This window comes from Harpia harpyja, chromosome Z, assembly GCF_026419915.1.
Source record: "Harpia harpyja isolate bHarHar1 chromosome Z, bHarHar1 primary haplotype, whole genome shotgun sequence".
Classification (NCBI taxonomy): Eukaryota; Metazoa; Chordata; class Aves; order Accipitriformes; family Accipitridae; genus Harpia; species Harpia harpyja.
The window spans coordinates 57,144,010-57,285,717 of NC_068969.1; positions in this window are offsets into that span (position 1 = coordinate 57,144,010).

The window sequence follows — 141,708 nt, forward strand, 5'->3', positions numbered from 1 at the left end:
CCCAGAGACGTAAGGTCTCACCGCTCTCGTTATTGGAAGAGCCTCTTTCTGAAATTACAAACGTCAGGCTGTTTCTCCCAGGACGAAGGTGCAAGCCCTGAAAGCTGTTGCTGCTCTTCACCTTGCCTCGGCAGCCTATGCACAGGAACAACAGCACTGGGGATACCTGCTTTCCCAGAGAGGTAACTTCTCATCGCTCTCGCTCTCGGAAGAGCCTCTTTCTGAAATAGCAAACGTTGGGCTGTTTCTCCCAGGATGAAGGTGCCAGCCCTGAAAGCTGTTGCTGATCTTCACCTTCCCTCGGCAGCCTATGCACAGGAAAAACAGCACCTGGGATACCTGCTTTCCCAGAGACGTAACTTCTCATCGCTCTTGTTCACGGCTGAGCCTGTTTCTGAAAGAGCAAACGTCAGGCTGTTTCTCCCAGGACGAAGGTTCCAGCCCTGAAAGCTGTTGCTGCTCTTCACCTTCCCTCGGCAGCCTATGCAACGAAACAACAACACTGGGGATACCTGCTTTCACAGAGACGTAAGGTCTCACCGCTCTCGTTCTCGGAAGAGCCTCTTTCTGAAATAGCAAACGTCGGGCTTTTTCTCCCAGGACGAAGGTGCCAGCCCTGAAAGCTGTTGCTGCTCTTCACCTTCCCTCGGCAGCCTATGCACAGGAACAACAGCACCTGGAATACCTGCTTTCCCAGTGATGTAACTTCTCATCGCTCTCGTTCTCGGCAGAGCCTCTTTCTGAAATAGCAAACGTCGGGCTGTTTCTCCCAGGACGAAGGTGCCAGCCCTGAAAGCTGTTGCTGCTCTTCACCTTCCCTCGGCAGCCTATGCACAGGAACAACAGCACTGGGGATACCTGCTTTCCCAGAGACGTAACTTCTCATCGCTCTCGCTCTCGGAAGAGCCTCTTTCTGAAATAGCAAACGTCGGGCTGTTTCTCCCAGGATGAAGGTGCAAGCCCTGAAAGCTGTTGCTGATCTTCACCTTCCCTCGGCAGCCTATGCACAGGAAAAACAGCACCTGGGATACCTGCTTTCCCAGAGACATAACTTCTCATCGCTCTCGTTCACGGCTGAGCCTGTTTCTGAAACAGCAAACGCCAGGCTGTTTCTCCCAGAAAGAAGGTTCCAGCCCTGAAAGCTGTTGCTGCTCTTCACCTTCCCTCGGCAGCCTATGCAACGAAACAACAACACTGGGGATACCTGCTTTCCCAGAGACGTAAGGTCTCACCGCTCTCGTTATTGGAAGAGCCTCTTTCTGAAATTACAAACGTCAGGCTGTTTCTCCCAGAACGAAGGTGCAAGCCCTGAAAGCTGTTGCTGCTCTTCACCTTCCCTCGGCAGCCTATGCACAGGAACAACAGCACTGGGGATACCTGCTTTCCCAGAGACGTAACTTCTCATCGCTCTCGCTCTCGGAAGAGCCTCTTTCTGAAATAGAAAATGTCGGGCTGTTTCTCCCAGGATGAAGGTGCCAGCCCTGAAAGCTGTTGCTGCTCTTCACCTTCCCTCGGCAGCCTATGCAACGAAACAACAGCAGTGGGGATACCTGCTTTCACAGAGACGTAAGGTCTCACCGCTCTCGTTATTGGAAGAGCCTCTTTCTGAAATAGCAAACGTTGGGCTGTTTCTCCCAGAACGAAGGTGCAAGCCCTGAAAGCTGTTGCTGCTCTTCACCTTCCCTCGGCAGCCTATGCAACGAAACAACAGCACTGGGGATACCTGCTTTCCCAGAGACGTAACTTCTCATCGCTCTCGTTCTCGTCAGAACCTCTTTCTGAAATTAAAAACGTCAGGCTGATTCTCCCAGGACGAAGGTGCCAGCCCTGAAAGCTGTTGCTGCTCTTCACCTTCCCTCGGCAGCCTATGCACAGGAACAACAGCACTGGGGATACCTGCTTTCCCAGAGACGTAACTTCTCATCGCTCTCGCACTCGGAAGAGCCTCTTTCTGAAATAGCAAACGTTGGGCTATTTCTCCCAGGATGAAGATGCCAGCCCTGAAAGCTGTTGCTGCTCTTCACCTTCCCTCGGCAGTCTATGCACAGAAACAACAACACTGGGGATACGTGCTTTCCCAGAGACGTAACTTCTCATCGCTCTTGTTCTCGGAAGAGCCTCTTTCTGAAATAGCAAACGTCGGGCAGTTTCTCCCATAACGAAGGTGCAAGCCCTGAAAGCTGTTGCTGCTCTTCACCTTCCCTCGGCAGCCTATGCACAAGAACAACAGCACTGGGGATACCTGCTTTCCCAGTGATGTAACTTCTCATCGCTCTCGTTCTCGTCAGAGCCTCTTTCTGAAATAGCAAACGTCGGGCTGTTTCTCCCAGGATGAAGGTGCCAGCCCTGAAAGCTGTTGCTGCTCTTCACCTTCCCTCGGCAGCCTATGCACAGGAAAAACAGCACCTGGGATACCTGCTTTCCCAGAGACGTAACTTCTCATCGCTCTCGTTCACGGCTGAGCCTGTTTCTGAAACAGCAAACGTCAGGCTGTTTCTCCCAGAAAGAAGGTTCCAGCCCTGAAAGCTGTTGCTGCTCTTCACCTTCCCTCGGCAGCCTATGCAACGAAACAACAACACTGGGGATACCTGCTTTCCCAGAGACGTAAGGTCTCACCGCTCTCGTTATTGGAAGAGCCTCTTTCTGAAATAGAAAATGTCGGCCTGTTTCTCCCAGGATGAAGGTGCCAGCCCTGAAAGCTGTTGCTGCTCTTCACCTTCCCTCGGCAGCCTATGCAACGAAACAACAGCACTGGGGATACCTGCTTTTCCCAGAGACGTAACTTCTCATCGCTCTCGCTCTCGGCAGAGCCTCTTTCTGAAATAGCAAACGTTGGGCTGTTTCTCCCAGGACGAAGGTGCCAGCCCTGAAAGCTGTTGCTGCTCTTCACCTTCCCTCGGCAGCCTATGCACAGGAACAACAGCACCTGGAATACCTGCTTTCCCAGTGATGTAACTTCTCATCGCTCTCGCTCTCGGCAGAGCCTCTTTCTGAAATAGCAAACGTCGGGCTGATTCTCCCAGGACGAAGGTGCCAGCCCTGAAAGCTGTTGCTGCTCTTCACCTTCCCTCGGCAGCCTATGCACAGGAACAACAGCACTGGGGATACCTGCTTTCCCAGAGACGTAACTTCTCATCGCTCTCGCTCTCGGAAGAGCCTCTTTCTGAAATAGCAAACGTCGGGCTGTTTCTCCCAGGATGAAAGTGCCAGCCCTGAAAGCTGTTGCTGATCTTCACCTTCCCTCGGCAGCCTATGCACAGGAAAAACAGCACCTGGGATACCTGCTTTCCCAGAGACATAACTTCTCATCGCTCTCGTTCACGGCTGAGCCTGTTTCTGAAACAGCAAACGTCAGGCTGTTTCTCCCAGAAAGAAGGTTCCAGCCCTGAAAGCTGTTGCTGCTCTTCACCTTGCCTCGGCAGCCTATGCACAGGAAAAACTGCACTGGGGATACCTGCTTTCCCAGAGACGTAACTTCTCATCGCTCTCGTTCTCGGCAGAGCCCGTTTCTGAAACATCAAATGTCGGGCTGTTTCTCCCAGGACGAAGGTGCAAGCCCTGAAAGCTGTTGCTGCTCTTCACCTTGCCTCGGCAGCCTATGCACAGGAACAACAGCACTGGGGATACCTGCTTTCCCAGAGACGTAACTTCTCATCGCTCTCGCTCTTGGAAGAGCCTCTTTCTGAAATAGAAAATGTCGGGCTGTTTCTCCCAGGATGAAGGTGCCAGCCCTGAAAGCTGTTGCTGCTCTTCACCTTCCCTCGGCAGCCTATGCAACGAAACAACAGCACTGGGGATACCTGCTTTCCCAGAGACGTAACTTCTCATCGCTCTCGTTCTCGGCAGAGCCTGTTTCTGAAATAGAAAACGTCGGGCTGATTCTCTCAGGACGAAGGTACCAGCCCTGAAAGCTGTTGCTGCTCTTCACCTTCCCTCGGCAGCCTATGCACAGGAACAACAGCACCTGGAATACCTGCTTTCCCAGAGACGTAACTTCTCATTGCTCTCGCTCTCGGCAGAGCCTCTTTCTGAAATAGCAAACGTCGGGCAGTTTCTCCCAGAACGAAGGTGCCAGCCCTGAAAGCTGTTGCTGCTCTTCACCTTCCCTCGGCAGCCTATGCACAGGAACAACAGCACTGGGGATACCTGCTTTCCCAGAGAGGTAACTTCTCATCGCTCTCGCTCTCGGAAGAGCCTCTTTCTGAAATAGCAAACGTTGGGCTGTTTCTCCCAGGATGAAGGTGCCAGCCCTGAAAGCTGTTGCTGATCTTCACCTTCCCTCGGCAGCCTATGCACAGGAAAAACAGCACCTGGGATACCTGCTTTCCCAGAGACGTAACTTCTCATCGCTCTTGTTCACGGCTGAGCCTGTTTCTGAAAGAGCAAACGTCAGGCTGTTTCTCCCAGGACGAAGGTTCCAGCCCTGAAAGCTGTTGCTGCTCTTCACCTTCCCTCGGCAGCCTATGCAACGAAACAACAACACTGGGGATACCTGCTTTCCCAGAGACGTAAGGTCTCACCGCTCTCGTTCTCGGAAGAGCCTCTTTCTGAAATAGCAAACGTTGGGCTGTTTCTCCCAGAACGAAGTTGCAAGCCCTGAAAGCTGTTGCTGCTCTTCACCTTCCCTCGGCAGCCTATGCACAGGAACAACAGCACTGGGGATACCTGCTTTCCCAGAGACGTAACTTCTCATCGCTCTCGTTCTCGTCAGAACCTCTTTCTGAAATTAAAAACGTCAGGCTGATTCTCCCAGGACGAAGGTGCCAGCCCTGAAAGCTGTTGCTGCTCTTCACCTTCCCTCAGCAGCCTATGCACAGGAACAACAGCACTGGGGATACCTGCTTTCCCAGAGACGTAACTTCTCATCGCTCTCGCTCTCGGAAGAGCCTCTTTCTGAAATAGCAAACGTTGGGCTATTTCTCCCAGGATGAAGATGCCAGCCCTGAAAGCTGTTGCTGCTCTTCACCTTCCCTCGGCAGTCTATGCACAGAAACAACAACACTGGGGATACGTGCTTTCCCAGAGACGTAACTTCTCAAAGCTCTTGTTCTCGGAAGAGCCTCTTTCTGAAATAGCAAACGTCGGGCAGTTTCTCCCATAACGAAGGTGCAAGCCCTGAAAGCTGTTGCTGCTCTTCACCTTCCCTCGGCAGCCTATGCACAGGAACAACAGCACTGGGGATACCTGCTTTCCCAGAGACGTAACTTCTCATCGCTCTCGTTCACGGCAGAGCCTCTTTCTGAAATAGAAAACGTCGCGCTGATTCTCTAAGGACGAAGGTGCCAGCCGTGAAAGCTGTTGCTGCTCTTCACCTTCCCTCGGCAGCCTATGCACAGGAACAACAGCACCTGGAATACCTGCTTTCCCAGAGATGTAACTTCTCATCGCTCTCGCTCTCAGCAGAGCCTCTTTCTGAAATAGCAAACGTCGGGCTGTTTCTCCCAGGACGAAGGTGCCAGCCCTGAAAGCTGTTGCTGCTCTTCACCTTCCCTCGGCAGCCTATGCACAGGAACAACAGCACCTGGAATACCTGCTTTCCCAGTGATGTAACTTCTCATCGCTCTCGTTCTCGGCAGAGCCTCTTTCTGAAATAGCAAACGTCGGGCTGTTTCTCCCAGGACGAAGGTGCCAGCCCTGAAAGCTGTTGCTGATCTTCACCTTCCCTCGGCAGCCTATGCACAGGAACAACAGCACCTGGGAATACCTGCTTTCCCAGAGTCATAACTTCTCATCGCTCTCGTTCACGGCTGAGCCTGTTTCTGAAACAGCAAACGTCAGGCTGTTTCTCCCAGAAAGAAGGTTCCAGCCCTGAAAGCTGTGGCTGCTCTTCACCTTCCCTCGGCAGCCTATGCAACGAAACAACAACACTGGGGATACCTGCTTTCCCAGAGACGTAAGGTCTCACCGCTCTCGTTATTGGAAGAGCCTCTTTCTGAAATTACAAACGTCAGGCTGTTTCTCCCAGGACGAAGGTGCAAGCCCTGAAAGCTGTTGCTGCTCTTCACCTTCCCTCGGCAGCCTATGCACAGGAACAACAGCACTGGGGATACCTGCTTTCCCAGAGACGTAACTTCTCATCGCTCTCGCTCTCGGAAGAGCCTCTTTCTGAAATAGAAAATGTCGGGCTGTTTCTCCCAGGACGAAGGTGCCAGCCCTGAAAGCTGTTGCTGCTCTTCACCTTCCCTCGGCAGCCTATGCACAGGAACAACAGCACTGGGGATACCTGCTTTCCCAGAGACGTAACTTCTCATCGCTCTCGTTCACGGCTGAGCCTGTTTCTGAAACAGCAAACGTCAGGCTGTTTCTCCCAGGACGAAGGTGCAAGCCCTGAAAGCTGTTGCTGCTCTTCACCTTCCCTCGGCAGCCTATGCAACGAAACAACAACACTGGGGATACCTGCTTTCCCAGAGACGTAAGGTCTCACCGCTCTCGTTATTGGAAGAGCCTCTTTCTGAAATAGAAAATGTCGGCCTGTTTCTCCCAGGATGAAGGTGCCAGCCCTGAAAGCTGTTGCTGCTCTTCACCTTCCCTCGGCAGCCTATGCAACGAAACAACAGCACTGGGGATACCTGCTTTTCCCAGAGACGTAACTTCTCATCGCTCTCGCTCTCGGCAGAGCCTCTTTCTGAAATAGCAAACGTTGGGCTGTTTCTCCCAGGACGAAGGTGCCAGCCCTGAAAGCTGTTGCTGCTCTTCACCTTCCCTCGGCAGCCTATGCACAGGAACAACAGCACCTGGAATACCTGCTTTCCCAGTGATGTAACTTCTCATCGCTCTCGCTCTCGGCAGAGCCTCTTTCTGAAATAGCAAACGTCGGGCTGATTCTCCCAGGACGAAGGTGCCAGCCCTGAAAGCTGTTGCTGCTCTTCACCTTCCCTCGGCAGCCTATGCACAGGAACAACAGCACTGGGGATACCTGCTTTCCCAGAGACGTAACTTCTCATCGCTCTCGCTCTCGGAAGAGCCTCTTTCTGAAATAGCAAACGTCGGGCTGTTTCTCCCAGGATGAAGGTGCCAGCCCTGAAAGCTGTTGCTGATCTTCACCTTCCCTCGGCAGCCTATGCACAGGAAAAACAGCACCTGGGATACCTGCTTTCCCAGAGACATAACTTCTCATCGCTCTCGTTCACGGCTGAGCCTGTTTCTGAAACAGCAAACGTCAGGCTGTTTCTCCCAGAAAGAAGGTTCCAGCCCTGAAAGCTGTTGCTGCTCTTCACATTCCCTCGGCAGCCTATGCAACGAAACAACAACACTGGGGATACCTGCTTTCCCAGAGACGTAAGGTCTCACCGCTCTCGTTATTGGAAGAGCCTCTTTCTGAAATTACAAACGTCAGGCTGTTTCTCCCAGGACGAAGGTGCAAGCCCTGAAAGCTGTTGCTGCTCTTCACCTTGCCTCGGCAGCCTATGCACAGGAACAACAGCACTGGGGATACCTGCTTTCCCAGAGACGTAACTTCTCATCGCTCTCGCTCTCGGAAGAGCCTCTTTCTGAAATAGCAAACGTTGGGCTATTTCTCCCAGGATGAAGATGCCAGCCCTGAAAGCTGTTGCTGCTCTTCACCTTCCCTCGGCAGTCTATGCACAGAAACAACAACACTGGGGATACGTGCTTTCCCAGAGACGTAACTTCTCAAAGCTCTTGTTCTCGGAAGAGCCTCTTTCTGAAATTAAAAACGTCGGGCAGTTTCTCCCATAACGAAGGTGCAAGCCCTGAAAGCTGTTGCTGCTCTTCACCTTCCCTCGGCAGCCTATGCACAGGAACAACAGCACTGGGGATACCTGCTTTCCCAGAGACGTAACTTCTCATCGCTCTCGTTCACGGCAGAGCCTCTTTCTGAAATAGAAAACGTCGCGCTGATTCTCTAAGGACGAAGGTGCCAGCCGTGAAAGCTGTTGCTGCTCTTCACCTTCCCTCGGCAGCCTATGCACAGGAACAACAGCACCTGGAATACCTGCTTTCCCAGAGATGTAACTTCTCATCGCTCTCGCTCTCGGCAGAGCCTCTTTCTGAAATAGCAAACGTCGGGCTGTTTCTCCCAGGACGAAGGTGCCAGCCCTGAAAGCTGTTGCTGCTCTTCACCTTCCCTCGGCAGCCTATGCACAGGAACAACAGCACCTGGAATACCTGCTTTCCCAGTGATGTAACTTCTCATCGCTCTCGTTCTCGGCAGAGCCTCTTTCTGAAATAGCAAACGTCGGGCTGTTTCTCCCAGGACGAAGTTGCCAGCCCTGAAAGCTGTTGCTGATCTTCACCTTCCCTCGGCAGCCTATGCACAGGAAAAACAGCACCTGGGAATACCTGCTTTCCCAGAGTCATAACTTCTCATCGCTCTCGTTCACGGCTGAGCCTGTTTCTGAAACAGCAAACGTCAGGCTGTTTCTCCCAGAAAGAAGGTTCCAGCCCTGAAAGCTGTGGCTGCTCTTCACCTTCCCTCGGCAGCCTATGCACAGGAGCAACAGCACTGGGGATACCTGCTTTCCCAGAGACGTAAGGTCTCACCGCTCTCGTTATTGGAAGAGCCTCTTTCTGAAATTACAAACGTCAGGCTGTTTCTCCCAGGACGAAGGTGCAAGCCCTGAAAGCTGTTGCTGCTCTTCACCTTCCCTCGGCAGCCTATGCACAGGAACAACAGCACTGGGGATACCTGCTTTCCCAGAGACGTAACTTCTCATCGCTCTCGCTCTCGGAAGAGCCTCTTTCTGAAATAGAAAATGTCGGGCTGTTTCTCCCAGGACGAAGGTGCCAGCCCTGAAAGCTGTTGCTGCTCTTCACCTTCCCTCGGCAGCCTATGCACAGGAACAACAGCACTGGGGATACCTGCTTTCCCAGAGACGTAACTTCTCATCGCTCTCGTTCTCGGCAGAGCCTGTTTCTGAAATAGAAAACGTCGGGCTGATTCTCTCAGGACGAAGGTACCAGCCCTGAAAGCTGTTGCTGCTCTTCACCTTCCCTCGGCAGCCTATGCACAGGAACAACAGCACCTGGAATACCTGCTTTCCCAGAGACGTAACTTCTCATCGCTCTCGCTCTCGGCAGAGCCTCTTTCTGAAATAGCAAACGTCGGGCAGTTTCTCCCAGAACGAAGGTGCCAGCCCTGAAAGCTGTTGCTGCTCTTCACCTTCCCTCGGCAGCCTATGCACAGGAACAACAGCACTGGGGATACCTGCTTTCCCAGAGAGGTAACTTCTCATCGCTCTCGCTCTCGGAAGAGCCTCTTTCTGAAATAGCAAACGTTGGGCTGTTTCTCCCAGGATGAAGGTGCCAGCCCTGAAAGCTGTTGCTGATCTTCACCTTCCCTCGGCAGCCTATGCACAGGAAAAACAGCACCTGGGATACCTGCTTTCCCAGAGACGTAACTTCTCATCGCTCTTGTTCACGGCTGAGCCTGTTTCTGAAAGAGCAAACGTCAGGCTGTTTCTCCCAGGACGAAGGTTCCAGCCCTGAAAGCTGTTGCTGCTCTTCACCTTCCCTCGGCAGCCTATGCAACGAAACAACAACACTGGGGATACCTGCTTTCACAGAGACGTAAGGTCTCACCGCTCTCGTTCTCGGAAGAGCCTCTTTCTGAAATAGCAAACGTTGGGCTGTTTCTCCCAGAACGAAGTTGCAAGCCCTGAAAGCTGTTGCTGCTCTTCACTTTCCCTCGGCAGCCTATGCACAGGAACAACAGCACTGGGGATACCTGCTTTCCCAGAGACGTAACTTCTCATCGCTCTCGTTCTCGTCAGAACCTCTTTCTGAAATTAAAAACGTCAGGCTGATTCTCCCAGGACGAAGGTGCCAGCCCTGAAAGCTGTTGCTGCTCTTCACCTTCCCTCGGCAGCCTATGCACAGGAACAACAGCACTGGGGATACCTGCTTTCCCAGAGACGTAACTTCTCATCGCTCTCGCTCTCGGAAGAGCCTCTTTCTGAAATAGCAAACGTTGGGCTATTTCTCCCAGGATGAAGATGCCAGCCCTGAAAGCCGTTGCTGCTCTTCACCTTCCCTCGGCAGTCTATGCACAGAAACAACAACACTGGGGATACGTGCTTTCCCAGAGACGTAACTTCTCAAAGCTCTTGTTCTCGAAAGAGCCTCTTTCTGAAATAGCCAACTTCGGGCAGTTTCTCCCATAACGAAGGTGCAAGCCCTGAAAGCTGTTGCTGCTCTTCACCTTCCCTCGGCAGCCTATGCACAGGAACAACAGCACTGGGGATACCTGCTTTCCCAGAGACGTAACTTCTCATCGCTCTCGCTCTCGGAAGAGCCTCTTTCTGAAATAGCAAACGTCGGGCTGTTTCTCCCAGGATGAAGGTGCCAGCCCTGAAAGCTGTTGCTGATCTTCACCTTCCCTCGGCAGCCTATGCACAGGAAAAACAGCACCTGGGATACCTGCTTTCCCAGAGACATAACTTCTCATCGCTCTCATTCTCGGCAGAGCCTGTTTCTGAAACAGCAAACGTCAGGCTGTTTCTCCCAGAAAGAAGGTTCCAGCCCTGAAAGCTGTTGCTGCTCTTCACATTCCCTCGGCAGCCTATGCAACGAAACAACAACACTGGGGATACCTGCTTTCCCAGAGACGTAAGGTCTCACCGCTCTCGTTATTGGAAGAGCCTCTTTCTGAAATTACAAACGTCAGGCTGTTTCTCCCAGAAAGAAGGTGCAAGCCCTGAAAGCTGTTGCTGCTCTTCACCTTCCCTCGGCAGCCTAGGCACAGGAACAACAGCACTGGGGATACCTGCTTTCCCAGAGAGGTAACTTCTCATCGCTCTCGCTCTCGGAAGAGCATCTTTCTGAAATAGCAAACGTTGGGCTGTTTCTCCCAGGATGAAGGTGCCAGCCCTGAAAGCTGTTGCTGATCTTCACCTTCCCTCGGCAGCCTATGCACAGGAAAAACAGCACCTGGGATACCTGCTTTCCCAGAGACGTAACTTCTCATCGCTCTTGTTCACGGCTGAGCCTGTTTCTGAAAGAGCAAACGTCAGGCTGTTTCTCCCAGGACGAAGGTTCCAGCCCTGAAAGCTGTTGCTGCTCTTCACCTTCCCTCGGCAGCCTATGCAACGAAACAACAACACTGGGGATACCTGCTTTCACAGAGACGTAAGGTCTCACCGCTCTCGTTCTCGGAAGAGCCTCTTTCTGAAATAGCAAACGTTGGGCTGTTTCTCCCAGAACGAAGTTGCAAGCCCTGACAGCTGTTGCTGCTCTTCACCTTCCCTCGGCAGCCTATGCACAGGAACAACAGCACTGGGGATACCTGCTTTCCCAGAGACGTAACTTCTCATCGCTCTCGCTCTCGGAAGAGCCTCTTTCTGAAATAGCAAACGTTGGGCTATTTCTCCCAGGATGAAGATGCCAGCCCTGAAAGCTGTTGCTGCTCTTCACCTTCCCTCGGCAGTCTATGCACAGAAACAATAACACTGGGGATACGTGCTTTCCCAGAGACGTAACTTCTCATCGCTCTCATTCTCGGCAGAGCCTGTTTCTGAAACAGCAAACGTCAGGCTGTTTCTCCCAGAAAGAAGGTTCCAGCCCTGAAAGCTGTTGCTGCTCTTCACATTCCCTCGGCAGCCTATGCAACGAAACAACAACACTGGGGATACCTGCTTTCCCAGAGACGTAAGGTCTCACCGCTCTCGTTATTGGAAGAGCCTCTTTCTGAAATTACAAACGTCAGGCTGTTTCTCCCAGAAAGAAGTTGCAAGCCCTGAAAGCTGCTGCTGCTCTTCACCTTCCCTCGGCAGCCTAGGCACAGGAACAACAGCACTGGGGATACGTGCTTTCCCAGAGACGTAACTTCTCTAAGCTCTTGTTCTCGGAAGAGCCTCTTTCTGAAATAGCAAACGTCGGGCAGTTTCTCCCATAATGAAGGTGCAAGCCCTGAAAGCTGTTGCTGCTCTTCACCTTCCCTCGGCAGCCTATGCACAGGAACAACAGCACTGGGGATACCTGCTTTCCCAGAGACGTAACTTCTCATCGCTCTCGCTCTCGGAAGAGCCTCTTTCTGAAATAGCAAACGTTGGGCTATTTCTCCCAGGATGAAGATGCCAGCCCTGAAAGCTGTTGCTGCTCTTCACCTTCCCTCGGCAGTCTATGCACAGAAACAATAACACTGGGGATACGTGCTTTCCCAGAGACGTAACTTCTCATCGCTCTCATTCTCGGCAGAGCCTGTTTCTGAAACAGCAAACGTCAGGCTGTTTCTCCCAGAAAGAAGGTTCCAGCCCTGAAAGCTGTTGCTGCTCTTCACATTCCCTCGGCAGCCTATGCAACGAAACAACAACACTGGGGATACCTGCTTTCCCAGAGACGTAAGGTCTCACCGCTCTCGTTATTGGAAGAGCCTCTTTCTGAAATTACAAACGTCAGGCTGTTTCTCCCAGAAAGAAGTTGCAAGCCCTGAAAGCTGCTGCTGCTCTTCACCTTCCCTCGGCAGCCTAGGCACAGGAACAACAGCACTGGGGATACGTGCTTTCCCAGAGACGTAACTTCTCTAAGCTCTTGTTCTCGGAAGAGCCTCTTTCTGAAATAGCAAACGTCGGGCAGTTTCTCCCATAATGAAGGTGCAAGCCCTGAAAGCTGTTGCTGCTCTTCACCTTCCCTCGGCAGCCTATGCACAGGAACAACAGCACTGGGGATACCTGCTTTCCCAGAGACGTAACTTCTCATCGCTCTCGCTCTCGGAAGAGCCTCTTTCTGAAATAGCAAACATCGGGCTGTTTCTCCCAGGATGAAGGTGCCAGCCGTGAAAGCTGTTGCTGATCTTCACCTTCCCTCGGCAGCCTATCAGCCTATGCACAGGAAAAACAGCACCTGGGATACCTGCTTTCCCAGAGACATAACTTCTCATCGCTCTCATTCTCGGCAGAGCCTGTTTCTGAAACAGCAAACGTCAGGCTGTTTCTCCAGAAAGAAGGTTCCAGCCCTGAAAGCTGTTGCTGCTCTTCACCTTCCCTCGGCAGCCTATGCAACGAAACAACAACACTGGGGATACCTGCTTTCCCAGAGACGTAAGGTCTCACCGCTCTCGTTATTGGGAGAGCCTCTTTCTGAAATTACAAACGTCAGGCTGTTTCTCCAGAACGAAGGTGCAAGCCCTGAAAGCTGTTGCTGCTCTTCACCTTCCCTCGGCAGCCTATGCACAGGAACAACAGCACTGGGGATACCTGCTTTCCCAGAGACGTAACTTCTCATCGCTCTCGCTCTCGGAAGAGCCTTTTTCTGAAATAGAAAATGTCGGGCTGTTTCTCCCAGGATGAAGGTGCCAGCCCTGAAAGCTGTTGCTGCTCTTCACCTTCCCTCGGCAGCCTATGCAACGAAACAACAGCACTGGGGATACCTGCTTTCCCAGAGACGTAACTTCTCATCGCTCTCGCTCTCGGAAGAGCCTCTTTCTGAAATAGCAAACGTTGGGCTATTTCTCCCAGGATGAAGATGCCCGTCCTGAAAGCTGTTGCTGCTCTTCACCTCCCTCGGCAGCCTATGCACAGGAACAACAGCACTGGGGATACCTGCTTTCCCAGAGACGTAACTTCTCATCGCTCTCGCTCTCGGAAGAGCCTTTTTCTGAAATAGAAAATGTCGGGCTGTTTCTCCCAGGATGAAGGTGCCAGCCCTGAAAGCTGTTGCTGCTCTTCACCTTCCCTCGGCAGCCTATGCAACGAAACAACAGCACTGGGGATACCTGCTTTCCCAGAGACGTAACTTCTCATCGCTCTCGTTCTCGGCAGAGCCTGTTTCTGAAATAGAAAACGTCGGGCTGATTCTCTCAGGACGAAGGTACCAGCCCTGAAAGCTGTTGTTGCTCTTCACCTTCCCTCGGCAGCCTATGCACAGGAACAACAGCACCTGGAATACCTGCTTTCCCAGAGACGTAACTTCTCATCGCTCTTGTTCACGGCTGAGCCTGTTTCTGAAAGAGCAAACGTCAGGCTGTTTCTCCCAGGACGAAGGTTCCAGCCCTGAAAGCTGTTGCTGCTCTTCACCTTCCCTCGGCAGCCTATGCAACGAAACAACAACACTGGGGATACCTGCTTTCACAGAGACGTAAGGTCTCACCGCTCTCGTTCTCGGAAGAGCCTCTTTCTGAAATAGCAAACGTTGGGCTGTTTCTCCCAGAACGAAGTTGCAAGCCCTGAAAGCTGTTGCTGCTCTTCACCTTCCCTCGGCAGCCTATGCACAGGAACAACAGCACTGGGGATACCTGCTTTCCCAGAGACGTAACTTCTCATCGCTCTCGTTCTCGTCAGAACCTCTTTCTGAAATTAAAAACGTCAGGCTGATTCTCCCAGGACGAAGGTGCCAGCCCTGAAAGCTGTTGCTGCTCTTCACCTTCCCTCGGCAGCCTATGCACAGGAACAACAGCACTGGGGATACCTGCTTTCCCAGAGAGGTAACTTCTCATCGCTCTCGCTCTCGGCAGAGCCTCTTTCTGAATAGCAAACGTTGGGCTGTTTCTCCCAGGATGAAGGTGCCAGCCCTGAAAGCTGTTGCTGATCTTCACCTTCCCTCGGCAGCCTATGCACAGGAAAAAACAGCACCTGGGATACCTGCTTTCCCAGAGACGTAACTTCTCATCGCTCTTGTTCACGGCTGAGCCTGTTTCTGAAAGAGCAAACGTCAGGCTGTTTCTCCCAGAAAGAAGGTTCCAGCCCTGAAAGCTGTTGCTGCTCTTCACCTTCCCTCGGCAGCCTATGCAATGAAACAACAACACTGGGGATACCTGCTTTCCCAGAGACGTAACTTCTCATCGCTCTCGCTCTCGGAAGAGCCTCTTTCTGAAATAGCAAACGTTGGGCTGTTTCTCCCAGAACGAAGTTGCAAGCCCTGAAAGCTGTTGCTGCTCTTCACCTTCCCTCGGCAGCCTATGCACAGGAACAACAGCACTGGGGATACCTGCTTTCCCAGAGACGTAACTTCTCATCGCTCTCGTTCTCGTCAGAACCTCTTTCTGAAATTAAAAACGTCAGGCTGATTCTCCCAGGACGAAGGTGCCAGCCCTGAAAGCTGTTGCTGCTCTTCACCTTCCCTCGGCAGCCTATGCACAGGAACAACAGCACTGGGGATACCTGCTTTCCCAGAGACGTAACTTCTCATCGCTCTCGCTCTCGGCAGAGCCTTTTTCTGAAATAGAAAACGTCGCGCTGATTCTCTCAGGACGAAGGTGCCAGCCGTGAAAGCTGTTGCTGCTCTTCACCTTCCCTCGGCAGCCTATGCACAGGAACAACAGCACCTGGAATACCTGCTTCCCCAGAGATGTAACTTCTCATCGCTCTCGCTCTCGGCAGAGCCTCTTTCTGAAATAGCAAACGTCGGCTGTTTCTCCCAGGATGAAGATGCCAGCCCTGAAAGCTGTTGCTGCTCTTCACCTTCCCTCGGCAGCCTATGCAACGAAACAACAACACTGGGGATACCTGCTTTCCCAGAGACGTAACTTCTCATCGCTCTCGCTCTCAGCAGAGCCTTTTTCTGAAATAGAAAACGTCGCGCTGATTCTCTCAGGACGAAGGTGTCAGCCGTGAAAGCTGTTGCTGCTCTTCACCTTCCCTCGGCAGCCTATGCACAGGAACAACAGCACCTGGAATACCTGCTTTCCCAGAGACATAACTTCTCATCGCTCTCGTTCACGGCTGAGCCTGTTTCTGAAACAGCAAACGTCAGGCTGTTTCTCCCAGGATGAAGATGCCAACTCTGAAAGCTGTTGCTGCTCTTCACCTTCCCTCGGCAGTCTATGCACAGAAACAACAACACAGGGGATACGTGCTTTCCCAGAGACGTAACTTCTCATCGCTCTCCCTCTCGGCAGAGCCTTTTTCTGAAACTGCAAACGTCGGGCTGTTTCTCTCAAGATGAAGATGCCAACTCTGAAAGCTGTTGCTGCTCTTCACCTTCCCTCGGCAGTCTATGCACAGAAACAACAACACTGGGGATACCTGCTTTCCAGAGACGTAAGGTCTCACCGCTCTCGTTATTGGAAGAGCCTCTTTCTGAAATTACAAACGTCAGGCTGTTTCTCCCAGAAAGAAGGTGCAAGCCCTGAAAGCTGTTGCTGCTCTTCACCTTCCCTCGGCAGCCTAGGCACAGGAACAACAGCACTGGGGATACGTGCTTTCCCAGAGACGTAACTTCTCAAAGCTCTTGTTCTCGGAAGAGCCTCTTTCTGAAATAGCAAACGTCGGGCAGTTTCTCCCATAATGAAGGTGCAAGCCCTGAAAGCTGTTGCTGCTCTTCACCTTCCCTCGGCAGCCTATGCACAGGAACAACAGCACTGGGGATACCTGCTTTCCCAGAGACGTAACTTCTCATCGCTCTCGCTCTCGGAAGAGCCTCTTTCTGAAATAGCAAACATCGGGCTGTTTCTCCCAGGATGAAGGTGCCAGCCCTGAAAGCTGTTGCTGATCTTCACCTTCCCTCGGCAGCCTATGCACAGAAAAACAGCACCTGGGATACCTGCTTTCCCAGAGACATAACTTCTCATCGCTCTCATTCTCGGCAGAGCCTGTTTCTGAAACAGCAAACGTCAGGCTGTTTCTCCCAGAAAGAAGGTTCCAGCCCTGAAAGCTGTTGCTGCTCTTCACCTTCCCTCGGCAGCCTATGCACAGGAACAACAGCACTGGGGATACCTGCTTTCCCAGAGACGTAACTTCTCATCGCTCTCGTTCTCGTCAGAACCTCTTTCTGAAATTAAAAACGTCAGTCTGATTCTCCCAGGACGAAGGTGCCAGCCCTGAAAGCTGTTGCTGCTCTTCACCTTCCCTCGGCAGCCTATGCACAGGAAAAACAGCACTGGGGATACCTGCTTTCCCAGAGACGTAACTTCTCATCGCTCTCGCTCTCGGAAGAGCCTTTTTCTGAAATAGAAAATGTCGGGCTGTTTCTCCCAGGATGAAGGTGCCAGCCCTGAAAGCTGTTGCTGCTCTTCACCTTCCCTCGGCAGCCTATGCAACGAAACAACAGCACTGGGGATACCTGCTTTCCCAGAGACGTAACTTCTCATCGCTCTCGTTCTCGGCAGAGCCTGTTTCTGAAATAGAAAACGTCGGGCTGATTCTCTCAGGACGAAGGTACCAGCCCTGAAAGCTGTTGTTGCTCTTCACCTTCCCTCGGCAGCCTATGCACAGGAACAACAGCACCTGGAATACCTGCTTTCCCAGAGACGTAACTTCTCATCGCTCTCGCTCTCGGCAGAGCCTCTTTCTGAAATAGCAAACGTCGGGCAGTTTCTCCCAGAACGAAGGTTCAAGCCCTGAAAGCTGTTGCTGCTCTTCACCTTCCCTCGGCAGCCTATGCACAGGAACAACAGCACTGGGGATACCTGCTTTCCCAGAGAGGTAACTTCTCATCGCTCTCGCTCTCGGAAGAGCCTCTTTCTGAAATAGCAAACGTTGGGCTGTTTCTCCCAGGATGAAGGTGCCAGCCCTGAAAGCTGTTGCTGATCTTCACCTTCCTTCGGCAGCCTATGCACAGGAAAAACAGCACCTGGGATACCTGCTTTCCCAGAGACGTAACTTCTCATCGCTCTTGTTCACGGCTGAGCCTGTTTCTGAAAGAGCAAACGTCAGGCTGTTTCTCCCAGGACGAAGGTTCCAGCCCTGAAAGCTGTTGCTGCTCTTCACCTTCCCTCGGCAGCCTATGCAACGAAACAACAACACTGGGGATACCTGCTTCACAGAGACGTAAGGTCTCACCGCTCTCGTTCTCGGAAGAGCCTCTTTCTGAAATAGCAAACGTTGGGCTGTTTCTCCCAGAACGAAGTTGCAAGCCCTGAAAGCTGTTGCTGCTCTTCACCTTCCCTCGGCAGCCTATGCACAGGAACAACAGCACTGGGGATACCTGCTTTCCCAGAGACGTAACTTCTCATCGCTCTCGCTCTCGGAAGAGCCTCTTTCTGAAATAGCAAACGTTGGGCTATTTCTCCCAGGATGAAGATGCCAGCCCTGAAAGCTGTTGCTGCTCTTCACCTTCCCTCGGCAGTCTATGCACAGAAACAATAACACTTGGGATACGTGCTTTCCAGAGACGTAACTTCTCATCGCTCTCATTCTCGGCAGAGCCTGTTTCTGAAACAGCAAACGTCAGGCTGTTTCTCCCAGAAAGAAGGTTCCAGCCCTGAAAGCTGTTGCTGCTCTTCACATTCCCTCGGCAGCCTATGCAACGAAACAACAACACTGGGGATACCTGCTTTCCCAGAGACGTAAGGTCTCACCGCTCTCGTTATTGGAAGAGCCTCTTTCTGAAATTACAAACGTCAGGCTGTTTCTCCCAGAAAGAAGGTGCAAGCCCTGAAAGCTGCTGCTGCTCTTCACCTTCCCTCGGCAGCCTAGGCACAGGAACAACAGCACTGGGGATACGTGCTTTCCCAGAGACGTAACTTCTCAAAGCTCTTGTTCTCGGAAGAGCCTCTTTCTGAAATAGCAAACGTCGGGCAGTTTCTCCCATAATGAAGGTGCAAGCCCTGAAAGCTGTTGCTGCTCTTCACCTTCCCTCGGCAGCCTATGCACAGGAACAACAGCACTGGGGATACCTGCTTTCCCAGAGACGTAACTTCTCATCGCTCTCGCTCTCGGAAGAGCCTCTTTCTGAAATAGCAAACATCGGGCTGTTTCTCCCAGGATGAAGGTGCCAGCCCTGAAAGCTGTTGCTGATCTTCACCTTCCCTCGGCAGCCTATGCACAGGAAAAACAGCACCTGGGATACCTGCTTTCCCAGAGACATAACTTCTCATCGCTCTCATTCTCGGCAGAGCCTGTTTCTGAAACAGCAAACGTCAGGCTGTTTCTCCCAGAAAGAAGGTTCCAGCCCTGAAAGCTGTTGCTGCTCTTCACCTTCCCTCGGCAGCCTATGCAACGAACAACAACACTGGGGATACCTGCTTTCCCAGAGACGTAAGGTCTCACCGCTCTCGTTATTGGGAGAGCCTCTTTCTGAAATTACAAACGTCAGGCTGTTTCTCCCAGAACGAAGTTGCAAGCCCCTGAAAGCTGTTGCTGCTCTTCACCTTCCCTCGGCAGCCTATGCACAGGAACAACAGCACTGGGGATACCTGCTTTCCCAGAGACGTAACTTCTCATCGCTCTCGTTCTCGTCAGAACCTCTTTCTGAAATTAAAAACGTCAGGCTGATTCTCCCAGGACGAAGGTGCCAGCCCTGAAAGCTGTTGCTGCTCTTCACCTTCCCTCGGCAGCCTATGCACAGGAACAACAGCACTGGGGATACCTGCTTTCCCAGAGACGTAACTTCTCATCGCTCTCGCTCTCGGCAGAGCCTTTTTCTGAAATAGAAAACGTCGCGCTGATTCTCTCAGGACGAAGGTGCCAGCCGTGAAAGCTGTTGCTGCTCTTCACCTTCCCTTGGCAGCCTATGCACAGGAACAACAGCACTGGGATACCTGCTTCCCCAGAGATGTAACTTCTCATCGCTCTCGCTCTCGGCAGAGGCCTCTTTCTGAAATAGCAAACGTCGGGCTGTTTCTCCCAGGATGAAGATGCCAGCCCTGAAAGCTGTTGCTGCTCTTCACCTTCCCTCGGCAGCCTATGTAACGAAACAACAACACTGGGGATACCTGCTTTCCCAGAGACGTAACTTCTCATCGCTCTCGCTCTCGGCAGAGCCTTTTTCTGAAATAGAAAACGTCGCGCTGATTCTCTCAGGACGAAGGTGTCAGCCGTGAAAGCTGTTGCTGCTCTTCACCTTCCCTCGGCAGCCTATGCACAGGAACAACAGCACCTGGAATACCTGCTTTCCCAGAGACATAACTTCTCATCGCTCTCGTTCACGGCTGAGCCTGTTTCTGAAACAGCAAACGTCAGGCTGTTTCTCCCAGAAAGAAGATTCCAGCCCTGAAAGCTGTTGCTGCTCTTCACCTTCCCTCGGCAGCCTATGCAACGAAACAACAACACTGGGGATACCTGCTTTCCCAGAGACGTAAGGTCTCACCTCTCTCGTTATTGGAAGAGCCTCTTTCTGAAATTACAAACGTCAGGCTGTTTCTCCCAGAACGAAGGTGCAAGCCTGAAAGCTGTTGCTGCTCTTCACCTTCCCTCGGCAGCCTATGCACAGGAACAACAGCACTGGGGATACCTGCTTTCCCAGAGACGTAACTTCTCATCGCTCTCGATCTCGGAAGAGCCTCTTTCTGAAATAGCAAACGTCGGGCAGTTTCTCCATAATGAAGGTGCAAGCCCTGAAAGCTGTTGCTGCTCTTCACCTTCCCTCGGCAGCCTATGCACAGGAACAACAGCACTGGGGATACCTGCTTTCCCAGAGAGGTAACTTCTCATCGCTCTCGCTCTCGGAAGAGCCTCTTTCTGAAATAGCAAACGTTGGGCTGTTTCTCCCAGGATGAAGGTGCCAGCCCTGAAAGCTGTTGCTGATCTTCACCTTCCTTCGGCAGCCTATGCACAGGAAAAACAGCACCTGGATACCTGCTTTCCCAGAGACGTAACTTCTCATCGCTCTTGTTCACGGCTGAGCCTGTTTCTGAAAGAGCAAACGTCAGGCTGTTTCTCCCAGGACGAAGGTTCCAGCCCTGAAAGCTGTTGCTGCTCTTCACCTTCCCTCGGCAGCCTATGCAACGAAACAACAACACTGGGGATACCTGCTTTCACAGAGACGTAAGGTCTCACCGCTCTCGTTCTCGGAAGAGCCTCTTTCTGAAATAGCAAACGTTGGGCTGTTTCTCCCAGAACGACGTTGCAAGCCCTGAAAGCTGTTGCTGCTCTTCACCTTCCCTCGGCAGCCTATGCACAGGAACAACAGCACTGGGGATACCTGCTTTCCCAGAGACGTAACTTCTCATCGCTCTCGCTCTCGGAAGAGCCTCTTTCTGAAATAGCAAACGTTGGGCTATTTCTCCCAGGATGAAGATGCCAGCCCTGAAAGCTGTTGCTGCTCTTCACCTTCCCTCGGCAGTCTATGCACAGAAACAATAACACTGGGGATACCTGCTTTCCCAGAGACGTAACTTCTCATCGCTCTCATTCTCGGCAGAGCCTGTTTCTGAAACAGCAAACGTCAGGCTGTTTCTCCCAGAAAGAAGGTTCCAGCCCTGAAAGCTGTTGCTGCTCTTCACATTCCCTCGGCAGCCTATGCAACGAAACAACAACACTGGGGATACCTGCTTTCCCAGAGACGTAAGGTCTCACCGCTCTCGTTATTGGAAGAGCCTCTTTCTGAAATTACAAACGTCAGGCTGTTTCTCCCAGAAAGAAGGTGCAAGCCCTGAAAGCTGCTGCTGCTCTTCACCTTCCCTCGGCAGCCTAGGCACAGGAACAACAGCACTGGGGATACGTGCTTTCCCAGAGACGTAACTTCTCAAGCTCTTGTTCTCGGAAGAGCCTCTTCTGAAATAGCAAACGTCGGGCAGTTTCTCCCATAATGAAGGTGCAAGCCCTGAAAGCTGTTGCTGCTCTTCACCTTCCCTCGGCAGCCTATGCACAGGAACAACAGCACTGGGGATACCTGCTTTCCCAGAGACGTAACTTCTCATCGCTCTCGCTCTCGGAAGAGCCTCTTTCTGAAATAGCAAACATCGGGCTGTTTCTCCCAGGATGAAGGTGCCAGCCCTGAAAGCTGTTGCTGATCTTCACCTTCCCTCGGCAGCCTATGCACAGGAAAAACAGCACCTGGGATACCTGCTTTCCCAGAGACATAACTTCTCATCGCTCTCATTCTCGGCAGAGCCTGTTTCTGAAACAGCAAACGTCAGGCTGTTTCTCCCAGAAAGAAGGTTCCAGCCCTGAAAGCTGTTGCTGCTCTTCACCTTCCCTCGGCAGCCTATGCAACGAAACAACAACACTGGGGATACCTGCTTTCCCAGAGACGTAAGGTCTCACCGCTCTCGTTATTGGGAGAGCCTCTTTCTGAAATTACAAACGTCAGGCTGTTTCTCCCAGAACGAAGTTGCAAGCCCTGAAAGCTGTTGCTGCTCTTCACCTTCCCTCGGCAGCCTATGCACAGGAACAACAGCACTGGGGATACCTGCTTTCCCAGAGACGTAACTTCTCATCGCTCTCGTTCTCGTCAGAACCTCTTTCTGAAATTAAAAACGTCAGGCTGATTCTCCCAGGACGAAGGTGCCAGCCCTGAAAGCTGTTGCTGCTCTTCACCTTCCCTCGGCAGCCTATGCACAGGAACAACAGCACTGGGGATACCTGCTTTCCCAGAGACGTAACTTCTCATCGCTCTCGCCCTCGGCAGAGCCTTTTTCTGAAATAGAAAACGTCGCGCTGATTCTCTCAGGACGAAGGTGCCAGCCGTGAAAGCTGTTGCTGCTCTTCACCTTCCCTCGGCAGCCTATGCACAGGAACAACAGCACCTGGAATACCTGCTTCCCCAGAGATGTAACTTCTCATCGCTCTCGCTCTCGGCAGAGCCTCTTTCTGAAATAGCAAACGTCGGGCTGTTTCTCCCAGGATGAAGATGCCAGCCCTGAAAGCTGTTGCTGCTCTTCACCTTCCCTCGGCAGCCTATGTAACGAAACAACAACACTGGGGATACCTGCTTTCCCAGAGACGTAACTTCTCATCGCTCTCGCTCTCGGCAGAGCCTTTTTCTGAAATAGAAAACGTCGCGCTGATTCTCTCAGGACGAAGGTGTCAGCCGTGAAAGCTGTTGCTGCTCTTCACCTTCCCTCGGCAGCCTATGCACAGGAACAACAGCACCTGGAATACCTGCTTTCCCAGAGACATAACTTCTCATCGCTCTCGTTCACGGCTGAGCCTGTTTCTGAAACAGCAAACGTCAGGCTGTTTCTCCCAGAAAGAAGATTCCAGCCCTGAAAGCTGTTGCTGCTCTTCACCTTCCCTCGGCAGCCTATGCAACGAAACAACAACACTGGGGATACCTGCTTTCCCAGAGACGTAAGGTCTCACCTCTCTCGTTATTGGAAGAGCCTCTTTCTGAAATTACAAACGTCAGGCTGTTTCTCCCAGAACGAAGGTGCAAGCCCTGAAAGCTGTTGCTGCTCTTCACCTTCCCTCGGCAGCCTATGCACAGGAACAACAGCACTGGGGATACCTGCTTTCCCAGAGACGTAACTTCTCAAGGCTCTTGTTCTCGGAAGAGCCTCTTTCTGAAATAGCAAACGTTGGGCTGTTTCTCCCAGAACGAAGGTGCAAGCCCTGAAAGCTGTTGCTGCTCTTCACCTTCCCTCGGCAGCCTATGCACAGGAACAACAGCACTGGGGATACCTGCTTTCCCAGAGACGTAACTTCTCATCGCTCTCGCTCTTGGAAGAGCCTCTTTCTGAAATAGCAAACATCGGGCTGTTTCTCCCAGGATGAAGGTGCCAGCCGTGAAAGCTGTTGCTGATCTTCACCTTCCCTCGGCAGCCTATGCACAGGAAAAACAGCACCTGGGATACCTGCTTTCCCAGAGACATAACTTCTCATCGCTCTCATTCTCGGCAGAGCCTGTTTCTGAAACAGCAAACGTCGGGCTGTTTCTCCCAGAAAGAAGGTTCCAGCCCTGAAAGCTGTTGCTGCTCTTCACCTTCCCTCGGCAGCCTATGCAACGAAACAACAACACTGGGGATACCTGCTTTCCCAGAGACGTAAGGTCTCACCGCTCTCGTTATTGGGAGAGCCTCTTTCTGAAATTACAAACGTCAGGCTGTTTCTCCCAGAACGAAGTTGCAAGCCCTGAAAGCTGTTGCTGCTCTTCACCTTCCCTCGGCAGCCTATGCACAGGAACAACAGCACTGGGGATACCTGCTTTCCCAGAGACGTAACTTCTCATCGCTCTCGTTCTCGTCAGAACCTCTTTCTGAAATTAAAAACGTCAGGCTGATTCTCCCAGGACGAAGGTGCCAGCCCTGAAAGCTGTTGCTGCTCTTCACCTTCCCTCGGCAGCCTATGCACAGGAACAACAGCACTGGGGATACCTGCTTTCCCAGAGACGTAACTTCTCATCGCTCTCGTTCTCGTCAGAACCTCTTTCTGAAATTAAAAACGTCAGGCTGATTCTCCCAGGACGAAGGTGCCAGCCCTGAAAGCTGTTGCTGCTCTTCACCTTCCCTCGGCAGCCTATGCACAGGAACAACAGCACTGGGGATACCTGCTTTCCCAGAGACGTAACTTCTCATCGCTCTCGTTCTCGTCAGAACCTCTTTCTGAAATTAAAAACGTCAGGCTGATTCTCCCAGGACGAAGGTGCCAGCCCTGAAAGCTGTTGCTGCTCTTCACCTTCCCTCGGCAGCCTATGCAACGAAACAACAACACTGGGGATACCTGCTTTCACAGAGACGTAAGGTCTCACCGCTCTCGTTCTCGGAAGAGCCTCTTTCTGAAATAGCAAACGTTGGGCTGTTTCTCCCAGAACGAAGTTGCAAGCCCTGAAAGCTGTTGCTGCTCTTCACCTTCCCTCGGCAGCCTATGCACAGGAACAACAGCACTGGGGATACCTGCTTTCCCAGAGACGTAACTTCTCATCGCTCTCGTTCTCGTCAGAACCTCTTTCTGAAATTAAAAACGTCAGGCTGATTCTCCCAGGACGAAGGTGCCAGCCCTGAAAGCTGTTGCTGCTCTTCACCTTCCCTCGGCAGCCTATGCACAGGAACAACAGCACTGGGGATACCTGCTTTCCCAGAGACGTAACTTCTCATCGCTCTCGCTCTCGGCAGAGCCTTTTTCTGAAATAGAAAACGTCGCGCTGATTCTCTCAGGACGAAGGTGCCAGCCGTGAAAGCTGTTGCTGCTCTTCACCTTCCCTCGGCAGCCTATGCACAGGAACAACAGCACCTGGAATACCTGCTTCCCCAGAGATGTAACTTCTCATCGCTCTCGCTCTCGGCAGAGCCTCTTTCTGAAATAGCAAACGTCGGGCTGTTTCTCCCAGGATGAAGATGCCAGCCCTGAAAGCTGTTGCTGCTCTTCACCTTCCCTCGGCAGCCTATGCAACGAAACAACAACACTGGGGATACCTGCTTTCCCAGAGACGTAACTTCTCATCGCTCTCGCTCTCGGCAGAGCCTTTTTCTGAAATAGAAAACGTCGCGCTGATTCTCTCAGGACGAAGGTGTCAGCCGTGAAAGCTGTTGCTGCTCTTCACCTTCCCTCGGCAGCCTATGCACAGGAACAACAGCACCTGGAATACCTGCTTTCCCAGAGACATAACTTCTCATCGCTCTCGTTCACGGCTGAGCCTGTTTCTGAAACAGCAAACGTCAGGCTGTTTCTCCCAGAAAGAAGATTCCAGCCCTGAAAGCTGTTGCTGCTCTTCACCTTCCCTCGGCAGCCTATGCAACGAAACAACAACACTGGGGATACCTGCTTTCCCAGAGACGTAAGGTCTCACCTCTCTCGTTATTGGAAGAGCCTCTTTCTGAAATAGCAAACGTTGGGCTGTTTCTCCCAGAACGAAGGTGCAAGCCCTGAAAGCTGTTGCTGCTCTTCACCTTCCCTCGGCAGCCTATGCACAGGAACAACAGCACTGGGGATACCTGCTTTCCCAGAGACGTAACTTCTCATCACTCTCGTTCTCGGCAGAACCTCTTTCTGAAATTAAAAACGTCAGGCTGATTCTCCCAGGACGAAGGTGCCAGCCCTGAAAGCTGTTGCTGCTCTTCACCTTCCCTCGGCAGCCTATGCACAGGAACAACAGCACTGGGAATACCTGCTTTCCCAGAGATGTAACTTCTCATCGCTCTCGCTCTCGGAAGAGCCTCTTTCTGAAATAGCAAACGCTGGGCTATTTCTCCCAGGATGAAGATGCCAACTCTGAAAGCTGTTGCTGCTCTTCACCTTCCCTCGGCAGTCTATGCACAGAAACAACAACACAGGGGATACGTGCTTTCCCAGAGATGTAACTTCTCATCGCTCTCCATCTCGGCAGAGCCTTTTTCTGAAACTGCAAACGTCGGGCTGTTTCTCCCAAGATGAAGATGCCAACTCTGAAAGCTGTTGCTGCTCTTCACCTTCCCTCGGCAGTCTATGCACAGAAACAACAACACTGGGGATACGTGCTTTCCCAGAGACGTAACTTCTCAAAGCTCTTGTTCTCGAAGGAGCCTCTTTCTGAAATAGCAAACGTCAAGCAGTTTCTCCCATAACGAAGGTGCAAGCCCTGAAAGCTGTTGCTGCTCTTCACCTTCCCTCGGCAGCCTATGCACAGGAACAACAGCACTGGGGATACCTGCTTTCCCAGAGACGTAACTTCTCATCGCTCTCGCTCTCGGAAGAGCCTCTTTCTGAAATAGCAAACGTCGGGCTGTTTCTCCCAGGATGAAGGTGCCAGCCCTGAAAGCTGTTGCTGATCTTCACCTTCCCTCGGCAGCCTATGCACAGGAAAAACAGCACCTGGGATACCTGCTTTCCCAGAGACGTAACTTCTCATCGCTCTTGTTCACGGCTGAGCCTGTTTCTGAAAGAGCAAACGTCAGGCTGTTTCTCCCAGGACGAAGGTTCCAGCCCTGAAAGCTGTTGCTGCTCTTCACCTTCCCTCGGCAGCCTATGCAACGAAACAACAACACTGGGGATACCTGCTTTCCCAGAGACGTAAGGTCTCACCGCTCTCGTTCTCGGAAGAGCCTCTTTCTGAAATAGCAAACGTTGGGCTGTTTCTCCCAGAACGAAGTTGCAAGCCCTGAAAGCTGTTGCTGCTCTTCACCTTCCCTCGGCAGCCTATGCACAGGAACAACAGCACTGGGGATACCTGCTTTCCCAGAGACGTAACTTCTCATCGCTCTCGCTCTCGGAAGAGCCTCTTTCTGAAATAGCAAACGTTGGGCTATTTCTCCCAGGATGAAGATGCCAGCCCTGAAAGCTGTTGCTGCTCTTCACCTTCCCTCGGCAGTCTATGCACAGAAACAACAACACTGGGGATACGTGCTTTCCCAGAGACGTAACTTCTCAAAGCTCTCGTTCTCGGAAGAGCCTCTTTCTGAAATAGCAAACGTCGGGCAGTTTCTCCCATAATGAAGGTGCAAGCCCTGAAAGCTGTTGCTGCTCTTCACCTTCCCTCGGCAGCCTATGCACAGGAACAACAGCACTGGGGATACCTGCTTTCCCAGAGACGTAACTTCTCATCGCTCTCGCTCTCGGAAGAGCCTCTTTCTGAAATAGCAAACATCGGGCTGTTTCTCCCAGGATGAAGGTGCCAGCCGTTACAGCTGTTGCTGATCTTCACCTTCCCTCGGCAGCCTATGCACAGGAAAAACAGCACCTGGGATACCTGCTTTCCCAGAGACATAACTTCTCATCGCTCTCGCTCTCGGCAGAGCCTGTTTCTGAAACAGCAAACGTCAGGCTGTTTCTCCCAGAAAGAAGGTTCCAGCCCTGAAAGCTGTTGCTGCTCTTCACCTTCCCTCGGCAGCCTATGCAACGAAACAACAACACTGGGGATACCTGCTTTCCCAGAGACGTAAGGTCTCACCGCTCTCGTTATTGGGAGAGCCTCTTTCTGAAATTACAAACGTCAGGCTGTTTCTCCCAGAACGAAGGTGCAAGCCCTGAAAGCTGTTGCTGCTCTTCACCTTCCCTCGGCAGCCTATGCACAGGAACAACAGCACTGGGGATACCTGCTTTCCCAGAGACGTAACTTCTCATCGCTCTCGCTCTCGGAAGAGACTTTTTCTGAAATAGAAAATGTCGGGCTGTTTCTCCCAGGATGAAGGTGCCAGCCCTGAAAGCTGTTGCTGCTCTTCACCTTCCCTCGGCAGCCTATGCACAGGAACAACAGCACCTGGAATACCTGCTTTCCCAGAGACGTAACTTCTCATCGCTCTTGTTCACGGCTGAGCCTGTTTCTGAAAGAGCAAACGTCAGGCTGTTTCTCCCAGGACGAAGGTTCCAGCCCTGAAAGCTGTTGCTGCTCTTCACCTTCCCTCGGCAGCCTATGCAACGAAACAACAACACTGGGGATACCTGCTTTCACAGAGACGTAAGGTCTCACCGCTCTCGTTCTCGGAAGAGCCTCTTTCTGAAATAGCAAACGTTGGGCTGTTTCTCCCAGAACGAAGTTGCAAGCCCTGAAAGCTGTTGCTGCTCTTCACCTTCCCTCGGCAGCCTATGCACAGGAACAACAGCACTGGGGATACCTGCTTTCCCAGAGACGTAACTTCTCATCGCTCTCGTTCTCGTCAGAACCTCTTTCTGAAATTAAAAACGTCAGGCTGATTCTCCCAGGACGAAGGTGCCAGCCCTGAAAGCTGTTGCTGCTCTTCACCTTCCCTCGGCAGCCTATGCACAGGAACAACAGCACTGGGGATACCTGCTTTCCCAGAGAGGTAACTTCTCATCGCTCTCGCTCTCGGAAGAGCCTCTTTCTGAAATAGCAAACGTTGGGCTGTTTCTCCCAGGATGAAGGTGCCAGCCCTGAAAGCTGTTGCTGATCTTCACCTTCCCTCGGCAGCCTATGCACAGGAAAAACAGCACCTGGGATACCTGCTTTCCCAGAGACGTAACTTCTCATCGCTCTTGTTCACGGCTGAGCCTGTTTCTGAAAGAGCAAACGTCAGGCTGTTTCTCCCAGGACGAAGGTTCCAGCCCTGAAAGCTGTTGCTGCTCTTCACCTTCCCTCGGCAGCCTATGCAACGAAACAACAACACTGGGGATACCTGCTTTCACAGAGACGTAAGGTCTCACCGCTCTCGTTCTCGGAAGAGCCTCTTTCTGAAATAGCAAACGTTGGGCTGTTTCTCCCAGAACGAAGTTGCAAGCCCTGAAAGCTGTTGCTGCTCTTCACCTTCCCTCGGCAGCCTATGCACAGGAACAACAGCACTGGGGATACCTGCTTTCCCAGAGACGTAACTTCTCATCGCTCTCGTTCTCGTCAGAACCTCTTTCTGAAATTAAAAACGTCAGGCTGATTCTCCCAGGACGAAGGTGCCAGCCCTGAAAGCTGTTGCTGCTCTTCACCTTCCCTCGGCAGCCTATGCACAGGAACAACAGCACTGGGGATACCTGCTTTCCCAGAGACGTAACTTCTCATCGCTCTCGCTCTCGGCAGAGCCTTTTTCTGAAATAGAAAACGTCGCGCTGATTCTCTCAGGACGAAGGTGCCAGCCGTGAAAGCTGTTGCTGCTCTTCACCTTCCCTCGGCAGCCTATGCACAGGAACAACAGCACCTGGAATACCTGCTTCCCCAGAGATGTAACTTCTCATCGCTCTCGCTCTCGGCAGAGCCTCTTTCTGAAATAGCAAACGTCGGGCTGTTTCTCCCAGAACGAACGTGCCAGCCCTGAAAGCTGTTGCTGCTCTTCACCTTCCCTCGGCAGCCTATGCACAGGAACAACAGCACTGGGGATACCTGCTTTCCCAGAGACGTAACTTCTCATCGCTCTCGCTCTCGGCAGAGCCTTTTTCTGAAATAGAAAACGTCGCGCTGATTCTCTCAGGACGAAGGTGTCAGCCGTGAAAGCTGTTGCTGCTCTTCACCTTCCCTCGGCAGCCTATGCACAGGAACAACAGCACCTGGAATACCTGCTTTCCCAGAGACATAACTTCTCATCGCTCTCGTTCACGGCTGAGCCTGTTTCTGAAACAGCAAACGTCAGGCTGTTTCTCCCAGAAAGAAGGTTCCAGCCCTGAAAGCTGTTGCTGCTCTTCACCTTCCCTCGGCAGCCTATGCAACGAAACAACAACACTGGGGATACCTGCTTTCCCAGAGACGTAAGGTCTCACCTCTCTCGTTATTGGAAGAGCCTCTTTCTGAAATTACAAACGTCAGGCTGTTTCTCCCAGAACGAAGTTGCAAGCCCTGAAAGCTGTTGCTGCTCTTCACCTTCCCTCGGCAGCCTATGCACAGGAACAACAGCACTGGGGATACCTGCTTTCCCAGAGACGTAACTTCTCATCGCTCTCGTTCTCGGAAGAGCCTCTTTCTGAAATAGCAAACGTTGGGCTGTTTCTCCCAGAACGAAGGTGCAAGCCCTGAAAGCTGTTGCTGCTCTTCACCTTCCCTCGGCAGCCTATGCACAGGAACAACAGCACTGGGGATACCTGCTTTCCCAGAGACGTAACTTCTCATCACTCTCGTTCTCGGCAGAACCTCTTTCTGAAATTAAAAACGTCAGGCTGATTCTCCCAGGACGAAGGTGCCAGCCCTGAAAGCTGTTGCTGCTCTTCACCTTCCCTCGGCAGCCTATGCACAGGAACAACAGCACTGGGAATACCTGCTTTCCCAGAGATGTAACTTCTCATCGCTCTCGCTCTCGGAAGAGCCTCTTTCTGAAATAGCAAACGCTGGTCTATTTCTCCCAGGATGAAGATGCCAACTCTGAAAGCTGTTGCTGCTCTTCACCTTCCCTCGGCAGTCTATGCACAGAAACAACAACACAGGGGATACGTGCTTTCCCAGAGACGTAACTTCTCATCGCTCTCCCTCTCGGCAGAGCCTTTTTCTGAAACTGCAAACGTCGGGCTGTTTCTCCCAAGATGAAGATGCCAACTCTGAAAGCTGTTGCTGCTCTTCACCTTCCCTCGGCAGCCTATGCACAGGAACAACAGCACTGGGGATACCTGCTTTCCCAGAGACGTAACTTCTCATCGCTCTCGCTCTCGGCAGAGCCTTTTTCTGAAATAGAAAACGTCGCGCTGATTCTCTCAGGACGAAGGTGCCAGCCGTGAAAGCTGTTGCTGCTCTTCACCTTCCCTTGGCAGCCTATGCACAGGAACAACAGCACCTGGAATACCTGCTTTCCCAGAGATGTAACTTCTCATTGCTCTCGCTCTCGGCAGATCCTCTTTCTGAAATAGCAAACGTCGGGCTGTTTCTCCCAGGACGAAGGTGCCAGCCCTGAAAGCTGTTGCTGCTCTTCACCTTCCCTCGGCAGCCTATGCACAGGAACAACAGCACCTGGAATACCTGCTTTCCCAGTGATGTAACTTCTCATCGCTCTCGCTCTCGGCAGAGCCTCTTTCTGAAATAGCAAACGTCGGGCTGTTTCTCCCAGGACGAAGGTGCAAGCCCTGAAAGCTGTTGCTGCTCTTCACCTTCCCTCGGCAGCCTATGCACAGGAACAACAGCACTGGGGATACCTGCTTTCCCAGAGAGGTAACTTCTCATCGCTCTCGCTCTCGGCAGAGCCTCTTTCTGAAATAGCAAACGTCGGGCTGTTTCTCCCAGGATGAAGGTGCCAGCCCTGAAAGCTGTTGCTGATCTTCACCTTCCCTCGGCAGCCTATGCACAGGAAAAACAGCACCTGGGATACCTGCTTTCCCAGAGACATAACTTCTCATCGCTCTCGTTCACGGCTGAGCCTGTTACTGAAACAGCAAATGTCAGACTGTTTCTCCCAGGACGAAGGTTCCAGCCCTGAAAGCTGTTGCTGCTCTTCACCTTCCCTCGGCAGCCTATGCAACGAAACAACAACACTGGGGATACCTGCTTTCCCAGAGACGTAAGGTCTCACCGCTCTCGTTATTGGAAGAGACTCTTTCTGAAATTACAAACGTCAGGCTGTTTCTCCCAGAAAGAAGGTGCAAGCCCTGAAAGCTGTTGCTGCTCTTCACCTTCCCTCGGCAGCCTATGCACAGGAACAACAGCACTGGGGATACCTGCTTTCCCAGAGACGTAAGGTCTCACCGCTCTCGTTATTGGAAGAGCCTCTTTCTGAAATTACAAACGTCAGGCTGTTTCTCCCAGAACGAAGGTGCAAGCCCTGAAAGCTGTTGCTGCTCTTCACCTTCCCTCGGCAGCCTATGCACAGGAACAACAGCACTGGGGATACCTGCTTTCCCAGAGACGTAACTTCTCATCGCTCTCGTTCTCGGAAGAGCCTCTTTCGGAAATAGCAAACGTTGGGCTGTTTCTCCCAGAACGAAGGTTCCAGCCCTGAAAGCTGTTGCTGCTCTTCACCTTCCCTCGGCAGCCTATGCACAGGAACAACAGCACTGGGGATACCTGCTTTCCCAGAGACGTAACTTCTCATCGCTCTCGTTCTCGTCAGAACCTCTTTCTGAAATTAAAAACGTCAGGCTGATTCTCCCAGGACGAAGGTGCCAGCCCTGAAAGCTGTTGCTGCTCTTCACCTTCCCTCGGCAGCCTATGCACAGGAACAACAGCACTGGGGATACCTGCTTTCCCAGAGACGTAACTTCTCATCGCTCTCGCTCTCGGAAGAGCCTCTTTCTGAAATAGAAAACGTCGCGCTGATTCTCTCAGGACGAAGGTGCCAGCCCTGAAAGCTGTTGCTGCTCTTCACCTTCCCTCGGCAGCCTATGCACAGGAACAACAGCACTGGGGATACCTGCTTTCCCAGAGACGTAACTTCTCATCGCTCTCGCTCTCGGCAGAGCCTTTTTCTGAAATAGAAAACGTCGCGCTGATTCTCTCAGGACGAAGGTGCCAGCCGTGAAAGCTGTTGCTGCTCTTCACCTTCCCTCGGCAGCCTATGCACAGGAACAACAGCACCTGGAATACCTGCTTTCCCAGAGACGTAACTTCTCATCGCTCTCGCTCTCGGCAGAGCCTCTTTCTGAAATAGCAAACGTCGGGCTGTTTCTCCCAGGACGAAGGTGCCAGCCCTGAAAGCTGTTGCTGCTCTTCACCTTCCCTCGGCAGCCTAGGCACAGGAACAACAGCACTGGGGATACCTGCTTTCCCAGAGACGTAACTTCTCATCGCTCTCGCTCTCGGCAGAGCCTTTTTCTGAAATAGAAAACGTCGCGCTGATTCTCTCAGGACGAAGGTGCCAGCCGTGAAAGCTGTTGCTGCTCTTCACCTTCCCTCGGCAGCCTATGCACAGGAACAACAGCACCTAGAATACCTGCTTCCCCAGAGATGTAACTTCTCATCGCTCTCGTTCTTTTCAGAGCCTCTTTCTGAAATAGCAAACGTCGGGCTGTTTCTCCCAGGAAGAATGTGCCAGCCCTGAAATCTGTTGCTGCTCTTCACCTTCCCTCGGCAGCCTATGCAACGAAATAACAGCACTGGGGATACCTGCTTTCCCAGAGACGTAACTTCTCAGCGCTCTCGCTCTCGGAAGAGCCTCTTTCTGAAATAGCAAACGTTGGGCTGTTTCTCCAAGAACGAAGGTGCCAGCCCTGAAAGCTGTTGCTGCTCTTCACCTTCCCTCGGCAGCCTATGCACAGGAACAACAGCACTGGGGATACCTGCTTTCCCAGAGACGTAACTTCTCATCGCTCTCGTTCTCGTCAGAACCTCTTTCTGAAATTAAAAACGTCAGGCTGATTCTCCCAGGACGAAGGTGCCAGCCCTGAAAGCTGTTGCTGCTCTTCACCTTCCCTCGGCAGCCTATGCAACGAAACAACAACACTGGGGATACCTGCTTTCACAGAGACGTAAGGTCTCACCGCTCTCGTTCTCGGAAGAGCCTCTTTCTGAAATAGCAAACGTTGGGCTGTTTCTCCCAGAACGAAGTTGCAAGCCCTGAAAGCTGTTGCTGCTCTTCACCTTCCCTCGGCAGCCTATGCACAGGAACAACAGCACTGGGGATACCTGCTTTCCCAGAGACGTAACTTCTCATCGCTCTCGTTCTCGTCAGAACCTCTTTCTGAAATTAAAAACGTCAGGCTGATTCTCCCAGGACGAAGGTGCCAGCCCTGAAAGCTGTTGCTGCTCTTCACCTTCTCTCGGCAGCCTATGCACAGGAACAACAGCACTGGGGATACCTGCTTTCCCAGAGACGTAACTTCTCATCGCTCTCGCTCTCGGCAGAGCCTTTTTCTGAAATAGAAAACGTCGCGCTGATTCTCTCAGGACGAAGGTGCCAGCCGTGAAAGCTGTTGCTGCTCTTCACCTTCCCTCGGCAGCCTATGCACAGGAACAACAGCACCTGGAATACCTGCTTCCCCAGAGATGTAACTTCTCATCGCTCTCGCTCTCGGCAGAGCCTCTTTCTGAAATAGCAAACGTCGGGCTGTTTCTCCCAGGATGAAGATGCCAGCCCTGAAAGCTGTTGCTGCTCTTCACCTTCCCTCGGCAGCCTATGCAACGAAACAACAACACTGGGGATACCTGCTTTCCCAGAGACGTAACTTCTCATCGCTCTCGCTCTCGGCAGAGCCTTTTTCTGAAATAGAAAACGTCGCGCTGATTCTCTCAGGACGAAGGTGTCAGCCGTGAAAGCTGTTGCTGCTCTTCACCTTCCCTCGGCAGCCTATGCACAGGAACAACAGCACCTGGAATACCTGCTTTCCCAGAGACATAACTTCTCATCGCTCTCGTTCACGGCTGAGCCTGTTTCTGAAACAGCAAACGTCAGGCTGTTTCTCCCAGAAAGAAGATTCCAGCCCTGAAAGCTGTTGCTGCTCTTCACCTTCCCTCGGCAGCCTATGCAACGAAACAACAACACTGGGGATACCTGCTTTCCCAGAGACGTAAGGTCTCACCTCTCTCGTTATTGGAAGAGCCTCTTTCTGAAATAGCAAACGTTGGGCTGTTTCTCCCAGAACGAAGGTGCAAGCCCTGAAAGCTGTTGCTGCTCTTCACCTTCCCTCGGCAGCCTATGCACAGGAACAACAGCACTGGGGATACCTGCTTTCCCAGAGACGTAACTTCTCATCACTCTCGTTCTCGGCAGAACCTCTTTCTGAAATTAAAAACGTCAGGCTGATTCTCCCAGGACGAAGGTGCCAGCCCTGAAAGCTGTTGCTGCTCTTCACCTTCCCTCGGCAGCCTATGCACAGGAACAACAGCACTGGGAATACCTGCTTTCCCAGAGATGTAACTTCTCATCGCTCTCGCTCTCGGAAGAGCCTCTTTCTGAAATAGCAAACGCTGGGCTATTTCTCCCAGGATGAAGATGCCAACTCTGAAAGCTGTTGCTGCTCTTCACCTTCCCTCGGCAGTCTATGCACAGAAACAACAACACAGGGGATACGTGCTTTCCCAGAGACGTAACTTCTCATCGCTCTCCATCTCGGCAGAGCCTTTTTCTGAAACTGCAAACGTCGGGCTGTTTCTCCCAAGATGAAGATGCCAACTCTGAAAGCTGTTGCTGCTCTTCACCTTCCCTCGGCAGTCTATGCACAGAAACAACAACACTGGGGATACGTGCTTTCCCAGAGACGTAACTTCTCAAAGCTCTTGTTCTCGAAGGAGCCTCTTTCTGAAATAGCAAACGTCAAGCAGTTTCTCCCATAACGAAGGTGCAAGCCCTGAAAGCTGTTGCTGCTCTTCACCTTCCCTCGGCAGCCTATGCACAGGAACAACAGCACTGGGGATACCTGCTTTCCCAGAGACGTAACTTCTCATCGCTCTCGCTCTCGGAAGAGCCTCTTTCTGAAATAGCAAACGTCGGGCTGTTTCTCCCAGGATGAAGGTGCCAGCCCTGAAAGCTGTTGCTGATCTTCACCTTCCCTCGGCAGCCTATGCACAGGAAAAACAGCACCTGGGATACCTGCTTTCCCAGAGACGTAACTTCTCATCGCTCTTGTTCACGGCTGAGCCTGTTTCTGAAAGAGCAAACGTCAGGCTGTTTCTCCCAGGACGAAGGTTCCAGCCCTGAAAGCTGTTGCTGCTCTTCACCTTCCCTCGGCAGCCTATGCAACGAAACAACAACACTGGGGATACCTGCTTTCCCAGAGACGTAAGGTCTCACCGCTCTCGTTCTCGGAAGAGCCTCTTTCTGAAATAGCAAACGTTGGGCTGTTTCTCCCAGAACGAAGTTGCAAGCCCTGAAAGCTGTTGCTGCTCTTCACCTTCCCTCGGCAGCCTATGCACAGGAACAACAGCACTGGGGATACCTGCTTTCCCAGAGACGTAACTTCTCATCGCTCTCGCTCTCGGAAGAGCCTCTTTCTGAAATAGCAAACGTTGGGCTATTTCTCCCAGGATGAAGATGCCAGCCCTGAAAGCTGTTGCTGCTCTTCACCTTCCCTCGGCAGTCTATGCACAGAAACAACAACACTGGGGATACGTGCTTTCCCAGAGACGTAACTTCTCAAAGCTCTCGTTCTCGGAAGAGCCTCTTTCTGAAATAGCAAACGTCGGGCAGTTTCTCCCATAATGAAGGTGCAAGCCCTGAAAGCTGTTGCTGCTCTTCACCTTCCCTCGGCAGCCTATGCACAGGAACAACAGCACTGGGGATACCTGCTTTCCCAGAGACGTAACTTCTCATCGCTCTCGCTCTCGGAAGAGCCTCTTTCTGAAATAGCAAACATCGGGCTGTTTCTCCCAGGATGAAGGTGCCAGCCGTTACAGCTGTTGCTGATCTTCACCTTCCCTCGGCAGCCTATGCACAGGAAAAACAGCACCTGGGATACCTGCTTTCCCAGAGACATAACTTCTCATCGCTCTCGCTCTCGGCAGAGCCTGTTTCTGAAACAGCAAACGTCAGGCTGTTTCTCCCAGAAAGAAGGTTCCAGCCCTGAAAGCTGTTGCTGCTCTTCACCTTCCCTCGGCAGCCTATGCAACGAAACAACAACACTGGGGATACCTGCTTTCCCAGAGACGTAAGGTCTCACCGCTCTCGTTATTGGGAGAGCCTCTTTCTGAAATTACAAACGTCAGGCTGTTTCTCCCAGAACGAAGGTGCAAGCCCTGAAAGCTGTTGCTGCTCTTCACCTTCCCTCGGCAGCCTATGCACAGGAACAACAGCACTGGGGATACCTGCTTTCCCAGAGACGTAACTTCTCATCGCTCTCGCTCTCGGAAGAGACTTTTTCTGAAATAGAAAATGTCGGGCTGTTTCTCCCAGGATGAAGGTGCCAGCCCTGAAAGCTGTTGCTGCTCTTCACCTTCCCTCGGCAGCCTATGCACAGGAACAACAGCACCTGGAATACCTGCTTTCCCAGAGACGTAACTTCTCATCGCTCTTGTTCACGGCTGAGCCTGTTTCTGAAAGAGCAAACGTCAGGCTGTTTCTCCCAGGACGAAGGTTCCAGCCCTGAAAGCTGTTGCTGCTCTTCACCTTCCCTCGGCAGCCTATGCAACGAAACAACAACACTGGGGATACCTGCTTTCACAGAGACGTAAGGTCTCACCGCTCTCGTTCTCGGAAGAGCCTCTTTCTGAAATAGCAAACGTTGGGCTGTTTCTCCCAGAACGAAGTTGCAAGCCCTGAAAGCTGTTGCTGCTCTTCACCTTCCCTCGGCAGCCTATGCACAGGAACAACAGCACTGGGGATACCTGCTTTCCCAGAGACGTAACTTCTCATCGCTCTCGTTCTCGTCAGAACCTCTTTCTGAAATTAAAAACGTCAGGCTGATTCTCCCAGGACGAAGGTGCCAGCCCTGAAAGCTGTTGCTGCTCTTCACCTTCCCTCGGCAGCCTATGCACAGGAACAACAGCACTGGGGATACCTGCTTTCCCAGAGAGGTAACTTCTCATCGCTCTCGCTCTCGGAAGAGCCTCTTTCTGAAATAGCAAACGTTGGGCTGTTTCTCCCAGGATGCAGGTGCCAGCCCTGAAAGCTGTTGCTGATCTTCACCTTCCCTCGGCAGCCTATGCACAGGAAAAACAGCACCTGGGATACCTGCTTTCCCAGAGACGTAACTTCTCATCGCTCTTGTTCACGGCTGAGCCTGTTTCTGAAAGAGCAAACGTCAGGCTGTTTCTCCCAGGACGAAGGTTCCAGCCCTGAAAGCTGTTGCTGCTCTTCACCTTCCCTCGGCAGCCTATGCAACGAAACAACAACACTGGGGATACCTGCTTTCACAGAGACGTAAGGTCTCACCGCTCTCGTTCTCGGAAGAGCCTCTTTCTGAAATAGCAAACGTTGGGCTGTTTCTCCCAGAACGAAGTTGCAAGCCCTGAAAGCTGTTGCTGCTCTTCACCTTCCCTCGGCAGCCTATGCACAGGAACAACAGCACTGGGGATACCTGCTTTCCCAGAGACGTAACTTCTCATCGCTCTCGTTCTCGTCAGAACCTCTTTCTGAAATTAAAAACGTCAGGCTGATTCTCCCAGGACGAAGGTGCCAGCCCTGAAAGCTGTTGCTGCTCTTCACCTTCCCTCGGCAGCCTATGCACAGGAACAACAGCACTGGGGATACCTGCTTTCCCAGAGACGTAACTTCTCATCGCTCTCGCTCTCGGCAGAGCCTTTTTCTGAAATAGAAAACGTCGCGCTGATTCTCTCAGGACGAAGGTGCCAGCCGTGAAAGCTGTTGCTGCTCTTCACCTTCCCTCGGCAGCCTATGCACAGGAACAACAGCACCTGGAATACCTGCTTCCCCAGAGATGTAACTTCTCATCGCTCTCGCTCTCGGCAGAGCCTCTTTCTGAAATAGCAAACGTCGGGCTGTTTCTCCCAGAACGAACGTGCCAGCCCTGAAAGCTGTTGCTGCTCTTCACCTTCCCTCGGCAGCCTATGCACAGGAACAACAGCACTGGGGATACCTGCTTTCCCAGAGACGTAACTTCTCATCGCTCTCGCTCTCGGCAGAGCCTTTTTCTGAAATAGAAAACGTCGCGCTGATTCTCTCAGGACGAAGGTGTCAGCCGTGAAAGCTGTTGCTGCTCTTCACCTTCCCTCGGCAGCCTATGCACAGGAACAACAGCACCTGGAATACCTGCTTTCCCAGAGACATAACTTCTCATCGCTCTCGTTCACGGCTGAGCCTGTTTCTGAAACAGCAAACGTCAGGCTGTTTCTCCCAGAAAGAAGGTTCCAGCCCTGAAAGCTGTTGCTGCTCTTCACCTTCCCTCGGCAGCCTATGCAACGAAACAACAACACTGGGGATACCTGCTTTCCCAGAGACGTAAGGTCTCACCTCTCTCGTTATTGGAAGAGCCTCTTTCTGAAATTACAAACGTCAGGCTGTTTCTCCCAGAACGAAGGTGCAAGCCCTGAAAGCTGTTGCTGCTCTTCACCTTCCCTCGGCAGCCTATGCACAGGAACAACAGCACTGGGGATACCTGCTTTCCCAGAGACGTAACTTCTCATCGCTCTCGTTCTCGGAAGAGCCTCTTTCTGAAATAGCAAACGTTGGGCTGTTTCTCCCAGAACGAAGGTGCAAGCCCTGAAAGCTGTTGCTGCTCTTCACCTTCCCTCGGCAGCCTATGCACAGGAACAACAGCACTGGGGATACCTGCTTTCCCAGAGACGTAACTTCTCATCACTCTCGTTCTCGGCAGAACCTCTTTCTGAAATTAAAAACGTCAGGCTGATTCTCCCAGGACGAAGGTGCCAGCCCTGAAAGCTGTTGCTGCTCTTCACCTTCCCTCGGCAGCCTATGCACAGGAACAACAGCACTGGGAATACCTGCTTTCCCAGAGATGTAACTTCTCATCGCTCTCGCTCTCGGAAGAGCCTCTTTCTGAAATAGCAAACGCTGGTCTATTTCTCCCAGGATGAAGATGCCAACTCTGAAAGCTGTTGCTGCTCTTCACCTTCCCTCGGCAGTCTATGCACAGAAACAACAACACAGGGGATACGTGCTTTCCCAGAGACGTAACTTCTCATCGCTCTCCCTCTCGGCAGAGCCTTTTTCTGAAACTGCAAACGTCGGGCTGTTTCTCCCAAGATGAAGATGCCAACTCTGAAAGCTGTTGCTGCTCTTCACCTTCCCTCGGCAGCCTATGCACAGGAACAACAGCACTGGGGATACCTGCTTTCCCAGAGACGTAACTTCTCATCGCTCTCGCTCTCGGCAGAGCCTTTTTCTGAAATAGAAAACGTCGCGCTGATTCTCTCAGGACGAAGGTGCCAGCCGTGAAAGCTGTTGCTGCTCTTCACCTTCCCTTGGCAGCCTATGCACAGGAACAACAGCACCTGGAATACCTGCTTTCCCAGAGATGTAACTTCTCATTGCTCTCGCTCTCGGCAGATCCTCTTTCTGAAATAGCAAACGTCGGGCTGTTTCTCCCAGGACGAAGGTGCCAGCCCTGAAAGCTGTTGCTGCTCTTCACCTTCCCTCGGCAGCCTATGCACAGGAACAACAGCACCTGGAATACCTGCTTTCCCAGTGATGTAACTTCTCATCGCTCTCGCTCTCGGCAGAGCCTCTTTCTGAAATAGCAAACGTCGGGCTGTTTCTCCCAGGACGAAGGTGCAAGCCCTGAAAGCTGTTGCTGCTCTTCACCTTCCCTCGGCAGCCTATGCACAGGAACAACAGCACTGGGGATACCTGCTTTCCCAGAGAGGTAACTTCTCATCGCTCTCGCTCTCGGCAGAGCCTCTTTCTGAAATAGCAAACGTCGGGCTGTTTCTCCCAGGATGAAGGTGCCAGCCCTGAAAGCTGTTGCTGATCTTCACCTTCCCTCGGCAGCCTATGCACAGGAAAAACAGCACCTGGGATACCTGCTTTCCCAGAGACATAACTTCTCATCGCTCTCGTTCACGGCTGAGCCTGTTACTGAAACAGCAAATGTCAGACTGTTTCTCCCAGGACGAAGGTTCCAGCCCTGAAAGCTGTTGCTGCTCTTCACCTTCCCTCGGCAGCCTATGCAACGAAACAACAACACTGGGGATACCTGCTTTCCCAGAGACGTAAGGTCTCACCGCTCTCGTTATTGGAAGAGACTCTTTCTGAAATTACAAACGTCAGGCTGTTTCTCCCAGAAAGAAGGTGCAAGCCCTGAAAGCTGTTGCTGCTCTTCACCTTCCCTCGGCAGCCTATGCACAGGAACAACAGCACTGGGGATACCTGCTTTCCCAGAGACGTAAGGTCTCACCGCTCTCGTTATTGGAAGAGCCTCTTTCTGAAATTACAAACGTCAGGCTGTTTCTCCCAGAACGAAGGTGCAAGCCCTGAAAGCTGTTGCTGCTCTTCACCTTCCCTCGGCAGCCTATGCACAGGAACAACAGCACTGGGGATACCTGCTTTCCCAGAGACGTAACTTCTCATCGCTCTCGTTCTCGGAAGAGCCTCTTTCGGAAATAGCAAACGTTGGGCTGTTTCTCCCAGAACGAAGGTTCCAGCCCTGAAAGCTGTTGCTGCTCTTCACCTTCCCTCGGCAGCCTATGCACAGGAACAACAGCACTGGGGATACCTGCTTTCCCAGAGACGTAACTTCTCATCGCTCTCGTTCTCGTCAGAACCTCTTTCTGAAATTAAAAACGTCAGGCTGATTCTCCCAGGACGAAGGTGCCAGCCCTGAAAGCTGTTGCTGCTCTTCACCTTCCCTCGGCAGCCTATGCACAGGAACAACAGCACTGGGGATACCTGCTTTCCCAGAGACGTAACTTCTCATCGCTCTCGCTCTCGGAAGAGCCTCTTTCTGAAATAGAAAACGTCGCGCTGATTCTCTCAGGACGAAGGTGCCAGCCCTGAAAGCTGTTGCTGCTCTTCACCTTCCCTCGGCAGCCTATGCACAGGAACAACAGCACTGGGGATACCTGCTTTCCCAGAGACGTAACTTCTCATCGCTCTCGCTCTCGGCAGAGCCTTTTTCTGAAATAGAAAACGTCGCGCTGATTCTCTCAGGACGAAGGTGCCAGCCGTGAAAGCTGTTGCTGCTCTTCACCTTCCCTCGGCAGCCTATGCACAGGAACAACAGCACCTGGAATACCTGCTTTCCCAGAGACGTAACTTCTCATCGCTCTCGCTCTCGGCAGAGCCTCTTTCTGAAATAGCAAACGTCGGGCTGTTTCTCCCAGGACGAAGGTGCCAGCCCTGAAAGCTGTTGCTGCTCTTCACCTTCCCTCGGCAGCCTAGGCACAGGAACAACAGCACTGGGGATACCTGCTTTCCCAGAGACGTAACTTCTCATCGCTCTCGCTCTCGGCAGAGCCTTTTTCTGAAATAGAAAACGTCGCGCTGATTCTCTCAGGACGAAGGTGCCAGCCGTGAAAGCTGTTGCTGCTCTTCACCTTCCCTCGGCAGCCTATGCACAGGAACAACAGCACCTAGAATACCTGCTTCCCCAGAGATGTAACTTCTCATCGCTCTCGTTCTTTTCAGAGCCTCTTTCTAAAATAGCAAACGTCGGGCTGTTTCTCCCAGGAAGAATGTGCCAGCCCTGAAATCTGTTGCTGCTCTTCACCTTCCCTCGGCAGCCTATGCAACGAAACAACAGCACTGGGGATACCTGCTTTCCCAGAGACGTAACTTCTCAGCGCTCTCGCTCTCGGAAGAGCCTCTTTCTGAAATAGCAAACGTTGGGCTGTTTCTCCAAGAACGAAGGTGCAAGCCCTGAAAGCTGTTGCTGCTCTTCACCTTCCCTCGGCAGCCTATGCACAGGAACAACAGCACTGGGGATACCTGCTTTCCCAGAGACGTAACTTCTCATCACTCTCGTTCTCGGCAGAACCTCTTTCTGAAATTAAAAACGTCAGGCTGATTCTCCCAGGACGAAGGTTCCAGCCCTGAAAGCTGTTGCTGCTCTTCACCTTCCCTCGGCAGCCTATGCACAGGAATAACAGCACTGGGAATACCTGCTTTCCCAGAGATGTAACTTCTCATTGCTCTCGCTCTCGGCAGATCCTCTTTCTGAAATAGCAAACGTCGGGCTGTTTCTCCCAGGACGAAGGTGCCAGCCCTGAAAGGTGTTGCTGCTCTTCACCTTCCCTCGGTAGCCTATGCACAGGAACAACAGCACCTGGAATACCTGCTTTCCCAGTGATGTAACTTCTCATCGCTCTCGCTCTCGGCAGAGCCTCTTTCTGAAATAGCAAACGTCGGGCTGTTTCTCCCAGGACGAAGGTGCAAGCCCTGAAAGCTGTTGCTGCTCTTCACCTTCCCTCGGCAGCCTATGCACAGGAACAACAGCACTGGGGATACCTGCTTTCCCAGAGAGGTAACTTCTCATCGCTCTCGCTCTCGGCAGAGCCTCTTTCTGAAATAGCAAACGTCGGGCTGTTTCTCCCAGGATGAAGGTGCCAGCCCTGAAAGCTGTTGCTGATCTTCACCTTCCCTCGGCAGCCTATGCACAGGAAAAACAGCACCTGGGATACCTGCTTTCCCAGAGACATAACTTCTCATCGCTCTCGTTCACGGCTGAGCCTGTTACTGAAACAGCAAATGTCAGACTGTTTCTCCCAGGACGAAGGTTCCAGCCCTGAAAGCTGTTGCTGCTCTTCACCTTCCCTCGGCAGCCTATGCAACGAAACAACAACACTGGGGATACCTGCTTTCCCAGAGACGTAAGGTCTCACCGCTCTCGTTATTGGGAGAGCCTCTTTCTGAAATTACAAACGTCAGGCTGTTTCTCCCAGAAAGAAGGTGCAAGCCCTGAAAGCTGTTGCTGCTCTTCACCTTCCCTCGGCAGCCTATGCACAGGAACAACAGCACTGGGGATACCTGCTTTCCCAGAGACGTAAGGTCTCACCGCTCTCGTTATTGGAAGAGCCTCTTTCTGAAATTACAAACGTCAGGCTGTTTCTCCCAGAACGAAGGTGCAAGCCCTGAAAGCTGTTGCTGCTCTTCACCTTCCCTCGGCAGCCTATGCACAGGAACAACAGCACTGGGGATACCTGCTTTCCCAGAGACGTAACTTCTCATCGCTCTCGTTCTCGGAAGAGCCTCTTTCGGAAATAGCAAACGTTGGGCTGTTTCTCCCAGAACGAAGGTTCCAGCCCTGAAAGCTGTTGCTGCTCTTCACCTTCCCTCGGCAGCCTATGCACAGGAACAACAGCACTGGGGATACCTGCTTTCCCAGAGACGTAACTTCTCATCGCTCTCGTTCTCGTCAGAACCTCTTTCTGAAATTAAAAACGTCAGGCTGATTCTCCCAGGACGAAGGTGCCAGCCCTGAAAGCTGTTGCTGCTCTTCACCTTCCCTCGGCAGCCTATGCACAGGAACAACAGCACTGGGGATACCTGCTTTCCCAGAGACGTAACTTCTCATCGCTCTCGCTCTCGGAAGAGCCTCTTTCTGAAATAGAAAACGTCGCGCTGATTCTCTCAGGACGAAGGTGCCAGCCCTGAAAGCTGTTGCTGCTCTTCACCTTCCCTCGGCAGCCTATGCACAGGAACAACAGCACTGGGGATACCTGCTTTCCCAGAGACGTAACTTCTCATCGCTCTCGCTCTCGGCAGAGCCTTTTTCTGAAATAGAAAACTTCGCGCTGATTCTCTCAGGACGAAGGTGCCAGCCGTGAAAGCTGTTGCTGCTCTTCACCTTCCCTCGGCAGCCTATGCACAGGAACAACAGCACCTGGAATACCTGCTTTCCCAGAGACGTAACTTCTCATCGCTCTCGCTCTCGGCAGAGCCTTTTTCTGAAATAGAAAACGTCGCGCTGATTCTCTCAGGACGAAGGTGCCAGCCGTGAAAGCTGTTGCTGCTCTTCACCTTCCCTCGGCAGCCTATGCACAGGAACAACAGCACCTAGAATACCTGCTTCCCCAGAGATGTAACTTCTCATCGCTCTCGTTCTTTTCAGAGCCTCTTTCTGAAATAGCAAACGTCGGGCTGTTTCTCCCAGGAAGAATGTGCCAGCCCTGAAATCTGTTGCTGCTCTTCACCTTCCCTCGGCAGCCTATGCACAGGAACAACAGCACTGGGGATACCTGCTTTCCCAGAGACGTAACTTCTCAGCGCTCTCGCTCTCGGAAGAGCCTCTTTCTGAAATAGCAAACGTTGGGCTGTTTCTCCCAGAACGAAGGTGCAAGCCCTGAAAGCTGTTGCTGCTCTTCACCTTCCCTCGGCAGCCTATGCACAGGAACAACAGCACTGGGGATACCTGCTTTCCCAGAGACGTAACTTCTCATCACTCTCGTTCTCGGCAGAACCTCTTTCTGAAATTAAAAACGTCAGGCTGATTCTCCCAGGACGAAGGTTCCAGCCCTGAAAGCTGTTGCTGCTCTTCACCTTCCCTCGGCAGCCTATGCACAGGAATAACAGCACTGGGAATACCTGCTTTCCCAGAGATGTAACTTCTCATTGCTCTCGCTCTCGGCAGATCCTCTTTCTGAAATAGCAAACGTCGGGCTGTTTCTCCCAGGACGAAGGTGCCAGCCCTGAAAGCTGTTGCTGCTCTTCACCTTCCCTCGGCAGCCTATGCACAGGAACAACAGCACCTGGAATACCTGCTTTCCCAGTGATGTAACTTCTCATCGCTCTCGCTCTCGGCAGAGCCTCTTTCTGAAATAGCAAACGTCGGGCTGTTTCTCCCAGGACGAAGGTGCAAGCCCTGAAAGCTGTTGCTGCTCTTCACCTTCCCTCGGCAGCCTATGCACAGGAACAACAGCACTGGGGATACCTGCTTTCCCAGAGAAGTATCTTCTCATCGCTCTCGCTCTCGGCAGAGCCTCTTTCTGAAATAGCAAACGTCGGGCTGTTTCTCCCAGGATGAAGGTGCCAGCCCTGAAAGCTGTTGCTGATCTTCACCTTCCCTCGGCAGCCTATGCACAGGAAAAACAGCACCTGGGATACCTGCTTTCCCAGAGACATAACTTCTCATCGCTCTCGTTCACGGCTGAGCCTGTTACTGAAACAGCAAATGTCAGACTGTTTCTCCCAGGACGAAGGTTCCAGCCCTGAAAGCTGTTGCTGCTCTTCACCTTCCCTCGGCAGCCTATGCAACGAAACAACAACACTGGGGATACCTGCTTTCCCAGAGACGTAAGGTCTCACCGCTCTCGTTATTGGAAGAGACTCTTTCTGAAATTACAAACGTCAGGCTGTTTCTCCCAGAAAGAAGGTGCAAGCCCTGAAAGCTGTTGCTGCTCTTCACCTTCCCTCGGCAGCCTATGCACAGGAACAACAGCACTGGGGATACCTGCTTTCCCAGAGACGTAAGGTCTCACCGCTCTCGTTATTGGAAGAGCCTCTTTCTGAAATTACAAACGTCAGGCTGTTTCTCCCAGAACGAAGGTGCAAGCCCTGAAAGCTGTTGCTGCTCTTCACCTTCCCTCGGCAGCCTATGCACAGGAACAACAGCACTGGGGATACCTGCTTTCCCAGAGACGTAACTTCTCATCGCTCTCGTTCTCGGAAGAGCCTCTTTCGGAAATAGCAAACGTTGGGCTGTTTCTCCCAGAACGAAGGTTCCAGCCCTGAAAGCTGTTGCTGCTCTTCACCTTCCCTCGGCAGCCTATGCACAGGAACAACAGCACTGGGGATACCTGCTTTCCCAGAGACGTAACTTCTCATCGCTCTCGTTCTCGTCAGAACCTCTTTCTGAAATTAAAAACGTCAGGCTGATTCTCCCAGGACGAAGGTGCCAGCCCTGAAAGCTGTTGCTGCTCTTCACCTTCCCTCGGCAGCCTATGCACAGGAACAACAGCACTGGGGATACCTGCTTTCCCAGAGACGTAACTTCTCATCGCTCTCGCTCTCGGAAGAGCCTCTTTCTGAAATAGAAAACGTCGCGCTGATTCTCTCAGGACGAAGGTGCCAGCCCTGAAAGCTGTTGCTGCTCTTCACCTTCCCTCGGCAGCCTATGCACAGGAACAACAGCACTGGGGATACCTGCTTTCCCAGAGACGTAACTTCTCATCGCTCTCGCTCTCGGCAGAGCCTTTTTCTGAAATAGAAAACTTCGCGCTGATTCTCTCAGGACGAAGGTGCCAGCCGTGAAAGCTGTTGCTGCTCTTCACCTTCCCTCGGCAGCCTATGCACAGGAACAACAGCACCTGGAATACCTGCTTTCCCAGAGACGTAACTTCTCATCGCTCTCGCTCTCGGCAGAGCCTCTTTCTGAAATAGCAAACGTCGGGCTGTTTCTCCCAGGACGAAGGTGCCAGCCCTGAAAGCTGTTGCTGCTCTTCACCTTCCCTCGGCAGCCTAGGCACAGGAACAACAGCACTGGGGATACCTGCTTTCCCAGAGACGTAACTTCTCATCGCTCTCGCTCTCGGCAGAGCCTTTTTCTGAAATAGAAAACGTCGCGCTGATTCTCTCAGGACGAAGGTGCCAGCCGTGAAAGCTGTTGCTGCTCTTCACCTTCCCTCGGCAGCCTATGCACAGGAACAACAGCACCTAGAATACCTGCTTCCCCAGAGATGTAACTTCTCATCGCTCTCGTTCTTTTCAGAGCCTCTTTCTGAAATAGCAAACGTCGGGCTGTTTCTCCCAGGAAGAATGTGCCAGCCCTGAAATCTGTTGCTGCTCTTCACCTTCCCTCGGCACCCTATGCAACGAAACAACAGCACTGGGGATACCTGCTTTCCCAGAGACGTAACTTCTCAGCGCTCTCGCTCTCGGAAGAGCCTCTTTCTGAAATAGCAAACGTTGGGCTGTTTCTCCAAGAACGAAGGTGCAAGCCCTGAAAGCTGTTGCTGCTCTTCACCTTCCCTCGGCAGCCTATGCACAGGAACAACAGCACTGGGGATACCTGCTTTCCCAGAGACGTAACTTCTCATCACTCTCGTTCTCGGCAGAACCTCTTTCTGAAATTAAAAACGTCAGGCTGATTCTCCCAGGACGAAGGTTCCAGCCCTGAAAGCTGTTGCTGCTCTTCACCTTCCCTCGGCAGCCTATGCACAGGAATAACAGCACTGGGAATACCTGCTTTCCCACAGACGTAACTTCTCATCGCTCTCGCTCTCGGAAGAGCCTCTTTCTGAAATAGAAAACGCTGGGCTATTTCTCCCAGGATGAAGATGCCAACTCTGAAAGCTGTTGCTGCTCTTCACCTTCCCTCGGCAGTCTATGCACAGAAACAACAACACTGGGGATACGTGCTTTCCCAGAGACGTAACTTCTCATCGCTCTCGCTCTCGGCAGAGCCTTTTTCTGAAACAGCAAACGTCGGGCTGTTTCTCCCAAGATGAAGATGCCAACTCTGAAAGCTGTTGCTGCTCTTCACCTTCCCTCGGCAGCCTATGCACAGGAACAACAGCACTGGGGATACCTGCTTTCCCAGAGACGTAACTTCTCATCGCTCTCGTTCACGGCTGAGCCTCTTTCTGAAATAGCAAACATCGGGCTGTTTCTCCCAGGATGAAGGTGCCAGCCCTGAAAGCTGTTGCTGATCTTCACCTTCCCTCGGCAGCCTATGCACAGGAAAAACAGCACCTGGGATACCTGCTTTCCCAGAGACATAACTTCTCATCGCTCTCATTCTCGGCAGAGCCTGTTTCTGAAACAGCAAACGTCAGGCTGTTTCTCCCAGAAAGAAGGTTCCAGCCCTGAAAGCTGTTGCTGCTCTTCACCTTCCCTCGGCAGCCTATGCAACGAAACAACAACACTGGGGATACCTGCTTTCCCAGAGACGTAAGGTCTCACCGCTCTCGTTATTGGAAGAGCCTCTTTCTGAAATTACAAACGTCGGGCTGTTTCTCCCAGAAAGAATGTGCAAGCCCTGAAAGCTGTTGCTGCTCTTCACCTTCCCTCGGCAGTCTATGCACAGAAACAACAACACTGGGGATACGTGCTTTCCCAGAGACGTAACTTCTCAAAGCTCTTGTTCTCGGAAGAGCCTCTTTCTGAAATAGCAAACGTCGGGCTGTTTCTCCCAGGATGAAGGTGCCAGCCCTGAAAGCTGTTGCTGCTCTTCACCTTCCCTCGGCAGCCTATGCACAGGAACAACAGCACCTGGAATACCTGCTTTCCCAGAGACGTAACTTCTCATCGCTCTCGCTCTCGGCAGAGCCTCTTTCTGAAATAGCAAACGTCGGGCAGTTTCTCCCAGAACGAAGGTTCAAGCCCTGAAAGCTGTTGCTGCTCTTCACCTTCCCTCGGCAGTCTATGCACAGAAACAACAACACTGGGGATACGTGCTTTCCCAGAGACGTAACTTCTCAAAGCTCTTGTTCTCGGAAGAGCCTCTTTCTGAAATAGCAAACGTCGGGCAGTTTCTCCCATAACGAAGGTGCAAGCCCTGAAAGCTGTTGCTGCTCTTCACCTTCCCTCGGCAGCCTATGCACAGGAACAACAGCACTGGGGATACCTGCTTTCCCAGAGACGTAACTTCTCATCGCTCTCGCTCTCAGCAGAGCCTCTTTCTGAAATAGAAAACGTCGCGCTGATTCTCTCAGGACGAAGGTGCCAGCCGTGAAAGCTGTTGCTGCTCTTCACCTTCCCTCGGCAGCCTATGCACAGGAACAACAGCACCTGGAATACCTGCTTCCCCAGAGATGTAACTTCTCATCGCTCTCGCTCTCAGCAGAGCCTCTTTCTGAAATAGCAAACGTCGGGCTGTTTCTCCCAGGAAGAAGGTGCCAGCCCTGAAAGCTGTTGCTGCTCTTCACCTTCCCTCGGCAGCCTATGCACAGGAACAACAGCACTGGGGATACCTGCTTTCCCAGAGACGTAACTTCTCATCGCTCTCTCTCTCGGAAGAGCCTCTTTCTGAAATAGCAAACGTCGGGCTGTTTCTCCCAGGATGAAGGTGCCAGCCCTGAAAGCTGTTGCTGATCTTCACCTTCCCTCGGCAGCCTATGCACAGGAACAACAGCACTGGGGATACCTGCTTTCCCAGTGATGTAACTTCTCATCGCTCTCGCTCTCGGCAGAGCCTCTTTCTGAAATAGCAAACGTCGGGCTGTTTCTCCCAGGACGAAGGTGCAAGCCCTGAAAGCTGTTGCTGCTCTTCACCTTCCCTCGGCAGCCTATGCACAGGAACAACAGCACTGGGGATACCTGCTTTCCCAGAGAGGTAACTTCTCATCGCTCTCGCTCTCGGCAGAGCCTCTTTCTGAAATAGCAAACGTCGGGCTGTTTCTCCCAGGATGAAGGTGCCAGCCCTGAAAGCTGTTGCTGATCTTCACCTTCCCTCGGCAGCCTATGCACAGGAAAAACAGCACCTGGGATACCTGCTTTCCCAGAGACATAACTTCTCATCGCTCTCGTTCACGGCTGAGCCTGTTACTGAAACAGCAAATGTCAGACTGTTTCTCCCAGGACGAAGGTTCCAGCCCTGAAAGCTGTTGCTGCTCTTCACCTTCCCTCGGCAGCCTATGCAACGAAACAACAACACTGGGGATACCTGCTTTCCCAGAGACGTAAGGTCTCACCGCTCTCGTTATTGGAAGAGACTCTTTCTGAAATTACAAACGTCAGGCTGTTTCTCCCAGAAAGAAGGTGCAAGCCCTGAAAGCTGTTGCTGCTCTTCACCTTCCCTCGGCAGCCTATGCACAGGAACAACAGCACTGGGGATACCTGCTTTCCCAGAGACGTAAGGTCTCACCGCTCTCGTTATTGGAAGAGCCTCTTTCTGAAATTACAAACGTCAGGCTGTTTCTCCCAGAACGAAGGTGCAAGCCCTGAAAGCTGTTGCTGCTCTTCACCTTCCCTCGGCAGCCTATGCACAGGAACAACAGCACTGGGGATACCTGCTTTCCCAGAGACGTAACTTCTCATCGCTCTCGTTCTCGTCAGAACCTCTTTCTGAAATTAAAAACGTCAGGCTGATTCTCCCAGGACGAAGGTGCCAGCCCTGAAAGCTGTTGCTGCTCTTCACCTTCCCTCGGCAGCCTATGCACAGGAACAACAGCACTGGGGATACCTGCTTTCCCAGAGACGTAACTTCTCATCGCTCTCGCTCTCGGAAGAGCCTCTTTCTGAAATAGAAAACGTCGCGCTGATTCTCTCAGGACGAAGGTGCCAGCCCTGAAAGCTGTTGCTGCTCTTCACCTTCCCTCGGCAGCCTATGCACAGGAACAACAGCACTGGGGATACCTGCTTTCCCAGAGACGTAACTTCTCATCGCTCTCGCTCTCGGCAGAGCCTTTTTCTGAAATAGAAAACGTCGCGCTGATTCTCTCAGGACGAAGGTGCCAGCCGTGAAAGCTGTTGCTGCTCTTCACCTTCCCTCGGCAGCCTATGCACAGGAACAACAGCACCTGGAATACCTGCTTTCCCAGAGACGTAACTTCTCATCGCTCTCGCTCTCGGCAGAGCCTCTTTCTGAAATAGCAAACGTCGGGCTGTTTCTCCCAGGACGAAGGTGCCAGCCCTGAAAGCTGTTGCTGCTCTTCACCTTCCCTCGGCAGCCTAGGCACAGGAACAACAGCACTGGGGATACCTGCTTTCCCAGAGACGTAACTTCTCATCGCTCTCGCTCTCGGCAGAGCCTTTTTCTGAAATAGAAAACGTCGCGCTGATTCTCTCAGGACGAAGGTGCCAGCCGTGAAAGCTGTTGCTGCTCTTCACCTTCCCTCGGCAGCCTATGCACAGGAACAACAGCACCTAGAATACCTGCTTCCCCAGAGATGTAACTTCTCATCGCTCTCGTTCTTTTCAGAGCCTCTTTCTGAAATAGCAAACGTCGGGCTGTTTCTCCCAGGAAGAATGTGCCAGCCCTGAAATCTGTTGCTGCTCTTCACCTTCCCTCGGCAGCCTATGCAACGAAACAACAGCACTGGGGATACCTGCTTTCCCAGAGACGTAACTTCTCAGCGCTCTCGCTCTCGGAAGAGCCTCTTTCTGAAATAGCAAACGTTGGGCTGTTTCTCCAAGAACGAAGGTGCAAGCCCTGAAAGCTGTTGCTGCTCTTCACCTTCCCTCGGCAGCCTATGCACAGGAACAACAGCACTGGGGATACCTGCTTTCCCAGAGACGTAACTTCTCATCACTCTCGTTCTCGGCAGAACCTCTTTCTGAAATTAAAAACGTCAGGCTGATTCTCCCAGGACGAAGGTTCCAGCCCTGAAAGCTGTTGCTGCTCTTCACCTTCCCTCGGCAGCCTATGCACAGGAATAACAGCACTGGGAATACCTGCTTTCCCACAGACGTAACTTCTCATCGCTCTCGCTCTCGGAAGAGCCTCTTTCTGAAATAGAAAACGCTGGGCTATTTCTCCCAGGATGAAGATGCCAACTCTGAAAGCTGTTGCTGCTCTTCACCTTCCCTCGGCAGTCTATGCACAGAAACAACAACACTGGGGATACGTGCTTTCCCAGAGACGTAACTTCTCATCGCTCTCGCTCTCGGCAGAGCCTTTTTCTGAAACAGCAAACGTCGGGCTGTTTCTCCCAAGATGAAGATGCCAACTCTGAAAGCTGTTGCTGCTCTTCACCTTCCCTCGGCAGCCTATGCACAGGAACAACAGCACTGGGGATACCTGCTTTCCCAGAGACGTAACTTCTCATCGCTCTCGCTCTCGGAAGAGCCTCTTTCTGAAATAGCAAACATCGGGCTGTTTCTCCCAGGATGAAGGTGCCAGCCCTGAAAGCTGTTGCTGATCTTCACCTTCCCTCGGCAGCCTATGCACAGGAAAAACAGCACCTGGGATACCTGCTTTCCCAGAGACATAACTTCTCATCGCTCTCATTCTCGGCAGAGCCTGTTTCTGAAACAGCAAACGTCAGGCTGTTTCTCCCAGAAAGAAGGTTCCAGCCCTGAAAGCTGTTGCTGCTCTTCACCTTCCCTCGGCAGCCTATGCAACGAAACAACAACACTGGGGATACCTGCTTTCCCAGAGACGTAAGGTCTCACCGCTCTCGTTATTGGAAGAGCCTCTTTCTGAAATTACAAACGTCGGGCTGTTTCTCCCAGAAAGAATGTGCAAGCCCTGAAAGCTGTTGCTGCTCTTCACCTTCCCTCGGCAGTCTATGCACAGAAACAACAACACTGGGGATACGTGCTTTCCCAGAGACGTAACTTCTCAAAGCTCTTGTTCTCGGAAGAGCCTCTTTCTGAAATAGCAAACGTCGGGCTGTTTCTCCCAGGATGAAGGTGCCAGCCCTGAAAGCTGTTGCTGCTCTTCACCTTCCCTCGGCAGCCTATGCACAGGAACAACAGCACCTGGAATACCTGCTTTCCCAGAGACGTAACTTCTCATCGCTCTCGCTCTCGGCAGAGCCTCTTTCTGAAATAGCAAACGTCGGGCAGTTTCTCCCAGAACGAAGGTTCAAGCCCTGAAAGCTGTTGCTGCTCTTCACCTTCCCTCGGCAGTCTATGCACAGAAACAACAACACTGGGGATACGTGCTTTCCCAGAGACGTAACTTCTCAAAGCTCTTGTTCTCGGAAGAGCCTCTTTCTGAAATAGCAAACGTCGGGCAGTTTCTCCCATAACGAAGGTGCAAGCCCTGAAAGCTGTTGCTGCTCTTCACCTTCCCTCGGCAGCCTATGCACAGGAACAACAGCACTGGGGATACCTGCTTTCCCAGAGACGTAACTTCTCATCGCTCTCGCTCTCAGCAGAGCCTCTTTCTGAAATAGAAAACGTCGCGCTGATTCTCTCAGGACGAAGGTGCCAGCCGTGAAAGCTGTTGCTTCTCTTCACCTTCCCTCGGTAGCCTATGCACAGGAACAACAGCACCTGGAATACCTGCTTCCCCAGAGATGTAACTTCTCATCGCTCTCGCTCTCAGCAGAGCCTCTTTCTGAAATAGCAAACGTCGGGCTGTTTCTCCCAGGAAGAAGGTGCCAGCCCTGAAAGCTGTTGCTGCTCTTCACCTTCCCTCGGCAGCCTATGCACAGGAACAACAGCACTGGGGATACCTGCTTTCCCAGAGACGTAACTTCTCATCGCTCTCTCTCTCGGAAGAGCCTCTTTCTGAAATAGCAAACGTCGGGCTGTTTCTCCCAGGATGAAGGTGCCAGCCCTGAAAGCTGTTGCTGATCTTCACCTTCCCTCGGCAGCCTATGCACAGGAACAACAGCACTGGGGATACCTGCTTTCCCAGAGACGTAACTTCTCATCGTTCTCGCTCTCGGCAGAGCCGTTTTCTGAAATAGAAAACGTCGCGCTGATTCTCTCAGGACGAAGGTGTCAGCCGTGAAAGCTGTTGCTGCTCTTCACCTTCCCTCGGCAGCCTATGCACAGGAACAACAGCACCTGGAATACCTGCTTTCCCAGAGACATAACTTCTCATCGCTCTCGTTCACGGCTGAGCCTCTTTCTGAAACAGCAAACGTCAGGCTGTTTCTCCCAGAAAGAAGGTTCCAGCCCTGAAAGCTGTTGCTGCTCTTCACCTTCCCTCGGCAGCCTATGCAACGAAACAACAACACTGGGGATACCTGCTTTCCCAGAGACGTAAGGTCTCACCTCTCTCGTTATTGGAAGAGCCTCTTTCTGAAATTACAAACGTCAGGCTGTTTCTCCCAGAACAAAGGTGCAAGCCCTGAAAGCTGTTGCTGCTCTTTACCTTCCCTCGGCAGCCTATGCACAGGAACAACAGCACTGGGGATACCTGCTTTCCCAGAGACGTAACTTCTCATCGCTCTCGCTCTCGGCAGAGCCGTTTTCTGAAATAGAAAACGTCGCGCTGATTCTCTCAGGACGAAGGTGTCAGCCGTGAAAGCTGTTGCTGCTCTTCACCTTCCCTCGGCAGCCTATGCACAGGAACAACAGCACCTGGAATACCTGCTTTCCCAGAGACATAACTTCTCATCGCTCTCGTTCACGGCTGAGCCTCTTTCTGAAACAGCAAACGTCAGGCTGTTTCTCCCAGAAAGAAGGTTCCAGCCCTGAAAGCTGTTGCTGCTCTTCACCTTCCCTCGGCAGCCTATGCAACGAAACAACAACACTGGGGATACCTGCTTTCCCAGAGACGTAAGGTCTCACCTCTCTCGTTATTGGAAGAGCCTCTTTCTGAAATTACAAACGTCAGGCTGTTTCTCCCAGAACAAAGGTGCAAGCCCTGAAAGCTGTTGCTGCTCTTTACCTTCCCTCGGCAGCCTATGCACAGGAACAACAGCACTGGGGATACCTGCTTTCCCAGAGACGTAACTTCTTATCGCTCTCGTTCTCGGAAGAGCCTCTTTCTGAAATAGCAAACGTCGGGCTGTTTCTCCCAGAACGAAGGTGCAAGCCCTGAAAGCTGTTGCTGCTCTTCACCTTCCCTCGGCAGCCTATGCACAGGAACAGCACTGGGGATACCTGCTTTCCCAGAGACGTAACTTCTCATCAATCTCGTTCTCGGCAGAACCTCTTTCTGAAATTAAAAACGTCAGGCTGATTCTCCCAGGACGAAGGTGCCAGCCCTGAAAGCTGTTGCTGCTCTTCACCTTCCCTCGGCAGCCTATGCACAGGAACAACAGCACTGGGGATACCTGCTTTCCCAGAGACGTAACTTCTCATCGCTCTCGCTCTCGGAAGAGCCTCTTTCTGAAATAGCAAACGTCGGGCTATTTCTCCCAGGATGAAGATGCCAACTCTGAAAGCTGTTGCTGCTCTTCACCTTCCCTCGGCAGTCTATGCACAGAAACAACAACACTGGGGATACGTGCTTTCCCAGAGACGTAACTTCTCATTGGTCTCGTTCTCGGCAGAGCCTTTTTCTGAAACAGCAAACGTCGGGCTGTTTCTCCCAAGATGAAGATGCCAACTCTGAAAGGTGTTGCTGCTCTTCACCTTCCCTCGGCAGCCTATGCACAGGAACAACAGCACTGGGGATACCTGCTTCCCAGAGACGTAACTTCTCATCGCTCTCGCTCTCGGCAGAGCCTTTTTCTGAAATAGAAAACGTCGCGCTGATTCTCTCAGGACGAAGGTGCCAGCCGTGAAAGCTGTTGCTGCTCTTCACCTTCCCTCGGCAGCCTATGCACAGGAACAACAGCACCTGGAATACCTGCTTTCCCAGAGATGTAACTTCTCATCGCTCTCGTTCTCGGCAGAGCCTCTTTCTGAAATAGCAAACGTCGGGCTGTTTCTCCCAGGACGAAGGTGCCAGCCCTGAAAGCTGTTGCTGCTCTTCACCTTCCCTCGGCAGCCTATGCACAGGAACAACAGCACCTGGAATACCTGCTTTCCCAGTGATGTAACTTCTCATCGTTCTCGCTCTCGGCAGAGCCTCTTTCTGAAATAGCAAACATCGGGCTGTTTCTCCCAGGACGAAGGTGCCAGCCCTGAAAGCTGTTGCTGCTCTTCACCTTCCCTCGGCAGCCTATGCACAGGAACAAGAGCACTGGGGATACCTGCTTTCCCAGAGACATAATTTCTCATCGCTCTCGTTCACGGCTGAGCCTGTTACTGAAACAGGAAACGTCAGGCTGTTTCTCCCAGGACGAAGGTTCCAGCCCTGAAAGCTGTTGCTGCTCTTCACCTTCCCTCGGCAGCCTATGCAACGAAACAACAACACTGGGGATACCTGCTTTCCCAGAGACGTAAGGTCTCACCGCTCTCGTTATTGGGAGAGCCTCTTTCTGAAATTACAAACGTCAGGCTGTTTCTCCCAGAAAGAAGGTGCAAGCCCTGAAAGCTGTTGCTGCTCTTCACCTTCCCTCGGCAGCCTATGCACAGGAACAACAGCACTGGGGATACCTGCTTTCCCAGAGACGTAAGGTCTCACCGCTCTCGTTATTGGAAGAGCCTCTTTCTGAAATTACAAACGTCAGGCTGTTTCTCCCAGAACGAAGGTGCAAGCCCTGAAAGCTGTTGCTGCTCTTCACCTTCCCTCGGCAGCCTATGCACAGGAACAACAGCACTGGGGATACCTGCTTTCCCAGAGACGTAACTTCTCATCGCTTTCGTTCTCGGAAGAGCCTCTTTCGGAAATAGCAAACGTCGGGCTGTTTCTCCCAGAACGAAGGTGCAAGCCCTGAAAGCTGTTGCTGCTCTTCACCTTCCCTCGGCAGCCTATGCACAGGAACAACAGCACTGGGGATACCTGCTTTCCCAGAGACGTAACTTCTCATCGCTCTCGTTCTCAGCAGAGCCTCTTTCTGAAATAGAAAACGTCAGGCTGATTCTCCCAGGACGAAGGTGCCAGCCCTGAAAGCTGTTGCTGCTCTTCACCTTCCCTCGGCAGCCTATGCACAGGAACAACAGCACTGGGGATACCTGCTTCCCCAGAGATGTAACTTCTCATCGCTCTCGCTCTCGGCAGAGCCTCTTTCTGAAATAGCAAACGTCGGGCTGTTTCTCCCAGGATGAAGATGCCAGCCCTGAAAGCTGTTGCTGCTCTTCACCTTCCCTCGGCAGCCTATGCAACGAAACAACAACACTGGGGATACCTGCTTTCCCAGAGACGTAACTTCTCATCGCTCTCGCTCTCGGCAGAGCCTTTTTCTGAAATAGAAAACGTCGCGCTGATTCTCTCAGGACGAAGGTGTCAGCCGTGAAAGCTGTTGCTGCTCTTCACCTTCCCTCGGCAGCCTATGCACAGGAACAACAGCACCTGGAATACCTGCTTTCCCAGAGACATAACTTCTCATCGCTCTCGTTCACGGCTGAGCCTGTTTCTGAAACAGCAAACGTCAGGCTGTTTCTCCCAGAAAGAAGGTTCCAGCCCTGAAAGCTGTTGCTGCTCTTCACCTTCCCTCGGCAGCCTATGCAACGAAACAACAACACTGGGGATACCTGCTTTCCCAGAGACGTAAGGTCTCACCTCTCTCGTAATTGGAAGAGCCTCTTTCTGAAATTACAAACGTCAGGCTGTTTCTCCCAGAACGAAGGTGCAAGCCCTGAAAGCTGTTGCTGCTCTTCACCTTCCCTCGGCAGCCTATGCACAGGAACAACAGCACTGGGGATACCTGCTTTCCCAGAGACGTAACTTCTCATCGCTCTCGTTCTCGGAAGAGCCTCTTTCGGAAATAGCAAACGTTGGGCTGTTTCTCCCAGAACGAAGGTGCAAGCCCTGAAAGCTGTTGCTGCTCTTCACCTTCCCTCGGCAGCCTATGCACAGGAACAACAGCACTGGGGATACCTGCTTTCCCAGAGACGTAACTTCTCATCACTCTCGTTCTCGGCAGAACCTCTTTCTGAAATTAAAAACGTCAGGCTGATTCTCCCAGGACGAAGGTGCCAGCCCTGAAAGCTGTTGCTGCTCTTCACCTTCCCTCGGCAGCCTATGCACAGGAACAACAGCACTGGGAATACCTGCTTTCCCAGAGATGTAACTTCTCATCGCTCTCGCTCTCGGAAGAGCCTCTTTCGGAAATAGCAAACGCTGGGCTATTTCTCCCAGGATGAAGATGCCAACTCTGAAAGCTGTTGCTGCTCTTCACCTTCCCTCGGCAGTCTATGCACAGAAACAACAACACAGGGGATACGTGCTTTCCCAGAGACGTAACTTCTCATCGCTCTCCCTCTCGGCAGAGCCTTTTTCTGAAACTGCAAACGTCGGGCTGTTTCTCCCAAGATGAAGATGCCAACTCTGAAAGCTGTTGCTGCTCTTCACCTTCCCTCGGCAGCCTATGCACAGAAACAACAACACTGGGGATACGTGCTTTCCCAGAGACGTAACTTCTCAAAGCTCTTGTTCTCGAAAGAGCCTCTTTCTGAAATAGCAAACGTCGGGCAGTTTCTCCCATAACGAAGGTGCAAGCCCTGAAAGCTGTTGCTGCTCTTCACCTTCCCTCGGCAGCCTATGCACAGGAACAACAGCACTGGGGATACCTGCTTTCCCAGAGACGTAACTTCTCATCGCTCTCGCTCTCGGAAGAGCCTCTTTCTGAAATAGCAAACGTCGGGCTGTTTCTCCCAGGATGAAGGTGCCAGCCCTGAAAGCTGTTGCTGATCTTCACCTTCCCTCGGCAGCCTATGCACATGAAAAACAGCACCTGGGATACCTGCTTTCCCAGAGACGTAACTTCTCATCGCTCTTGTTCACGGCTGAGCCTGTTTCTGAAAGAGCAAACGTCAGGCTGTTTCTCCCAGGACGAAGGTTCCAGCCCTGAAAGCTGTTGCTGCTCTTCACCTTCCCTCGGCAGCCTATGCAACGAAACAACAACACTGGGGATACCTGCTTTCACAGAGACGTAAGGTCTCACCGCTCTCGTTCTCGGAAGAGCCTCTTTCTGAAATAGCAAACGTTGGGCTGTTTCTCCCAGAACGAAGTTGCAAGCCCTGAAAGCTGTTGCTGCTCTTCACCTTCCCTCGGCAGCCTATGCACAGGAACAACAGCACTGGGGATACCTGCTTTCCCAGAGACGTAACTTCTCATCGCTCTCGCTCTCGGAAGAGCCTCTTTCTGAAATAGCAAACGTTGGGCTATTTCTCCCAGGATGAAGATGCCAGCCCTGAAAGCTGTTGCTGCTCTTCACCTTCCCTCGGCAGTCTATGCACAGAAACAACAACACTGGGGATACGTGCTTTCCCAGAGACGTAACTTCTCAAAGCTCTCGTTCTCGGCAGAGCCTCTTTCTGAAATAGCAAACGTCGGGCAGTTTCTCCCATAATGAAGGTGCAAGCCCTGAAAGCTGTTGCTGCTCTTCACCTTCCCTCGGCAGCCTATGCACAGGAACAACAGCACTGGGGATACCTGCTTTCCCAGAGACGTAACTTCTCATCGCTCTCGCTCTCGGAAGAGCCTCTTTCTGAAATAGCAAACATCGGGCTGTTTCTCCCAGGATGAAGGTGCCAGCCGTGAAAGCTGTTGCTGATCTTCACCTTCCCTCGGCAGCCTATGCACAGGAAAAACAGCACCTGGGATACCTGCCTTCCCAGAGACGTAACTTCTCATCGCTCTCATTCTCGGCAGAGCCTGTTTCTGAAACAGCAAACGTCAGGCTGTTTCTCCCAGAAAGAAGGTTCCAGCCCTGAAAGCTGTTGCTGCTCTTCACCTTCCCTCGGCAGCCTATGCAACGAAACAACAACACTGGGGATACCTGCTTTCCCAGAGACGTAAGGTCTCACCGCTCTCGTTATTGGGAGAGCCTCTTTCTGAAATTACAAACGTCAGGCTGTTTCTCCCAGAACGAAGGTGCAAGCCCTGAAAGCTGTTGCTGCTCTTCACCTTCCCTCGGCAGCCTATGCACAGGAACAACAGCACTGGGGATACCTGCTTTCCCAGAGACGTAACTTCTCATCGCTCTCGCTCTCGGAAGAGCCTTTTTCTGAAATAGAAAATGTCGGGCTGTTTCTCCCAGGATGAAGGTGCCAGCCCTGAAAGCTGTTGCTGCTCTTCACCTTCCCTCGGCAGCCTATGCAACGAAACAACAGCACTGGGGATACCTGCTTTCCCAGAGACGTAACTTCTCATCGCTCTCGTTCTCGGCAGAGCCTGTTTCTGAAATAGAAAACGTCGGGCTGATTCTCTCAGGACGAAGGTACCAGCCCTGAAAGCTGTTGCTGCTCTTCACCTTCCCTCGGCAGCCTATGCACAGGAACAACAGCACCTGGAATAACTGCTTTCCCAGAGACGTAACTTCTCATCGCTCTTGTTCACGGCTGAGCCTGTTTCTGAAAGAGCAAACGTCAGGCTGTTTCTCCCAGGACGAAGGTTCCAGCCCTGAAAGCTGTTGCTGCTCTTCACCTTCCCTCGGCAGCCTATGCAACGAAACAACAACACTGGGGATACCTGCTTTCACAGAGACGTAAGGTCTCACCGCTCTCGTTCTCGGAAGAGCCTCTTTCTGAAATAGCAAACGTTGGGCTGTTTCTCCCAGAACGAAGTTGCAAGCCCTGAAAGCTGTTGCTGCTCTTCACCTTCCCTCGGCAGCCTATGCACAGGAACAACAGCACTGGGGATACCTGCTTTCCCAGAGACGTAACTTCTCATCGCTCTCGTTCTCGTCAGAACCTCTTTCTGAAATTAAAAACGTCAGGCTGATTCTCCCAGGACGAAGGTGCCAGCCCTGAAAGCTGTTGCTGCTCTTCACCTTCCCTCGGCAGCCTATGCACAGGAACAACAGCACTGGGGATACCTGCTTTCCCAGAGAGGTAACTTCTCATCGCTCTCGCTCTCAGAAGAGCCTCTTTCTGAAATAGCAAACGTTGGGCTGTTTCTCCCAGGATGAAGGTGCCAGCCCTGAAAGCTGTTGCTGCTCTTCACCTTCCCTCGGCAGCCTATGCACAGGAAAAACAGCACCTGGGATACCTGCTTTCCCAGAGACGTAACTTCTCATCGCTCTTGTTCACGGCTGAGCCTGTTTCTGAAAGAGCAAACGTCAGGCTGTTTCTCCCAGGACGAAGGTTCCAGCCCTGAAAGCTGTTGCTGCTCTTCACCTTCCCTCGGCAGCCTATGCAACGAAACAGCAACACTGGGGATACCTGCTTTCACAGAGACGTAAGGTCTCACCGCTCTCGTTCTCGGAAGAGCCTCTTTCTGAAATAGCAAACGTTGGGCTGTTTCTCCCAGAACGAAGTTGCAAGCCCTGAAAGCTGTTGCTGCTCTTCACCTTCCCTCGGCAGCCTATGCACAGGAACAACAGCACTGGGGATACCTGCTTTCCCAGAGACGTAACTTCTCATCGCTCTCGTTCTCGTCAGAACCTCTTTCTGAAATTAAAAACGTCAGGCTGATTCTCCCAGGACGAAGGTGCCAGCCCTGAAAGCTGTTGCTGCTCTTCACCTTCCCTCGGCAGCCTATGCACAGGAACAACAGCACTGGGGATACCTGCTTTCCCAGAGACGTAACTTCTCATCGCTCTCGCTCTCGGCAGAGCCTTTTTCTGAAATAGAAAACGTCGCGCTGATTCTCTCAGGACGAAGGTGCCAGCCGTGAAAGCTGTTGCTGCTCTTCACCTTCCCTCGGCAGCCTATGCACAGGAACAACAGCACCTGGAATACCTGCTTCCCCAGAGATGTAACTTCTCATCGCTCTCGCTCTCGGCAGAGCCTCTTTCTGAAATAGCAAACGTCGGGCTGTTTCTCCCAGGATGAAGATGCCAGCCCTGAAAGCTGTTGCTGCTCTTCACCTTCCCTCGGCAGCCTATGCACAGGAACAACAGCACTGGGGATACCTGCTTTCCCAGAGACGTAACTTCTCATCGCTCTCGCTCTCGGCAGAGCCTTTTTCTGAAATAGAAAACGTCGCGCTGATTCTCTCAGGACGAAGGTGTCAGCCGTGAAAGCTGTTGCTGCTCTTCACCTTCCCTCGGCAGCCTATGCACAGGAACAACAGCACCTGGAATACCTGCTTTCCCAGAGACATAACTTCTCATCGCTCTCGTTCACGGCTGAGCCTGTTTCTGAAACAGCAAACGTCAGGCTGTTTCTCCCAGAAAGAAGGTTCCAGCCCTGAAAGCTGTTGCTGCTCTTCACCTTCCCTCGGCAGCCTATGCAACGAAACAACAACACTGGGGATACCTGCTTTCCCAGAGACGTAAGGTCTCACCTCTCTCGTTATTGGAAGAGCCTCTTTCTGAAATTACAAACGTCAGGCTGTTTCTCCCAGAACGAAGGTGCAAGCCCTGAAAGCTGTTGCTGCTCTTCACCTTCCCTCGGCAGCCTATGCACAGGAACAACAGCACTGGGGATACCTGCTTTCCCAGAGACGTAACTTCTCATCGCTCTCGTTCTCGGAAGAGCCTCTTTCTGAAATAGCAAACGTTGGGCTGTTTCTCCCAGAACGAAGGTGCAAGCCGTGAAAGCTGTTGCTGCTCTTCACCTTCCCTCGGCAGCCTATGCACAGGAACAACAGCACTGGGGATACCTGCTTTCCCAGAGACGTAACTTCTCATCACTCTCGTTCTCGGCAGAACCTCTTTCTGAAATTAAAAACGTCAGGCTGATTCTCCCAGGACGAAGGTGCCAGCCCTGAAAGCTGTTGCTGCTCTTCACCTTCCCTCGGCAGCCTATGCACAGGAACAACAGCACTGGGAATACCTGCTTTCCCAGAGATGTAACTTCTCATCGCTCTCGCTCTCGGAAGAGCCTCTTTCTGAAATAGCAAACGCTGGGCTATTTCTCCCAGGATGAAGATGCCAACTCTGAAAGCTGTTGCTGCTCTTCACCTTCCCTCGGCAGTCTATGCACAGAAACAACAACACAGGGGATACGTGCTTTCCCAGAGACGTAACTTCTCATCGCTCTCGCTCTCGGCAGAGCCTTTTTCTGAAACTGCAAACGTCGGGCTGTTTCTCCCAAGATGAAGATGCCAACTCTGAAAGCTGTTGCTGCTCTTCACCTTCCCTCGGCAGCCTATGCACAGGAACAACAGCACTGGGGATACCTGCTTTCCCAGAGACGTAACTTCTCATCGCTCTCGCTCTCGGCAGAGCCTTTTTCTGAAATAGAAAACGTCGCGCTGATTATCTCAGGACGAAGGTGCCAGCCGTGAAAGCTGTTGCTGCTCTTCACCTTCCCTTGGCAGCCTATGCACAGGAACAACAGCACCTGGAATACCTGCTTTCCCAGAGATGTAACTTCTCATTGCTCTCGCTCTCGGCAGATCCTCTTTCTGAAATAGCAAACGTCGGGCTGTTTCTCCCAGGACGAAGGTGCCAGCCCTGAAAGCTGTTGCTGCTCTTCACCTTCCCTCGGCAGCCTATGCACAGGAACAACAGCACCTGGAATACCTGCTTTCCCAGTGATGTAACTTCTCATCGCTCTCGCTCTCGGCAGAGCCTCTTTCTGAAATAGCAAACGTCGGGCTGTTTCTCCCAGGACGAAGGTGCAAGCCCTGAAAGCTGTTGCTGCTCTTCACCTTCCCTCGGCAGCCTATGCACAGGAACAACAGCACTGGGGATACCTGCTTTCCCAGAGAGGTAACTTCTCATCGCTCTCGCTCTCGGCAGAGCCTCTTTCTGAAATAGCAAACGTCGGGCTGTTTCTCCCAGGATGAAGGTGCCAGCCCTGAAAGCTGTTGCTGATCTTCACCTTCCCTCGGCAGCCTATGCACAGGAAAAACAGCACCTGGGATACCTGCTTTCCCAGAGACATAACTTCTCATCGCTCTCGTTCACGGCTGAGCCTGTTACTGAAACAGCAAATGTCAGACTGTTTCTCCCAGGACGAAGGTTCCAGCCCTGAAAGCTGTTGCTGCTCTTCACCTTCCCTCGGCAGCCTATGCAACGAAACAACAACACTGGGGATACCTGCTTTCCCAGAGACGTAAGGTCTCACCGCTCTCGTTATTGGAAGAGACTCTTTCTGAAATTACAAACGTCAGGCTGTTTCTCCCAGAAAGAAGGTGCAAGCCCTGAAAGCTGTTGCTGCTCTTCACCTTCCCTCGGCAGCCTATGCACAGGAACAACAGCACTGGGGATACCTGCTTTCCCAGAGACGTAAGGTCTCACCGCTCTCGTTATTGGAAGAGCCTCTTTCTGAAATTACAAACGTCAGGCTGTTTCTCCCAGAACGAAGGTGCAAGCCCTGAAAGCTGTTGCTGCTCTTCACCTTCCCTCGGCAGCCTATGCACAGGAACAACAGCACTGGGGATACCTGCTTTCCCAGAGACGTAACTTCTCATCGCTCTCGTTCTCGGAAGAGCCTCTTTCGGAAATAGCAAACGTTGGGCTGTTTCTCCCAGAACGAAGGTTCCAGCCCTGAAAGCTGTTGCTGCTCTTCACCTTCCCTCGGCAGCCTATGCACAGGAACAACAGCACTGGGGATACCTGCTTTCCCAGAGACGTAACTTCTCATCGCTCTCGTTCTCGTCAGAACCTCTTTCTGAAATTAAAAACGTCAGGCTGATTCTCCCAGGACGAAGGTGCCAGCCCTGAAATCTGTTGCTGCTCTTCACCTTCCCTCGGCAGCCTATGCACAGGAACAACAGCACTGGGGATACCTGCTTTCCCAGAGACGTAACTTCTCATCGCTCTCGCTCTCGGAAGAGCCTCTTTCTGAAATAGCAAACGTCGCGCTGATTCTCTCAGGACGAAGGTGCCAGCCCTGAAAGCTGTTGCTGCTCTTCACCTTCCCTCGGCAGCCTATGCACAGGAACAACAGCACTGGGGATACCTGCTTTCCCAGAGACGTAACTTCTCATCGCTCTCGCTCTCGGCAGAGCCTTTTTCTGAAATAGAAAACGTCGCGCTGATTCTCTCAGGACGAAGGTGCCAGCCGTGAAAGCTGTTGCTGCTCTTCACCTTCCCTCGGCAGCCTATGCACAGGAACAACAGCACCTGGAATACCTGCTTTCCCAGAGACGTAACTTCTCATCGCTCTCGCTCTCGGCAGAGCCTCTTTCTGAAATAGCAAACGTCGGGCTGTTTCTCCCAGGACGAAGGTGCCAGCCCTGAAAGCTGTTGCTGCTCTTCACCTTCCCTCGGCAGCCTAGGCACAGGAACAACAGCACTGGGGATACCTGCTTTCCCAGAGACGTAACTTCTCATCGCTCTCGCTCTCGGCAGAGCCTTTTTCTGAAATAGAAAACGTCGCGCTGATTCTCTCAGGACGAAGGTGCCAGCCGTGAAAGCTGTTGCTGCTCTTCACCTTCCCTCGGCAGCCTATGCACAGGAACAACAGCACCTAGAATACCTGCTTCCCCAGAGATGTAACTTCTCATCGCTCTCGTTCTTTTCAGAGCCTCTTTCTAAAATAGCAAACGTCGGGCTGTTTCTCCCAGGAAGAATGTGCCAGCCCTGAAATCTGTTGCTGCTCTTCACCTTCCCTCGGCAGCCTATGCACAGGAACAACAGCACTGGGGATACCTGCTTTCCCAGAGACGTAAGGTCTCACCGCTCTCGTTATTGGAAGAGCCTCTTTCTGAAATTACAAACGTCAGGCTGTTTCTCCCAGAACGAAGGTGCAAGCCCTGAAAGCTGTTGCTGCTCTTCACCTTCCCTCGGCAGCCTATGCACAGGAACAACAGCACTGGGGATACCTGCTTTCCCAGAGACGTAACTTCTCATCGCTCTCGTTCTTGGAAGAGCCTCTTTCGGAAATAGCAAACGTTGGGCTGTTTCTCCCAGAACGAAGGTGCAAGCCCTGAAAGCTGTTGCTGCTCTTCACCTTCCCTCGGCAGCCTATGCACAGGAACAACAGCACTGGGGATACCTGCTTTCCCAGAGACGTAACTTCTCATCGCTCTCGTTCTCAGCAGAGCCTCTTTCTGAAATAGCAAACGTCGGGCTGTTTCTCCCAGAACGAAGATGCCAGCCCTGAAAGCTGTTGCTGCTCTTCACCTTCCCTCGGCAGCCTATGCAACGAAACAACAACACTGGGGATACCTGCTTTCCCAGAGACGTAACTTCTCATCGCTCTCGCTCTCGGCAGAGCCTTTTTCTGAAATAGAAAACGTCGCGCTGATTCTCTCAGGACGAAGGTGTCAGCCGTGAAAGCTGTTGCTGCTCTTCACCTTCCCTCGGCAGCCTATGCACAGGAACAACAGCACCTGGAATACCTGCTTTCCCAGAGACATAACTTCTCATCGCTCTCGTTCACGGCTGAGCCTGTTTCTGAAACAGCAAACGTCAGGCTGTTTCTCCCAGAAAGAAGGTTCCAGCCCTGAAAGCTGTTGCTGCTCTTCACCTTCCCTCGGCAGCCTATGCAACGAAACAACAACACTGGGGATACCTGCTTTCCCAGAGACGTAAGGTCTCACCTCTCTCGTTATTGGAAGAGCCTCTTTCTGAAATTACAAACGTCAGGCTGTTTCTCCCAGAACGAAGGTGCAAGCCCTGAAAGCTGTTGCTGCTCTTCACCTTCCCTCGGCAGCCTATGCACAGGAACAACAGCACTGGGGATACCTGCTTTCCCAGAGACGTAACTTCTCATCGCTCTCGTTCTCGGAAGAGCCTCTTTCTGAAATAGCAAACGTTGGGCTGTTTCTCCCAGAACGAAGGTGCAAGCCCTGAAAGCTGTTGCTGCTCTTCACCTTCCCTCGGCAGCCTATGCACAGGAACAACAGCACTGGGGATACCTGCTTTCCCAGAGACGTAACTTCTCATCACTCTCGTTCTCGGCAGAACCTCTTTCTGAAATTAAAAACGTCAGGCTGATTCTCCCAGGACGAAGGTGCCAGCCCTGAAAGCTGTTGCTGCTCTTCACCTTCCCTCGGCAGTCTATGCACAGAAACAACAACACAGGGGATACGTGCTTTCCCAGAGACGTAACTTCTCATCGCTCTCCCTCTCGGCAGAGCCTTTTTCTGAAACTGCAAACGTCGGGCTGTTTCTCCCAAGATGAAGATGCCAACTCTGAAAGCTGTTGCTGCTCTTCACCTTCCCTCGGCAGCCTATGCACAGGAACAACAGCACTGGGGATACGTGCTTTCCCAGAGACGTAACTTCTCAAAGCTCTTGTTCTCGAAAGAGCCTCTTTCTGAAATAGCAAACGTCGGGCAGTTTCTCCCATAACGAAGGTGCAAGCCCTGAAATCTGTTGCTGCTCTTCACCTTCCCTCGGCAGCCTATGCACAGGAACAACAGCACTGGGGATACCTGCTTTCCCAGAGACGTAACTTCTCATCGCTCTCGCTCTCGGAAGAGCCTCTTTCTGAAATAGCAAACGTCGGGCTGTTTCTCCCAGGATGAAGGTGCCAGCCCTGAAAGCTGTTGCTGATCTTCACCTTCCCTCGGCAGCCTATGCACAGGAAAAACAGCACCTGGGATACCTGCTTTCCCAGAGACGTAACTTCTCATCGCTCTTGTTCACGGCTGAGCCTGTTTCTGAAAGAGCAAACGTCAGGCTGTTTCTCCCAGGACGAAGGTTCCAGCCCTGAAAGCTGTTGCTGCTCTTCACCTTCCCTCGGCAGCCTATGCAACGAAACAACAACACTGGGGATACCTGCTTTCCCAGAGACGTAAGGTCTCACCGCTCTCGTTCTCGGAAGAGCCTCTTTCTGAAATAGCAAACGTTGGGCTGTTTCTCCCAGAACGAAGTTGCAAGCCCTGAAAGCTGTTGCTGCTCTTCACCTTCCCTCGGCAGCCTATGCACAGGAACAACAGCACTGGGGATACCTGCTTTCCCAGAGACGTAACTTCTCATCGCTCTCGCTCTCGGAAGAGCCTCTTTCTGAAATAGCAAACGTTGGGCTATTTCTCCCAGGATGAAGATGCCAGCCCTGAAAGCTGTTGCTGCTCTTCACCTTCCCTCGGCAGTCTATGCACAGAAACAACAACACTGGGGATACGTGCTTTCCCAGAGACGTAACTTCTCAAAGCTCTCGTTCTCGGAAGAGCCTCTTTCTGAAATAGCAAACGTCGGGCAGTTTCTCCCATAATGAAGGTGCAAGCCCTGAAAGCTGTTGCTGCTCTTCACCTTCCCTCGGCAGCCTATGCACAGGAACAACAGCACTGGGGATACCTGCTTTCCCAGAGACGTAACTTCTCATCGCTCTCGCTCTCGGAAGAGCCTCTTTCTGAAATAGCAAACATCGGGCTGTTTCTCCCAGGATGAAGGTGCCAGCCGTGAAAGCTGTTGCTGATCTTCACCTTCCCTCGGCAGCCTATGCACAGGAAAAACAGCACCTGGGATACCTGCTTTCCCAGAGACATAACTTCTCATCGCTCTCATTCTCGGCAGAGCCTGTTTCTGAAACAGCAAACGTCAGGCTGTTTCTCCCAGAAAGAAGGTTCCAGCCCTGAAAGCTGTTGCTGCTCTTCACCTTCCCTCGGCAGCCTATGCAACGAAACAACAACACTGGGGATACCTGCTTTCCCAGAGACGTAAGGTCTCACCGCTCTCGTTATTGGGAGAGCCTCTTTCTGAAATTACAAACGTCAGGCTGTTTCTCCCAGAACGAAGGTGCAAGCCCTGAAAGCTGTTGCTGCTCTTCACCTTCCCTCGGCAGCCTATGCACAGGAACAACAGCACTGGGGATACCTGCTTTCCCAGAGACGTAACTTCTCATCGCTCTCGCTCTCGGAAGAGCCTTTTTCTGAAATAGAAAATGTCGGGCTGTTTCTCCCAGGATGAAGGTGCCAGCCCTGAAAGCTGTTGCTGCTCTTCACCTTCCCTCGGCAGCCTATGCAACGAAACAACAGCACTGGGGATACCTGCTTTCCCAGAGACGTAACTTCTCATCGCTCTCGTTCTCGGCAGAGCCTGTTTCTGAAATAGAAAACGTCGGGCTGATTCTCTCAGGACGAAGGTACCAGCCCTGAAAGCTGTTGCTGCTCTTCACCTTCCCTCGGCAGCCTATGCACAGGAACAACAGCACCTGGAATAACTGCTTTCCCAGAGACGTAACTTCTCATCGCTCTTGTTCACGGCTGAGCCTGTTTCTGAAAGAGCAAACGTCAGGCTGTTTCTCCCAGGACGAAGGTTCCAGCCCTGAAAGCTGTTGCTGCTCTTCACCTTCCCTCGGCAGCCTATGCAACGAAACAACAACACTGGGGATACCTGCTTTCACAGAGACGTAAGGTCTCACCGCTCTCTTTCTCGGAAGAGCCTCTTTCTGAAATAGCAAACGTTGGGCTGTTTCTCCCAGAACGAAGTTGCAAGACCTGAAAGCTGTTGCTGCTCTTCACCTTCCCTCGGCAGCCTATGCACAGGAACAACAGCACTGGGGATACCTGCTTTCCCAGAGACGTAACTTCTCATCGCTCTCGTTCTCGTCAGAACCTCTTTCTGAAATTAAAAACGTCAGGCTGATTCTCCCAGGACGAAGGTGCCAGCCCTGAAAGCTGTTGCTGCTCTTCACCTTCCCTCGGCAGCCTATGCACAGGAACAACAGCACTGGGGATACCTGCTTTCCCAGAGAGGTAACTTCTCATCGCTCTCGCTCTCAGAAGAGCCTCTTTCTGAAATAGCAAACGTTGGGCTGTTTCTCCCAGGATGAAGGTGCCAGCCCTGAAAGCTGTTGCTGATCTTCACCTTCCCTCGGCAGCCTATGCACAGGAAAAACAGCACCTGGGATACCTGCTTTCCCAGAGACGTAACTTCTCATCGCTCTTGTTCACGGCTGAGCCTGTTTCTGAAAGAGCAAACGTCAGGCTGTTTCTCCCAGGACGAAGGTTCCAGCCCTGAAAGCTGTTGCTGCTCTTCACCTTCCCTCGGCAGCCTATGCAACGAAACAACAACACTGGGGATACCTGCTTTCACAGAGACGTAAGGTCTCACCGCTCTCGTTCTCGGAAGAGCCTCTTTCTGAAATAGCAAACGTTGGGCTGTTTCTCCCAGAACGAAGTTGCAAGCCGGGAAAGCTGTTGCTGCTCTTCACCTTCCCTCGGCAGCCTATGCACAGGAACAACAGCACTGGGGATACCTGCTTTCCCAGAGACGTAACTTCTCATCGCTCTCGCTCTCGGCAGAGCCTTTTTCTGAAATAGAAAACGTCGCGCTGATTCTCTCAGGACGAAGGTGCCAGCCGTGAAAGCTGTTGCTGCTCTTCACCTTCCCTCGGCAGCCTATGCACAGGAACAACAGCACCTGGAATACCTGCTTCCCCAGAGATGTAACTTCTCATCGCTCTCGCTCTCGGCAGAGCCTCTTTCTGAAATAGCAAACGTCGGGCTGTTTCTCCCAGGATGAAGGTGCCAGCCGTGAAAGCTGTTGCCGATCTTCACCTTCCCTCGGCAGCCTATGCACAGGAAAAACAGCACCTGGGATACCTGCTTTCCCAGAGACATAACTTCTCATCGCTCTCATTCTCGGCAGAGCCTGTTTCTGAAACAGCAAACGTCAGGCTGTTTCTCCCAGGACGAAGGTTCCAGCCCTGAAAGCTGTTGCTGCTCTTCACCTTCCCTCGGCAGTCTATGCACAGAAACAACAACACTGGGGATACGTGCTTTCCCAGAGACGTAACTTCTCAAAGCTCTCGTTCTCGGAAGAGCCTCTTTCTGAAATAGCAAACGTCGGGCAGTTTCTCCCATAATGAAGGTGCAAGCCCTGAAAGCTGTTGCTGCTCTTCACCTTCCCTCGGCAGCCTATGCACAGGAACAACAGCACTGGGGATACCTGCTTTCCCAGAGACGTAACTTCTCATCGCTCTCGCTCTCGGAAGAGCCTCTTTCTGAAATAGCAAACATCGGGCTGTTTCTCCCAGGATGAAGGTGCCAGCCGTGAAAGCTGTTGCTGATCTTCACCTTCCCTCGGCAGCCTATGCACAGGAAAAACAGCACCTGGGATACCTGCTTTCCCAGAGACATAACTTCTCATCGCTCTCATTCTCGGCAGAGCCTGTTTCTGAAACAGCAAACGTCAGGCTGTTTCTCCCAGAAAGAAGGTTCCAGCCCTGAAAGCTGTTGCTGCTCTTCACCTTCCCTCGGCAGCCTATGCAACGAAACAACAACACTGGGGATACCTGCTTTCCCAGAGACGTAAGGTCTCACCGCTCTCGTTATTGGGAGAGCCTCTTTCTGAAATTACAAACGTCAGGCTGTTTCTCCCAGAACGAAGGTGCAAGCCCTGAAAGCTGTTGCTGCTCTTCACCTTCCCTCGGCAGCCTATGCACAGGAACAACAGCACTGGGGATACCTGCTTTCCCAGAGACGTAACTTCTCATCGCTCTCGCTCTCGGAAGAGCCTTTTTCTGAAATAGAAAATGTCGGGCTGTTTCTCCCAGGATGAAGGTGCCAGCCCTGAAAGCTGTTGCTGCTCTTCACCTTCCCTCGGCAGCCTATGCAACGAAACAACAGCACTGGGGATACCTGCTTTCCCAGAGACGTAACTTCTCATCGCTCTCGTTCTCGGCAGAGCCTGTTTCTGAAATAGAAAACGTCGGGCTGATTCTCTCAGGACGAAGGTACCAGCCCTGAAAGCTGTTGCTGCTCTTCACCTTCCCTCGGCAGCCTATGCACAGGAACAACAGCACCTGGAATAACTGCTTTCCCAGAGACGTAACTTCTCATCGCTCTTGTTCACGGCTGAGCCTGTTTCTGAAAGAGCAAACGTCAGGCTGTTTCTCCCAGGACGAAGGTTCCAGCCCTGAAAGCTGTTGCTGCTCTTCACCTTCCCTCGGCAGCCTATGCAACGAAACAACAACACTGGGGATACCTGCTTTCACAGAGACGTAAGGTCTCACCGCTCTCGTTCTCGGAAGAGCCTCTTTCTGAAATAGCAAACGTTGGGCTGTTTCTCCCAGAACGAAGTTGCAAGCCCTGAAAGCTGTTGCTGCTCTTCACCTTCCCTCGGCAGCCTATGCACAGGAACAACAGCACTGGGGATACCTGCTTTCCCAGAGACGTAACTTCTCATCGCTCTCGTTCTCGTCAGAACCTCTTTCTGAAATTAAAAACGTCAGGCTGATTCTCCCAGGACGAAGGTGCCAGCCCTGAAAGCTGTTGCTGCTCTTCACCTTCCCTCGGCAGCCTATGCACAGGAACAACAGCACTGGGGATACCTGCTTTCCCAGAGAGGTAACTTCTCATCGCTCTCGCTCTCAGAAGAGCCTCTTTCTGAAATAGCAAACGTTGGGCTGATTCTCCCAGGATGAAGGTGCCAGCCCTGAAAGCTGTTGCTGATCTTCACCTTCCCTCGGCAGCCTATGCACAGGAAAAACAGCACCTGGGATACCTGCTTTCCCAGAGACGTAACTTCTCATCGCTCTCGTTCTCGTCAGAACCTCTTTCTGAAATTAAAAACGTCAGGCTGATTCTCCCAGGACGAAGGTGCCAGCCCTGAAAGCTGTTGCTGCTCTTCACCTTCCCTCGGCAGCCTATGCACAGGAACAACAGCACTGGGGATACCTGCTTTCCCAGAAACGTAACTTCTCATCGCTCTCGCTCTCGGAAGAGCCTCTTTCTGAAATAGAAAACGTCGCGCTGATTCTCTCAGGACGAAGGTGCCAGCCCTGAAAGCTGTTGCTGCTCTTCACCTTCCCTCGGCAGCCTATGCACAGGAACAACAGCACTGGGGATACCTGCTTTCCCAGAGACGTAACTTCTCATCGCTCTCGCTCTCGGCAGAGCCTTTTTCTGAAATAGAAAACGTCGCGCTGATTCTCTCAGGACGAAGGTGCCAGCCGTGAAAGCTGTTGCTGCTCTTCACCTTCCCTCGGCAGCCTATGCACAGGAACAACAGCACCTGGAATACCTGCTTTCCCAGAGACGTAACTTCTCATCGCTCTCGCTCTCGGCAGAGCCTCTTTCTGAAATAGCAAACGTCGGGCTGTTTCTCCCAGGACGAAGGTGCCAGCCCTGAAAGCTGTTGCTGCTCTTCACCTTCCCTCGGCAGCCTAGGCACAGGAACAACAGCACTGGGGATACCTGCTTTCCCAGAGACGTAACTTCTCATCGCTCTCGCTCTCGGCAGAGCCTTTTTCTGAAATAGAAAACGTCGCGCTGATTCTCTCAGGACGAAGGTGCCAGCCGTGAAAGCTGTTGCTGCTCTTCACCTTCCCTCGGCAGCCTATGCACAGGAACAACAGCACCTAGAATACCTGCTTCCCCAGAGATGTAACTTCTCATCGCTCTCGTTCTTTTCAGAGCCTCTTTCTGAAATAGCAAACGTCGGGCTGTTTCTCCCAGGAAGAATGTGCCAGCCCTGAAATCTGTTGCTGCTCTTCACCTTCCCTCGGCAGCCTATGCACAGGAACAACAGCACTGGGGATACCTGCTTTCCCAGAGACGTAACTTCTCAGCGCTCTCGCTCTCGGAAGAGCCTCTTTCTGAAATAGCAAACGTTGGGCTGTTTCTCCCAGAACGAAGGTGCAAGCCCTGAAAGCTGTTGCTGCTCTTCACCTTCCCTCGGCAGCCTATGCACAGGAACAACAGCACTGGGGATACCTGCTTTCCCAGAGACGTAACTTCTCATCACTCTCGTTCTCGGCAGAACCTCTTTCTGAAATTAAAAACGTCAGGCTGATTCTCCCAGGACGAAGGTTCCAGCCCTGAAAGCTGTTGCTGCTCTTCACCTTCCCTCGGCAGCCTATGCACAGGAATAACAGCACTGGGAATACCTGCTTTCCCACAGACGTAACTTCTCATCGCTCTCGCTCTCGGAAGAGCCTCTTTCTGAAATAGAAAACGCTGGGCTATTTCTCCCAGGATGAAGATGCCAACTCTGAAAGCTGTTGCTGCTCTTCACCTTCCCTCGGCAGTCTATGCACAGAAACAACAACACTGGGGATACGTGCTTTCCCAGAGACGTAACTTCTCATCGCTCTCGCTCTCGGCAGAGCCTTTTTCTGAAACAGCAAACGTCGGGCTGTTTCTCCCAAGATGAAGATGCCAACTCTGAAAGCTGTTGCTGCTCTTCACCTTCCCTCGGCAGCCTATGCACAGGAACAACAGCACTGGGGATACCTGCTTTCCCAGAGACGTAACTTCTCATCGCTCTCGCTCTCGGAAGAGCCTCTTTCTGAAATAGCAAACATCGGGCTGTTTCTCCCAGAAAGAAGGTTCCAGCCCTGAAAGCTGTTGCTGCTCTTCACCTTCCCTCGGCAGCCTATGCAACGAAACAACAACACTGGGGATACCTGCTTTCCCAGAGACGTAAGGTCTCACCGCTCTCGTTATTGGAAGAGCCTCTTTCTGATATTACAAACGTCGGGCTGTTTCTCCCAGAAAGAAGGTGCAAGCCCTGAAAGCTGTTGCTGCTCTTCACCTTCCCTCGGCAGTCTATGCACAGAAACAACAACACTGGGGATACGTGCTTTCCCAGAGACGTAACTTCTCAAAGCTCTTGTTCTCGGAAGAGCCTCTTTCTGAAATAGCAAACGTCGGGCTGTTTCTCCCAGGATGAAGGTGCCAGCCCTGAAAGCTGTTGCTGCTCTTCACCTTCCCTCGGCAGCCTATGCACAGGAACAACAGCACCTGGAATACCTGCTTTCCCAGAGACGTAACTTCTCATCGCTCTCGCTCTCGGCAGAGCCTCTTTCTGAAATAGCAAACGTCGGGCAGTTTCTCCCAGAACGAAGGTTCAAGCCCTGAAAGCTGTTGCTGCTCTTCACCTTCCCTCGGCAGTCTATGCACAGAAACAACAACACTGGGGATACGTGCTTTCCCAGAGACGTAACTTCTCAAAGCTCTTGTTCTCGGAAGAGCCTCTTTCTGAAATAGCAAACGTCGGGCAGTTTCTCCCATAACGAAGGTGCAAGCCCTGAAAGCTGTTGCTGCTCTTCACCTTCCCTCGGCAGCCTATGCACAGGAACAACAGCACTGGGGATACCTGCTTTCCCAGAGACGTAACTTCTCATCGCTCTCGCTCTCAGCAGAGCCTCTTTCTGAAATAGAAAACGTCGCGCTGATTCTCTCAGGACGAAGGTGCCAGCCCTGAAAGCTGTTGCTGCTCTTCACCTTCCCTCGGCAGCCTATGCACAGGAACAACAGCACCTGGAATACCTGCTTCCCCAGAGATGTAACTTCTCATCGCTCTCGCTCTCAGCAGAGCCTCTTTCTGAAATAGCAAACGTCGGGCTGTTTCTCCCAGGAAGAAGGTGCCAGCCCTGAAAGCTGTTGCTGCTCTTCACCTTCCCTCGGCAGCCTATGCACAGGAACAACAGCACTGGGGATACCTGCTTTCCCAGAGACGTAACTTCTCAAAGCTCTTGTTCTCGAAAGAGCCTCTTTCTGAAATAGCAAACGTCGGGCTGTTTCTCCCAGGATGAAGGTGCCAGCCCTGAAAGCTGTTGCTGATCTTCACCTTCCCTCGGCAGCCTATGCACAGGAACAACAGCACTGGGGATACCTGCTTTCCCAGAGACGTAACTTCTCATCGCTCTCGCTCTCGGCAGAGCCGTTTTCTGAAATAGAAAACGTCGCGCTGATTCTCTCAGGACGAAGGTGTCAGCCGTGAAAGCTGTTGCTGCTCTTCACCTTCCCTCGGCAGCCTATGCACAGGAACAACAGCACCTGGAATACCTGCTTTCCCAGAGACATAACTTCTCATCGCTCTCGTTCACGGCTGAGCCTCTTTCTGAAACAGCAAACGTCAGGCTGTTTCTCCCAGAAAGAAGGTTCCAGCCCTGAAAGCTGTTGCTGCTCTTCACCTTCCCTCGGCAGCCTATGCAACGAAACAACAACACTGGGGATACCTGCTTTCCCAGAGACGTAAGGTCTCACCTCTCTCGTTATTGGAAGAGCCTCTTTCTGAAATTACAAACGTCAGGCTGTTTCTCCCAGAACAAAGGTGCAAGCCCTGAAAGCTGTTGCTGCTCTTTACCTTCCCTCGGCAGCCTATGCACAGGAACAACAGCACTGGGGATACCTGCTTTCCCAGAGACGTAACTTCTCATCGCTCTCGTTCTCGGAAGAGCCTCTTTCTGAAATAGCAAACGTCGGGCTGTTTCTCCCAGAACGAAGGTGCAAGCCCTGAAAGCTGTTGCTGCTCTTCACCTTCCCTCGGCAGCCTATGCACAGGAACAACAGCACTGGGGATACCTGCTTTCCCAGAGACGTAACTTCTCATCACTCTCGTTCTCGGCAGAACCTCTTTCTGAAATTAAAAACGTCAGGCTGATTCTCCCAGGACGAAGGTGCCAGCCCTGAAAGCTGTTGCTGCTCTTCACCTTCCCTCGGCAGCCTATGCACAGGAACAACAGCACTGGGGATACCTGCTTTCCCAGAGACGTAACTTCTCATCGCTCTCGCTCTCGGAAGAGCCTCTTTCTGAAATAGCAAACGTCGGGCTATTTCTCCCAGGATGAAGATGCCAACTCTGAAAGCTGTTGCTGCTCTTCACCTTCCCTCGGCAGTCTATGCACAGAAACAACAACACTGGGGATACGTGCTTTCCCAGAGACGTAACTTCTCATCGCTCTCGCTCTCGGCAGAGCCTTTTTCTGAAACAGCAAACGTCGGGCTGTTTCTCCCAAGATGAAGATGCCAACTCTGAAAGGTGTTGCTGCTCTTCACCTTCCCTCGGCAGCCTATGCACAGGAACAACAGCACTGGGGATACCTGCTTCCCAGAGACGTAACTTCTCATCGCTCTCGCTCTCGGCAGAGCCTCTTCCTGAAATAGAAAACGTCGCGCTGATTCTCTCAGGACGAAGGTGCCAGCCGTGAAAGCTGTTGCTGCTCTTCACCTTCCCTCGGCAGCCTATGCACAGGAACAACAGCACCTGGAATACCTGCTTTCCCAGAGATGTAACTTCTCATCGCTCTCGTTCTCGGCAGAGCCTCTTTCTGAAATAGCAAACGTCGGGCTGTTTCTCCCAGGACGAAGGTTCCAGCCCTGAAAGCTGTTGCTGCTCTTCACCTTCCCTCGGCAGCCTATGCAACGAAACAACAACACTGGGGATACCTGCTTTCCCAGAGACGTAAGGTCTCACCGCTCTCGTTATTGGAAGAGCCTCTTTCTGAAATTACAAACGTCAGGCTGTTTCTCCCAGAAAGAAGGTGCAAGCCCTGAAAGCTGTTGCTGCTCTTCACCTTCCCTCGGCAGCCTATGCACAGGAACAACAGCACTGGGGATACCTGCTTTCCCAGAGACGTAAGGTCTCACCGCTCTCGTTATTGGAAGAGCCTCTTTCTGAAATTACAAACGTCAGGCTGTTTCTCCCAGAACGAAGGTGCAAGCCCTGAAAGCTGTTGCTGCTCTTCACCTTCCCTCGGCAGCCTATGCACAGGAACAACAGCACTGGGGATACCTGCTTTCCCAGAGACGTAACTTCTCATCGCTCTCGTTCTCGGAAGAGCCTCTTTCTGAAATAGCAAACGTTGGGCTGTTTCTCCCAGAACGAAGGTGCAAGCCCTGAAAGCTGTTGCTGCTCTTCACCTTCCCTCGGCAGCCTATGCACAGGAACAACAGCACTGGGGATACCTGCTTTCCCAGAGACGTAACTTCTCATCGCTCTCGTTCTCAGCAGAGCCTCTTTCTGAAATAGAAAACGTCAGGCTGATTCTCCCAGGACGAAGGTGCCAGCCCTGAAAGCTGTTGCTGCTCTTCACCTTCCCTCGGCAGCCTATGCACAGGAACAACAGCACCTGGAATACCTGCTTTCCCAGAGACGTAACTTCTCATCGCTCTCGCTCTCGGCAGAGCCTCTTTCTGAAATAGCAAACGTCGGGCAGTTTCTCCCAGAACGAAGGTTCAAGCCCTGAAAGCTGTTGCTGCTCTTCACCTTCCCTCGGCAGCCTATGCACAGGAACAACAGCACTGGGGATACCTGCTTTCCCAGAGAGGTAACTTCTCATCGCTCTCGCTCTCGGAAGAGCCTCTTTCTGAAATAGCAAACGATGGGCTGTTTCTCCCAGGATGAGGGTGCAAGCCCTGAAAGCTGTTGCTGATCTTCACCTTCCCTCGGCAGCCTATGCACAGGAAAAACAGCACCTGGGATACCTGCTTTCCCAGAGACGTAACTTCTCATCGCTCTTGTTCACGGCTGAGCCTGTTTCTGAAAGAGCAAACGTCAGGCTGTTTCTCCCAGGACGAAGGTTCCAGCCCTGAAAGCTGTTGCTGCTCTTCACCTTCCCTTGGCAGCCTATGCAACGAAACAACAACACTGGGGATACCTGCTTTCACAGAGACGTAAGGTCTCACCGCTCTCGTACTCGGAAGAGCCTCTTTCTGAAATAGCAAACGTAGGGCTGTTTCTCCCAGAACGAAGTTGCAAGCCCTGAAAGCTGTTGCTGCTCTTCACCTTCCCTCGGCAGCCTATGCACAGGAACAACAGCACTGGGGATACCTGCTTTCCCAGAGACGTAACTTCTCATCGCTCTCGTTCTCGTCAGAACCTCTTTCTGAAATAGCAAACGTCAGGCTGATTCTCCCAGGACGAAGGTGCCAGCCCTGAAAGCTGTTGCTGCTCTTCACCTTCCCTCGGCAGCCTATGCACAGGAACAACAGCACTGGGGATACCTGCTTTCCCAGAGACGTAACTTCTCATCGCTCTCGCTCTCGGAAGAGCCTCTTTCTGAAATAGCAAACGTCGGGCTGTTTCTCCCAGGATGAAGATGCCAGCCCTGAAAGCTGTTGCTGCTCTTCACCTTCCCTCGGCAGTCTATGCACAGAAACAACAACACTGGGGATACGTGCTTTCCCAGAGACGTAACTTCTCAAAGCTCTTGTTCTCGGAAGAGCCTCTTTCTGAAATAGCAAACGTCGGGCAGTTTCTCCCATAACGAAGGTGCAAGCCCTGAAAGCTGTTGCTGCTCTTCACCTTCCCTCGGCAGCCTATGCACAGGAACAACAGCACTGGGGATACCTGCTTTCCCAGAGACGTAACTTCTCATCGCTCTCGCTCTCAGCAGAGCCTCTTTCTGAAATAGAAAACATCGCGCTGATTCTCTCAGGACGAAGGTGCCAGCCGTGAAAGCTGTTGCTGCTCTTCACCTTCCCTCGGCAGCCTATGCACAGGAACAACAGCACTGGGGATACCTGCTTTCCCAGAGACGTAACTTCTCATCGCTCTCTCTCTCGGAAGAGCCTCTTTCTGAAATAGCAAACGTCGGGCTGTTTCTCCCAGGATGAAGGTGCCAGCCCTGAAAGCTGTTGCTGATCTTCACCTTCCCTCGGCAGCCTATGCACAGGAACAACAGCACTGGGGATACCTGCTTTCCCAGAGACGTAACTTCTCATCGCTCTCGCTCTCGGCAGAGCCTTTTTCTGAAATAGAAAATGTCGCGCTGATTCTCTCAGGACGAAGGTGTCAGCCGTGAAAGCTGTTGCTGCTCTTCACCTTCCCTCGGCAGCCTATGCACAGGAACAACAGCACCTGGAATACCTGCTTTCCCAGAGACATAACTTCTCATCGCTCTCGTTCACGGCTGAGCCTCTTTCTGAAACAGCAAACGTCAGGCTGTTTCTCCCAGAAAGAAGGTTCCAGCCCTGAAAGGTGTTGCTGCTCTTCACCTTCCCTCGGCAGCCTATGCAACGAAACAACAACACTGGGGATACCTGCTTTCCCAGAGACGTAAGGTCTCACCTCTCTCGTTATTGGAAGAGCCTCTTTCTGAAATTACAAACGTCAGGCTGTTTCTCCCAGAAGAAAGGTGCAAGCCCTGAAAGCTGTTGCTGCTCTTTACCTTCCCTCGGCAGCCTATGCACAGGAACAACAGCACTGGGGATACCTGCTTTCCCAGAGACGTAACTTCTCATCGCTCTCGTTCTCGGAAGAGCCTCTTTCTGAAATAGCAAACGTCGGGCTGTTTCTCCCAGAACGAAGGTGCAAGCCCTGAAAGCTGTTGCTGCTCTTCACCTTCCCTCGGCAGCCTATGCACAGGAACAACAGCACTGGGGATACCTGCTTTCCCAGAGACGTAACTTCTCATCACTCTCGTTCTCGTCAGAACCTCTTTCTGAAATTAAAAACGTCAGGCTGATTCTCCCAGGACGAAGGTGCCAGCCCTGAAAGCTGTTGCTGCTCTTCACCTTCCCTCGGCAGCCTATGCACAGGAACAACAGCACTGGGAATACCTGCTTTCCCAGAGACGTAACTTCTCATCGCTCTCGCTCTCGGAAGAGCCTCTTTCTGAAATAGCAAACGTCGGGCTATTTCTCCCAGGATGAAGATGCCAACTCTGAAAGCTGTTGCTGCTCTTCACCTTCCCTCGGCAGTCTATGCACAGAAACAACAACACTGGGGATACGTGCTTTCCCAGAGACGTAACTTCTCATCGCTCTCGCTCTCGGCAGAGCCTTTTTCTGAAACAGCAAACGTCGGGCTGTTTCTCCCAAGATGAAGATGCCAACTCTGAAAGGTGTTGCTGCTCTTCACCTTCCCTCGGCAGCCTATGCACAGGAACAACAGCACTGGGGATACCTGCTTCCCAGAGACGTAACTTCTCATCGCTCTCGCTCTCGGCAGAGCCTTTTTCTGAAATAGAAAACGTCGCGCTGATTCTCTCAGGACGAAGGTGCCAGCCGTGAAAGCTGTTGCTGCTCTTCACCTTCCCTCGGCAGCCTATGCACAGGAACAACAGCACTGGGGATACCTGCTTTCCCAGAGACGTAACTTCTCATCGCTCTCGTTCTCGGAAGAGCCTCTTTCGGAAATAGCAAACGTTGGGCTGTTTCTCCCAGAACGAAGGTGCAAGCCCTGAAAGCTGTTGCTGCTCTTCACCTTCCCTCGGCAGCCTATGCACAGGAACAACAGCACTGGGGATACCTGCTTTCCCAGAGACGTAACTTCTCATCGCTCTCGTTCTCAGCAGAGCCTCTTTCGGAAATAGAAAACGTCAGGCTGATTCTCCCAGGACGAAGGTGCCAGCCCTGAAAGCTGTTGCTGCTCTTCACCTTCCCTCGGCAGCCTATGCACAGGAACAACAGCACCTGGAATACCTGCTTTCCCAGAGACGTAACTTCTCATCGCTCTCGCTCTCGGCAGAGCCTCTTTCTGAAATAGCAAACGTCGGGCAGTTTCTCCCAGAACGAAGGTTCAAGCCCTGAAAGCTGTTGCTGCTCTTCACCTTCCCTCGGCAGCCTATGCACAGGAACAACAGCACTGGGGATACCTGCTTTCCCAGAGAGGTAACTTCTCATCGCTCTCGTACTCGGAAGAGCCTCTTTCTGAAATAGCAAACGTTGGGCTGTTTCTCCCAGAACGAAGTTGCAAGCCCTGAAAGCTGTTGCTGCTCTTCACCTTCCCTCGGCAGCCTATGCACAGGAACAACAGCACTGGGGATACCTGCTTTCCCAGAGACGTAACTTCTCATCGCTCTCGTTCTCGTCAGAACCTCTTTCTGAAATTAAAAACGTCAGGCTGATTCTCCCAGGACGAAGTTGCCAGCCCTGAAAGCTGTTGCTGCTCTTCACCTTCCCTCGGCAGCCTATGCACAGGAACAACAGCACTGGGGATACCTGCTTTCCCAGAGACGTAACTTCTCATCGCTCTCGCTCTCGGAAGAGCCTCTTTCTGAAATAGCAAACGTTGGGCTATTTCTCCCAGGATGAAGATGCCAGCCCTGAAAGCTGTTGCTGCTCTTCACCTTCCCTCGGCAGTCTATGCACAGAAACAACAACACTGGGGATACGTGCTTTCCCAGAGACGTAACTTCTCAAAGCTCTTGTTCTCGGAAGAGCCTCTTTCTGAAATAGCAAACGTCGGGCAGTTTCTCCCATAACGAAGGTGCAAGCCCTGAAAGCTGTTGCTGCTCTTCACCTTCCCTCGGCAGCCTATGCACAGGAACAACAGCACTGGGGATACCTGCTTTCCCAGAGACGTAACTTCTCATCGCTCTCGCTCTCAGCAGAGCCTCTTTCTGAAATAGAAAACGTCGCGCTGATTCTCTCAGGACGAAGGTGCCAGCCGTGAAAGCTGTTGCTGCTCTTCACCTTCCCTCGGCAGCCTATGCACAGGAACAACAGCACCTGGAATACCTGCTTCCCCAGAGATGTAACTTCTCATCGCTCTCGCTCTCAGCAGAGCCTCTTTCTGAAATAGCAAACGTCGGGCTGTTTCTCCCAGGAAGAAGGTGCCAGCCCTGAAAGCTGTTGCTGCTCTTCACCTTCCCTCGGCAGCCTATGCACAGGAACAACAGCACTGGGGATACCTGCTTTCCCAGAGACGTAACTTCTCATCGCTCTCTCTCTCGGAAGAGCCTCTTTCTGAAATAGCAAACGTCGGGCTGTTTCTCCCAGGATGAAGGTGCCAGCCCTGAAAGCTGTTGCTGATCTTCACCTTCCCTCGGCAGCCTATGCACAGGAACAACAGCACTGGGGATACCTGCTTTCCCAGAGACATAACTTCTCATCGCTCTCGCTCTCGGCAGAGCCTTTTTCTGAAATAGAAAATGTCGCGCTGATTCTCTCAGGACGAAGGTGTCAGCCGTGAAAGCTGTTGCTGCTCTTCACCTTCCCTCGGCAGCCTATGCACAGGAACAACAGCACCTGGAATACCTGCTTTCCCAGAGACATAACTTCTCATCGCTCTCGTTCACGGCTGAGCCTCTTTCTGAAACAGCAAACGTCAGGCTGTTTCTCCCAGAAAGAAGGTTCCAGCCCTGAAAGGTGTTGCTGCTCTTCACCTTCCCTCGGCAGCCTATGCAACGAAACAACAACACTGGGGATACCTGCTTTCCCAGAGACGTAAGGTCTCACCTCTCTCGTTATTGGAAGAGCCTCTTTCTGAAATTACAAACGTCAGGCTGTTTCTCCCAGAACAAAGGTGCAAGCCCTGAAAGCTGTTGCTGCTCTTTACCTTCCCTCGGCAGCCTATGCACAGGAACAACAGCACTGGGGATACCTGCTTTCCCAGAGACGTAACTTCTCATCGCTCTCGTTCTCGGAAGAGCCTCTTTCTGAAATAGCAAACGTCGGGCTGTTTCTCCCAGAACGAAGGTGCAAGCCCTGAAAGCTGTTGCTGCTCTTCACCTTCCCTCGGCAGCCTATGCACAGGAACAACAGCACTGGGGATACCTGCTTTCCCAGAGACGTAACTTCTCATCACTCTCGTTCTCGGCAGAACCTCTTTCTGAAATTAAAAACGTCAGGCTGATTCTCCCAGGACGAAGGTGCCAGCCCTGAAAGCTGTTGCTGCTCTTCACCTTCCCTCGGCAGCCTATGCACAGGAACAACAGCACTGGGAATACCTGCTTTCCCAGAGACGTAACTTCTCATCGCTCTCGCTCTCGGAAGAGCCTCTTTCTGAAATAGCAAACGTCGGGCTATTTCTCCCAGGATGAAGATGCCAACTCTGAAAGCTGTTGCTGCTCTTCACCTTCCCTCGGCAGTCTATGCACAGAAACAACAACACTGGGGATACGTGCTTTCCCAGAGACGTAACTTCTCATCGCTCTCGCTCTCGGCAGAGCCTTTTTCTGAAACAGCAAACGTCGGGCTGTTTCTCCCAAGATGAAGATGCCAACTCTGAAAGGTGTTGCTGCTCTTCACCTTCCCTCGGCAGCCTATGCACAGGAACAACAGCACCTGGGATACCTGCTTTCCCAGAGACATAATTTCTCATCGCTCTCGTTCACGGCTGAGCCTGTTACTGAAACAGCAAACGTCAGGCTGTTTCTCCCAGGACGAAGGTTCCAGCCCTGAAAGCTGTTGCTGCTCTTCACCTTCCCTCGGCAGCCTATGCAACGAAACAACAACACTGGGGATACCTGCTTTCCCAGAGACGTAAGGTCTCACCTCTCTCGTTATTGGAAGAGCCTCTTTCTGAAATTACAAACGTCAGGCTGTTTCTCCCAGAAAGAAGGTGCAAGCCCTGAAAGCTGTTGCTGCTCTTCACCTTCCCTCGGCAGCCTATGCACAGGAACAACAGCACTGGGGATACCTGCTTTCCCAGAGACGTAACTTCTCATCGCTCTCGTTCTCGGAAGAGCCTCTTTCGGAAATAGCAAACGTTGGGCTGTTTCTCCCAGAACGAAGGTGCAAGCCCTGAAAGCTGTTGCTGCTCTTCACCTTCCCTCGGCAGCCTATGCACAGGAACAACAGCACTGGGGATACCTGCTTTCCCAGAGACGTAACTTCTCATCGCTCTCGTTCTCGTCAGAACCTCTTTCTGAAATTAAAAACGTCAGGCTGATTCTCCCAGGACGAAGGTGCCAGCCCTGAAAGCTGTTGCTGCTCTTCACCTTCCCTCGGCAGCCTATGCACAGGAACAACAGCACTGGGGATACCTGCTTTCCCAGAGACGTAACTTCTTATCGCTCTCGCTCTCGGAAGAGCCTCTTTCTGAAATAGCAAACTTTGCGCTTTTTCTCCCAGGATGAAGATGCCAGCCCTGAAAGCTGTTGCTGCTCTTCACCTTCCCTCGGCAGCCTATGCACAGGAACAACAGCACTGGGGATACCTGCTTTCCCAGAGAGGTAACTTCTCATCGCTCTCGTACTCGGAAGAGCCTCTTTCTGAAATAGCAAACGTTGGGCTGTTTCTCCCAGAACGAAGTTGCAAGCCCTGAAAGCTGTTGCTGCTCTTCACCTTCCCTCGGCAGCCTATGCACAGGAACAACAGCACTGGGGATACCTGCTTTCCCAGAGACGTAACTTCTCATCGCTCTCGTTCTCGTCAGAACCTCTTTCTGAAATTAAAAACGTCAGGCTGATTCTCCCAGGACGAAGTTGCCAGCCCTGAAAGCTGTTGCTGCTCTTCACCTTCCCTCGGCAGCCTATGCACAGGAACAACAGCACTGGGGATACCTGCTTTCCCAGAGACGTAACTTCTCATCGCTCTCGCTCTCGGAAGAGCCTCTTTCTGAAATAGCAAACGTTGGGCTATTTCTCCCAGGATGAAGATGCCAGCCCTGAAAGCTGTTGCTGCTCTTCACCTTCCCTCGGCAGTCTATGCACAGAAACAACAACACTGGGGATACGTGCTTTCCCAGAGACGTAACTTCTCAAAGCTCTTGTTCTCGGAAGAGCCTCTTTCTGAAATAGCAAACGTCGGGCAGTTTCTCCCATAACGAAGGTGCAAGCCCTGAAAGCTGTTGCTGCTCTTCACCTTCCCTCGGCAGCCTATGCACAGGAACAACAGCACTGGGGATACCTGCTTTCCCAGAGACGTAACTTCTCATCGCTCTCGCTCTCAGCAGAGCCTCTTTCTGAAATAGAAAACGTCGCGCTGATTCTCTCAGGACGAAGGTGCCAGCCGTGAAAGCTGTTGCTGCTCTTCACCTTCCCTCGGCAGCCTATGCACAGGAACAACAGCACCTGGAATACCTGCTTCCCCAGAGATGTAACTTCTCATCGCTCTCGCTCTCAGCAGAGCCTCTTTCTGAAATAGCAAACGTCGGGCTGTTTCTCCCAGGAAGAAGGTGCCAGCCCTGAAAGCTGTTGCTGCTCTTCACCTTCCCTCGGCAGCCTATGCACAGGAACAACAGCACTGGGGATACCTGCTTTCCCAGAGACGTAACTTCTCATCGCTCTCTCTCTCGGAAGAGCCTCTTTCTGAAATAGCAAACGTCGGGCTGTTTCTCCCAGGATGAAGGTGCCAGCCCTGAAAGCTGTTGCTGATCTTCACCTTCCCTCGGCAGCCTATGCACAGGAACAACAGCACTGGGGATACCTGCTTTCCCAGAGACATAACTTCTCATCGCTCTCGCTCTCGGCAGAGCCTTTTTCTGAAATAGAAAATGTCGCGCTGATTCTCTCAGGACGAAGGTGTCAGCCGTGAAAGCTGTTGCTGCTCTTCACCTTCCCTCGGCAGCCTATGCACAGGAACAACAGCACCTGGAATACCTGCTTTCCCAGAGACATAACTTCTCATCGCTCTCGTTCACGGCTGAGCCTCTTTCTGAAACAGCAAACGTCAGGCTGTTTCTCCCAGAAAGAAGGTTCCAGCCCTGAAAGGTGTTGCTGCTCTTCACCTTCCCTCGGCAGCCTATGCAACGAAACAACAACACTGGGGATACCTGCTTTCCCAGAGACGTAAGGTCTCACCTCTCTCGTTATTGGAAGAGCCTCTTTCTGAAATTACAAACGTCAGGCTGTTTCTCCCAGAACAAAGGTGCAAGCCCTGAAAGCTGTTGCTGCTCTTTACCTTCCCTCGGCAGCCTATGCACAGGAACAACAGCACTGGGGATACCTGCTTTCCCAGAGACGTAACTTCTCATCGCTCTCGTTCTCGGAAGAGCCTCTTTCTGAAATAGCAAACGTCGGGCTGTTTCTCCCAGAACGAAGGTGCAAGCCCTGAAAGCTGTTGCTGCTCTTCACCTTCCCTCGGCAGCCTATGCACAGGAACAACAGCACTGGGGATACCTGCTTTCCCAGAGACGTAACTTCTCATCACTCTCGTTCTCGGCAGAACCTCTTTCTGAAATTAAAAACGTCAGGCTGATTCTCCCAGGACGAAGGTGCCAGCCCTGAAAGCTGTTGCTGCTCTTCACCTTCCCTCGGCAGCCTATGCACAGGAACAACAGCACTGGGAATACCTGCTTTCCCAGAGACGTAACTTCTCATCGCTCTCGCTCTCGGAAGAGCCTCTTTCTGAAATAGCAAACGTCGGGCTATTTCTCCCAGGATGAAGATGCCAACTCTGAAAGCTGTTGCTGCTCTTCACCTTCCCTCGGCAGTCTATGCACAGAAACAACAACACTGGGGATACGTGCTTTCCCAGAGACGTAACTTCTCATCGCTCTCGCTCTCGGCAGAGCCTTTTTCTGAAACAGCAAACGTCGGGCTGTTTCTCCCAAGATGAAGATGCCAACTCTGAAAGGTGTTGCTGCTCTTCACCTTCCCTCGGCAGCCTATGCACAGGAACAACAGCACCTGGGATACCTGCTTTCCCAGAGACATAATTTCTCATCGCTCTCGTTCACGGCTGAGCCTGTTACTGAAACAGCAAACGTCAGGCTGTTTCTCCCAGGACGAAGGTTCCAGCCCTGAAAGCTGTTGCTGCTCTTCACCTTCCCTCGGCAGCCTATGTAACGAAACAACAACACTGGGGATACCTGCTTTCCCAGAGACGTAAGGTCTCACCTCTCTCGTTATTGGAAGAGCCTCTTTCTGAAATTACAAACGTCAGGCTGTTTCTCCCAGAAAGAAGGTGCAAGCCCTGAAAGCTGTTGCTGCTCTTCACCTTCCCTCGGCAGCCTATGCACAGGAACAACAGCACTGGGGATACCTGCTTTCCCAGAGACGTAACTTCTCATCGCTCTCGTTCTCGGAAGAGCCTCTTTCGGAAATAGCAAACGTTGGGCTGTTTCTCCCAGAACGAAGGTGCAAGCCCTGAAAGCTGTTGCTGCTCTTCACCTTCCCTCGGCAGCCTATGCACAGGAACAACAGCACTGGGGATACCTGCTTTCCCAGAGACGTAACTTCTCATCGCTCTCGCTCTCAGCAGAGCCTCTTTCTGAAATTAAAAACGTCAGGCTGATTCTCCCAGGACGAAGGTGCCAGCCGTGAAAGCTGTTGCTGCTCTTCACCTTCCCTCGGCAGCCTATGCACAGGAACAACAGCACCTGGAATACCTGCTTCCCCAGAGATGTAACTTCTCATCGCTCTCGCTCTCAGCAGAGCCTCTTTCTGAAATAGCAAACGTCGGGCTGTTTCTCCCAGGAAGAAGGTGCCAGCCCTGAAAGCTGTTGCTGCTCTTCACCTTCCCTCGGCAGCCTATGCACAGGAACAACAGCACTGGGGATACCTGCTTTCCCAGAGACGTAACTTCTCATCGCTCTCTCTCTCGGAAGAGCCTCTTTCTGAAATAGCAAACGTCGGGCTGTTTCTCCCAGGATGAAGGTGCCAGCCCTGAAAGCTGTTGCTGATCTTCACCTTCCCTCGGCAGCCTATGCACAGGAACAACAGCACTGGGGATACCTGCTTTCCCAGAGACATAACTTCTCATCGCTCTCGCTCTCGGCAGAGCCTTTTTCTGAAATAGAAAATGTCGCGCTGATTCTCTCAGGACGAAGGTGTCAGCCGTGAAAGCTGTTGCTGCTCTTCACCTTCCCTCGGCAGCCTATGCACAGGAACAACAGCACCTGGAATACCTGCTTTCCCAGAGACATAATTTCTCATCGCTCTCGTTCACGGCTGAGCCTGTTACTGAAACAGCAAACGTCAGGCTGTTTCTCCCAGGACGAAGGTTCCAGCCCTGAAAGCTGTTGCTGCTCTTCACCTTCCCTCGGCAGCCTATGCAACGAAACAACAACACTGGGGATACCTGCTTTCCCAGAGACGTAAGGTCTCACCGCTCTCGTTATTGGAAGAGCCTCTTTCTGAAATTACAAACGTCAGGCTGTTTCTCCCAGAAAGAAGGTGCAAGCCCTGAAAGCTGTTGCTGCTCTTCACCTTCCCTCGGCAGCCTATGCACAGGAACAACAGCACTGGGGATACCTGCTTTCCCAGAGACGTAACTTCTCATCGCTCTCGTTCTCGGAAGAGCCTCTTTCGGAAATAGCAAACGTTGGGCTGTTTCTCCCAGAACGAAGGTGCAAGCCCTGAAAGCTGTTGCTGCTCTTCACCTTCCCTCGGCAGCCTATGCACAGGAACAACAGCACTGGGGATACCTGCTTTCCCAGAGACGTAACTTCTCATCGCTCTCGTTCTCGTCAGAACCTCTTTCTGAAATTAAAAACGTCAGGCTGATTCTCCCAGGACGAAGGTGCCAGCCCTGAAAGCTGTTGCTGCTCTTCACCTTCCCTCGGCAGCCTATGCACAGGAACAACAGCACTGGGGATACCTGCTTTCCCAGAGACGTAACTTCTTATCGCTCTCGCTCTCGGAAGAGCCTCTTTCTGAAATAGCAAACTTTGCGCTTTTTCTCCCAGGATGAAGATGCCAGCCCTGAAAGCTGTTGCTGCTCTTCACCTTCCCTCGGCAGCCTATGCACAGGAACAACAGCACCTGGAATACCTGCTTTCCCAGAGACGTAACTTCTTAAAGCTCTTGTTCTCGGAAGAGCCTCTTTCTGAAATAGCAAACGTCGGGCAGTTTCTCCCAGAACGAAGGTTCAAGCCCTGAAAGCTGTTGCTGCTCTTCACCTTCCCTCGGCAGCCTATGCACAGGAACAACAGCACTGGGGATACCTGCTTTCCCAGAGACGTAACTTCTCATCGCTCTCGCTCTCGGCAGAGCCTTTTTCTGAAATAGAAAACGTCGCGCTGATTCTCTCAGGACGAAGGTGCCAGCCGTGAAAGCTGTTGCTGCTCTTCACCTTCCCTCGGCAGCCTATGCACAGGAACAACAGCACCTGGAATACCTGCTTTCCCAGAGACGTAACTTCTCATCGCTCTCGCTCTCGGCAGAGCCTCTTTCTGAAATAGCAAACGTCGGGCTGTTTCTCCCAGGACGAAGGTGCCAGCCCTGAAAGCTGTTGCTGCTCTTCACCTTCCCTCGGCAGCCTAGGCACAGGAACAACAGCACTGGGGATACCTGCTTTCCCAGAGACGTAACTTCTCATCGCTCTCGCTCTCGGAAGCGCCTCTTTCTGAAATAGAAAACGTCGCGCTGATTCTCTCAGGACTAAGGTGCCAGCCGTGAAAGCTGTTGCTGCTCTTCACCTTCCCTCGGCAGCCTATGCACAGGAACAACAGCACCTGGAATACCTGCTTTCCCAGAGACGTAACTTCTCATCGCTCTCACTCTCGGCAGAGCCTCTTTCTGAAATAGCAAACGTCGGGCTGTTTCTCCCAGGACGAAGGTGCCAGCCCTGAAAGCTGTTGCTGCTCTTCACCTTCCCTCGGCAGCCTAGGCACAGGAACAACAGCACTGGGGATACCTGCTTTCCCAGAGACGTAACTTCTCGTCGCTCTCGCTCTCGGAAGCGCCTCTTTCTGAAATAGCAAACGTCGGGCTGTTTCTCCCAGGATGAAGGTGCCAGCCCTGAAAGCTGTTGCTGCTCCTCACCTTCCCTCGGCAGCCTATGCACAGGAAAAACAGCACCTGGGATACCTGCTTTCCCAGAGACATAACTTCTCATCGCTCTCGTTCACGGCTGAGCCTGTTTCTGAAACAGCAAACGTCAGGCTGTTTCTCCCAGAAAGAAGGTTCCAGCCCTGAAAGCTGTTGCTGCTCTTCACCTTCCCTCGGCAGCCTATGCACAGGAACAACAGCACTGGGGATACCTGCTTTCCCGGAGACGTAACTTCTCATCGCTCTCGCTCTCGGCAGAGCCTTTTTCTGAAATAGAAAACGTCGCGCTGATTCTCTCAGGACGAAGGTGCCAGCCGTGAAAGCTGTTGCTGCTCTTCACCTTCCCTCGGCAGCCTATGCACAGGAACAACAGCACCTGGAATACCTGCTTCCCCAGAGATGTAACTTCTCATCGCTCTCGTTCTCGTCAGAACCTCTTTCTGAAATTAAAAACGTCAGGCTGATTCTCCCAGGACGAAGGTGCCAGCCCTGAAAGCTGTTGCTGCTCTTCACCTTCCCTCGGCAGCCTATGCACAGGAACAACAGAACTGGGGATACCTGCTTTCCCAAAGACGTAACTTCTCATCACTCTCGTTCTCGGCAGAACCTCTTTCTGAAATTAAAAACGACAGGCTGATTCTCCCAGGACGAAGGTGCCAGCCCTGAAAGCTGTTGCTGCTCTTCACCTTCCCTCGGCAGCCTATGCACAGGAACAACAGCACTGGGAATACCTGCTTTCCCAGAGACGTAACTTCTCATCGCTCTCGCTCTTGGAAGAGCCTCTTTCTGAAATAGCAAACGCTGGGCTATTTCTCCCAGGATGAAGATGCCAACTCTGAAAGCTGTTGCTGCTCTTCACCTTCCCTCGGCAGCCTATGCACAGGAACAACAGCACTGGGGATACCTGCTTTCCCAGAGACGTAACTTCTCATCGCTCTCGCTCTCGGCAGAGCCTTTTTCTGAAATAGAAAACGTCGCGCTGATTCTCTCAGGACGAAGGTGCCAGCCGTGAAAGCTGTTGCTGCTCTTCACCTTCCCTCGGCAGCCTATGCACAGGAACAACAGCACCTGGAATACCTGCTTTCCCAGAGATGTAACTTCTCATCGCTCTCGCTCTCGGCAGAGCCTCTTTCTGAAATAGCAAACGTTGGGCTGTTTCTCCCAGGACGAAGGTGCCAGCCCTGAAAGCTGTTGCTGCTCTTCACCTTCCCTCGGCAGCCTATGCACAGGAAAAACAGCACCTGGAATACCTGCTTTCCCAGTGATGTAACTTCTCATCGCTCTCGCTCTCGGCAGAGCCTCTTTCTGAAATAGCAAACGTCGGGCTGTTTCTCCCAGGACGAAGGTGCCAGCCCTGAAAGCTGTTGCTGCTCTTCACCTTCCCTCGGCAGCCTATGCACAGGAACAACAGCACTGGGGATACCTGCTTTCCCAGAGACGTAACTTCTCATCGCTCTCGCTCTCGGAAGAGCCTTTTTCTGAAATAGCAAACGTCGGGCTGTTTCTCCCAGGATGAAGGTGCCAGCCCTGAAAGCTGTTGCTGATCTTCACCTTCCCTCGGCAGCCTATGCACAGGAAAAACAGCACCTGGGATACCTGCTTTCCCAGAGACGTAACTTCTCATCGCTCTCGTTCTCGGAAGAGCCTCTTTCGGAAATAGCAAACGTTGGGCTGTTTCTCCCAGAACGAAGGTGCAAGCCCTGAAAGCTGTTGCTGCTCTTCACCTTCCCTCGGCAGCCTATGCACAGGAACAACAGCACTGAGGATACCTGCTTTCCCAGAGACGTAACTTCTCATCGCTCTCGCTCTCGGCAGAGCCTTTTTCTGAAATAGAAAACGTCGCGCTGATTCTCTCAGGATGAAGGTGCCAGCCGTGAAAGCTGTTGCTGCTCTTCACCTTCCCTCGGCAGCCTATGCACAGGAACAACAGCACCTGGAATACCTGCTTTCCCAGAGACGTAACTTCTCATCGCTCTCGCTCTCGGCAGAGCCTCTTTCTGAAATAGCAAACGTCGGGCTGTTTCTCCCAGGACGAAGGTGCCAGCCCTGAAAGCTGTTGCTGCTCTTCACCTTCCCTCGGCAGCCTAGGCACAGGAACAACAGCACTGGGGATACCTGCTTTCCCAGAGACGTAACTTCTCATCGCTCTCGCTCTCGGAAGCGCCTCTTTAGGAAATAGCAAACGTCGGGCTGTTTCTCCCAGGATGAAGGTGCCAGCCCTGAAAGCTGTTGCTGATCTTCACCTTCCCTCGGCAGCCTATGCACAGGAAAAACAGCACCTGGGATACCTGCTTTCCCAGAGACATAACTTCTCATCGCTCTCGTTTACGGCTGAGCCTGTTTCTGAAACAGCAAACGTCAGGCTGTTTCTCCCAGAAAGAAGGTTCCAGCCCTGAAAGCTGTTGCTGCTCTTCACCTTCCCTCGGCAGCCTATGCACAGGAACAACAGCACTGGGGATACCTGCTTTCCCAGAGACGTAACTTCTCATCGCTCTCGCTCTCGGCAGAGCCTTTTTCTGAAATAGAAAACGTCGCGCTGATTCTCTCAGGACGAAGGTGCCAGCCGTGAAAGCTGTTGCTGCTCTTCACCTTCCCTCGGCAGCCTATGCACAGGAACAACAGCACCTGGAATACCTGCTTCCCCAGAGATGTAACTTCTCATCGCTCTCGTTCTTTTCAGACCCTCTTTCTGAAATAGCAAACGTCGGGCTGTTTCTCCCAGGAAGAAGGTGCCAGCCCTGAAAGCTGTTGCTGCTCTTCACCTTCCCTCGGCAGCCTAGGCACAGGAACAACAGCACTGGGAATACCTGCTTTCCCAGAGACGTAACTTCTCATCGCTCTCGCTCTCGGAAGAGCCTCTTTCTGAAATAGCAAACGCTGGGCTATTTCTCCCAGGATGAAGATGCCAACTCTGAAAGCTGTTGCTGCTCTTCACCTTCCCTCGGCAGTCTATGCACAGAAACAACAACACTGGGGATACGTGCTTTCCCAGAGACGTAACTTCTCATCGCTCTCGCTCTCGGCAGAGCCTTTTTCTGAAACAGCAAACGTCGGGCTGTTTCTCCCAAGATGAAGATGCCAACTCTGAAAGCTGTTGCTGCTCTTCACCTTCCCTCGGCAGCCTATGCACAGGAACAACAGCACTGGGGATACCTGCTTTCCCAGAGACGTAACTTCTCATCGCTCTCGCTCTCGGCAGAGCCTCTTTCTGAAATAGAAAACGTCGCGCTGATTCTCTCAGGACGAAGGTGCCAGCCGTGAAAGCTGTTGCTGCTCTTCACCTTCCCTCGGCAGCCTATGCACAGGAACAACAGCACCTGGAATACCTGCTTTCCCAGAGACGTAACTTCTCATCGCTCTCGCTCTCGGAAGAGCCTTTTTCTGAAATAGCAAACGTCGGGCTGTTTCTCCCAGGATGAAGGTGCCAGCCCTGAAAGCTGTTGCTGATCTTCACCTTCCCTCGGCAGCCTATGCACAGGAAAAACAGCACCTGGGATACCTGCTTTCCCAGAGACATAACTTCTCATCGCTCTCGTTCACGGCTGAGCCTGTTACTGAAACAGCAAACGTCAGGCTGTTTCTCCCAGAAAGAAGGTTCCAGCCCTGAAAGCTGTTGCTGCTCTTCACCTTCCCTCGGCAGCCTATGCAACGAAACAACAACACTGGGGATACCTGCTTTCCCAGAGACGTAAGGTCTCACCGCTCTCGTTATTGGAAGAGCCTCTTTCTGAAATTACAAACGTCAGGCTGTTTCTCCCAGAAAGAAGATGCCAGCCCTGAAAGCTGTTGCTGCTCTTCACCTTCCCTCGGCAGCCTATGCACAGGAACAACAGCACTGGGGATACGTGCTTTCCCAGAGACGTAACTTCTCATCGCTCTCGTTCTTTTCAGAGCCTCTTTCTGAAATAGCAAACGTTGGGCTGTTTCTCCCAGAACGAAGGTGCAAGCCCTGAAAGCTGTTGCTGCTCTTCACCTTCCCTCGGCAGCCTATGCACAGGAACAACAGCACTGGGGATACCTGCTTTCCCAGAGACGTAACTTCTCATCGCTCTCGTTCTCGTCAGAACCTCTTTCTGAAATTAAAAACGTCAGTCTGATTCTCCCAGGACGAAGGTGCCAGCCCTGAAAGCTGTTGCTGCTCTTCACCTTCCCTCGGCAGCCTATGCACAGGAAAAACAGCACTGGGGATACCTGCTTTCCCAGAGACGTAACTTCTCATCGCTCTCGCTCTCGGAAGAGCGTCTTTCTGAAATAGCAAACGTTGCGCTATTTCTCTCAGGATGAAGATGCCAGCCCTGAAAGCTGTTGCTGCTCTTCACCTTCCCTCGGCAGCCTATGCACAGAAACAACAGCACTGGGGATACGTGCTTTCCCAGAGACGTAACTTCTTAAAGCTCTTGTTCTCGGAAGAGCCTCTTTCTGAAATAGCAAACGTCGGGCAGTTTCTCCCAGGATGAAGATGCCAGCCCTGAAAGCTGTTGCTGCTCTTCACCTTCCCTCGGCAGCCTATGCACAGGAACAACAGCACTGGGGATACCTGCTTTCCCAGAGACGTAATTTCTCATCGCTCTCGCTCTCGGCAGAGCCTTTTTCTGAAATAGAAAACGTCGCGCTGATTCTCTCAGGACGAAGGTGCCAGCCGTGAAAGCTGTTGCTGCTCTTCACCTTCCCTCGGCAGCCTATGCACAGGAACAACAGCACCTGGAATACCTGCTTTCCCAGAGACGTAACTTCTCATCGCTCTCGCTCTCGGCAGAGCCTCTTTCTGAAATAGCAAACGTCGGGCTGTTTCTCCCAGGACGAAGGTGCCAGCCCTGAAAGCTGTTGCTGCTCTTCACCTTCCCTCGGCAGCCTAGGCACAGGAACAACAGCACTGGGGATACCTGCTTTCCCAGAGACGTAACTTCTCATCGCTCTCGTTCTTTTCAGAGCCTCTTTCTGAAATAGCAAACGTCGGGCTGTTTAGCCCAGGACGAAGGTGCCAGCCCTGAAAGCTGTTGCTGCTCTTCACCTTCCCTCGGCAGCCTATGCACAGGAACAACAGCACTGGGGATACCTGCTTTCCCAGAGACGTAACTTCTCATCGCTCTCATTCTCGGCAGAGCCTCTTTCTGAAATAACAAACGTCGGGCTATTTCTCCCAGAACGAAGGTGCCAGCCCTGAAAGCTGTTGCTGCTCTTCACCTTCCCTCGGCAGCCTATGCAATGAAACAACAACACTGGGGATACCTGCTTTCCTGGAGAAGTAAGGTCTCACCGCTCTCATTCTTGGCAGAGCCTCTTTCTGAAATTAAAAACGTCAGGCTGTTTCTCCCAGAACGAAGGTGCAAGCCCTGAAAGCTGTTGCTGCTCTTCACCTTCCCTCGGCAGCCTATGCACAGGAACAACAGCACTGGGGATACCTGCTTTCCCAGAGACGTAACTTCTCATCGCTCTCGCTCTCGGCAGAGCCTCTTTCTGAAATAGCAAACGTTGGGCTATTTCTCCCAGGATGAAGATGCCCGTCCTGAAAGCTGTTGCTGCTCTTCACCTTCCCTCAGCAGCCTATGCACAGAAACAACAACACTGGGGATACGTGCTTTCCCAGAGATGTAACTTCTCATCGCTCTCGTTCTCGGCAGAGCCTGTTTCTGAAACAGCAAACGTCGGGCTGTTTCTCCCAGGATGAAGATGCCAACTCTGAAAGCTGTTGCTGATCTTCACCTTCCCTCGGCAGCCTATGCACAGGAACAACAGCACTGGGGATACCTGCTTTCCCAGAGACGTAACTTCTCATCGCTCTCGTTCTCGGCAGAGACTCTTTCTGAAATTAAAAACGTCGGGCTGATTCTCCCAGGACAAAGGTGCCAGCCCTGAAAGCTGTTGCTGCTCTTCACCTTCCCTCGGCAGCCTATGCACAGGAACAACAGCACTGGGGATACCTGCTTTCCCAGAGACGTAACTTCTCATCGCTCTCGCACTCGGAAGAGCCTCTTTCTGAAATAGCAAACGTTGGGCTATTTCTCCCAGGATGAAGATGCCCGTCCTGAAAGCTGTTGCTGCTCTTCACCTTCCCTCAGCAGCCTATGCACAGAAACAACAACACTGGGGATACGTGCTTTCCCAGAGATGTAACTTCTCAAAGCTCTCGTTCTCGGAAGCGCCTCTTTCTGAAATAGCAAACGTTGGGCAGTTTCTCCCATAACGAAGGTACAAGCCCTGAAAGCTGTTGCTGCTCTTCACCTTCCCTCGGCAGCCTATGCACAGGAACAACAGCACTGGGAATACCTGCTTTCCCAGAGACGTAACTTCTCATCGCTCTCGCTCTCGGAAGAGCCTCTTTCTGAAATAGCAAACGCTGGGCTATTTCTCCCAGGATGAAGATGCCAACTCTGAAAGCTGTTGCTGCTCTTCACCTTCCCTCGGCAGCCTATGCACAGAAACAACAACACTGGGGATACGTGCTTTCCCAGAGACGTAACTTCTCATCGCTCTCGCTCTCGGCAGAGCCTGTTTCTGAAACAGCAAACGTCGGGCTGTTTCTCCCAAGATGAAGATGCCAGCCATGAAAGCTGTTGCTGCTCTTCACCTTCCCTCGGCAGCCTATGCAACGAAACAACAACACTGGGGATACCTGCTTTCCCAGAGACGTAACTTCTCATCGCTCTCGTTCTCGGCAGAGCCTCTTTCTGAAATAGAAAACGTCGCGCTGATTCTCTCAGAAAGAAGGTGCCAGCCGTGAAAGCTGTTGCTGCTCTTCACCTTCCCTCGGCAGCCTATGCACAGGAACAACAGCACCTGGAATACCTGCTTTCCCAGAGACGTAAGGTCTCACCGCTCTCGCTCTTTTCAGAGCCTCTTTCTGAAATAGCAAACGTCGGGATGTTTAGCCCAGGACAAAGGTGCCAGCCCTGAAAGCTGTTGCTGCTCTTCACCTTCCCTCGGCAGCCTATGCACAGGAACAACAGCACTGGGGATACCTGCTTTCCCAGAGACGTAACTTCTCATCGCTCTCATTCTTGGCAGAGCCTCTTTCTGAAATAGAAAACGTCGGGCTGTTTCTCCCAGAACGAAGGTGCAAGCCCTGAAAGCTGTTGCTGCTCTTCACCTTCCCTCGGCAGCCTATGCACAGGAACAACAGCACTGGGGATACCTGCTTTCCCAGAGACGTAACTTCTCATCGCTCTCGTTCTCGGCAGAGTCAGTTTCTGAAAATACAAACGTCGGGCTGTTTCTCCCAGAACGAAGGTGCCAGCCCTGAAAGCTGTTGCTGCTCTTCACCTTCCCTCGGCAGCCTATGCACAGGAACAGCAGCACTGGGAATACCTGCTTTCCCAGAGACGTAACTTCTCATCGCTCTCGTTCTCGGCAGAGCCTGTTTCTGAAACAGCAAACGTCGGGCTGTTTCTCCCAGGATGAAGATGCCAACTCTGAAAGCTGTTGCTGATCTTCACCTTCCCTCGGCAGCCTATGCTCAGGAACACCAGCACTGGGGATACCTGCTTTCCCAGAGACGTAACTTCTCATCGCTCTCGTTCTCGGCAGAGCCTCTTTCTGAAATTAAAAACGTCGGGCTGATTCTCCGAGGACGAAGGTGCCAGCCCTGAAAGCTGTTGCTGCTCTTCACCTTCCCTCGGCAGCCTATGCACAGGAACAACAGCACTGGGGATACCTGCTTTCCCAGAGACGTAACTTCTCATCGCTCTCGCACTCGGAAGAGCCTCTTTCTGAAATAGCAAACGTTGGGCTGTTTCTCCCAGGATGAAGATGCCTGTCCTGAAAGCTGTTGCTGCTCTTCACCTTCCCTCAGCAGCCTATGCACAGAAACAACAACACTGGGGATACGTGCTTTCCCAGAGACGTAACTTCTCAAAGCTCTCGTTCTCGGAAGAGCCTCTTTCGGAAATAGCAAACGTCGGGCAGTTTCTCCCAGAACGAAGGTGCAAGACCTGAAAGCTGTTGCTGCTCTTCACCTTCCCTCGGCAGCCTATGCACAGGAACAACAGCACTGGGGATACCTGCTTTCCCAGAGACGTAACTTCTCATCGCTCTCGCTCTCGGAAGAGCCTCTTTCTGAAATAGCAAACGTCGGGCTGTTTCTCCCAGGATGAAGGTGCCAGCCCTGAAAGTTGTTGCTGATCTTCACCTTCCCTCGGCAGCCTATGCACAGGAAAAACAGCACCTGGGATACCTGCTTTCCCAGAAACGTAACTTCTCATCGCTCTCGTTCACGGCAGAGCCTGTTTCTGAAACAGCAAACGTCAGGCTGTTTCTCCCAGGACGAAGGTGCGAGCCCTGAAAGCTGTTGCTGCTCTTCACCTTCCCTCGGCAGCCTATGCACAGGAACAACAGCACTGGGGATACCTGCTTTCCCAGAGACGTAACTTCTCATCGCTCTCGCTCTCGGCAGAGCCTCTTTCTGAAACTGCAAACGTCAGGCTGTTTCTCCCAGAACGAAGGTGCAAGCCCTGAAAGCTGTTGCTGCTCTTCACCTTCCCTCGGCAGCCTATGCACAGGAACAACAGCACTGGGGATACCTGCTTTCCCAGAGACGTAACTTCTCATCGCTCTCGTTCTCGGCAGAGTCAGTTTCTGAAAATACAAACGTCGGGCTGTTTCTCCCAGAATGAAGGTGCCAGCCCTGAAAGCTGTTGCTGCTCTTCACCTTCCCTCGGCAGCCTATGCACAGGAACAACAGCACTGGGGATACCTGCTTTCCCAGAGACGTAACTTCTCATCGCTCTCGCTCTTGGAAAAGCCTCTTTCTGAAATTAAAAACGTCGGGCTGATTCTCCCATAAAAATGTGCCAGCCCTGAAAGATGTTGCTGCTCTTCACCTTCCCTCGGCAGCCTATGAAATGAGACAACAACTCTGGGGATATCTGCTTTCCCAGAGACGTAAGGTCTCACTGCTCTCGTTCTTGGCAGAGCCTCTTTCTGAAATAGAAAACGTTGGGCTATTTCTCCCAGAACAAAGGTGCCAGCCCTGAAAGCTGTTGCTGCTCTTCACCTTCCCTCGGCAGCCTATGCAACGAAACAACAACACTGGGGATACCTCCTTTTTCAGAGACGTAAATTCTCAGCGCTCTCGTTCTCGGCAGAGCCTCTTTCTGAAATAGCAAACGTCGGGCTGTTTCTCCCAGGACGAAGGTGCCAGCCCTGAAAACTCTTGCTGCTCTTCACCTTCCCTCGGCAGCCTATGCACATGAACAACAGCACCTGGGATACCTGCTTTCCCAGAGACGTAACTTCTCATCGCTCTCATTCTCGGCAGAGCCTCTTTCTGAAATAACAAACGTCGGGCTATTTCTCCCAGAACGAAGGTGCGAGCCCTGAAAGCTGTTGCTGCTCTTCACCTTCCCTTGGCAGCCTATGCAATGAAACAACAACACTGGGGATACCTGATTTCCTGGAGAAGTAAGGTCTCACCGCTCTCATTCTTGGCAGAGCCTCTTTCTGAAATAGAAAACGTTGGGCTGTTTCTCCCAGAACGAAGGTGCAAGCCCTGAAAGCTGTTGCTGCTCTTCACCTTCCCTCGGCAGCCTATGCACAGGAAAAACAGCACCTGGGATACCTGCTTTCCCAGAGACATAACTTCTCATCGCTCTCGTTCATGGCTGAGCCTGTTTCTGAAACAGCAAACGTCAGGCTGTTTGTCCCAGAAAGAAGGTTCCAGCCCTGAAAGCTGTTGCTGCTCTTCACCTTCCCTCGGCAGCCTATGCACAGGAACAACAGCACTGGGGATACCTGCTTTCCCAGAGACGTAAGGTCTCACCGCTCTCGTTATTGGAAGAGCCTCTTTCTGAAATTACAAACGTCAGGCTGTTTCTCCCAGAAAGAAGGTGCAAGCCCTGAAAGCTGTTGCTGCTCTTCACCTTCCCTCGGCAGCCTATGCACAGGAACAACAGCACTGGGGATACCTGCTTTCCCAGAGACGTAACTTCTCATCGCTCTCGCACTCGGAAGAGCCTCTTTCTGAAATAGCAAACGTTGGGCTATTTCTCCCAGGATGAAGATGCCCGTCCTGAAAGCTGTTGCTGCTCTTCACCTTCCCTCAGCAGCCTATGCACAGAAACAACAACACTGGGGATACGTGCTTTCCCAGAGACGTAACTTCTCAAAGCTCTCGTTCTCGGCAGAGCCTCTTTCTGAAATAGAAAACGTCGGGCTGTTTCTCCCAGAACGAAGGTGCAAGCCCTGAAAGCTGTTGCTGCTCTTCACCTTCCCTCGGCAGCCTATGCACAGGAACAGCAGCACTGGGAATACCTGCTTTCCCAGAGACGTAACTTCTCATCGCTCTCGTTCTCGGCAGAGCCTGTTTCTGAAACAGCAAACGTCGGGCTGTTTCTCCCAGGATGAAGATGCCAACTCTGAAAGCTGTTGCTGATCTTCACCTTCCCTCGGCAGCCTATGCTCAGGAACACCAGCACTGGGGATACCTGCTTTCCCAGAGACGTAACTTCTCATCGCTCTCGTTCTCGGCAGAGCCTCTTTCTGAAATAGCAAACGCTGGGCTATTTCTCCCAGGATGAAGATGCCAACTCTGAAAGCTGTTGCTGCTCTTCACCTTCCCTCGGCAGCCTATGCACAGGAACAACAGCACCTGGAATACCTGCTTTCCCAGAGACGTAACTTCTCATCGCTCTCGCTCTCGGCAGAGCCTCTTTCTGAAATAGCAAACGTCGGGCTGTTTCTCCCAGGACGAAGGTGCCAGCCCTGAAAGCTGTTGCTGCTCTTCACCTTCCCTCGGCAGCCTAGGCACAGGAACAACAGCACTGGGGATACCTGCTTTCCCAGAGACGTAACTTCTCATCGCTCTCGCTCTCGGAAGCGCCTCTTTCTGAAATAGAAAACGTCGCGCTGATTCTCTCAGGACGAAGGTGCCAGCCGTGAAAGCTGTTGCTGCTCTTCACCTTCCCTCGGCAGCCTATGCACAGGAACAACAGCACTGGGGATACCTGCTTTCCCAGAGACGTAACTTCTCATCGCTCTCGCTCTCGGCAGAGCCTCTTTCTGAAATAGCAAACGTCGGGCTGTTTCTCCCAGGACGAAGGTGCCAGCCCTGAAAGCTGTTGCTGCTCTTCACCTTCCCTCGGCAGCCTAGGCACAGGAACAACAGCACTGGGGATACCTGCTTTCCCAGAGACGTAACTTCTCATCGCTCTCGCTCTCGGAAGCGCCTCTTTCTGAAATAGCAAACGTCGGGCTGTTTCTCCCAGGATGAAGGTGCCAGCCCTGAAAGCTGTTGCTGCTCTTCACCTTCCCTCGGCAGCCTATGCACAGGAAAAACAGCACCTGGGATACCTGCTTTCCCAGAGACATAACTTCTCATCGCTCTCGTTCACGGCTGAGCCTGTTTCTGAAACAGCAAACGTCAGGCTGTTTCTCCCAGAAAGAAGGTTCCAGCCCTGAAAGCTGTTGCTGCTCTTCACCTTCCCTCGGCAGCCTATGCACAGGAACAACAGCACTGGGGATACCTGCTTTCCCGGAGACGTAACTTCTCATCGCTCTCGCTCTCGGCAGAGCCTTTTTCTGAAATAGAAAACGTCGCGCTGATTCTCTCAGGACGAAGGTGCCAGCCGTGAAAGCTGTTGCTGCTCTTCACCTTCCCTCGGCAGCCTATGCACAGGAACAACAGCACCTGGAATACCTGCTTCCCCAGAGATGTAACTTCTCATCGCTCTCGTTCTCGTCAGAACCTCTTTCTGAAATTAAAAACGTCAGGCTGATTCTCCCAGGACGAAGGTGCCAGCCCTGAAAGCTGTTGCTGCTCTTCACCTTCCCTCGGCAGCCTATGCACAGGAACAACAGAACTGGGGATACCTGCTTTCCCAAAGACGTAACTTCTCATCACTCTCGTTCTCGGCAGAACCTCTTTCTGAAATTAAAAACGACAGGCTGATTCTCCCAGGACGAAGGTGCCAGCCCTGAAAGCTGTTGCTGCTCTTCACCTTCCCTCGGCAGCCTATGCACAGGAACAACAGCACTGGGAATACCTGCTTTCCCAGAGACGTAACTTCTCATCGCTCTCGCTCTTGGAAGAGCCTCTTTCTGAAATAGCAAACGCTGGGCTATTTCTCCCAGGATGAAGATGCCAACTCTGAAAGCTGTTGCTGCTCTTCACCTTCCCTCGGCAGCCTATGCACAGGAACAACAGCACTGGGGATACCTGCTTTCCCAGAGACGTAACTTCTCATCGCTCTCGCTCTCGGCAGAGCCTTTTTCTGAAATAGAAAACGTCGCGCTGATTCTCTCAGGACGAAGGTGCCAGCCGTGAAAGCTGTTGCTGCTCTTCACCTTCCCTCGGCAGCCTATGCACAGGAACAACAGCACCTGGAATACCTGCTTTCCCAGAGATGTAACTTCTCATCGCTCTCGCTCTCGGCAGAGCCTCTTTCTGAAATAGCAAACGTTGGGCTGTTTCTCCCAGGACGAAGGTGCCAGCCCTGAAAGCTGTTGCTGCTCTTCACCTTCCCTCGGCAGCCTATGCACAGGAAAAACAGCACCTGGAATACCTGCTTTCCCAGTGATGTAACTTCTCATCGCTCTCGCTCTCGGCAGAGCCTCTTTCTGAAATAGCAAACGTCGGGCTGTTTCTCCCAGGACGAAGGTGCCAGCCCTGAAAGCTGTTGCTGCTCTTCACCTTCCCTCGGCAGCCTATGCACAGGAACAACAGCACTGGGGATACCTGCTTTCCCAGAGACGTAACTTCTCATCGCTCTCGCTCTCGGAAGAGCCTTTTTCTGAAATAGCAAACGTCGGGCTGTTTCTCCCAGGATGAAGGTGCCAGCCCTGAAAGCTGTTGCTGATCTTCACCTTCCCTCGGCAGCCTATGCACAGGAAAAACAGCACCTGGGATACCTGCTTTCCCAGAGACGTAACTTCTCATCGCTCTCGTTCTCGGAAGAGCCTCTTTCGGAAATAGCAAACGTTGGGCTGTTTCTCCCAGAACGAAGGTGCAAGCCCTGAAAGCTGTTGCTGCTCTTCACCTTCCCTCGGCAGCCTATGCACAGGAACAACAGCACTGAGGATACCTGCTTTCCCAGAGACGTAACTTCTCATCGCTCTCGCTCTCGGAAGAGCCTCTTTCTGAAATAGCAAACGTTGCGCTATTTCCCCCAGGATGAAGATGCCAGCCCTGAAAGCTGTTGCTGCTCTTCACCTTCCCTCGGCAGCCTATGCACAGGAACAACAGCACCTGGAATACCTGCTTTCCCAGAGACGTAACTTCTTAAATCTCTTGTTCTCGGAAGAGCCTCTTTCTGAAATAGCAAACGTCGGGCAGTTTCTCCCAGAACGAAGGTTCAAGCCCTGAAAGCTGTTGCTGCTCTTCACCTTCCCTCGATAGTCTATGCACAGGAACAACAGCACTGGGGATACCTGCTTTCCCAGAGACGTAACTTCTCATCGCTCTCGCTCTCGGCAGAGCCTTTTTCTGAAATAGAAAAAGTCGCGCTGATTCTCTCAGGATGAAGGTGCCAGCCGTGAAAGCTGTTGCTGCTCTTCACCTTCCCTCGGCAGCCTATGCACAGGAACAACAGCACCTGGAATACCTGCTTTCCCAGAGACGTAACTTCTCATCGCTCTCGCTCTCGGCAGAGCCTCTTTCTGAAATAGCAAACGTCGGGCTGTTTCTCCCAGGACGAAGGTGCCAGCCCTGAAAGCTGTTGCTGCTCTTCACCTTCCCTCGGCAGCCTAGGCACAGGAACAACAGCACTGGGGATACCTGCTTTCCCAGAGACGTAACTTCTCATCGCTCTCGCTCTCGGAAGCGCCTCTTTAGGAAATAGCAAACGTCGGGCTGTTTCTCCCAGGATGAAGGTGCCAGCCCTGAAAGCTGTTGCTGATCTTCACCTTCCCTCGGCAGCCTATGCACAGGAAAAACAGCACCTGGGATACCTGCTTTCCCAGAGACATAACTTCTCATCGCTCTCGTTTACGGCTGAGCCTGTTTCTGAAACAGCAAACGTCAGGCTGTTTCTCCCAGAAAGAAGGTTCCAGCCCTGAAAGCTGTTGCTGCTCTTCACCTTCCCTCGGCAGCCTATGCACAGGAACAACAGCACTGGGGATACCTGCTTTCCCAGAGACGTAACTTCTCATCGCTCTCGCTCTCGGCAGAGCCTTTTTCTGAAATAGAAAACGTCGCGCTGATTCTCTCAGGACGAAGGTGCCAGCCGTGAAAGCTGTTGCTGCTCTTCACCTTCCCTCGGCAGCCTATGCACAGGAACAACAGCACCTGGAATACCTGCTTCCCCAGAGATGTAACTTCTCATCGCTCTCGTTCTTTTCAGACCCTCTTTCTGAAATAGCAAACGTCGGGCTGTTTCTCCCAGGAAGAAGGTGCCAGCCCTGAAAGCTGTTGCTGCTCTTCACCTTCCCTCGGCAGCCTAGGCACAGGAACAACAGCACTGGGAATACCTGCTTTCCCAGAGACGTAACTTCTCATCGCTCTCGCTCTCGGAAGAGCCTCTTTCTGAAATAGCAAACGCTGGGCTATTTCTCCCAGGATGAAGATGCCAACTCTGAAAGCTGTTGCTGCTCTTCACCTTCCCTCGGCAGTCTATGCACAGAAACAACAACACTGGGGATACGTGCTTTCCCAGAGACGTAACTTCTCATCGCTCTCGCTCTCGGCAGAGCCTTTTTCTGAAACAGCAAACGTCGGGCTGTTTCTCCCAAGATGAAGATGCCAACTCTGAAAGCTGTTGCTGCTCTTCACCTTCCCTCGGCAGCCTATGCACAGGAACAACAGCACTGGGGATACCTGCTTTCCCAGAGACGTAACTTCTCATCGCTCTCGCTCTCGGCAGAGCCTCTTTCTGAAATAGAAAACGTCGCGCTGATTCTCTCAGGACGAAGGTGCCAGCCGTGAAAGCTGTTGCTGCTCTTCACCTTCCCTCGGCAGCCTATGCACAGGAACAACAGCACCTGGAATACCTGCTTTCCCAGAGACGTAACTTCTCATCGCTCTCGCTCTCGGAAGAGCCTTTTTCTGAAATAGCAAACGTCGGGCTGTTTCTCCCAGGATGAAGGTGCCAGCCCTGAAAGCTGTTGCTGATCTTCACCTTCCCTCGGCAGCCTATGCACAGGAAAAACAGCACCTGGGATACCTGCTTTCCCAGAGACATAACTTCTCATCGCTCTCGTTCACGGCTGAGCCTGTTACTGAAACAGCAAACGTCAGGCTGTTTCTCCCAGAAAGAAGGTTCCAGCCCTGAAAGCTGTTGCTGCTCTTCACCTTCCCTCGGCAGCCTATGCAACGAAACAACAACACTGGGGATACCTGCTTTCCCAGAGACGTAAGGTCTCACCGCTCTCGTTATTGGAAGAGCCTCTTTCTGAAATTACAAACGTCAGGCTGTTTCTCCCAGAAAGAAGGTTCCAGCCCTGAAAGCTGTTGCTGCTCTTCACCTTCCCTCGGCAGCCTATGCACAGGAACAACAGCACTGGGGATACGTGCTTTCCCAGAGACGTAACTTCTCATCGCTCTCGTTCTTTTCAGAGCCTCTTTCTGAAATAGCAAACGTTGGGCTGTTTCTCCCAGAACGAAGGTGCAAGCCCTGAAAGCTGTTGCTGCTCTTCACCTTCCCTCGGCAGCCTATGCACAGGAACAACAGCACTGGGGATACCTGCTTTCCCAGAGACGTAACTTCTCATCGCTCTCGTTCTCGTCAGAACCTCTTTCTGAAATTAAAAACGTCAGTCTGATTCTCCCAGGACGAAGGTGCCAGCCCTGAAAGCTGTTGCTGCTCTTCACCTTCCCTCGGCAGCCTATGCACAGGAAAAACAGCACTGGGGATACCTGCTTTCCCAGAGACGTAACTTCTCATCGCTCTCGCTCTCGGAAGAGCGTCTTTCTGAAATAGCAAACGTTGCGCTATTTCTCTCAGGATGAAGATGCCAGCCCTGAAAGCTGTTGCTGCTCTTCACCTTCCCTCGGCAGCCTATGCACAGGAACAACAGCACTGGGGATACCTGCTTTCCCAGAGACGTAATTTCTCATCGCTCTCGCTCTCGGCAGAGCCTTTTTCTGAAATAGAAAACGTCGCGCTGATTCTCTCAGGACGAAGGTGCCAGCCGTGAAAGCTGTTGCTGCTCTTCACCTTCCCTCGGCAGCCTATGCACAGGAACAACAGCACCTGGAATACCTGCTTTCCCAGAGACGTAACTTCTCATCGCTCTCGCTCTCGGCAGAGCCTCTTTCTGAAATAGCAAACGTCGGGCTGTTTCTCCCAGGACGAAGGTGCCAGCCCTGAAAGCTGTTGCTGCTCTTCACCTTCCCTCGGCAGCCTAGGCACAGGAACAACAGCACTGGGGATACCTGCTTTCCCAGAGACGTAACTTCTCATCGCTCTCATTCTCGGCAGAGCCTCTTTCTGAAATAACAAACGTCGGGCTATTTCTCCCAGAACGAAGGTGCCAGCCCTGAAAGCTGTTGCTGCTCTTCACCTTCCCTCGGCAGCCTATGCAATGAAACAACAACACTGGGGATACCTGCTTTCCTGGAGAAGTAAGGTCTCACCGCTCTCATTCTTGGCAGAGCCTCTTTCTGAAATTAAAAACGTCAGGCTGTTTCTCCCAGAACGAAGGTGCAAGCCCTGAAAGCTGTTGCTGCTCTTCACCTTCCCTCGGCAGCCTATGCACAGGAACAACAGCACTGGGGATACCTGCTTTCCCAGAGACGTAACTTCTCATCGCTCTCGCACTCGGAAGAGCCTCTTTCTGAAATAGCAAACGTTGGGCTATTTCTCCCAGGATGAAGATGCCCGTCCTGAAAGCTGTTGCTGCTCTTCACCTTCCCTCAGCAGCCTATGCACAGAAACAACAACACTGGGGATACGTGCTTTCCCAGAGATGTAACTTCTCATCGCTCTCGTTCTCGGCAGAGCCTGTTTCTGAAACAGCAAACGTCGGGCTGTTTCTCCCAGGATGAAGATGCCAACTCTGAAAGCTGTTGCTGATCTTCACCTTCCCTCGGCAGCCTATGCACAGGAACAACAGCACTGGGGATACCTGCTTTCCCAGAGACGTAACTTCTCATCGCTCTCGTTCTCGGCAGAGACTCTTTCTGAAATTAAAAACGTCGGGCTGATTCTCCCAGGACAAAGGTGCCAGCCCTGAAAGCTGTTGCTGCTCTTCACCTTCCCTCGGCAGCCTATGCACAGGAACAACAGCACTGGGGATACCTGCTTTCCCAGAGACGTAACTTCTCATCGCTCTCGCACTCGGAAGAGCCTCTTTCTGAAATAGCAAACGTTGGGCTATTTCTCCCAGGATGAAGATGCCCGTCCTGAAAGCTGTTGCTGCTCTTCACCTTCCCTCAGCAGCCTATGCACAGAAACAACAACACTGGGGATACGTGCTTTCCCAGAGATGTAACTTCTCAAAGCTCTCGTTCTCGGAAGCGCCTCTTTCTGAAATAGCAAACGTTGGGCAGTTTCTCCCATAACGAAGGTACAAGCCCTGAAAGCTGTTGCTGCTCTTCACCTTCCCTCGGCAGCCTATGCACAGGAACAACAGCACTGGGAATACCTGCTTTCCCAGAGACGTAACTTCTCATCGCTCTCGCTCTCGGAAGAGCCTCTTTCTGAAATAGCAAACGCTGGGCTATTTCTCCCAGGATGAAGATGCCAACTCTGAAAGCTGTTGCTGCTCTTCACCTTCCCTCGGCAGCCTATGCACAGAAACAACAACACTGGGGATACGTGCTTTCCCAGAGACGTAACTTCTCATCGCTCTCGCTCTCGGCAGAGCCTGTTTCTGAAACAGCAAACGTCGGGCTGTTTCTCCCAAGATGAAGATGCCAGCCATGAAAGCTGTTGCTGCTCTTCACCTTCCCTCGGCAGCCTATGCAACGAAACAACAACACTGGGGATACCTGCTTTCCCAGAGACGTAACTTCTCATCGCTCTCGTTCTCGGCAGAGCCTCTTTCTGAAATAGAAAACGTCGCGCTGATTCTCTCAGGACGAAGGTGCCAGCCGTGAAAGCTGTTGCTGCTCTTCACCTTCCCTCGGCAGCCTATGCACAGGAACAACAGCACCTGGAATACCTGCTTCCCCAGAGATGTAACTTCTCATCGCTCTCGTTCTTTTCAGACCCTCTTTCTGAAATAGCAAACGTCGGGCTGTTTCTCCCAGGAAGAAGGTGCCAGCCCTGAAAGCTGTTGCTGCTCTTCACCTTCCCTCGGCAGCCTAGGCACAGGAACAACAGCACTGGGAATACCTGCTTTCCCAGAGACGTAACTTCTCATCGCTCTCGCTCTCGGAAGAGCCTCTTTCTGAAATAGCAAACGCTGGGCTATTTCTCCCAGGATGAAGATGCCAACTCTGAAAGCTGTTGCTGCTCTTCACCTTCCCTCGGCAGTCTATGCACAGAAACAACAACACTGGGGATACCTGCTTTCCCAGAGACGTAACTTCTCATCGCTCTCGCTCTCGGCAGAGCCTTTTTCTGAAACAGCAAACGTCGGGCTGTTTCTCCCAAGATGAAGATGCCAACTCTGAAAGCTGTTGCTGCTCTTCACCTTCCCTCGGCAGCCTATGCACAGGAACAACAGCACTGGGGATACCTGCTTTCCCAGAGACGTAACTTCTCATCGCTCTCGCTCTCGGCAGAGCCTCTTTCTGAAATAGAAAACGTCGCGCTGATTCTCTCAGGACGAAGGTGCCAGCCGTGAAAGCTGTTGCTGCTCTTCACCTTCCCTCGGCAGCCTATGCACAGGAACAACAGCACTGGGGATACCTGCTTTCCCAGAGACGTAACTTCTCATCGCTCTCGTTCTTTTCAGAGCCTCTTTCTGAAATAGCAAACGTTGGGCTGTTTCTCCCAGAACGAAGGTGCAAGCCCTGAAAGCTGTTGCTGCTCTTCACCTTCCCTCGGCAGCCTATGCACAGGAACAACAGCACTGGGGATACCTGCTTTCCCAGAGACGTAACTTCTCATCGCTCTCGTTCTCGTCAGAACCTCTTTCTGAAATTAAAAACGTCAGTCTGATTCTCCCAGGACGAAGGTGCCAGCCCTGAAAGCTGTTGCTGCTCTTCACCTTCCCTCGGCAGCCTATGCACAGGAAAAACAGCACTGGGGATACCTGCTTTCCCAGAGACGTAACTTCTCATCGCTCTCGCTCTCGGAAGAGCGTCTTTCTGAAATAGCAAACGTTGCGCTATTTCTCTCAGGATGAAGATGCCAGCCCTGAAAGCTGTTGCTGCTCTTCACCTTCCCTCGGCAGCCTATGCACAGGAACAACAGCACTGGGGATACCTGCTTTCCCAGAGACGTAATTTCTCATCGCTCTCGCTCTCGGCAGAGCCTTTTTCTGAAATAGAAAACGTCGCGCTGATTCTCTCAGGACGAAGGTGCCAGCCGTGAAAGCTGTTGCTGCTCTTCACCTTCCCTCGGCAGCCTATGCACAGGAACAACAGCACCTGGAATACCTGCTTTCCCAGAGACGTAACTTCTCATCGCTCTCGCTCTCGGCAGAGCCTCTTTCTGAAATAGCAAACGTCGGGCTGTTTCTCCCAGGACGAAGGTGCCAGCCCTGAAAGCTGTTGCTGCTCTTCACCTTCCCTCGGCAGCCTAGGCACAGGAACAACAGCACTGGGGATACCTGCTTTCCCAGAGACGTAACTTCTCATCGCTCTCATTCTCGGCAGAGCCTCTTTCTGAAATAACAAACGTCGGGCTATTTCTCCCAGAACGAAGGTGCCAGCCCTGAAAGCTGTTGCTGCTCTTCACCTTCCCTCGGCAGCCTATGCAATGAAACAACAACACTGGGGATACCTGCTTTCCTGGAGAAGTAAGGTCTCACCGCTCTCATTCTTGGCAGAGCCTCTTTCTGAAATTAAAAACGTCAGGCTGTTTCTCCCAGAACGAAGGTGCAAGCCCTGAAAGCTGTTGCTGCTCTTCACCTTCCCTCGGCAGCCTATGCACAGGAACAACAGCACTGGGGATACCTGCTTTCCCAGAGACGTAACTTCTCATCGCTCTCGCACTCGGAAGAGCCTCTTTCTGAAATAGCAAACGTTGGGCTATTTCTCCCAGGATGAAGATGCCCGTCCTGAAAGCTGTTGCTGCTCTTCACCTTCCCTCAGCAGCCTATGCACAGAAACAACAACACTGGGGATACGTGCTTTCCCAGAGATGTAACTTCTCATCGCTCTCGTTCTCGGCAGAGCCTGTTTCTGAAACAGCAAACGTCGGGCTGTTTCTCCCAGGATGAAGATGCCAACTCTGAAAGCTGTTGCTGATCTTCACCTTCCCTCGGCAGCCTATGCACAGGAACAACAGCACTGGGGATACCTGCTTTCCCAGAGACGTAACTTCTCATCGCTCTCGTTCTCGGCAGAGACTCTTTCTGAAATTAAAAACGTCGGGCTGATTCTCCCAGGACAAAGGTGCCAGCCCTGAAAGCTGTTGCTGCTCTTCACCTTCCCTCGGCAGCCTATGCACAGGAACAACAGCACTGGGGATACCTGCTTTCCCAGAGACGTAACTTCTCATCGCTCTCGCACTCGGAAGAGCCTCTTTCTGAAATAGCAAACGTTGGGCTATTTCTCCCAGGATGAAGATGCCCGTCCTGAAAGCTGTTGCTGCTCTTCACCTTCCCTCAGCAGCCTATGCACAGAAACAACAACACTGGGGATACGTGCTTTCCCAGAGATGTAACTTCTCAAAGCTCTCGTTCTCGGAAGCGCCTCTTTCTGAAATAGCAAACGTTGGGCAGTTTCTCCCATAACGAAGGTACAAGCCCTGAAAGCTGTTGCTGCTCTTCACCTTCCCTCGGCAGCCTATGCACAGGAACAACAGCACTGGGAATACCTGCTTTCCCAGAGACGTAACTTCTCATCGCTCTCGCTCTCGGAAGAGCCTCTTTCTGAAATAGCAAACGCTGGGCTATTTCTCCCAGGATGAAGATGCCAACTCTGAAAGCTGTTGCTGCTCTTCACCTTCCCTCGGCAGCCTATGCACAGAAACAACAACACTGGGGATACGTGCTTTCCCAGAGACGTAACTTCTCATCGCTCTCGCTCTCGGCAGAGCCTGTTTCTGAAACAGCAAACGTCGGGCTGTTTCTCCCAAGATGAAGATGCCAGCCATGAAAGCTGTTGCTGCTCTTCACCTTCCCTCGGCAGCCTATGCAACGAAACAACAACACTGGGGATACCTGCTTTCCCAGAGACGTAACTTCTCATCGCTCTCGTTCTCGGCAGAGCCTCTTTCTGAAATAGAAAACGTCGCGCTGATTCTCTCAGAAAGAAGGTGCCAGCCGTGAAAGCTGTTGCTGCTCTTCACCTTCCCTCGGCAGCCTATGCACAGGAACAACAGCACCTGGAATACCTGCTTTCCCAGAGACGTAACTTCTCATCGCTCTCGCTCTCGGCAGAGCCTCTTTCTGAAATAGCAAACGTCGGGCTGTTTCTCCCAGGACGAAGGTGCCAGCCCTGAAAGCTGTTGCTGCTCTTCACCTTCCCTCGGCAGCCTATGCACAGGAACAACAGCACTGGGGATACCTGCTTTCCCAGAGACGTAAGGTCTCACCGCTCTCGCTCTTTTCAGAGCCTCTTTCTGAAATAGCAAACGTCGGGATGTTTAGCCCAGGACAAAGGTGCCAGCCCTGAAAGCTGTTGCTGCTCTTCACCTTCCCTCGGCAGCCTATGCACAGGAACAACAGCACTGGGGATACCTGCTTTCCCAGAGACGTAACTTCTCATCGCTCTCATTCTTGGCAGAGCCTCTTTCTGAAATAGAAAACGTCGGGCTGTTTCTCCCAGAACGAAGGTGCAAGCCCTGAAAGCTGTTGCTGCTCTTCACCTTCCCTCGGCAGCCTATGCACAGGAACAACAGCACTGGGGATACCTGCTTTCCCAGAGACGTAACTTCTCATCGCTCTCGTTCTCGGCAGAGTCAGTTTCTGAAAATACAAACGTCGGGCTGTTTCTCCCAGAACGAAGGTGCCAGCCCTGAAAGCTGTTGCTGCTCTTCACCTTCCCTCGGCAGCCTATGCACAGAAACAACAACACTGGGGATACGTGCTTTCCCAGAGACGTAACTTCTCAAAGCTCTCGTTCTCGGAAGAGCCTCTTTCGGAAATAGCAAACGTCGGGCAGTTTCTCCCAGAACGAAGGTGCAAGCCCTGAAAGCTGTTGCTGCTCTTCACCTTCCCTCGGCAGCCTATGCACAGGAACAACAGCACTGGGGATACCTGCTTTCCCAGAGACGTAACTTCTCATCGCTCTCGCTCTCGGAAGAGCCTCTTTCTGAAATAGCAAACGTCGGGCTGTTTCTCCCAGGATGAAGGTGCCAGCCCTGAAAGTTGTTGCTGATCTTCACCTTCCCTCGGCAGCCTATGCACAGGAAAAACAGCACCTGGGATACCTGCTTTCCCAGAAACGTAACTTCTCATCGCTCTCGTTCACGGCAGAGCCTGTTTCTGAAACAGCAAACGTCAGGCTGTTTCTCCCAGGACGAAGGTGCGAGCCCTGAAAGCTGTTGCTGCTCTTCACCTTCCCTCGGCAGCCTATGCACAGGAACAACAGCACTGGGGATACCTGCTTTCCCAGAGACGTAACTTCTCATCGCTCTCGCTCTCGGCAGAGCCTCTTTCTGAAACTGCAAACGTCAGGCTGTTTCTCCCAGAACGAAGGTGCAAGCCCTGAAAGCTGTTGCTGCTCTTCACCTTCCCTCGGCAGCCTATGCACAGGAACAACAGCACTGGGGATACCTGCTTTCCCAGAGACGTAACTTCTCATCGCTCTCGTTCTCGGCAGAGTCAGTTTCTGAAAATACAAACGTCGGGCTGTTTCTCCCAGAATGAAGGTGCCAGCCCTGAAAGCTGTTGCTGCTCTTCACCTTCCCTCGGCAGCCTATGCACAGGAACAACAGCACTGGGGATACCTGCTTTCCCAGAGACGTAACTTCTCATCGCTCTCGCTCTTGGAAAAGCCTCTTTCTGAAATTAAAAACGTCGGGCTGATTCTCCCATAAAAATGTGCCAGCCCTGAAAGATGTTGCTGCTCTTCACCTTCCCTCGGCAGCCTATGAAATGAGACAACAACTCTGGGGATATCTGCTTTCCCAGAGACGTAAGGTCTCACTGCTCTCGTTCTTGGCAGAGCCTCTTTCTGAAATAGAAAACGTTGGGCTATTTCTCCCAGAACAAAGGTGCCAGCCCTGAAAGCTGTTGCTGCTCTTCACCTTCCCTCGGCAGCCTATGCAACGAAACAACAACACTGGGGATACCTCCTTTTTCAGAGACGTAAATTCTCAGCGCTCTCGTTCTCGGCAGAGCCTCTTTCTGAAATAGCAAACGTCGGGCTGTTTCTCCCAGGACGAAGGTGCCAGCCCTGAAAACTCTTGCTGCTCTTCACCTTCCCTCGGCAGCCTATGCACATGAACAACAGCACCTGGGATACCTGCTTTCCCAGAGACGTAACTTCTCATCGCTCTCATTCTCGGCAGAGCCTCTTTCTGAAATAACAAACGTCGGGCTATTTCTCCCAGAACGAAGGTGCGAGCCCTGAAAGCTGTTGCTGCTCTTCACCTTCCCTTGGCAGCCTATGCAATGAAACAACAACACTGGGGATACCTGATTTCCTGGAGAAGTAAGGTCTCACCGCTCTCATTCTTGGCAGAGCCTCTTTCTGAAATAGAAAACGTTGGGCTGTTTCTCCCAGAACGAAGGTGCAAGCCCTGAAAGCTGTTGCTGCTCTTCACCTTCCCTCGGCAGCCTATGCACAGGAAAAACAGCACCTGGGATACCTGCTTTCCCAGAGACATAACTTCTCATCGCTCTCGTTCACGGCTGAGCCTGTTTCTGAAACAGCAAACGTCAGGCTGTTTGTCCCAGAAAGAAGGTTCCAGCCCTGAAAGCTGTTGCTGCTCTTCACCTTCCCTCGGCAGCCTATGCACAGGAACAACAGCACTGGGGATACCTGCTTTCCCAGAGACGTAAGGTCTCACCGCTCTCGTTATTGGAAGAGCCTCTTTCTGAAATTACAAACGTCAGGCTGTTTCTCCCAGAAAGAAGGTGCAAGCCCTGAAAGCTGTTGCTGCTCTTCACCTTCCCTCGGCAGCCTATGCACAGGAACAACAACACTGGGGATACCTGCTTTCCCAGAGACGTAACTTCTCATCGCTCTCGCTCTCGGCAGAGCCTTTTTCTGAAACAGCAAACGTCGGGCTGTTTCTCCCAAGATGAAGATGCCAACTCTGAAAGCTGTTGCTGCTCTTCACCTTCCCTCGGCAGCCTATGCACAGGAACAACAGCACTGGGGATACCTGCTTTCCCAGAGACGTAACTTCTCATCGCTCTCGCTCTCGGCAGAGCCTCTTTCTGAAATAGAAAACGTCGCGCTGATTCTCTCAGGACGAAGGTGCCAGCCGTGAAAGCTGTTGCTGCTCTTCACCTTCCCTCGGCAGCCTATGCACAGGAACAACAGCACCTGGAATACCTGCTTTCCCAGAGACGTAACTTCTCATCGCTCTCGCTCTCGGAAGAGCCTTTTTCTGAAATAGCAAACGTCGGGCTGTTTCTCCCAGGATGAAGGTGCCAGCCCTGAAAGCTGTTGCTGATCTTCACCTTCCCTCGGCAGCCTATGCACAGGAAAAACAGCACCTGGGATACCTGCTTTCCCAGAGACATAACTTCTCATCGCTCTCGTTCACGGCTGAGCCTGTTACTGAAACAGCAAACGTCAGGCTGTTTCTCCCAGAAAGAAGGTTCCAGCCCTGAAAGCTGTTGCTGCTCTTCACCTTCCCTCGGCAGCCTATGCAACGAAACAACAACACTGGGGATACCTGCTTTCCCAGAGACGTAAGGTCTCACCGCTCTCGTTATTGGAAGAGCCTCTTTCTGAAATTACAAACGTCAGGCTGTTTCTCCCAGAAAGAAGGTTCCAGCCCTGAAAGCTGTTGCTGCTCTTCACCTTCCCTCGGCAGCCTATGCACAGGAACAACAGCACTGGGGATACCTGCTTTCCCAGAGACGTAACTTCTCATCGCTCTCGTTCTTTTCAGAGCCTCTTTCTGAAATAGCAAACGTTGGGCTGTTTCTCCCAGAACGAAGGTGCAAGCCCTGAAAGCTGTTGCTGCTCTTCACCTTCCCTCGGCAGCCTATGCACAGGAACAACAGCACTGGGGATACCTGCTTTCCCAGAGACGTAACTTCTCATCGCTCTCGTTCTCGTCAGAACCTCTTTCTGAAATTAAAAACGTCAGTCTGATTCTCCCAGGACGAAGGTGCCAGCCCTGAAAGCTGTTGCTGCTCTTCACCTTCCCTCGGCAGCCTATGCACAGGAAAAACAGCACTGGGGATACCTGCTTTCCCAGAGACGTAACTTCTCATCGCTCTCGCTCTCGGAAGAGCGTCTTTCTGAAATAGCAAACGTTGCGCTATTTCTCTCAGGATGAAGATGCCAGCCCTGAAAGCTGTTGCTGCTCTTCACCTTCCCTCGGCAGCCTATGCACAGGAACAACAGCACTGGGGATACCTGCTTTCCCAGAGACGTAATTTCTCATCGCTCTCGCTCTCGGCAGAGCCTTTTTCTGAAATAGAAAACGTCGCGCTGATTCTCTCAGGACGAAGGTGCCAGCCGTGAAAGCTGTTGCTGCTCTTCACCTTCCCTCGGCAGCCTATGCACAGGAACAACAGCACCTGGAATACCTGCTTTCCCAGAGACGTAACTTCTCATCGCTCTCGCTCTCGGCAGAGCCTCTTTCTGAAATAGCAAACGTCGGGCTGTTTCTCCCAGGACGAAGGTGCCAGCCCTGAAAGCTGTTGCTGCTCTTCACCTTCCCTCGGCAGCCTAGGCACAGGAACAACAGCACTGGGGATACCTGCTTTCCCAGAGACGTAACTTCTCATCGCTCTCATTCTCGGCAGAGCCTCTTTCTGAAATAACAAACGTCGGGCTATTTCTCCCAGAACGAAGGTGCCAGCCCTGAAAGCTGTTGCTGCTCTTCACCTTCCCTCGGCAGCCTATGCAATGAAACAACAACACTGGGGATACCTGCTTTCCTGGAGAAGTAAGGTCTCACCGCTCTCATTCTTGGCAGAGCCTCTTTCTGAAATTAAAAACGTCAGGCTGTTTCTCCCAGAACGAAGGTGCAAGCCCTGAAAGCTGTTGCTGCTCTTCACCTTCCCTCGGCAGCCTATGCACAGGAACAACAGCACTGGGGATACCTGCTTTCCCAGAGACGTAACTTCTCATCGCTCTCGCACTCGGAAGAGCCTCTTTCTGAAATAGCAAACGTTGGGCTATTTCTCCCAGGATGAAGATGCCCGTCCTGAAAGCTGTTGCTGCTCTTCACCTTCCCTCAGCAGCCTATGCACAGAAACAACAACACTGGGGATACGTGCTTTCCCAGAGATGTAACTTCTCATCGCTCTCGTTCTCGGCAGAGCCTGTTTCTGAAACAGCAAACGTCGGGCTGTTTCTCCCAGGATGAAGATGCCAACTCTGAAAGCTGTTGCTGATCTTCACCTTCCCTCGGCAGCCTATGCACAGGAACAACAGCACTGGGGATACCTGCTTTCCCAGAGACGTAACTTCTCATCGCTCTCGTTCTCGGCAGAGACTCTTTCTGAAATTAAAAACGTCGGGCTGATTCTCCCAGGACAAAGGTGCCAGCCCTGAAAGCTGTTGCTGCTCTTCACCTTCCCTCGGCAGCCTATGCACAGGAACAACAGCACTGGGGATACCTGCTTTCCCAGAGACGTAACTTCTCATCGCTCTCGCACTCGGAAGAGCCTCTTTCTGAAATAGCAAACGTTGGGCTATTTCTCCCAGGATGAAGATGCCCGTCCTGAAAGCTGTTGCTGCTCTTCACCTTCCCTCAGCAGCCTATGCACAGAAACAACAACACTGGGGATACGTGCTTTCCCAGAGATGTAACTTCTCAAAGCTCTCGTTCTCGGAAGCGCCTCTTTCTGAAATAGCAAACGTTGGGCAGTTTCTCCCATAACGAAGGTACAAGCCCTGAAAGCTGTTGCTGCTCTTCACCTTCCCTCGGCAGCCTATGCACAGGAACAACAGCACTGGGAATACCTGCTTTCCCAGAGACGTAACTTCTCATCGCTCTCGCTCTCGGAAGAGCCTCTTTCTGAAATAGCAAACGCTGGGCTATTTCTCCCAGGATGAAGATGCCAACTCTGAAAGCTGTTGCTGCTCTTCACCTTCCCTCGGCAGCCTATGCACAGAAACAACAACACTGGGGATACGTGCTTTCCCAGAGACGTAACTTCTCATCGCTCTCGCTCTCGGCAGAGCCTGTTTCTGAAACAGCAAACGTCGGGCTGTTTCTCCCAAGATGAAGATGCCAGCCCTGAAAGCTGTTGCTGCTCTTCACCTTCCCTCGGCAGCCTATGCACAGGAACAACAGCACTGGGGATACCTGCTTTCCCAGAGACGTAACTTCTCATCGCTCTCGCTCTCGGCAGAGCCTCTTTCTGAAACTGCAAACGTCAGGCTGTTTCTCCCAGAACGAAGGTGCAAGCCCTGAAAGCTGTTGCTGCTCTTCACCTTCCCTCGGCAGCCTATGCACAGGAACAACAGCACTGGGGATACCTGCTTTCCCAGAGACGTAACTTCTCATCGCTCTCGTTCTCGGCAGAGTCAGTTTCTGAAAATACAAACGTCGGGCTGTTTCTCCCAGAATGAAGGTGCCAGCCCTGAAAGCTGTTGCTGCTCTTCACCTTCCCTCGGCAGCCTATGCACAGGAACAACAGCACTGGGGATACCTGCTTTCCCAGAGACGTAACTTCTCATCGCTCTCGCTCTTGGAAAAGCCTCTTTCTGAAATTAAAAACGTCGGGCTGATTCTCCCATAAAAATGTGCCAGCCCTGAAAGATGTTGCTGCTCTTCACCTTCCCTCGGCAGCCTATGAAATGAGACAACAACTCTGGGGATATCTGCTTTCCCAGAGACGTAAGGTCTCACTGCTCTCGTTCTTGGCAGAGCCTCTTTCTGAAATAGAAAACGTTGGGCTATTTCTCCCAGAACAAAGGTGCCAGCCCTGAAAGCTGTTGCTGCTCTTCACCTTCCCTCGGCAGCCTATGCAACGAAACAACAACACTGGGGATACCTCCTTTTTCAGAGACGTAAATTCTCAGCGCTCTCGTTCTCGGCAGAGCCTCTTTCTGAAATAGCAAACGTCGGGCTGTTTCTCCCAGGACGAAGGTGCCAGCCCTGAAAACTCTTGCTGCTCTTCACCTTCCCTCGGCAGCCTATGCACATGAACAACAGCACCTGGGATACCTGCTTTCCCAGAGACGTAACTTCTCATCGCTCTCATTCTCGGCAGAGCCTCTTTCTGAAATAACAAACGTCGGGCTATTTCTCCCAGAACGAAGGTGCGAGCCCTGAAAGCTGTTGCTGCTCTTCACCTTCCCTTGGCAGCCTATGCAATGAAACAACAACACTGGGGATACCTGATTTCCTGGAGAAGTAAGGTCTCACCGCTCTCATTCTTGGCAGAGCCTCTTTCTGAAATAGAAAACGTTGGGCTGTTTCTCCCAGAACGAAGGTGCAAGCCCTGAAAGCTGTTGCTGCTCTTCACCTTCCCTCGGCAGCCTATGCACAGGAAAAACAGCACCTGGGATACCTGCTTTCCCAGAGACATAACTTCTCATCGCTCTCGTTCACGGCTGAGCCTGTTTCTGAAACAGCAAACGTCAGGCTGTTTGTCCCAGAAAGAAGGTTCCAGCCCTGAAAGCTGTTGCTGCTCTTCACCTTCCCTCGGCAGCCTATGCACAGGAACAACAGCACTGGGGATACCTGCTTTCCCAGAGACGTAAGGTCTCACCGCTCTCGTTATTGGAAGAGCCTCTTTCTGAAATTACAAACGTCAGGCTGTTTCTCCCAGAAAGAAGGTGCAAGCCCTGAAAGCTGTTGCTGCTCTTCACCTTCCCTCGGCAGCCTATGCACAGGAACAACAACACTGGGGATACCTGCTTTCCCAGAGACGTAACTTCTCATCGCTCTCGCTCTCGGCAGAGCCTTTTTCTGAAACAGCAAACGTCGGGCTGTTTCTCCCAAGATGAAGATGCCAACTCTGAAAGCTGTTGCTGCTCTTCACCTTCCCTCGGCAGCCTATGCACAGGAACAACAGCACTGGGGATACCTGCTTTCCCAGAGACGTAACTTCTCATCGCTCTCGCTCTCGGCAGAGCCTCTTTCTGAAATAGAAAACGTCGCGCTGATTCTCTCAGGACGAAGGTGCCAGCCGTGAAAGCTGTTGCTGCTCTTCACCTTCCCTCGGCAGCCTATGCACAGGAACAACAGCACCTGGAATACCTGCTTTCCCAGAGACGTAACTTCTCATCGCTCTCGCTCTCGGAAGAGCCTTTTTCTGAAATAGCAAACGTCGGGCTGTTTCTCCCAGGATGAAGGTGCCAGCCCTGAAAGCTGTTGCTGATCTTCACCTTCCCTCGGCAGCCTATGCACAGGAAAAACAGCACCTGGGATACCTGCTTTCCCAGAGACATAACTTCTCATCGCTCTCGTTCACGGCTGAGCCTGTTACTGAAACAGCAAACGTCAGGCTGTTTCTCCCAGAAAGAAGGTTCCAGCCCTGAAAGCTGTTGCTGCTCTTCACCTTCCCTCGGCAGCCTATGCAACGAAACAACAACACTGGGGATACCTGCTTTCCCAGAGACGTAAGGTCTCACCGCTCTCGTTATTGGAAGAGCCTCTTTCTGAAATTACAAACGTCAGGCTGTTTCTCCCAGAAAGAAGGTTCCAGCCCTGAAAGCTGTTGCTGCTCTTCACCTTCCCTCGGCAGCCTATGCACAGGAACAACAGCACTGGGGATACCTGCTTTCCCAGAGACGTAACTTCTCATCGCTCTCGTTCTTTTCAGAGCCTCTTTCTGAAATAGCAAACGTTGGGCTGTTTCTCCCAGAACGAAGGTGCAAGCCCTGAAAGCTGTTGCTGCTCTTCACCTTCCCTCGGCAGCCTATGCACAGGAACAACAGCACTGGGGATACCTGCTTTCCCAGAGACGTAACTTCTCATCGCTCTCGTTCTCGTCAGAACCTCTTTCTGAAATTAAAAACGTCAGTCTGATTCTCCCAGGACGAAGGTGCCAGCCCTGAAAGCTGTTGCTGCTCTTCACCTTCCCTCGGCAGCCTATGCACAGGAAAAACAGCACTGGGGATACCTGCTTTCCCAGAGACGTAACTTCTCATCGCTCTCGCTCTCGGAAGAGCGTCTTTCTGAAATAGCAAACGTTGCGCTATTTCTCTCAGGATGAAGATGCCAGCCCTGAAAGCTGTTGCTGCTCTTCACCTTCCCTCGGCAGCCTATGCACAGGAACAACAGCACTGGGGATACCTGCTTTCCCAGAGACGTAATTTCTCATCGCTCTCGCTCTCGGCAGAGCCTTTTTCTGAAATAGAAAACGTCGCGCTGATTCTCTCAGGACGAAGGTGCCAGCCGTGAAAGCTGTTGCTGCTCTTCACCTTCCCTCGGCAGCCTATGCACAGGAACAACAGCACCTGGAATACCTGCTTTCCCAGAGACGTAACTTCTCATCGCTCTCGCTCTCGGCAGAGCCTCTTTCTGAAATAGCAAACGTCGGGCTGTTTCTCCCAGGACGAAGGTGCCAGCCCTGAAAGCTGTTGCTGCTCTTCACCTTCCCTCGGCAGCCTAGGCACAGGAACAACAGCACTGGGGATACCTGCTTTCCCAGAGACGTAACTTCTCATCGCTCTCATTCTCGGCAGAGCCTCTTTCTGAAATAACAAACGTCGGGCTATTTCTCCCAGAACGAAGGTGCCAGCCCTGAAAGCTGTTGCTGCTCTTCACCTTCCCTCGGCAGCCTATGCAATGAAACAACAACACTGGGGATACCTGCTTTCCTGGAGAAGTAAGGTCTCACCGCTCTCATTCTTGGCAGAGCCTCTTTCTGAAATTAAAAACGTCAGGCTGTTTCTCCCAGAACGAAGGTGCAAGCCCTGAAAGCTGTTGCTGCTCTTCACCTTCCCTCGGCAGCCTATGCACAGGAACAACAGCACTGGGGATACCTGCTTTCCCAGAGACGTAACTTCTCATCGCTCTCGCACTCGGAAGAGCCTCTTTCTGAAATAGCAAACGTTGGGCTATTTCTCCCAGGATGAAGATGCCCGTCCTGAAAGCTGTTGCTGCTCTTCACCTTCCCTCAGCAGCCTATGCACAGAAACAACAACACTGGGGATACGTGCTTTCCCAGAGATGTAACTTCTCATCGCTCTCGTTCTCGGCAGAGCCTGTTTCTGAAACAGCAAACGTCGGGCTGTTTCTCCCAGGATGAAGATGCCAACTCTGAAAGCTGTTGCTGATCTTCACCTTCCCTCGGCAGCCTATGCACAGGAACAACAGCACTGGGGATACCTGCTTTCCCAGAGACGTAACTTCTCATCGCTCTCGTTCTCGGCAGAGACTCTTTCTGAAATTAAAAACGTCGGGCTGATTCTCCCAGGACAAAGGTGCCAGCCCTGAAAGCTGTTGCTGCTCTTCACCTTCCCTCGGCAGCCTATGCACAGGAACAACAGCACTGGGGATACCTGCTTTCCCAGAGACGTAACTTCTCATCGCTCTCGCACTCGGAAGAGCCTCTTTCTGAAATAGCAAACGTTGGGCTATTTCTCCCAGGATGAAGATGCCCGTCCTGAAAGCTGTTGCTGCTCTTCACCTTCCCTCAGCAGCCTATGCACAGAAACAACAACACTGGGGATACGTGCTTTCCCAGAGATGTAACTTCTCAAAGCTCTCGTTCTCGGAAGCGCCTCTTTCTGAAATAGCAAACGTTGGGCAGTTTCTCCCATAACGAAGGTACAAGCCCTGAAAGCTGTTGCTGCTCTTCACCTTCCCTCGGCAGCCTATGCACAGGAACAACAGCACTGGGAATACCTGCTTTCCCAGAGACGTAACTTCTCATCGCTCTCGCTCTCGGAAGAGCCTCTTTCTGAAATAGCAAACGCTGGGCTATTTCTCCCAGGATGAAGATGCCAACTCTGAAAGCTGTTGCTGCTCTTCACCTTCCCTCGGCAGCCTATGCACAGAAACAACAACACTGGGGATACGTGCTTTCCCAGAGACGTAACTTCTCATCGCTCTCGCTCTCGGCAGAGCCTGTTTCTGAAACAGCAAACGTCGGGCTGTTTCTCCCAAGATGAAGATGCCAGCCATGAAAGCTGTTGCTGCTCTTCACCTTCCCTCGGCAGCCTATGCAACGAAACAACAACACTGGGGATACCTGCTTTCCCAGAGACGTAACTTCTCATCGCTCTCGTTCTCGGCAGAGCCTCTTTCTGAAATAGAAAACGTCGCGCTGATTCTCTCAGAAAGAAGGTGCCAGCCGTGAAAGCTGTTGCTGCTCTTCACCTTCCCTCGGCAGCCTATGCACAGGAACAACAGCACCTGGAATACCTGCTTTCCCAGAGACGTAACTTCTCATCGCTCTCGCTCTCGGCAGAGCCTCTTTCTGAAATAGCAAACGTCGGGCTGTTTCTCCCAGGACGAAGGTGCCAGCCCTGAAAGCTGTTGCTGCTCTTCACCTTCCCTCGGCAGCCTATGCACAGGAACAACAGCACTGGGGATACCTGCTTTCCCAGAGACGTAAGGTCTCACCGCTCTCGCTCTTTTCAGAGCCTCTTTCTGAAATAGCAAACGTCGGGATGTTTAGCCCAGGACAAAGGTGCCAGCCCTGAAAGCTGTTGCTGCTCTTCACCTTCCCTCGGCAGCCTATGCACAGGAACAACAGCACTGGGGATACCTGCTTTCCCAGAGACGTAACTTCTCATCGCTCTCATTCTTGGCAGAGCCTCTTTCTGAAATAGAAAACGTCGGGCTGTTTCTCCCAGAACGAAGGTGCAAGCCCTGAAAGCTGTTGCTGCTCTTCACCTTCCCTCGGCAGCCTATGCACAGGAACAACAGCACTGGGGATACCTGCTTTCCCAGAGACGTAACTTCTCATCGCTCTCGTTCTCGGCAGAGTCAGTTTCTGAAAATACAAACGTCGGGCTGTTTCTCCCAGAACGAAGGTGCCAGCCCTGAAAGCTGTTGCTGCTCTTCACCTTCCCTCGGCAGCCTATGCACAGAAACAACAACACTGGGGATACGTGCTTTCCCAGAGACGTAACTTCTCAAAGCTCTCGTTCTCGGAAGAGCCTCTTTCGGAAATAGCAAACGTCGGGCAGTTTCTCCCAGAACGAAGGTGCAAGCCCTGAAAGCTGTTGCTGCTCTTCACCTTCCCTCGGCAGCCTATGCACAGGAACAACAGCACTGGGGATACCTGCTTTCCCAGAGACGTAACTTCTCATCGCTCTCGCTCTCGGAAGAGCCTCTTTCTGAAATAGCAAACGTCGGGCTGTTTCTCCCAGGATGAAGGTGCCAGCCCTGAAAGTTGTTGCTGATCTTCACCTTCCCTCGGCAGCCTATGCACAGGAAAAACAGCACCTGGGATACCTGCTTTCCCAGAAACGTAACTTCTCATCGCTCTCGTTCACGGCAGAGCCTGTTTCTGAAACAGCAAACGTCAGGCTGTTTCTCCCAGGACGAAGGTGCGAGCCCTGAAAGCTGTTGCTGCTCTTCACCTTCCCTCGGCAGCCTATGCACAGGAACAACAGCACTGGGGATACCTGCTTTCCCAGAGACGTAACTTCTCATCGCTCTCGCTCTCGGCAGAGCCTCTTTCTGAAACTGCAAACGTCAGGCTGTTTCTCCCAGAACGAAGGTGCAAGCCCTGAAAGCTGTTGCTGCTCTTCACCTTCCCTCGGCAGCCTATGCACAGGAACAACAGCACTGGGGATACCTGCTTTCCCAGAGACGTAACTTCTCATCGCTCTCGTTCTCGGCAGAGTCAGTTTCTGAAAATACAAACGTCGGGCTGTTTCTCCCAGAATGAAGGTGCCAGCCCTGAAAGCTGTTGCTGCTCTTCACCTTCCCTTGGCAGCCTATGCACAGGAACAACAGCACTGGGGATACCTGCTTTCCCAGAGACGTAACTTCTCATCGCTCTCGCTCTTTGAAAAGCCTCTTTCTGAAATTAAAAACGTCGGGCTGATTCTCCCATAAAAATGTGCCAGCCCTGAAAGATGTTGCTGCTCTTCACCTTCCCTCGGCAGCCTATGAAATGAGACAACAACTCTGGGGATATCTGCTTTCCCAGAGACGTAAGGTCTCACTGCTCTCGTTCTTGGCAGAGCCTCTTTCTGAAATAGAAAACGTTGGGCTATTTCTCCCAGAACAAAGGTGCCAGCCCTGAAAGCTGTTGCTGCTCTTCACCTTCCCTCGGCAGCCTATGCAACGAAACAACAACACTGGGGATACCTCCTTTTTCAGAGACGTAAATTCTCAGCGCTCTCGTTCTCGGCAGAGCCTCTTTCTGAAATAGCAAACGTCGGGCTGTTTCTCCCAGGACGAAGGTGCCAGCCCTGAAAACTCTTGCTGCTCTTCACCTTCCCTCGGCAGCCTATGCACATGAACAACAGCACCTGGGATACCTGCTTTCCCAGAGACGTAACTTCTCATCGCTCTCATTCTCGGCAGAGCCTCTTTCTGAAATAACAAACGTCGGGCTATTTCTCCCAGAACGAAGGTGCGAGCCCTGAAAGCTGTTGCTGCTCTTCACCTTCCCTTGGCAGCCTATGCAATGAAACAACAACACTGGGGATACCTGATTTCCTGGAGAAGTAAGGTCTCACCGCTCTCATTCTTGGCAGAGCCTCTTTCTGAAATAGAAAACGTTGGGCTGTTTCTCCCAGAACGAAGGTGCAAGCCCTGAAAGCTGTTGCTCCTCTTCACCTTCCCTCGGCAGCCTATGCACAGGAAAAACAGCACCTGGGATACCTGCTTTCCCAGAGACATAACTTCTCATCGCTCTCGTTCATGGCTGAGCCTGTTTCTGAAACAGCAAACGTCAGGCTGTTTGTCCCAGAAAGAAGGTTCCAGCCCTGAAAGCTGTTGCTGCTCTTCACCTTCCCTCGGCAGCCTATGCACAGGAACAACAGCACTGGGGATACCTGCTTTCCCAGAGACGTAAGGTCTCACCGCTCTCGTTATTGGAAGAGCCTCTTTCTGAAATTACAAACGTCAGGCTGTTTCTCCCAGAAAGAAGGTGCAAGCCCTGAAAGCTGTTGCTGCTCTTCACCTTCCCTCGGCAGCCTATGCACAGGAACAACAGCACTGGGGATACCTGCTTTCCCAGAGACGTAACTTCTCATCGCTCTCGCACTCGGAAGAGCCTCTTTCTGAAATAGCAAACGTTGGGCTATTTCTCCCAGGATGAAGATGCCCGTCCTGAAAGCTGTTGCTGCTCTTCACCTTCCCTCAGCAGCCTATGCACAGAAACAACAACACTGGGGATACGTGCTTTCCCAGAGACGTAACTTCTCAAAGCTCTCGTTCTCGGCAGAGCCTCTTTCTGAAATAGAAAACGTCGGGCTGTTTCTCCCAGAACGAAGGTGCAAGCCCTGAAAGCTGTTGCTGCTCTTCACCTTCCCTCGGCAGCCTATGCACAGGAACAGCAGCACTGGGAATACCTGCTTTCCCAGAGACGTAACTTCTCATCGCTCTCGTTCTCGGCAGAGCCTGTTTCTGAAACAGCAAACGTCGGGCTGTTTCTCCCAGGATGAAGATGCCAACTCTGAAAGCTGTTGCTGATCTTCACCTTCCCTCGGCAGCCTATGCTCAGGAACACCAGCACTGGGGATACCTGCTTTCCCAGAGACGTAACTTCTCATCGCTCTCGTTCTCGGCAGAGCCTCTTTCTGAAATTAAAAACGTCGGGCTGATTCTCCCAGGACGAAGGTGCCAGCCCTGAAAGCTGTTGCTGCTCTTCACCTTCCCTCGGCAGCCTATGCACAGGAACAACAGCACTGGGGATACCTGCTTTCCCAGAGACGTAACTTCTCATCGCTCTCGCACTCGGAAGAGCCTCTTTCTGAAATAGCAAACGTTGGGCTGTTTCTCCCAGGATGAAGATGCCTGTCCTGAAAGCTGTTGCTGCTCTTCACCTTCCCTCAGCAGCCTATGCACAGAAACAACAACACTGGGGATACGTGCTTTCCCAGAGACGTAACTTCTCAAAGCTCTCGTTCTCGGCAGAGCCTCTTTCTGAAATAGCAAACGTCGGGCAGTTTCTCCCAGAACGAAGGTGCAAGCCCTGAAAGCTGTTGCTGCTCTTCACCTTCCCTCGGCAGCCTATGCACAGGAACAACAGCACTGGGGATACCTGCTTTCCCAGAGACGTAACTTCTCATCGCTCTCGCTCTCGGAAGAGCCTCTTTCTGAAATAGCAAACGTCGGGCTGTTTCTCCCAGGATGAAGGTGCCAGCCCTGAAAGTTGTTGCTGATCTTCACCTTCCCTCGGCAGCCTATGCACAGGAAAAACAGCACCTGGGATACCTGCTTTCCCAGAAACGTAACTTCTCATCGCTCTCGTTCACGGCAGAGCCTGTTTCTGAAACAGCAAACGTCAGGCTGTTTCTCCCAGGACGAAGGTGCGAGCCCTGAAAGCTGTTGCTGCTCTTCACCTTCCCTCGGCAGCCTATGCACAGGAACAACAGCACTGGGGATACCTGCTTTCCCAGAGACGTAACTTCTCATCGCTCTCGCTCTCGGCAGAGCCTCTTTCTGAAACTGCAAACGTCAGGCTGTTTCTCCCAGAACGAAGGTGCAAGCCCTGAAAGCTGTTGCTGCTCTTCACCTTCCCTCGGCAGCCTATGCACAGGAACAACAGCACTGGGGATACCTGCTTTCCCAGAGACGTAACTTCTCATCGCTCTCGTTCTCGGCAGAGTCAGTTTCTGAAAATACAAACGTCGGGCTGTTTCTCCCAGAATGAAGGTGCCAGCCCTGAAAGCTGTTGCTGCTCTTCACCTTCCCTCGGCAGCCTATGCACAGGAACAACAGCACTGGGGATACCTGCTTTCCCAGAGACGTAACTTCTCATCGCTCTCGCTCTTGGAAAAGCCTCTTTCTGAAATTAAAAACGTCGGGCTGATTCTCCCATAAAAATGTGCCAGCCCTGAAAGATGTTGCTGCTCTTCACCTTCCCTCGGCAGCCTATGAAATGAGACAACAACTCTGGGGATATCTGCTTTCCCAGAGACGTAAGGTCTCACTGCTCTCGTTCTTGGCAGAGCCTCTTTCTGAAATAGAAAACGTTGGGCTATTTCTCCCAGAACAAAGGTGCCAGCCCTGAAAGCTGTTGCTGCTCTTCACCTTCCCTCGGCAGCCTATGCAACGAAACAACAACACTGGGGATACCTCCTTTTTCAGAGACGTAAATTCTCAGCGCTCTCGTTCTCGGCAGAGCCTCTTTCTGAAATAGCAAACGTCGGGCTGTTTCTCCCAGGACGAAGGTGCCAGCCCTGAAAACTCTTGCTGCTCTTCACCTTCCCTCGGCAGCCTATGCACATGAACAACAGCACCTGGGATACCTGCTTTCCCAGAGACGTAACTTCTCATCGCTCTCATTCTCGGCAGAGCCTCTTTCTGAAATAACAAACGTCGGGCTATTTCTCCCAGAACGAAGGTGCGAGCCCTGAAAGCTGTTGCTGCTCTTCACCTTCCCTTGGCAGCCTATGCAATGAAACAACAACACTGGGGATACCTGATTTCCTGGAGAAGTAAGGTCTCACCGCTCTCATTCTTGGCAGAGCCTCTTTCTGAAATAGAAAACGTTGGGCTGTTTCTCCCAGAACGAAGGTGCAAGCCCTGAAAGCTGTTGCTGCTCTTCACCTTCCCTCGGCAGCCTATGCACAGGAAAAACAGCACCTGGGATACCTGCTTTCCCAGAGACATAACTTCTCATCGCTCTCGTTCACGGCTGAGCCTGTTTCTGAAACAGCAAACGTCAGGCTGTTTGTCCCAGAAAGAAGGTTCCAGCCCTGAAAGCTGTTGCTGCTCTTCACCTTCCCTCGGCAGCCTATGCACAGGAACAACAGCACTGGGGATACCTGCTTTCCCAGAGACGTAAGGTCTCACCGCTCTCGTTATTGGAAGAGCCTCTTTCTGAAATTACAAACGTCAGGCTGTTTCTCCCAGAAAGAAGGTGCAAGCCCTGAAAGCTGTTGCTGCTCTTCACCTTCCCTCGGCAGCCTATGCACAGGAACAACAGCACTGGGGATACCTGCTTTCCCAGAGACGTAACTTCTCATCGCTCTCGCACTCGGAAGAGCCTCTTTCTGAAATAGCAAACGTTGGGCTATTTCTCCCAGGATGAAGATGCCCGTCCTGAAAGCTGTTGCTGCTCTTCACCTTCCCTCAGCAGCCTATGCACAGAAACAACAACACTGGGGATACGTGCTTTCCCAGAGACGTAACTTCTCAAAGCTCTCGTTCTCGGCAGAGCCTCTTTCTGAAATAGCAAACGTCGGGCTGTTTCTCCCAGAACGAAGGTGCAAGCCCTGAAAGCTGTTGCTGGTCTTCACCTTCCCTCAGCAGCCTATGCACAGGAACAACAGCACTGGGGATACCTGCTTTCCCAGAGACGTAACTTCTCATCGCTCTCGTTCTCGGAAGATCCTCTTTTTGAAATAGCAAACGTCCGGGAGTTTCTCCCAGAACGAAGGTGCCAGCCCTGAAAGCTGTTGCTGCTCTTCACCTTCCCTCGGCAGCCTATGCACAGGAAAAACAGCACCTGGGATACCTGCTTTCCCAGAGACGTAACTTCTCATCGCTCTCATTCACTGCAGGGCCTGTTTCTGAAATAGCAAACGTCGGGCAGTTTCTCCCAGAACGAAGGTGCCAGCCCTGAAAGCTGTTGCTGCTCTTCACCTTCCCTCGGCAGCCTATGCACAGGAACAACAGCACTGGGGATACCTGCTTTCCCAGAGACGTAACTTCTCATCGCTCTCATTCTCGGCAGACCCTGTTTCTGAAACTGCAAACGTCAGGCTGTTTCTCCCAGAACGAAGGTGCAAGCCCTGAAAGCCGTTGCTGCTCTTCACCTTCCCTCGGCAGCCTATGCACAGGAACAACAGCACTGGGGATACCTGCTTTCCCAGAGACGTAACTTCTCATCGCTCTCGTTCTCGGCAGAGTCAGTTTCTGAAAATATAAATGTCGGGCTGTTTCTCCCAGAACGAAGGTGCCAGCCCCGAAAGCTGTTGCTGCTCTTCACCTTCCCTCGGCAGCCTATGCACAGGAACAACAGCACTGGGGATACCTGCTTTCCCAGAGACGTAACTTCTCATCGCTCTCGTTGTCGGCAGAGCCTGTTTCTGAAACAGCAAACGTCGGGCTGTTTCTCCCAGGATTAAGATGCCAGCCCTGAAAGCTGTTGCTGCTCTTCACCTTCCGTCGGCAGCATATGCAACGAAACAAAAACACTGGGGATACCTGCTTTCCCAGAGACGTAACTTCTCATTGCTCTCGCTCTCGGCAGAGCCTCTTTCTGAAATTAAAAACGTCGGGCTGATTCTCCCATAAAAAAGGTGCCAGCCCTGAAAGATGTTGCTGCTCTTCACCTTCCCTCGGCAGCCTATGCAATGAGACAACAACTCTGGGGATATCTGCTTTCCCAGAGACGTAAGGTCTCACTGCTCTCGTTCTTGGCAGAGCCTCTTTCTGAAATAGAAATAGTTGGGCTATTTCTCCCAGAACAAAGGTGCCAGCCCTGAAAGCTGTTGCTGATCTTCACCTTCCCTCGGCAGCCTATGCAACAAAACAACAACACTGGGGATACCTCCTTTTTCAGAGACGTAAATTCTCAGCGCACTCGTTCTCGGCAGAGCCTCTTTCTGAAATAGCAAACGTCGGGCTGTTTCTCCCAGGACGAAGGTGCCAGCCCTGAAAACTGTTGATGCTCTTCACCTTCCCTCGGCAGCCTATGACACAGGAAAAACAGCACCTGGGATACCTGCTTTCCCAGAGACGTAACTTCTCATCGCTCTCGTTCACGGCAGAGCCTGTTTCTGAAACAGCAAACGTCAGGCTGTTTCTCCCAGGACGAAGGTGCGAGCCCTGAAAGCTGTTGCTGCTCTTCACCTTCCCTCGGCAGCCTATGCAACGAAACAACAACACTGGGGATACCTGCTTTCCCAGAGACGTAAGGTCTCATCGCTCTCGTTATTGGAAGAGCCTCTTTCTGAAATTACAAACGTCAGGCTGTTTCTCCCAGAAAGAAGGTGCAAGCCCTGAAAGCTGTTGCTGCTCTTCACCTTCCCTCGGCAGCCTATGCACAGGAACAACAGCACTGGGGATACCTGCTTTCCCAGAGACATAACTTCTCATCGCTCTCGTTCTCGGAAGAGCCTCTTTCTGAAATAGCAAACGTTGGGCTGTTTCTCCCAGAACGAAGGTGCAAGCCCTGAAAGCTGTTGCTGCTCTTCACCTTCCCTCGGCAGCCTATGCACAGGAACAACAGCACTGGGGATACCTGCTTTCCCAGAGAGGTAACTTCTCATCGCTCTCGTTCTCGTCAGAACCTCTTTCTGAAATAGCAAACGTCAGGCTGATTCTCCCAGGACGAAGGTGCCAGCCCTGAAAGCTGTTGCTGCTCTTCACCTTCCCTCAGCAGCCTATGCACAGAAACAACAGCACTGGGGATACCTGCTTTCCCAGAGACGTAACTTCTCATCGCTCTCGTTCTCGGCAGAGCCTGTTTCTGAAACAGCGAACGTCGGGCTGTTTCTCCCAGGATGAAGATGCCAACTCTGAAAGCTGTTGCTGCTCTTCACCTTCCCTCGGCAGCCTATGCACAGGAACAACAGCACTTGGGATACCTGCTTTCCCAGAGACGTAACTTCTCATCGCTCTCGATCTCGGCAGAGACTCTTTCTGAAATTAAAAACGTCGGGCTGATTCTCCCAGGACAAAGGTGCCAGCCCTGAAAGCTGTTGCTGCTCTTCACCTTCCCTCGGCAGCCTATGCACATGAACAACAACACTGGGGATACCTGCTTTCCCAGAGACGTAAATTCTCATTGCTCTCGTTCTCGGAAGAGCCTCTTTCTGAAATAGCAAACGTCGGGCAGTTTCTCCCAGAACGAAGGTACAAGCCCTGAAAGCTGTTGGTGATCTTCACCTTCCCTCGGCAGCCTATGCACAGGAAAAACAGCACCTGGGATACCTGCTTTCCCAGAGACGTAATTTCTCATCGCTCTCGTTCACGGCAGAGCCTGTTTCTGAAACAGCAAACGTCAGGCTGTTTCTCCCAGGACGAAGGTGCCAGCCCTGAAAGCTGTTGCTGCTCTTCACCTTCCCTCGGCAGCCTATGCACAGGAAGAACAGCACTGGGGATACCTGCTTTCCCAGAGAGGTAACTTCTCATCGCTCTCGCTCTCGGAAGAGCCTCTTTCTGAAATAGAAAACGTCGGGCTGTTTCTCCCAGGATGAAGGTGCCAGCCCTGAAAGCTGTTGCTGATCTTCACCTTCCCTCGGCAGCCTATGCACAGGAAAAACAGCACCTGGGATACCTGCTTTCCCAGAGACATAACTTCTCATCGCTCTCGTTCACGGCTGAGCCTGTTTCTGAAACAGCAAACGTCAGGCTGTTTCTCCCAGAAAGAAGGTTCCAGCCCTGAAAGCTGTTGCTGCTCTTCACCTTCCCTCGGCAGCCTATGCAACGAAACAACAACACTGGGGATACCTGCTTTCCCAGAGACGTAAGGTCTCACCACTCTCGTTATTGGAAGAGCCTCTTTCTGAAATTACAAACGTCAGGCTGTTTCTCGCAGAACGAAGGTGCCAGCCCTGAAAGCTGTTGCTGCTCTTCACCTTCCCTCGGCAGCCTATGCACAGGAACAACAGCACTGGGTATACCTGCTTTCCCAGAGACGTAACTTCTCATCGCTCTCGTTCTCGGCAGAATCTCTTTCTGAAATTAAAAACGTCAGGCTGATTCTCCCAGGACGAAGGTGCCAGCCCTGAAAGCTGTTGCTGCTCTTCACCTTCCCTCGGCAGCCTATGCACAGGAACAGCTGCACTGGGGATACCTGCTTTCCCAGAGACGTAACTTCTCATCGCTCTCGTTCTCGGCAGAGCCTCTTTCTGAAACAGCAAATGTCGGGCTGTTTCTCCCAGGACGAAGGTGCCAGCCCTGAAAGCTGTTGCTGCTCTTCACCTTCCCTCGGCAGCCTATGCACAGGAACAACAGCACTGGGGATACCTGCTTTCCCAGTGACATAACTTCTCATCGCTCTCGCTCTCGGAAGAGCCTCTTTCTGAAATAGCAAATGTCGGGCTGTTTCTCCCAGGATGAAGGTGCAAGCCCTGAAAGCTGTTGCTGATCTTCACCTTCCCTCGGCAGCCTATGCACAGGAAAAACAGCACTGGGGATACCTGCTTTCCCAGAGACGTAACTTCTCATCGCTCTCGTTCTCGGCAGAGACTCTTTCTGAAATTAAAAACGTCCTGCTGATTCTCCCAGGACGAAGGTGCCAGCCATGAAAGCTGTTGCTGCTCTTCACCTTCCCTCGGCAGCCTATGCACAGGAACAACTGCACTGCGGATACCTGCTTTCCCAGAGACTTAACTTCTCATCGCTCTCGTTCACGGCTGAGCCTGTTTCTGAAATAGCAAATGTCGGGCTGTTTCTCCCAGGATGAAGATGCCAGCCCTGAAAGCTGTTGCTGCTCTTCACCTTCCCTCGGCAGCCTATGCACAGGAACAACAGCACTGGGGATACCTGCTTTCCCAGAGACGTAACTTCTCATCACTCTCGTTCTCGGCAGAGCCTCTTTCTAAAATAGAAAACGGCCGGCAGTTTCTCCCAGAACGAAGGTGCAAGCCCTGAAAGCTGTTGCTGCTCTTCACCTTGCCTCGGCAGCCTATGCACAGGAACAACAGCACTGGGGATACCTGCTTTCCCAGAGACGTAACTTCTCATCGCTCTTGTTCTCGGAAGAGCCTGTTTCTGAAACAGAAGACGTCAGGCTGTTTCTCCCAGGATGAAGATGCCAACTCTGAAAGCTGTTGCTGCTCTTCACCTTCCCTCGGCAGCCTATGCACAGGAAAAACAGCACTGGGGATACCTGCTTTCCCAGAGACGTAACTTCTCATCGCTCTCGTTCTCGGCAGAGAATCTTTCTGAAATTAAAAACGTCGGGCTGATTCTCCCAGGACGAAGGTGCCAGCCCTGAAAGCTGTTGCTGCTCTTCACCTTCCCTCAGCAGCCTATGCACAGGAACAACAGCACTGGGGATACCTGCTTTCCCAGAGACGTAACTTCTCATCGCTCTCGTTCTCGGCAGAGCCTCTTTCTGAAACAGCAAATGTCGGGCTGTTTCTCCCAGGATGAAGATGCCAGCCCTGAAAGCTGTTGCTGCTCTTCACCTTCCCTCGGCAGCCTATGCACAGGAACAACAGCACTGGGGATACCTGCTTTCCCAGAGACGTAACTTCTCATCACTCTCGTTCTCGGCAGAGCCTCTTTCTAATATAGAAAACGGCCGGCTGTTTCTCCCAAAACGAAGGTTCAAGCCCTGAAAGCTGTTGCTGCTCTTCACCTTCCCTCGGCAGCCTATGCACAGGAACAACAGCACTGGGGATACCTGCTTTCCCAGAGACGTAAGGTCTCATTGCTCTCGCTCTCGAAATAGCCTCTTTCTGAAATAGCAAACGTCGGGCAGTTTCTCCCAGGACGAAGGTGCCAGCCCTGAAAGCTGTTGCTGCTCTTCACCTTCCCTCGGCAGCCTATGCACAGGAACAACTGCACTGGGGATACCTGCTTTCCCAGAGACGTAACTTCTCATCGCTCTCGTTCTCGGAAGAGACTCTTTCTGAAATAGCAAACGTCGGGCTGTTTCTCCCAGGATGAAGATGCCAGCCCTGAAAGCTGTTGCTGCTCTTCACCTTGCCTCGGCAGCCTATGCACAGGAACAACAGCACTGCGGATGCCTGCTTTCCCAGAGACGTAACTTCTCATCACTCTCGTTCTCGGCAGAGCCTCTTTCTGAAATAGAAAATGTCGGGCAGTTTCTCCCAGAACGAAGGTTCAAGCCCTGAAAGCTATTGCTGCTCTTCACCTTCCCTCGGCAGCCTATGCACAGGAACAACAGCACTGCGGATGCCTGCTTTCCCAGAGACGTAACTTCTCATCGCTCTTGCTCTCGGCAGAGCCTGTTTCTGAAACAGCAAACTTCGGGCTGTTTCTCCCAGGATGAAGATGCCAACTCTGAAAGCTGTTGCTGCTCTTCACCTTCCCTCGGCAGCCTATGCACAGGAACAACAGCACTGGGGATACCTGCTTTCCCAGAGACGTAACTTCTCATCACTCTCGTTCTCGGCAGAGCCTCTTTCTAATATAGAAAACGGCTGGCAGTTTCTCCCAGAACGAAGGTTCAAGCCCTGAAAGCTGTTGCTGCTCTTCACCTTCCCTCGGCAGCCTATGCACAGGAACAACAGCACTGGGGATACCTGCTTTCCCAGAGACGTAACTTCTCATCGCTCTCGTTCTCGGCAGAGAATCTTTCTGAAATTAAAAACGTCGGGCTGATTCTCCCAGGACGAAGGTGCCAGCCCTGAAAGCTGTTGCTGCTCTTCACCTTCCCTCGGCAGCCTATGCACAGGAACAGCTGCACTGGGGATACCTGCTTTCCCAGAGACGTAACTTCTCATCGCTCTCGTTCTCGGCAGAGCCTCTTTCTGAAACAGCAAATGTCGGGCTGTTTCTCCCAGGACGAAGGTGCCAGCCCTGAAAGCTGTTGCTGCTCTTCACCTTCCCTCGGCAGCCTATGCACAGGAACAACAGCACTGGGGATACCTGCTTTCCCAGTGACATAACTTCTCATCGCTCTCATTCTCGGCAGAGCCTGTTTCTGAAACAGCAAACGTCGGGCTGTTTCTCCCAGGATGAAGGTGCCAGCCCTGAAAGCTGTTTCTTCTCTTAAACTTCCCTCGGCAGCCTATGCAACGAAACAAGAGCACTGGGGATACCTGCTTTTTCAGAGACGTAACTTCTCATCGCTCTTGCTCTCGGCAGAGCCTGTTTCTGAAACAGCAAACTTCGGGCTGTTTCTCCCAGGATGAAGATGCCAACTCTGAAAGCTGTTGCTGCTCTTCACCTTCCCTCGGCAGCCTATGCACAGGAACAACAGCACTGGGGATACCTGCTTTCCCAGAGACGTAACTTCTCATCGCTCTCGTTCTCGGAAGAGACTCTTTCTGAAATTAAAAACGTCCTGCTGATTCTCCCAGGACGAAGGTGCCAGCCATGAAAGCTGTTGCTGCTCTTCACCTTCCCTCGGCAGCCTATGCACAGGAACAACTGCACTGCGGTTACCTGCTTTCCCAGAGACTTAACTTCTCATCGCTCTCGTTCACGGCTGAGCCTGTTTCTGAAATAGCAAATGTCGGGCTGTTTCTCCCAGGATGAAGATGCCAGCCCTGAAAGCTGTTGCTGCTCTTCACCTTCCCTCGGCAGCCTATGCACAGGAACAACAGCACTGGGGATACCTGCTTTCCCAGAGACGTAACTTCTCATCACTCTCGTTCTCGGCAGAGCCTCTTTCTAAAATAGAAAACGGCCGGCAGTTTCTCCCAGAACGAAGGTGCAAGCCCTGAAAGCTGTTGCTGCTCTTCACCTTGCCTCGGCAGCCTATGCACAGGAACAACAGCACTGGGGATACCTGCTTTCCCAGAGACGTAACTTCTCATCGCTCTTGTTCTCGGAAGAGCCTGTTTCTGAAACAGCAGACGTCAGGCTGTTTCTCCCAGGATGAAGATGCCAACTCTGAAAGCTGTTGCTGCTCTTCACCTTCCCTCGGCAGCCTATGCACAGGAAAAACAGCACTGGGGATACCTGCTTTCCCAGAGACGTAACTTCTCATCGCTCTCGTTCTCGGCAGAGAATCTTTATGAAATTAAAAACGTCGGGCTGATTCTCCCAGGACGAAGGTGCCAGCCCTGAAAGCTGTTGCTGCTCTTCACCTTCCCTCGGCAGCCTATGCACAGGAACAACAGCACTGGGGATACCTGCTTTCCCAGAGACGTAACTTCTCATCGCTCTCGTTCTCGGCAGAGCCTCTTTCTGAAACAGCAAATGTCGGGCTGTTTCTCCCAGGATGAAGATGCCAGCCATGAAAGCTGTTGCTGCTCTTCACCTTCCCTCGGCAGCCTATGCACAGGAACAACAGCACTGGGGATACCTGCTTTCCCAGAGACGTAACTTCTCATCACTCTCGTTCTCGGCAGAGCCTCTTTCTAATATAGAAAACGGCCGGCAGTTTCTCCCAGAACGAAGGTTCAAGCCCTGAAAGCTGTTGCTGCTCTTCACCTTCCCTCGGCAGCCTATGCACAGGAACAACAGCACTGGGGATACCTGCTTTCCCAGAGACGTAACTTCTCATCGCTCTCGTTCTCGGAAGAGCCTGTTTCTGAAACAGCAGTCGTCAGGCTGTTTCTCCCAGGATGAAGATGCCAACTCTGAAAGCTGTTGCTGCTCTTCACCTTCCCTCGGCAGCCTATGCACAGGAACAACAACACTGGGGATACCTGCTTTCCCAGAGACGTAACTTCTCATCGCTCTCGTTCTCGGCAGAGAATCTTTCTGAAATTAAAAACGTCGGGCTGATTCTCCCAGGACGAAGGTGCCAGCCCTGAAAGCTGTTGCTGCTCTTCACCTTCCCTCGGCAGCCTATGCACAGGAACAGCTGCACTGGGGATACCTGCTTTCCCAGAGACGTAACTTCTCATCGCTCTCGTTCTCGGCAGAGCCTCTTTCTGAAACAGCAAATGTCGGGCTGTTTCTCCCAGGACGAAGGTGCCAGCCCTGAAAGCTGTTGCTGCTCTTCACCTTCCCTCGGCAGCCTATGCACAGGAACAACAGCACTGGGGATACCTGCTTTCCCAGAGACGTAAATTCTCATTGCTCTCGCTCTCGAAATAGCCTCTTTCTGAAATAGCAAACGTCGGGCAGTTTCTCCCAGGACGAAGGTGCCAGCCCTGAAAGCTGTTGCTGCTCTTCACCTTCCCTCGGCAGCCTATGCACAGGAACAACTGCACTGGGGATACCTGCTTTCCCAGAGACGTAACTTCTCATCGCTCTCGTTCTCGGAAGAGACTCTTTCTGAAATAGCAAACGTCGGGCTGTTTCTCCCAGGATGAAGATGCCAGCCCTGAAAGCTGTTGCTGCTCTTCACCTTGCCTCGGCAGCCTATGCACAGGAACAACAGCACTGCGGATGCCTGCTTTCCCAGAGACGTAACTTCTCATCACTCTCGTTCTCGGCAGAGCCTCTTTCTGAAATAGAAAATGTCGGGCAGTTTCTCCCAGAACGAAGGTTCAAGCCCTGAAAGCTATTGCTGCTCTTCACCGTCCCTCGGCAGCCTATGCACAGGAACAACAGCACTGCGGATGCCTGCTTTCCCAGAGACGTAACTTCTCATCGCTCTTGCTCTCGGCAGAGCCTGTTTCTGAAACAGCAAACTTCGGGCTGTTTCTCCCAGGATGAAGATGCCAACTCTGAAAGCTGTTGCTGCTCTTCACCTTCCCTCGGCAGCCTATGCACAAAAACAACAGCACTGGGGATACCTGCTTTCCCAGAGACGTAACTTCTCATTGCTCTCGTTCTCGGCAGAGCCTGTTTCTGAAACAACAAACGTCGGGCTGTTTCTCCCAGGATGAAGATGCCAGCCCTGAAAGCTGTTGCTGCTCTTCACCTTCCCTCGGCAGCATATGCACAGGAACAACAGCACTGGGGATACCTGCTTTCCCAGAGACGTAACTTCTCATCGCTCTCGCTCTCGGAAGAGCCTCTTTCTGAAATAGCAAATGTCGGGCTGTTTCTCCCAGGATGAAGGTGCAAGCCCTGAAAGCTGTTGCTGATCTTCACCTTCCCTCGGCAGCCTATGCACAGGAAAAACAGCACCTGGGATACGTGCTTTCCCAGAGACGTAACTTCTCATCGCTCTCATTCACGGCTGAGCCTGTTTCTGAAACAGCAAACGTAGGGCTGTTTCTCCCAGGACGAAGGTGCCAGCCCTGAAAGCTGTTACTGCTCTTCACCTTCCCTCGGCAGCCTATGCACAGGAACAACAGCACCTGGAATACCTGCTTTCCCAGAGACGTAACTTCTCATCGCTCTCGTTCTCGGCAGAGCCTGTTTCTGAAACAGCAAACGTCGGGCTGTTTCTCCCAGGATGAAGATGCCAGCCCTGAAAGCTGTTGCTGCTCTTCACCTTCCCTCGGCAGCCTATGCACAGGAACAACAGCACTGGGGATACCTGCTTTCCCAGAGACTTAAGGTCTCACCGCTCTCGTTCTTGGCAGAGCCTCTTTCTGAAATAGAAAACGTCGGGCAATTTCTTCCAGAACGAAGGTTCAAGCCCTGAAAGCTGTTGCTGCTCTTCACCTTCCCTCGGCAGCCTATGCACAGGAACAACAGCACTGGGGATACCTGCTTTCCCAGAGACGTAACTTCTCATCGCTCTCGTTCACGGCAGAGCCTGTTTCTGAAACAGCAAACGTCAGGCTGTTTCTCCCAGGACAAAGGTGCCAGCCCTGAAAGCTGTTGCTGCTCTTCACCTTCCCTCGGCAGCCTATGCACAGGAACAACAGCACTGGGGATACCTGCTTTCCCAGAGACGTAACTTCTCATCGCTCTTGCTCTCGGCAGAGCCTGTTTCTGAAACAGCAAACTTCGGGCTGTTTCTCCCAGAAAGAAGGTGCAAGCCCTGAAAGCTATTGCTGCTCTTCACCTTCCCTCGGCAGCCTATGCACAGGAACAACAGCACTGGGGATACCTGCTTTCCCAGAGACGTAACTTCTCATCGCTCTCGCTCTCGGAAGAGCCTCTTTCTGAAATAGCAAACGTCGGGCTGTTTCTCCCAGGATGAAGGTGCAAGCCCTGAAAGCTGTTGCTGATCTTCACCTTCCCTCGGCAGCCTATGCACGGGAAAAACAGCACCTGGGATACGTGCTTTCCCAGAGACGTAACTTCTCATCGTTCTCATTCACGGCTGAGCCTGTTTCTGAAACAGCAAACGTCGGGCTGTTTCTCCCAGGACGAAGGTGCCAGCCCCGAAAGCTGTTGCTGCTCTTCACCTTCCCTCGGCAGCCTATGCACAGGAAAAACAGCACCTGGAATACCTGCTTTCCCAGAGACGTAACTTCTCATCGCTCTCATTCTCGGCAGAGCCTGTTTCTGAAACAGCAAACGTCGGGCTGTTTCTCCCAGGATGAAGGTGCCAGCCCTGAAAGCTGTTTCTTCTCTTAAACTTCCCTCGGCAGCCTATGCAACGAAACAACAGCACTGGGGATACCTGCTTTTTCAGAGACGTAACTTCTCATCGCTCTTGCTCTCGGCAGAGCCTGTTTCTGAAACAGCAAACTTCGGGCTGTTTCTCCCAGGATGAAGATGCCAACTCTGAAAGCTGTTGCTGCTCTTCACCTTCCCTCGGCAGCCTATGCACAGGAACAACAGCACTGGGGATACCTGCTTTCCCAGAGACGTAACTTCTCATCACTCTCGTTCTCGGCAGAGCCTCTTTCTAAAATAGAAAACGGCCGGCAGTTTCTCCCAGAACGAAGGTGCAAGCCCTGAAAGCTGTTGCTGCTCTTCACCTTGCCTCGGCAGCCTATGCACAGGAACAACAGCACTGGGGATACCTGCTTTCCCAGAGACGTAACTTCTCATCGCTCTTGTTCTCGGAAGAGCCTGTTTCTGAAACAGCAGACGTCAGGCTGTTTCTCCCAGGATGAAGATGCCAACTCTGAAAGCTGTTGCTGCTCTTCACCTTCCCTCGGCAGCCTATGCACAGGAACAACAGCACTGGGGATACCTGCTTTCCCAGAGACGTAACTTCTCATCGCTCTCGTTCTCGGCAGAGAATCTTTCTGAAATTAAAAACGTCGGGCTGATTCTCCCAGGACGAAGGTGCCAGCCCTGAAAGCTGTTGCTGCTCTTCACCTTCCCTCGGCAGCCTATGCACAGGAACAACTGCACTGGGGATACCTGCTTTCCCAGAGACGTAACTTCTCATCGCTCTCGTTCTCGGCAGAGCCTCTTTCTAATATAGAAAACGGCTGGCAGTTTCTCCCAGAACGAAGGTTCAAGCCCTGAAAGCTGTTGCTGCTCTTCACCTTCCCTCGGCAGCCTATGCACAGGAACAACAGCACTGGGGATACCTGCTTTCCCAGAGACGTAACTTCTCATCGCCCTCGTTCTCGGAAGAGCCTGTTTCTGAAACAGCAGACGTCAGGCTGTTTCTCCCAGGATGAAGATGCCAACTCTGAAAGCTGTTGCTGCTCTTCACCTTCCCTCGGCAGCCTATGCACAGGAACAACAGCACTGGGGATACCTGCTTTCCCAGAGACGTAACTTCTCATCGCTCTCGTTCTCGGCAGAGCCTCTTTCTGAAACAGCAAATGTCGGGCTGTTTCTCCCAGGACGAAGGTGCAAGCCCTGAAAGCTGTTGCTGATCTTCACCTTCCCTCGGCAGCCTATGCACAGGAAAAACAGCACCTGGGATACGTGCTTTCCCAGAGACGTAACTTCTCATCGTTCTCATTCACGGCTGAGCCTGTTTCTGAAACAGCAAACGTCGGGCTGTTTCTCCCAGGACGAAGGTGCCAGCCCTGAAAGCTGTTGCTGCTCTTCACCTTCCCTCGGCAGCCTATGCACAGGAAAAACAGCACCTGGAATACCTGCTTTCCCAGAGACGTGACTTCTCATCGCTCTCATTCTCGGCAGAGCCTGTTTCTGAAACAGCAAACGTCGGGCTGTTTCTCCCAGGATGAAGGTGCCAGCCCTGAAAGCTGTTTCTTCTCTTAAACTTCCCTCGGCAGCCTATGCAACGAAACAACAGCACTGGGGATACCTGCTTTTTCAGAGACGTAACTTCTCATCGCTCTCGTTCACGGCAGAGCCTGTTTCTGAAACAGCAAACTTCGGGCTGTTTCTCCCAGGATGAAGATGCCAACTCTGAAAGCTGTTGCTGCTCTTCACCTTCCCTCGGCAGCCTATGCACAGGAACAACAGCACTGGGGATACCTGCTTTCCCAGAGACGTAACTTCTCATCACTCTCGTTCTCGGCAGAGCCTCTTTCTAAAATAGAAAACGGCCGGCAGTTTCTCCCAGAACGAAGGTGCAAGCCCTGAAAGCTGTTGCTGCTCTTCACCTTCCCTCGGCAGCCTATGCACAGGAACAACAGCACTGGGGATACCTGCTTTCCCAGAGACGTAACTTCTCATCGCTCTTGTTCTCGGAAGAGCCTGTTTCTGAAACAGCAGACGTCAGGCTGTTTCTCCCAGGATGAAGATGCCAACTCTGAAAGCTGTTGCTGCTCTTCACCTTCCCTCGGCAGCCTATGCACAGGAACAACAGCACTGGGGATACCTGCTTTCCCAGAGACGTAACTTCTCATCGCTCTCGTTCTCGGCAGAGAATCTTTCTGAAATTAAAAACGTCGGGCTGATTCTCCCAGGACGAAGGTGCCAGCCCTGAAAGCTGTTGCTGCTCTTCACCTTCCCTCGGCAGCCTATGCACAGGAACAACTGCACTGGGGATACCTGCTTTCCCAGAGACGTAACTTCTCATCGCTCTCGTTCTCGGCAGAGCCTCTTTCTGAAACAGCAAATGTCGGGCTGTTTCTCCCAGGATGAAGATGCCAGCCCTGAAAGCTGTTGCTGCTCTTCACCTTCCCTCGGCAGCCTATGCACAGGAACAACAGCACTGGGGATACCTGCTTTCCCAGAGACGTAACTTCTCATCACTCTCGTTCTCGGCAGAGCCTCTTTCTAATATAGAAAACGGCTGGCAGTTTCTCCCAGAACGAAGGTTCAAGCCCTGAAAGCTGTTGCTGCTCTTCACCTTCCCTCGGCAGCCTATGCACAGGAACAACAGCACTGGGGATACCTGCTTTCCCAGAGACGTAACTTCTCATCGCCCTCGTTCTCGGAAGAGCCTGTTTCTGAAACAGCAGACGTCAGGCTGTTTCTCCCAGGATGAAGATGCCAACTCTGAAAGCTGTTGCTGCTCTTCACCTTCCCTCGGCAGCCTATGCACAGGAACAACAGCACTGGGGATACCTGCTTTCCCAGAGACGTAACTTCTCATCGCTCTCGTTCTCGGCAGAGCCTGTTTCTGAAACAGCAAAGGTCAGGCTGTTTCTCCCAGGACAAAGGTGCCAGCCCTGAAAGCTGTTGCTGATCTTCACCTTCCCTCGGCAGCCTATGCAACGAAACAACAACACTGGGGATACCTGCTTTCCCAGAGACGTAAGGTCTCACCGCTCTCGTTATTGGAAGAGCCTCTTTCTGAAATTACAAACGTCAGGCTGTTTCTCCCAGAAAGAAGGTGCAAGCCCTGAAAGCTGTTGCTGCTCTTCACCTTCCCTCGGCAGCCTATGCACAGGAACAACAGCACTGGGGATACCTGCTTTCCCAGAGACGTAACTTCTCATCCCTCTTGCTCTCGGCAGAGCCTGTTTCTGAAACAGCAAACTTCGGGCTGTTTCTCCCAGGATGAAGATGCCAACTCTGAAAGCTGTTGCTGCTCTTCACCTTCCCTCGGCAGCCTATGCACAGGAACAACAGCACTGGGGATACCTGCTTTCCCAGAGACTTAAGGTCTCACCGCTCTCGTTC